The sequence below is a fragment of the Phodopus roborovskii genome, unplaced genomic scaffold (assembly GCF_943737965.1).
Source record: "Phodopus roborovskii unplaced genomic scaffold, PHOROB, whole genome shotgun sequence".
NCBI lineage: Eukaryota > Metazoa > Chordata > Mammalia > Rodentia > Cricetidae > Phodopus > Phodopus roborovskii.
The window spans coordinates 1,679,148-1,823,326 of NW_026126413.1; positions in this window are offsets into that span (position 1 = coordinate 1,679,148).

Below are 144,179 nucleotides of genomic sequence, written 5' to 3' on the forward strand. Positions count from 1 at the left end.
TGATTATACTCATAGTTGTTGACTGTAATCAAAGAGGCTTCTGTAGTAAGAAGAAGATTTTTTTTTCAGTCATTAAAAACTGATAAAGTACTGGGAATAAATTATTTTCAAATCCTCAAACCTAGTACGCCCAACAATTCTCAGGGATGACATAATAGTGGGAAGGAGAGAGAATTGTGAAGGAATCCTATCTCCTGTGCATGACATGACCAAAAATATACAGAAAAAAAAATAGGGCAAAGTAAAAGCAGAGGAAACACATATAGGTACAGATACACACAAATTGGCAAATGCAGACATTCCATAAACCACAAAATTTCAACCATAACATATAAGCAGAAGGCCTATACATTAAGGGGAAAAAAAGCGAGAAAGAGAAAAATAAGACAATAACAAAATGACAACACAGAGCTCACTCCAAAAAATAATTCACTGAATTCATTTTGTGTTAGCCAGCTATTACTGGGATTGAGGCCAAGGTTTAAGAGGTTTTATTTTGGTGTGTGTGTGTGTGTGTGTGTGTGTGTGTGTGTGTGTGTGTGTGTGTGTGCGATTTGCTTTTGCTTTCCTTCCTACGTTTGTCACTTGAAAGAGAGAAAAATGGGATGATCTGGGTGCTTAAGGAAAGGTAAAATGTAATCAAAGACAGTGCATTAAAATTATTTAAATAAGAATAAATTTTTAAGTGGTCCTGTGTGGAGTCCATAGGCAAAAATGAACCCTTACCTTGCAGAATACGTTCCACACTTTCCCATAAAAATTCATGTCCATGTTATGAAAAATATGTTTAGGTCAACTTCAGAGGTCTCTGTGGTTGTTAAAAATATTAAAATTGCTTTAAAAAAGCAGTAAACATGGTTTATGGTGTTTGTGGTTATTGTAAAAGATGATATTTCTCTGATGTCTTTCTCTGCCAATATGTAATTTGTATAGTAGTCCTACAGATTTTTTTTTCTTTTTTTTTAGTTAATCATGTATCCTACCACTTTGCTGAAAGTGTTTATCAGCTGTAGAAGTTCCTTGGTAGAGTTTTCAGGTCACTTATGTAAACTATATTATCATCAGCTAATAGGGAAAGTTTGAACTTTTCCTTTGTGATTTGTATCACCTTTATTTCCTTTTGTTTTCTTATTGCTCTAGCTGGCACATCAAGAACAACATTGAAGAGATATGGAGAGAGGTGACAGCTTTTTCTTGTTCCTGATTTTAGAGGAATCTCTTTTAAGTTTTACACCATTTAATTGGAGGTTAGATGTTGATTTGTTGTATATTGTTTTTATTACATTTAGGTATGTTCCTGTTATCCCTTATCTCTTCAATATTGTAATCATGAAGGGATGTTGGATTTTGTCAAAGGAGATTTCAGCATCTAGCAACATGATCATTTGGTTTTTCTTTATCAGTTTGTTTATATGATGTGTTACATTGATGTATTTTCTTGTGTTGAACCATTCCTGCATCCCTGGGATGGAGCTTTCTTGGTCATAGTGGATGAATTCTCTGATGTGTTCTTGGATTCAATTTGCTAATATTTTATTTAGTATTGTTGCATCAAGTTCATGAGGAATATTCGTCTGTAGTCCTTTTCTTAGTTGTGCCTTTGTATGGCTTGGCTACCAAGGTAATTGTAGCCTTGGCAAAAAACTTTGGCAATGACCTTCTGCTTCTATTGTGTGACACACTTTGAGGAGTATTGGTATTACCTCTTTGAATTTGTGGTAGAATTCTGCACTGAAACCATCTGATTTTGGGCTTTTTTTTTTTTTGGTTGGGAGATATTTGATGACTGATTCTATTACATTAGGAGTTATAGGTCTATTTAAATGTCTTATCTGTTCTTGATTTAATTTTAGTAAGTGACATCTATCCAGAAAATTGGCCATTTCCATTGAATTTTTGAATTTTGCAGAGCACAATTATCATGGGCTTAGGCTAACCAAACAAATGAAAGACCTATAAAATATGAACTTTGAGTCTTGAAAGGAAGACATTAAAGATGATACCAGAAAGTGGAAAGATCTCCCATTCTCTAGGTAGGATCAACATACAGTAAAAATGGCAATCTTGACAAAAGAGATTCAATGGATTCCCAATCAAAATTCAAGCACAATTCTTCACAGACCTTGAAAGAACAATACTCAACTTTATATGTTAAAACAAAAGACCCAGGACAGTCAAAACAGCCCTGTATAATAAAGGAACTTCTGGAGGCATCATCATCTGTGACTTCAAGCTTTATTATAGAACTGTTGTCCTGAAAACAGCTTGTTATTGTGCAAAAAAAATAGACAGGTGGCCCAAGGGAAACAAATTGAAAACCCTGATATTAACCCACACATATGAACACCAGATTTTTGACAAAAAAAACTAAAATTATACAATGGAAAGAAGAAAGCATCTTCAACAAATGGTGATGACATAACTGGATCTGATCTGTAAAAGACTGCAGATAGATCCATGTCTATTGCCCTGCACAAAACTTAAGCCCAAATGGATCAAAAACCTTAACATAAATTCTTCCACACTGAACCTCTTAGAAGAGAAAGTGGGAGGTACGCTTGAACAAATTAGTACTGAAAATTGCTTTCTGAACATAAGACCAGTAGCACAGATACTGCAATCAGCAATTAATAAGTGGGACCGCCTAAAATTGAGAAGCATCTGCAAGGCAAGGGATTCAGTCAACAAGAAAAATAGCAGCCTTCATAATGGAAAAAATAATATTTATCAACCCCCCACATCAGACAGAGGGCTCATTTCAAAAATATACAAGAAACTTGAGAATCTGGTTCTCAAAACACAAAATAACTTAAAAGTGGGGCACAGAACTAAATATAGAATGCTCAACACAGGAATCTAAAATGGCTGAGAGACACTTAAGTACTCAACATCCTTAGCCATCAGGGAATTGTAAATCAGAATAACTCTGAGATAATATCTTACTCCTGTCAGAATGAAAAAAAAAAAAAGAAAGAAAAGTAAAACAACCCCAAACAACAATAACAACATAAACTGCAAAGACAGTTTATGCTGAGAAGATGTGGGAAAAGGGGCAAAATCCTTCATTGCTGGTGGGAATACAAACTTGTACAGCCACTTTGGCAGTTTTTCATGAAAATTGGAATAATTTTTCTACCAGATCCAGCAATTCTGCTCTTAGGCATATACAGAAAGGATGCACATTCATATAAGAAGGATGCCATTTCATCTGTGTGCATAGCAACATTATTTGTAATAGCCAGAACCTGGAAGCAACCTAAATGCCCTCAACTGAATAATGGATGAAGAAAATGTGGTAATTTACACAATGGAGTACCACTCATCAGAAAACAAACAAACAAACAAAACAAAAACAAAATAAAACAAAGAAACAAAAAAAAATTGTCATCTTTAAATTCCCAGGCAAGTGGATGGCACTAGAAAAAGATATACCAAGTGAGTTAAACCAGATACAAAAAGTAAACATGGTATGTACCCAATCATGTATGGATTTTAGACATAGAGCAAAGGATCCCCAGGCTACAATCCACACTGCCAGAACAGTTAGGAAACAAGGAGAACCCCTAAGAGAGACAGACAAGGTCTCTCTGAGAAGGGGAAAGGGACAAGATCTCCTAACCAAATTAAGAGAATGGTGGGAGAGGAGAGGGATTTTGGAGAAAGAGAAGGGGAGAAGAGGACATGAGGAAGTAGGAAGGCTGAATCACAGGAAGTATAGAGGAGAAGAAGAAAAAGATACCATAAAAACAGAGAGCCATTATAAATTTAAACAGAAATGTCTAGAGGTCTAAATGGATGACTCCAACTAACAAGCTAAGTAATAGTGAAGAGGCTACCTTAAATACCCTTGCCCAATAATGAGATTGATGACTACCTTATATGCCATCCTACACCCTTCATCTAGTGGCTGATGGAAGCAGAAGCAGACACCCATAGATAAACAGTGAGCAGAATTCCTTGTATCTGGTTGCAGAGATGGAGGAGTGATGAGCAAAGGGGTCAAGACCTGGTAGAAGTAACTCATTGAAACCGCTGCCCTGAACATCGGTTAGCTCATGGATCTGATACTGGGAAACCAGCACAGGACTGACTGAGATTCCCTGAATGTGGGTGTTAGTTAGGAAGACTAGGCAGTCTATGGGACCTCTGGTTGTGAATTAATATTTTTCCCTATTATAGGAATGGACTTTCAGATCCCATTCCACATAAAGTGATAGTCTGTCAGCCTAGACACATGGGGAAAGGCCTGGTCCCTGCTCCAAATGATATGAAAGACTTTGAACATTCCTGATGGAAGGCCTCCCCCCCCCATACCCAGGGGAGCATAAAGTGGATGGAATTTGTGTTGGGGGCACCAGTGGATGAGGGAAGGGTGAGGAAACAAGGATTGACATGTAAAACAATCTTGTTTCAAGTTTAAATAAAAAAACATCATCATGAAAACTTCCACTGCATTAAGTACAGTTAGATTATATTTTTATTATGTCTTGTTGAATTTGTTATTTATGGTAAAATTCCAGCTCTATGTTCTCTTTATCATCTTAATATCTAGTGTTATGACATCATCCCTTTATCATGTGTTCTATATTTTATTTTCTTTTATTTGATAAAGAAAAAATTTCCTATATAGGAATTCACTAAGAGAATTGAGAAGCAAATATAGTCTCAAATTTTTAGTACTCAAAATTGACAGGTCCAATGAATTGCCACTAAAGATGAAATCTATAATTTTATGTAAAAAAATATTTCATCAAATCCCATTTATATTATCTGTATACTTTTTGCTATGTGGAGCATAATTGACATAGCAAGCCTGATACTTCTGTTAGTCTGGGTTATTTCAGGTAACAGAACTGACAGAATAATAAAATAAGAGATTTATTAGAATGCTATTGCAGCAATTGCTTCTCCTGAAATCCAATAGTCTAAAGGTAGTTTAATCCATGATATTGGATGTCAGTATGTATCACACCCCACAGAAATTGGCTCTAACCAGTGAAGGAATTTCTCAGCAGCAAAATATATTTCCTTGCCAGTAAAATACAAAAAGCAAAATCTCCTTTCTTCCATGATCTTTATTTAGGCTGTCCTGTGAAAGTGTGGCTAAAACATAGGTTCAGTCTTTTGACTCAAAGGATCTCAATTTAAGGTGGGTCTTCTTATCTGAAATGACCCGATGCAGAAAATTCTATTAAATGTGTGCCCAGATTCCTAGGTTTTACATTAAATCCAGGTGTTGTTGAATTGACAACAGAAAATAAATATCAAATTTCACTCCTTGGTCAACTTGAAATACAAACATATTTCCTTATGACAACCAGTTCATAATTATACCTAAGATAATATGTGTTGACAATGCCCCTTGGGTGACATTGACATTACAGAATAAAGAAACTGCAAAATAAAAACACAAATACCTACATAAATATCTTCTTAAGAAAATATGATATAAACACTCATGTCAAGTATATATCTTATTTCTGTAACTGTTCACCCAGGCATAGATGGTATTTATAACTACAGCAATTACCTTAGCAGGTTTTTTTTTTTTTTCCTGCAGAGTGCAACTTCATTTCTGAAGGACCCAGGCTATTTGTTATTCTGCCCATATTGGGATGGTACCTGGATAGTTGTATACTGCTGTGACAGACAGGGCCATGTTGTCTTGGGCATGATTGGGTAAGGAATTTGCAATTTGGAGCTAGCAAATCATTGAATGTAGAAAGCTTTGTGTGTTGTTGTGTGGGGACTTGGAGGAAAAGTGTATTGAGACAAATGCAGAAGATTCAGCCTCTGATTGTTAAGGTGTAGAAGGAAGTCTGATAGTCAATTAAATACCCCACTGCGGTTGTTGCTTATTTTGAATTAAGAATCTGCAGTTCTGGTGAGCTAGAGTTAAAGAATCAGCTGCTATTGACAAGTTACCACAACTGCAAATATGTCTAACCTTAGAAACAATTGAAGAGAAATCTTAACCTAGAGAAATGTCCAGAGCCCTACAAGACTGACCCCAACTAACAGTTTGAGCAACCGTGGAAAGGCTACCTTAAATGCCCTTCCCTGATAATGAGATTGATCACTAACTTTTCCACCATCATCAAGCCCCATCTTGTAGCTGATGAAAACACAAGCAGATACCCACAACTAAACACTGAGCCAAACTAGAATTCAGAAGCAGAGACAGAGGACAAGACCAGTCTGCAGAAACCCACAGAGTCAGCTGACCTGAACAAGGAGGGGATAATAGGCCCCCCAGACTGATAGCTGGCAATCCAGCATTGGACCGATTCAGACCCCCTAAACATGTGTCCCCATCTAAGGGACCGACCTCTGACAGTGGAACCAGTATGTATCCCTGGTGCACAAAAGGACTTTGGGAGCACAAATACCCATGAAGGGATACTCCCTTAACCTAAAGACATGGGGGGGGGGCTAGCCCCTACTCCAAATGACTTGACAAGATTTTGTTGACCCCTCCTGGAAGGCATCACCCTACATATGGAGTGGGAAGGGGAATGGGATGCGAGGGAGGTCGGTGGCAAGGGCAGGTGGGAAAAAGCAAGGGAGGGAGGAAAGGAGGGAAGGAGAGGGAACTGGGATTGATATGTAAACTAAGAAAAATAAATAAATAGAAATAATTGATGCTGGTTAACTGTAGCTGAGAAAAGTAGTAGAGAGCTAATATAAGAACTTAACAGAGATCTAGATTAAGAAGAGAGCAGGGTCAGTGAGGTGAAATATTATGGGAAGTGCTTCGGCAGAGTTTGTACAAAGAAGCTCGGCCCCCGCGCAGCCAGGGTGGTACCCCGTGGGGGGGGCGCGCGGTGTTTTTGTTAAGAATCCCGGGGGGGCCCGGGTTTGAATGAAAAAAGGGGCCCCGGGGCCCGGGGGGGGCCCGGCCCGGGGGGGGGGGGGGGCAGGAGGCGGCCGGGGGCCCCCCAACCCCCCCCGGGGGGGGGCCCCCCCGCCCCGGGGGGGGGGGGGGGGGCGGGCCCCCACCCCCCCCGGGGGGGAAAGATTCTCCCTTTTTTTTTTTTTTCCACCTTCCCTTTTTTTACTTTTTTTGGAATGATTCCTGATTCTTCAGCAGAAGGAGTATGATACAGATGTCTTATTTAAGTATGAGCATTTGGTAATCTCTTATTTTCTGCGACTTGACCAGTTGCAATTCTCTATGCTCCATGCCATCTACTGTAGAAAAAGTTTCTCTGATGAGGGAAAAAAATGCATGTGTCTTTATAAATTAGCTTTAATCTATGTCCATTTAGCAAAATAAAAATAGTAATTCTACCCCCTAGAGTTTATGATCTTTTAACTACAGGAACTCAGCCCTAGTGATGGTTCTTTGCAAAAAGAACAAGTCTTCAATCCAAGTAGAAGAGTAGATGTTTACACTCATGACACTATTACCATTATTATGCCACTGAATATGTCTTATTCAGATCAGTTATTATTATAGCTTGCAGGACTCACATCTGGGTAAGAATAATGATCAACTTCCTCCTTCAGAATTGTACACAACACCTCCTAGAACTCTTATAGACAGCCAGTAAGGATGAAACTTCTAAGTTCACATTAACTGTATTTCTTCAGGTGTTATGACTCAAGCATGTGATATTTTCTATACTAGAAAATTACAATCAAGTTCCAGAGAGAAGTCAAAAGCAATAGAAATGGTGTTTATAAATAAACAAAACAAAACAACAAAAACAGTATTTTTAAAGTAACGTTGTTTTACAATAGATGGATATATATATATACACACACACACACATATATATGTATATATTCATTGTTACACAACTATAAATGAAATGAAAGCAGAAAATTTTCTCATAAAAGCTTTAAATTGCTCTTGTCTAGGTTTGAACAAGTGAAGCGTAAATGCATAAATATACTGTATACTCAGTAAATAATTTGAATCATGTTAGAGTAAGTTAATTATAAATATATATGTATAAACACATATATGTTGTAATTTTTAGTTTGTGTAATAATAGAACACTAAGCTTCACAGATATATTTATTGGGGTGCTTGTTATTTCATTTGAAAAGAAAATTTTTTTACCTGAGAATTTACTAGATATTTTCCCCCTAATTACAAACCTAGCAGAAAGAAACCAATTTATTTGTTCCAAGCAAGGTGTAATTATCTTTCCCCAACATGCATGCAGATATTGCCAGGGTGCACAAAGGCTGATAAATGAGCCATTTATTTGATATGGTAATAATCAGATTTAATAGAGGCCTCCTATTGACTTCTCTACAGATATATTAATCACTAAGCTGTGGCTAAATCTCCACAAGGTGAGGAATTTTTAAGGCTGATTTAATATGTCTAGTTTCGGCATTGTGCAAAACAAATGCTGTGTTGATGAATTTAGGCTCTTGGGCACCAATTATAAGCCTTTAAAAATCAAAGCATATTCTTTGATACAAGAAAATTAAAGACATTATTTCATTTTGAATATTTAATAATATGTTTCATAAAATATATTATTTATTTCATTTCAAATAAATAACTTTCAATGGACACTATTTAGTTTGCTTATATTATTTGTGGTTTTTCAAAGCATATATTATCAAGACTTCAACTTTCAAAAATTGGGAGTGAAATGAAGTTTTTACTATATGTTACTCAAATTATTATATTATTATTATAATATTGTCCATTGCTTGGGCTAGCTTAGCAATGCAGGTAAGGCTGGGTTTCCTGCCTCAGCTACCAGAGGCTGGGAGTAAAGGTGAGTGCCTTGACATCTGGCAGGTAAGTATGAGGTAAATCTGGGAAATAAGTCTGACTTAGAAGTGAAAATAGAAAATACAAATTCAACTCCCAAAGGCTGATTGTATAAATTCTAGTAGCATATAAATATGCTCGAGCCAATTTTATTAAAGGCTTTTGGAAATTAAAAGAGATACTATTACAGAATAAGAATTAATCAGAATTGAATATTAGAGATAACTTATTGGAAGTCTCTAGGCAATTCATAAAATAGTTAAAATTCATCTCCCCAAACTCAGCCATAGCATGTATCATAGAGCATAATTTATTCTTCCTCTAGAAATCCGATAATATCCATCCTACTCTAATGGTGATTTACTGTTCAGAGCTCCCCTGTTTCTGGCCTGGAGCTTAGCAATGCTTTGTTAATGCAGTGAGCTGGAAAATAGAGCATGTCCTCCAGTCCTGCAAGTGGAGATTCATAAAAAAAAAAACAGATTTTAATATCATAATATTTGATCTCATTTTTCCAGATCTTATACTAAATAAAAATAAAATATTTTTTCATAAAATGTAAATCATGCTACTAATACAACTACTACCCCTTCAAGCCAGAACTATAATTAAATAGGTTACAAATTTTTTGCCTATATTATAAATAATTAAATTATAGTAGGTCAGCAGATATCAGACTAAAAGCCATAAAGCTTTTTATAATGTCACATCATTTCTAAGTATAATGGGAATATTTTGAACTTTTGTAAATTTTGGAACTGGTTGTACTAAAAATGGCACCAATTTTTTGATAAACTTTTCTTTAAGTGATGGAAATGATGCCCTCCAGTTGATTTATTTCTAGTCTGTGACTGGTATATTGATTAACAGAAAATAGTGAAAGAAACATTAAGCAAGCTTTCTACGTGTATTTACAAGAGGAATGTTTCATTTTTCTTACTGGGAGCTCCAACAAATTTCTAGCCATGCAATGGAAGTCATTTTATACTGTCTATAGTAAGATGACTGCCAACCAGATGACAGCTGATGGGAAGAAAGGACTATGAATGAAAAAGAGGAGTATCACCACAGAGCTCTGCCCTCAGTTCTGAGAAGAAGCATGATCTGTATAAAAGCACTAGGGTTTGAAATGAGTTATTAATGTCTAGCAAATAATTAGATAACAATGGTGATATTGTGAAATGGGAAACACAATGTTTTATTTAAAACAACAATACAAGATTCCTTAGGAAGTTGCTGTTAAGTTCTGGAAAACTCTTGTTAGAATTTAGGAAAAGTTCAGGTTCCCAAAAGAAATTGTGATTAATAGACTAAATAACAGAAAGTATCAGTCATAAGTGAATTTGAGGCAAAATGAGTTCCAGTTTTGCTTAGTGTCACTATTACCTATAGTAATATGAACATTGAAGATGGTATTTATGTTTTCACCTTGTGAATTTTCAACTGAGTTGAACAATGTACCAAATATTTTCTTAATGCTGGCCATATTTATAGCCCTAATATCTTGAGTAAAACCATCTACTCTTTGATTGTATTTAAAGTTTACTCAGTATTAGGAAAATTGTGCCTAATATTGGAAACCCTGTTAACTGTCCATTGCTGGAGAGGTCACAGATACTAGAGGCAAAACTACCAGTTTCATCTTGCTAAACTGATATATACAGTTGTTGTTCCTTTCTGCTTAATAAAGGAGTTTCCATTTGCAGCAGATTAAGAACATCACAGTGAAACAAAACAGTCCAAAGTGTAGAGAATAAGTCTCTGTGAAGGGCTCATCCACAAATCGGACATCAGTTTTCCTCTCTCCTGATGGCTAGCACTCATAGTGTCATAGGTTCTATGCAAGATTGCTAAGGGAAAAAATATCAATAGTTCCATGAGTTTTTCCACTTCAAGACTACGAGGAAGTAAAGCACCACCCCTTAAAGGTAAGAAAATTATACATCATTTACTCAAATCTCTCAGCAAAAACTACATAGAAACACTTCAATAGCCAGGATAGGACCAGATAAATCTAATAATCTACAACAAGGAACTGTTAGTACCTAATCAATACAAGTGTGTAATTTTGGTGATCGCTGTGTGGAAAGGAATAGTTACCCATATGAATTCTGTCCTGATCCATGGCCCATAAAATTGAAATTGTCACTGATTCTAAAATGTTACCAAAAGCCATGCCATGAGACTTTAAAATGTGTTATTAAATACTCAAAAAATAAGAGAAAAAGAGATAAGAGGTTTCCAGTACAGTAATCACCATAGAGATCTGCAGGCCTCTGCTTCTTGAGTGCTAGGATTAAATGCATACTCGGCCACTGCACACTTACAATATTTTACAGCATTTTCCTGTAACATTTAAAGTGTGTGTGTGTGTGTGTGTGTGTGTGTGTGTGTGTGTGTGTGTGTGTGTTTTAAAGTACTGGTAGAGGCCAGAGGCATCATATTAATTCAATTAGAAGATGCAGAATATGATGAGTTGCTTGATGTAATGTCTAGGAACTGAACAAGAGTCTTATTACAGAGCAGTATGGATTCATAACAGCTACATCATTTCTGTAGATCATTAAATATCATGATTACCTTCTGCTTAATAAAAGAACAAGAGTGAAAGTAGTCTTGTGTACATAATCTTTTAATTCTAATACTAAATTTACACTATACCACAGCAGATCATTTTTTTGATAACATGCTTTAATTCATTCAAAATCATAGTCAAATAATAAGAAATGAAAACTAATTTAGCATTGAAGAAAAAGAAAGTTTATGCTACAGAATAACTCATGCCAATAAAACATTTTTCTTATCATTTCAGTGTATAAAAAACAATTATATTTTCATTATTTACTATAACATGCTATGTGTTTATTAACTATAAAGTTTTGTTTGTTATTACATATATTTACACTCACATTCAATGTTCCTCTACACTTGGGAAATTGCATAAAAATGATCTAAAATGACAAGAAAAAAAAGGAGTATAGCATGTTGATTAACTATCAAAACTGATTATTATGTATGTTGTTCAACAATTCTTATTATTAACTTTAGATATTGTTTTAAAAAGTTTTAATTGTAGCTTATTAAGATTCTTCTTATAAACATAGAATTATAATCATATTCTAATGACACAAAACGAATATCTCTTTAATATTTGATTACAACCGTATTCTTGAAACACATATCTCTGGAATACAGAAGTCAGTTGTCAATGAAGGTATAACTCAGTGGTAGATAGTTTGCCTAGATATACAATGTTGTAGTGTAATTAATTCCAGTCCTAACATTTAACAAAAATAAAAGGAGCATCAATATCCTTGTGTATTTTGGTTTTATAAGCAGCAATATTTTATTTATTTATTTATTTAAATTTAATTTATTACTTTACATGTTGATCCCAGCTCCCTTTCCCTCCCTCCCTAGCTTTTACCCTATCTGCTCTCTCACATGTACCCTGACCACCCTCCTCTCCCATCCTTCCACCCCAATTCCACATGTAGGGCAATGCCATCCAGGTGGGGTCATGTAGATCTGACAGGTCATGTGAAGTAGGGACTAGGGCTTCTTTCCTGTCTCTAGGTTAAGGCAGTATCCCTCCATGAATGATGTGTCCACAAGGTCCTTTTGTGCACCAGGGAAACTTCCTGGTTCCACTGTCATAGGTCCCTTAGACTGTCCAGGCCTTCTAACACAGACCTTTCAATATTAGTGGTTTGCATTTCCCTGATAGCTAAGGATGTTGAGCACTATCTTAAGTGTCTATTATCCGTTTTATTTTCCTCTATTGAGAATTCTTTCTTCAGTTCTGTACCCCATTATTAAATAGGGTTGTTTGTTGTTTTGTTGAGTAGTTTCTTCAGTTTTTTGTATATTTTGAAGATTAACCCTTTGTCAGGTATAGGATTGGTGAAAATCTTTTCCCAGTCTGTGGGCTACAGTTTGGTCTTGTCCACCGTGTCCTTTGCCTTACAGAAGCTTCTAAGTTTGAAGAGGTCCCATTTATTAATTGTTTTTCTCAGTGACTATGCCCCTGGAGTTACGTTCAGGAAGTGGTCTCCTATACCAATTTGTTCAAGGGTACCTCCTACTTTCTCTTCTAAGAGGTTCAATGTGGCTCAATTGATGTTGAGGTCTGTGATCCATTTGGACTTGAGTTTTGTGCATGGAGATGGATATGGGTCTATCTGCAGTCTTCTACACACCCTCATGCAATTGTGTCAGCACCATTTGTTGAAGATGCTGTCCTTGCCCCATTGTATAATTTTAGCTGTTTTGTCAAAAATCAGGTGTTCAAAGGTGTGTGGGTTAATATCAGTATTTTCAATTCGATTCCATTGGTCTAATTGTCTATTTTTGTGCAAATACCAGGCTATTTTCAGGACTATAGTTCTGTAGCAGAGCTTGAAATCAGGAATGGTGATGCCTCCTGAAATTCTTTTATTATATAGGGTTGTTTTAGCTAATCTGCGTCTTTTGTTTTTGATATAAAGTTGATTATCATCCTTCCAAGGTCAGTGAAGAATTTTGGTGGGACTTTAGTGAGGATTGCATTGAATCTGTAGATTGCTTTTGACAAGAATGCCATTTTTACTATTTTTTTTTTCTGACCTATCTAAGAGCATGCAAGAGCTTTCCATTTTCTGGTATCTTCTTTAATTTCTTTCTTTAGAGTCACAAAGTTCTGATTATATAGGTCTTTTACTTGTTTGGTAAGCCTTACAAGATACTTTATGTTGCTTGTGGCTATTGTAAAGGGTGATGTTTCTCTGATTTTTTTCTCTGTCTCTTTGTTGTCTGAAAAAAGTAGGGCTACTGATTTATTTTGAGTTTATCTTGTATCCTGCTAGTTTGCTGAAGGTATTTATCAACTGTTGGAGTTCCCTGGTAGAGTTTATTGGGTCGCTTATGTAAACTATCATATCATCTGCAAATAGAGACAGGTTGACTTCTTCCTATTGAATTTGGATCCCCTTAATTTCCTTTTGTGTCTTATAGCTTTAGCTATAACTTCAAGTACAATATTGAAGAGACATGGGGAGCGAGGGCAGCCTTGTCTTGTTCCTGATATTAGAGGAATTGACTTAAGTTTCTCTCAATTCAGTTTGATGTTAGCAGTTGGTTTGCTGTATATTGCTCTTATTATGTTTAGGTATGTTCCTGTTATCACTGATCTCTCCAAGACCTTTATCATGAAAGGGTGTTGAATTTTGTTGAAGGCTTTTCCAGCATCTAGGGAGATAATCATATGGTTTTTCTTTTTCAGTTTGTTTATATGGTGGATATCATTGATAGATTTTCGTATGTTAAACCATCCCTGTAATCAAGGGATGAAGCCTACTTGGTCATGGCGGATGATTTCTCTGATATATTCTTGAATTTGGTTTGCCAGTATTTTATTGAGTTTTTTTCATCAATGTTCATCAGGGATATTGGTCTGTAGTTTTCTTTCTTAGTTGTGTCTTTGTGAGGCTTGGGTAACAAGGTTATTGTGGCCTTTTTCTATCTTGTTGATTTTCTCTAAAAACCAACTCTTTGTGACATTGATATTTGTATTGTTTTCCTGGTTTCTATTTTGTTGATTTCAGCCCTCAAGTTGATATTTTCCTGGCATCTACTCCTACATGGTGAGTTTGCTTCTCTCTGTTCTAAGGCTTTCAGTTGTGCTGTTAAGTCTCTTATGTGACTATCCTCTGTTTTGTGCACTTAGTGCAATGAACTTCCCTCGTAGCACTCTTTCAAAGTGCCCAATATGTTCGGGTATGTTGTGTCCTCATTCTCGTTGAATATTAGAGAGTCCTTAATTTCTTTCTTTATTTCTTCTTTGACCCAGGTGTGGTGCAGTTGTACATTGTTCAGTTTCCATGAGGTTGCAGGATTACTTCTATTTGTGTTGTTGTTGAATTCCAATTTTAAAGCATGTTTGTCTGGTAAGATACAGGAGACTATTCCTTCCTATCCTTCTGAATCTGTTGAGGTTTGTATTGCCACCTAGTATGTGGTCGATTTTAGAGAAGGTTCCATGTGGAGTGGAGAAGGAGGTATACTCTTTTGTGTTTGGATGGAATGTTCTATTGATTTCTGTTAAACTCAGTTGAGACATAACTTCTGCTGGTTATTTTTTTTTTTTTTGTTGAGTTTCAGATTGGTTGTCCCATTTAGTGTTGAGAGTGGTGTGTTGAAATTTCCCACTATAAGTGTGTGTGGTTTTATATGAGCTTTGAGTTTTAATAGCATTTCTTTTAGGAATATTGTTCCTTCATATTTGTGGCATAGATGTTCAGAACCGAGACTTTGTGTTGATAGATTTCTTCTGCGATGAATACAAAATGACCATCTTCATCTCTTTTGATTAATTTTGGATTGAAGTCTAACTTGTTAGATATTAGGATAGCCACACCTGCTTGCATCTTGGTTCCACTTGATTGGAAGATCTTTTCCCAACCCTTAACCCTGAGGTAATATCTATCTTTGTACCTTAGATGTGTTTCTTGTATGCAGCAGAAGGATGGATTCTGTCTCGTTTCCATTCTGTTAGCCTGTTTCTTTTCATAGGTGAGTTAAGTCCATTAATGTTGAGGGTGAGTAAAGATCATTGATTGTTGATGATTGTTTGATTTAAGTTTGTTATGGGCAGTGGTATTGTGAATATATTTATTCTGCTTTACCCTTGGTTTCTGGTGTAGTTGGATTATCTGTAGCCTACATTTTTGCGGGCATAGTTACTGTCCTTGGGTTGGAGTTTTCCTTCCAGTACTTTCTGTAGGGCTTGATTTGTAGATACTTATTGGGAAAATCTGGTTTTATCATTAAATATCTTGTTTTCTCCATCTATAGTGATTGAGAGTTTTGCTGGATATAGTCAGAGCTATTGGCCCTGTCCATTGGCCCAATAAGAAGCCCTAGCCATTGGCCAAAATATTTATAAATAATATAGTGTCTGTGTGCTTATTTGGTGCTGATGAGCATCAGAACCTGGAAGGACAAATAATTTTCAAACAAGTAAGAACAGACTCAGGAGGTTGTATTTTTCATTTGTATGTATACCCACACTTAACGGTATTAAAAGAGGAAAAGACTTTATCAGTTTGAGAGTGGAGTGGCATGAGAGAAGTCTACATTAGGGACTAGATGGAAGAAAAGGAAAAAAGAAAATGATGTTAATCTATTTTAATTAAAATATATAAAACATAAAATAAAATCCTGAGGAGTAAAATAAAAACATTCCATAATTATTCAGCAAGCTTGTACAAATTTCAGTAAAATAATTGTATTTTGTATTAAGTCATTATCATAAAAATATCTTTTAAACATAAAAATACTTGAGGAGTGTACTTCCATGTAAGATGACACTCCTACAATATGTGAAACATTTGCTTCAAACTCAGAAGTATATTGAATAACATTAGAACATAAATATAACACCAAACTGAGAAAACAGTTAATTTTTCCAGTAAATCTTTATGCTGCACATATTAACAATGCCTCATTAGCTTAAAGACAGAAAAATGAGATCCATTTAAGAAAAGCAAAAACAAAAATTACCCCATACATGTGGTCAATTTTTTCTTAACATGACATAGTAGGTATTTTTTTGTATTATTTTTTGCTCTGTATACAAAAAGAGTTGAGTCTTTACCCCCGTTATGCTCATAAATCTGGGCAAGACAGTACTCTTCTAGAACCTTCTTAATGGACATGAAGGTAGATGGATCTTGGAGGCTCATTTTTCAACCATTCTAGTTGAAATGACAAGCTCCTTATTCCCCAGGAGATCCCAGTTTAGTGATCAGAATAGGACTTAGATACTTGTTAAATGATTCTTCAGATGCCTAGTCTAACCTTCAAACTGTCTGTATGGCTATTTCTCCTACTCTATGCATTTCCTTTTTCACAATGTTCTTATAATGTTCTTGTTTTTAAAACTCAAGACACCATCATACTGCTGCTGGTAATTTTATTCTTTCTCCAAATGTTTCCATACCTCAAGCCTTGATCATGTTCAACATTATCATAAGACTCTCTGTCTTAATAAAGCTCAAGTGCAAAGGTTAAAAAAATAAAAAAGAAATGAAGAAAGTCAGTCAAAATAAACTTCTGTCTTTTCTATGTCCCTGTATGGACAAACATGCTTGCGTATATATGGTCAAATTTAAGCAATACACTACAGATAAAACAATAACAGTAGTCAACAAATTTAACATGTGGGCAACTGCCTTAACTCCAACTCCCCACACATAAGAGGACCTATAGTTTGAGAACACCTTGCACTACATAGCAAGTCAACTTCTGTGTTTTCCACATCCCTGTATGGAAAAACATACTTGCACACATATGCTTAAATGTAAGCAACACACTACAGATAAAACGATAACAATAGTCAACAAGTTAGACATGAGGGCAACTGCCTTAACTCCAACTCCCCACACATAAGAGGACCTATAGTTTGAGAACACCATGCACTACATAGCAAGTTCTTGTTCAAGCTGGACTATATGCAAAGTCTATATTCCTTAAACAAATAACTGCTAAAAATTTGTGATAGGGAATTTTCCCCACATGCTTTATGTGTTAATACTTGGTCCCCTTTGGCTGAACTGTTTCAGAAAACTAAGGTTGTATGGTCTTGTTGGAGAAAGTGTGGACTTGTTAGATGAGGTTTGTCTCTGACAGTGAGCTTTGAGGTTTCACAAGCCCATGCCAGGCCCATTGTCTCCTTCTTTTCCAGATTGAGCGCACTCTTAATGCATTGGTATTGGAATCTATTTCTTTGCAGTTTTTACCTACTCAGAATACCTCCAGAGAAAACCAGCCTCTTGTACTGAAAAGGTAATGGATCCTTGGACTCTCTTTTGAGAGACAATCATTCTTGAAACTCTCGGTACCATAATCCATAATCCACTCTACTAAGTAATCTATCCAACTATCTCTATCTATCTATCTATCTATCTATCTATCTATCTATCTATCATTCACATGATTAATTTTCATCAGTTCTGTATCTCCAGAAAACTGTGAAAAATATATATTGTCATGTCCTTCTGCTTTTGGTTGTGATAATAATGGACTAACAATTTAAAACTATAAGCAATCCCTCACTTAAATGCTTTATTTTATGATTGCTGCCTTGGCCATCGCGCCTTTTCATAGTAATAACACATGATCATAATATAGCACCATAAATTTGGAAGACAATGAAAAAAAGGTCTGCCACACTAAATGATGACTAAGGTGATAAGGCAACACAATAATATGACTACTGAGGTAAGATAAAAGCAAATGTGTATATGAGCTTCTTTAAAATCTATTATGTGTACCAGCAAACTCATCGAACTCACTCATCATTAGTTAATTCTCCAAAAGAAATACAGCACATACTCAAGCAAATTTGACCACAATTATAGTAGCTTAATTTGGAATAGACATATTTTCAAAACAGAACAGATAGTCAATAATGATTCATTTTTGATGGTCTATCTACCTAACACCACATATAGAAGAAGAAACTAATTAAAGCTAAATATACTTCATTTACAAAACAAATTTATGACCAAGTTGAAGCAACACTCATAAAACAAAACCAGTGGAATGAAGAAGAGATATTACGGCTATGATTTTAAAGCAAAGCTGAGGCTACAAAGTGAAATTTCTTTTTAAGGACATAGCAAGTAAACAAAAATAATGTTACTACATTGGTGTGGATTAATGAGTTAGATAGTAAAGTATCTGTGGTGAAAGAACAAGAACATGAATGCAATCCCCTGATATCACACAAAAAAAGCCAAGAATTGTGCCCTGTGTTACTGTTAATGTCATGTAACAGGAAGCAGCTTGCCAGAACTCCTTGTTTTATTGCAAGTTGCAGGCCAGTGAGCAAAACTGTGTCAAATAATAAATGGGGTTATTGCATAAGGAATAGCACTTAAAGTTGGCCTCTGGCCTTCTAATGTACATATAAATACATATGCATTCACATGTGCATCTGCACACACAAGAACATTCATACATATACACCTACAAGGTAAAAAGTGAGCCACAACATTTAATCTATATATTTTTTACAAACACTTGTATCTTCTTACAAATATCACATTGTATTTATATAAAGATTAAATATTTTATAAAGCTGGTTTTCTTCCACAAATGAAATTTATAAAACAGTAGATTTTACCAACTAGCCCAAAGGAAGAAAAACACAAAAACAATTTGCAACTCAAATCTAGAAAAATGCTCCTTCACTGGTCTATTTTAATGAGATCATGCAAAAATCGTGAATTTTTCCCAATTCTTGAAAACATTCTCTTTACTATCTAATTTTATATGATTTTTTCCTGCTGCAGCCTTTCTAAATTATTATAACTTTGTAGGGGTTCACTTATCAGAACAAATTAGATATTAAAAAATAAAAAACCTACTGATTCCAGACAGTATTGAGTCTAATGTTGGCTATCCTTCTACCTAAAGAGAAACACAATACATAAAAATAATAACATCATGTAACAAGTTACTAAAATATGAAGAAAAAAAAAGAGGTAGAAAAAACTCCTTGGAGGGAATGCAGATAGCTACCAGTGTTTTTGCTGTTTTGTTTTTGCCTAGTTAGTAGTAAGACAAAACTTCTTATCAGCAAAAATTCACAGACTGTTATAATAACATTTCAAGGACTTTTTGCTTTTCCTGTTCTAATATCAAGGAACAGGTGCTTTATAGAATAGAAACAAACATCATGAAAGAAGGCATAACATTACCTTTTCTACAGAGTCCTGCAAGCTTGTGGAATGAAGAGTTTTGAACTATCTTCTCCCTGTAGTAAGATAACGCAAGAATTAAAAGCCTTGTGTTAGCTTCCTGGAGCACTGAAAAATACTTACCCATCAGTGTCAGGATTGAGACCACAGTGACTACAGCATATAGTCCCTTTGCACTATACAAAGGAAAGCACAGAATAGCATGTCTGAACCTCAGGAATGAGAAGGGGAGGGGTGGAAGGAAACATGGAGTGTAAAGAGTCTGACATTGAAATTCTGTAAGCTTTTGAATATAATACTGGTAAGATTCCTGAGTGGCTGCTATGATATCTGAGAATCAGCACAGATAAAACCCAGAGACTGAAGTACCCACCAAAGAATGCCACTCAAGTTTCAGGCTGGTCTCTGAATGGTGTATCTCAGGTCAGAGCAGAGGAGCACCGCAGCCATTTAAAATACCAAACTAGCATTTCAGCCTCAGCAAAGAAAGTTGCTTCAGGATGTGTGGTCAGAACTTAAATATATTGACTGATAAAATTGTGGTGATTCCTCTACTAGCTTTAAAGCTGGCAGGGAAAACATGATCAGAGAGAGGTAAGATTGACACTCTCCTCAGCCTCATTGTATTATAAGAAACACTGGACCAGTACATCTACAGTCTGTCCTAGATAATTTTACTTTAGCCATATAAAGTATAGTACATTTGGGGGGAGAGGTTATTTAGATAATATTTAACATAGGCCTAAGTCCACAATAATTTATATCATGTTTACATTGAAGCTCTTTGCAGAGAACATATGGCTTCACCAATAAGACAATTTTTTGTTGACTTAAAAACAATACTCAAGAAAAGGTTCTTGGAGAATGACTAAATTACACATCATGCCTGTGGGAGTCAGGATTGGCCTAGCCCTAAGATAACATAGAAGTCATTTAAGCTGTTGCAAAGCACAAGTGACTTCATTCATAAGGTTGGATTTTATGGCTTGAAAACAATCCACAAGATTAAGGGGGAAAGGGTCTGGGATAAATAAATAAAGAAAAGTTCTGGGAAATAGAGTCAGAGTCTTTGTCATTGAACATCAAAAGATCACCAGATTTTAAAAGCACATCATCCTTGGCTTTCCAGCAAGAGTGCTATGCACATCATTTCACTGAAAGGATAACTGTGTGTTTAACTTTCCTGGCTTCTTCAGTGCTTATCAGTGTACAGACTTTTACCCTCTAGATGAAATACATATGTGAAGAGTACATAGGACTTCCTACATTATACCCAACTATTCTGGGACTGTAAATTGCAAAATAATTAAAATAACAAAAAAGTGCACCTTGAAAGTATGCAGGCTTTTGAGATGAATGTCCAGAACATTTATGGTATTATAGTTAAGGTGAAGTGGGCTCATCTCTTCATATTAAATTAGTATTGATAAATGCTGAAGCTTAGTGTCTGTGAATGATAAAGACAGTGCTGCAGTTTAGGGCACACACATCATGTGGAATTTTGAAATGTAAGTTTGTTGAGGTGATGTTAATTTTCTTTTGAAACTGTCCAGAATTGTCCTTTCATTTTCTTTTTCTTTTTTCCTTTTTCCTTTTTTATTTTTATTTTACAAGTCGATCCCAGTTCCTTCTCCCTCCCTCCCTCTTTCCCTCTTTCCCACCCTCCCATCTCCCCCACCACCCTCCCCTCCCATCTCCCCCCAACTCCACATGTAGGTTGATGCCTTCCAGGAGGGGTCATATAAATCTGTCAAGACATTTGGAGTAGGGACTAGGTCTTCTCTCATGTCCTTAGGTTAAGAGAGTATCCCTCCATGGGGGGTGTGCTCCCAAAGTCCTTTTGTTCACCAGGGATACATCCTGGTTCCACTCTGTATGAGGTCCCTTAGGCTGCCCAGGCCTTCTAACTGAGACTCATGTTCAGTCAGTGCCATGCTGGATTCCCAGTTATCAGTCTGGGAGCCCATTAGCTCCTCCTTCTTCAGGTCAGCTGTCTCTATGTGCTTCTGTAGCCTGGTCTTGTCCTCTGTCTCTGCATCTGGACTATAGTGCAGCTCAGTGTTTTGTTGTGGGTGTCTGCTTCTGTTTCCTTCAGCTACTAGATGAGGGCTCTATGATGGTGGATAAGTTAGTCATTGATCTCATTATCAGGGAAGGGCATTTATGGTAGCCTTTCCACTGTTGCTCAAATTGTTAGTTGGGGTCAGTCTTGTAGGTCTCTGGACATTTCTCTAGATTCAGTTTTCTCTTCAAACCTGTAATGACTCCATCTTTTATGGTCTCTCTCTCTCTCTCTCTCTCTCTCTCTCTCTCTCTCTCTCTCTCCCTCTCCCTCCCTCTCTCTCTCTCTCTCTCTCTTTCTCTCTTCCCCTTCTCGTTTCTCTCATCTATTTCTCCCCTGACTCAATCTTCCTAGTCCCATGTGCTTTCCTCTCCTTCCTTTCTCTTTCTCCTAGTTCCCTGTCCACTAACTGCCACCCCCCAGCCCCACTACCCATTTGCTCAGGAGATCTTGTCCCTTTTTCCTTCTGTGAGGGACCTTCTATGAATCTCATAGTAGCCTCCTTGTATCCTAGTTTATCTGGTGGCATGAATTATAGGTTGGTGTTCCTTTGCTCTATTTCTAAAATCCAGATATGAGTGAGTACATGCCATGTTCCTCTTTTTGTGACTGGGTTACCTCATTCAGGATGAAGAAAGGATAAAGAAGATGTGGCACATTTACACAAGGAATACGACTCTGCAGGGGAAAAAACAAAACAATGGAATCTTGAAATTTGGATGCAAGTGGATGGAGCTTGTCATTTCATTTTCAAATAACAAAGAATATTATTCTTTTCCACTTTGGATAATTTAGGTGAAATTTTGTTCCCTTGGCCTGCTTGACACATGTAAGTTATAGAGTGTGTGTGACCCACATTAACTTATAAAACATGTCTTGGAGGAAGCCATGAGGGACCAGGGAGATTAAGTTGGAGGAGAAATAAATGAGAGCAAGAAAAGAGATACCTTAATAGAGGGATTCATTATTGGTTTAAAGAGAGCAATAGTGGAGAGGCTACCTTAAATATCCTTCCCCTATAATGAGATTGATGACTACTTTATATGCCATCATAGAGCCTTCATCCAGTAACTAATGGAAGCAGAGGCAGAGACTCACAGCTAAGTACTAAGCCAAATACCTGGAATTCAGTTTTAGAGAGCAAGGATTTATGAGCAAAGGAGTCAAGACCTGGCTGGAGAAATCCATAGAAACAGTGTCCTGAACAAGGAGAAGCTCATGGACCCCAGACTCACATCTGGGGAACCAGCTTAAGACTGATCAAGACCTGAAAGTTGGTGTTAGTCAGGAGGCCTGGGCATTCTATGGGCCTCTCATAGTGGATCAGTATTTATTCCTAGGATACAAATGGACATTTGTAGCCCATTCTCCATAGAGGGATACTCTCTCTCTGCCTAGATACTTGGGGGAGGGCCTATGCCCTGCCCCAAATGATGTGACAGCCATGGAAGTTCTCACCCTTTCTATGGAGCAGAAGAGGTATGGGATAGGGGTTGATGGATGGCATGGGAGGGTGGGAGGGAGAGGTAACTGGGATTGATATATAAAATAAGATTGTTTCTAATTTAAATAACAAAATAAAACAAAACACAGCCTTTGAGAAATTTAAGTCACATTTTAGAAAGGTTATAAATTCAGCAAAGAAAAAGATGAAGGTGTTGCCTCTGAACTCCTTTAACCCACTCCCAAAGATGATTATCATATCTTTTATTTCAAGGATATGCTTCATGAGAATTTACTGTATTTTTAAAATTCAAAGTCTCATCTTTTAGCTCTGGCATTCTTGAGCAGACTAGCATTGAATATGGAAATATCCTATTAGCCCTGTATCTTTGATACTGTGAGATCTATAACTATCACATGTAACACACAACTATATGTAACAAACTTGCCATATATAACATATGTGCCTTATGCAATTTCATGGACATGCGCAATATTATTCATATGATTAAAAAAAATACTTTTGATGTATTTTTATTTCACTTTTTGTTGTTATGAACACTGATGATAACTGTTGCCCAGTGTCCATTGTATGTACTAGTATAAGTTAAACATTGTAAGCAATGTAGGTTTGAACCCAGAGAATACACTCCATGGGTGGTATTCGCAGGAAAATCATCTCACAAAGTTAGTAGAATTTTTAATATGGGAAAAAATAGCAAGAATATTTGGAAATATTTCAAGATATGAGTACTTGATAAATTAAATAAGTCTATGTTTATAATGTGTAACAAACTTAATTATGTGCTATATGTTCAGACAACATTTAATCATATACAGTAAATGGTTCCTCAGAATCTGATGTTTCCCTATATATTATAGTACTTAATTAAATGTAGCATCACTAAAGGAAGATGAGAGAACACTAAAGTCTAGAACATGTAGGGAAGTGATTATCTGAGATCAGACAAGATCAGGCATGTTCAGGGTGGTATGGCCATAGACATGGGAAGTGATTATCTAAAACCACAGAAATAAAGTTTATTTCATGTTTTTCCTCATGGATAACAAACACCCTCATCTATGCAGCACATAAAGATGAAACATAAGATTGTACAAATATATATTTGACCATGGATTTCTTATTTTGTGTCTCATTAAACACAACAAATATTTTAACCTAACAAGAAACACTAAAGCATCACAAAAAATTATTCTAAGAAAAGGATAATATTGTTAACATACAATTTTGTTTCTAAACTGTTGATTTAGCATAATACCAAGTATTCTCAAAATTATATCAGTTTCTTCTAAATTCAGAAATGCAACTTAAATTGTTATTTTGCTTTTAGTATATTAAAATATCACAATACCAAGAGTCCTAATAATTACTAAAATTTGTAGATCATGTTTCTCCAATATTATGCATAAAATACTCTAACCAAACACTTGTATTTCATTATAGTATATCATGTTCTACTATTTTGCTCTTGTACATAAAATCATGTTCTTTCCCTTATTTTTTCAAAATTCCAGACATAGATTCACATAATGCTGCTATGATTTGGTATTTGTGATAGGTATCATAATCATTATCTTAATATAGTATGATATGATTCTATACTGCTAAGTCCTTTAAATGTTTGACATGGAACTGTTTAGATACTTCAAATACCCTTGAATAACATTCATTATTTCATGTAAAACTGAGAATGAAGAAATATTATGAGGATAGCATCAAGAATTTCATTTATATTATTTATTCATATGTTTTAATAAGGAGGTATTTTAATGTGAGAAGACAGAAAATGAATGAGAGTGGAGAAGGAAAATGCAAGAATATTAGGCCCAAGGATGTCTTTCTCCATCATGAACAGAGTTTGACCACATGATCTATTTTATTCTGAATTACTCTAGAGCCACTTTGATTTTTTTTATTTTATTTTAAGATGACATGTTAATGATTATGAATACTTAGCATTTATATACCCATTCTATTTCCCAAGCACTTAGCTAATTAATCTTTAAAACACCCTCGTGAGAAGAGTAAGTGTTATTATGCCTAATTGACACATAAAAATGCAGATTCACACAGAGAGGTTAAGAGCAAAGGAAACCATCTTGCATGCAATGAAATGCCATTTTGGAGTATGAGAAATTATAATTACAAATCCAAAGGCAAGATTATATTTATACATCTCAGAAAGTACTAATTTATTTATTTTATGTCATGCCAACCCTTACCCATCCTGTGTTAGGAAAACAAAAGTGTACTGATAGCAGAAAGGTACAAATAATTCTAGATTGAGAAAAGGAATGAGTGAAGACAGTCTGACAATAGCGTTAGAGAATCCTTCAGATGACCTCAACCTTAGTAGAATTTTTGTTTTATCTTCTGCCTAGAAAACTCAGCTTCATTTTTCTAAGATTAAAGTTTTTGTTTCTCAGCAATCAAATATTGTCACTACAGTACCTTAATTAATTAGCTAACTATTTCATCCATTACAGAATTTATTCTTTAAATTCATCATGACTACATGTGTAGGTAAGAGAAACTATGCAAATCATTGCATTTACAGTATACTTATAAACTAATCAATATGGACTGATGTCATTTTACTTTTATCTTCAAAACTTGAAACTCAGTTTAAAATGTTAAATTTTTCTTCTAAGAAAATACAAATAAAGATGCCCTAATATAAGGAATATCAGAAATTCCCATTGCCATTTATGTTTTCATTATTTTAGAATTATTTTCTTATTTTAATTCCTGATAATTCCTTAGAAATAAGTGTTAATATGAGCCAATTGTTTCAAACAGTTAAAAGAAAAAAAATAACATTATATTATATGATTCTTAGAATTGTGCTTCATTGGGGTAAAATTTCTTTTTAAACTTAATAATTTAAGTATTCAATATAGTCTCTGTAATGGCAGATACTTGTGTCACTCTATGCAAATGTTATTATTTTCACTGCAACACTTATATGTTCTTTTCAAATAACTGTGTAAACTAGCTACCTACTTGAGAGAAATGTTTATGCTTTGATTTCTTTGACTATATTCAGTTTTTGGTAACTTTTCTTTGTGTTTACAGCAAACAAGTCTCAGACTATGAGATGGCAACTTTAACCCCAATTCAATGATTTCTTTTTCTCGATTTGTAATCAAATTCTTCACAGCTTTTGGTATTGTTTGTTTCACACTAAGTCTCAATGCTCTGATTAAAAAAAAAAAAGGAGTAACAAAACTATGTAAATTCCTTCCTTGATGATCTCAAGTTTTCTATCAAGTTTCTAATATTAACTTCTCCACATTGATCTCTGAAATTACTTTTTATTCACTGATCCAGACACATTTGAATTTGTGCCTATTGTATCTGAAGTCCACTCTATTTGCATAGGAGTGGAGACTTAATGGCTAAGAAAGTAAACTGAGGTCTTTCTTCCTGAGATTTGAACACTAACTGCATAGCTAGTTAAGAGTTAAAATAAACAAATTACTTGAAGTTCCTTTTTATTGATTTTCTAAACTGAAAAAATAATTGTTGAAGTCCTTGTGAATGTTTTGGTTGTCATGTTTAGAAGTTAATGGATTACTATTGTACAACATTATTCAGAGAATAATATTTTTTTCAATTAATTTTTCTTTCATTTATTACATCCACACTGCAGTTTCCCTTGCCTTCCCTTCCCACACCTTCCCCTACTTTCTCTCAACCACCTCTTCTTCAGATCTACTCATGACCTCAGAAAAAGCCTGGCCTCCCAGGGGCATCCATCAAATATGCATGGAATGCTACAATAAGACCAGGCACCAGCCTTTCATGTCAAGGCTAGACAAGGCAAACCAGAAGGAGGAAAAGAGTTCCAAAGGCAGGCAAAAGAGTCAGAGACACACCCACTCCCAATGTTATGACAAGAACACCAAGCTACACAACTATAACATACAGGCAAAGACTTATGTCAGCCCCATATATGCGCCCTGTTCTCTATGAGCCCACCTGAGTCCTGGTCAGTTAATACTGAGGGCAGTGTTCTTGTGTTTTTGACCCCTTTGTCTCCTCCAATCCTTCCTTTCCTTTTCAGAAGAACTCTGCAAGTGCTGCTTACTACTTGATTTTGGGAGTCTGCAAGTGCTCCCATCAGTTGCTACATGAAGTCTTTCTGGTCTTTTGGATGACATGTATGCTAGAATCCAGTTCCTGCACATCCTACAGCCAAGACTAATTAGTTCAGAGGTTTTGTGACTGAGTTGCTTTATGAGTCTCTCTACTTGAGGTTTTGCTTGGTTGCAAATAAGGTCTGAAAAGTAATATATTTGAAGTGGGTCTGGGTTTATGTATGTTTGATTTCAGTATTTAAGTTACTTGTACCTTATAATTCTTGTATTACATCTTGTTCTTGTCTTTTATGTCATTCTTAGTGAGTTTATTAATGTGGCATATACTGCTTGCACAGTACAACTATTATCCCTCAATACAATTATTATGTTTTTATTTTATTCATTCCAGATTAGACTCTATTCCATCTCTAATTTGGTAAATGATATATGAGCTCTTGAGATGTTACCTACTTGTGATGTTTTTCAAGAATGATACAAGAATTTGTTGCTACAATCACCATGTCACATTTTGGAACTCTTACTGTATTTCGTTTCCCAATTAAGAGCTATGTCCCTGAAGGCAAGCAAATTGCATACTGAGCTTACAATTTCTAAAATATTTCTTTGTCATTATCATTAACATAGCTTATGTTCATTCTTGCATGCATTAACAGTTTTATGCTATATTAATTGAAAGTAGTTACAACTAGCCAATATATATTTGTTACTATTTTCAGCTCACTGAAGAGACAGACTAATAATTGCAGGTAAAGAAGAAAATAAATGGAAAAAAGATGCTATATACTTGTAGATATTTTACTGACCATATTTTTACTTCTTTGAACCACAAAATTATAAATGACAGCTGCATTATACTTCCATAATTTTAAACTATAACTTAAAAAACATTATTTTTGGAGTTCATTTTAAAATTTGAGTCAAAATGAGAAGGAAATGTAATATTTGATTCTATCGTGGGCACATGAAAGATAAAGGAGCTGAAGGTCATGCAAGTTATGACTCTCAAATATTTTAATTTCCCATAAATAAAAGTTTTTTTCATTTTCATTTCCCCTTTTTAATTACTTCTTAATTGGCAGTGAGAACAAATAAATAGTCTCATTCAGAGATAACTGCTTCAGCTTAGTAGTGAGAATTAAAGTGGAGCCGGGCATTGGTGACACATGCCTTTAATACTGGGACTCAGGAGGCAGAGGCAGGCAAATTTCTGTGAGTTCGAGTTCATCCTGGTCTGCAGAGCTAATTCCTGGACAGGCTCCAAAGCAATATAGAGAAACCCTGTCTCAAAAACAAAACAAAACAAAAGTGGAGTTTAGTTCTTTTGACATTAGACATATATGAATGACAAAATTTTCTTAGATATTTTTCAAACAGAGAGTATGTATAGTTAATTACATAAACCACAATAAAGCTACAGGAGAAATGAGTCCTCAGAGGATTGCTATTTTACACTTAGTAAAATGGTTAATAATGTACAAAGCCTGGTTCAAAGTAAATGGATAGATTACTTGATGATGTCTTGCCTTTTCATTAAAATGTAATTAGCCACAGAATAAAATAGTGGCCGATTTTTGAGAAAAAAAAATATCCTTGGAAACAAGATACTTTAAAAAAAAAAACATTTCTAAGTCTTCTAACTTTTCCCCAGTAGTTAAGAGTAATTTTGGCAATACAAAATGAATAACATCTATGAGTAAGTAGTTTTATTCATCTATTTTACATCATGGCTGCAGTGCCTCCTCCCCATTTTCCCTTCCTAATCCCTCTCTCCCCTGCACCCTCCCACCTCTAATCCCCCCACTTCTCTCTCCATCCAGGAAAGGGCAAGTCTCCTATGAGAACCAACAAAACATCTTACATCAAGTTAGCTCTCTCCATGCATTAAGGCTGGGCAGCGCCACCCAGTATGAGAAGTAGATTCCCAAAAGCCAGCAAAAGAGTAGAGGTTGTAGTGTCTTTTCCAGTCATTAGGAATCACATAAGAGGACCAAGCTACACTGCTGTAACAGTTTCTAAGCATAGAAAACAAAAGGGTAAGGACTGTAGCAATAAACAGGAGAATGATTTTGTTCAGGTGCTTTGAGAGTTCTGAATTGACTGGGAGGAGACAAGTTGAATCAAATCCTAAAATTCTTTATAAATTTCCAGGTGGATATTCTGAGTATTCTAGATTTACACATACTATATGTTTTTCTAGTAGTTCAAACTATTTATGTATTAGTTCCTTGCTTGTTACAGTGATAAAACTTCATGATCAACTCAATTTATGGAGGGATTTGCTTTGCATTCACATTTCAGAGTAATAAGTATGTTTCTTGACAAGGAGGCAGAACAGAAAGCCACAGGCAAGGAAGCGTGGTGATCAGGAAACCAAGAGATCACACCTACAAGTACACTGGCAAAGCATAAAGTGCAAACCAAAAGTGGGGTGAAGCCCCTTCCCACCAGTGATGCATTCCCTCCCTCAAGGCTGTGCCACTTCCTGAAATAGCTCCACCAACAGGGGAATAAGAGTTTAATTACCTTAGCTTCTAGGGGACTTTTCTCAATAAAATGATCGACCAGTTATCACAGTTTAGAAAAGTTGTCCAATATACTTCTTTTAAGATTTAATGTTAATTTATTTCATTATTATTTTATGTTTTCTATTCATTTTACATGCCAAACACAGTTTTCTCACCCTCCCATCCTCCCTCTTCCTCCCTGCTACCCTACTCAGAAGGGGCATGGCCTGCCAGGAGTAGTCAACAAAACCTGGGTTATCAGTTAAAGCAGGGCCAAACCCCTCTCCCCAGTATCAAGGTTGAGCAAAGCATCCCACCATAAAGAATGGGCTCAAAAAGCCAATCTATGCACCAGGGATAGATCCTGGTGGCACTATTAGGAGCTCCACAAACAGACCAAGCCACATAACTGTCGCCCACATGCAGAGGGCCTAGTTAGGATCCATGAAGGTTCCACAGCTGTTGACCGAGATTCCATGAGCTCCCATGAGATTGGGTCAGCTGTTTTTTGTATTGATACAATTTTCTAAAACTATTCATATGAATCTGTCAAAATTTCATATAAAATTTAAATAATATACACCATAGCAGTATGTTTCTCTATGCCATTCATTATTTCTAAAACAATACATAATATTAAATATTATTATTAGTTTCTAAGAGTTTATAGGAGTATGTTTTCTGATATTAATACATTTTAAATTATATAATACTATGAGTGAGGAAGATTGTAAGGTCAGCTAACTTGTTTATAATATTTCTTTTGAAATTTATGAGGCTTTTTTCTGTAGCATTCTATGAGTTTACTTTTCACACATGAGTAGATTAATAATATAAATATGAATATACATAACTATGTATACATGTTATAGTATTCTATATACATAAATATATGAATTTATATGCTATCAGCAAATTCATCATCATCATCATTTGCTATAGCGTACATGAACTAGATAACAAACAATAAAGTCTAGTGAGTGAAAAATAAATTATTCTCTTTTTATTACTCCATTTAGAGTGAGCTGCTACTAGAAGCATTTGGGCGAGCCAAATTGAGAAAGGTAAACAAGATAGTTCCTCAATTGTAGCTCACTTCTCAGGACATCCAACATTGACATTAAAATCAGCCATCATCAACATAAGAAATTGTTCCTAAATTGTTCTTATCTTCATAATCATACATTCTCAATTCTTACTATAGACACTTCTTTTGTTCAGTAGGTAGTGATTATTCAACTGCAGAGAAAATGAGTCTATGTAGTGCTTCCCTCTACAGAAGACACACACACACACACACACACACACACACACACACACACACACATATATATATATATATATATATATATATATATATATATATCCCGAGCCTTGGCTCAGATTGTGGTGGAAGATGGGGCTAAGAGACTATGAAGGCAAAGGGAGTACATATATATATATATATATATATATATGTATACACATACATGAGTATTTACTCAATGTGAGAAAATATTGCACATATAACATTACACAAGAAACAACTGCATCACAAAACCTCAACAAAACACACATGAAGGAGGAACTATGAAGTTCGACCAATGACTGATGAGCCATTGGCAGTTAGCAGCTTCTAGAAGAGGGAAAATCAGTTTCGATAGGGTTGGATCCCTGAGTCTTCATGCTCAAGCACACAGTCCTATACTCACATGCTCACCAGCACCATTAAGTAGAACCAATGTGTTTGAAAACAGTGGTGTGTGAATTTGGGAGGGAATAATAGTTGTGACAGTAGAACAATAAGAATGAGGGAATAGAGGTAGATGTGATCAAGACATGTAATATGAACATTGAAAATTCTCAAAAACTAAAAATAAGTTATTTAAAAATACTTTTTAAAAGTAAAATATTTGTTTTACAAATGTGGGTGCCTTTGTATTTGGGGCATGATGTTCAGAATTGAGACTTTGTGTTTATGGATTTCTCTTGCAATGAAAACGAAATGACAGACTTCATCTCTTTTGATCAATTTTGGTTTGAATTCTAACTTGTTAGATAGGATAGCCACACTTGCTTGCTTCTTGGGTTCATTTGATTGGAAGATCTTTTCCCAACCCTTTACCCTGAGGTAATGTCTATCTTTGAAGCTTAGATATGTTTCTTATATGCAGCAGAAGATTGGATTCTGTCTTCTTATCCATTTTGTTTGCCTGTTTCTTTTCATAGGTGAGTTAAGACCATTAATGTTGAGGAAGAGTAGGAACATTGATTTTTAATGCTTGTTTGTATTAGATTTGTTGTTGGCAGTGGTACTGTGAATATATTTGTCCTGCATTACCATTGGTTTCTGGTGTAGTTAGATTATCTGTTGCCTACGTCTTTGTGGGCATAGTTAACTTCCTTAGGTTGAAGTTTTCCTTCCAAAACTTTCTGTAGCATTGGATTTGTAGTTACATATTGTGAAAATCTGGCTTTGTCATTAAATAACTTGTTTTCCCCATCTATAGTGAATGAGCGTTTTACTGGGTATAGTAGCCTGGGCTGGCATCCATGGACTCTTAGCACTTCTGGCCTTGAGGATTTTCATGGAGAAGTCAGGTGTAATTTTGATAGGTCTGCCTTTATATGTTAGCAGTCCTTTTTTCTTCACTGCTCTTAATATTCTTTCTTTATTCTGTATGTTAGGTGTTATTATTATTATATATCAAGGGGTCTTTTTTCTTTGGTCCAGCCTATTTGGTGTTCGCTATGCTTCTTGTACTTTCATGGGCATGTTCTTCTTCAGATTGGGAAAGTTTCCTTCGACAATTTTGTTGAACATGTTTTTGGAAACTTTTAGCTAAGCTTCCTCACATTCTTCCATGCCTATTATTCTTAGGTATGGCCTTTTCCAAGTAGGCCTCATCCCTGGATTGCAGGGATGGTTTAACATAAAAAAAAAAATCTATCAATGTGATCCACCATATAAACAAAATGAAAAAGAAAAACCGTATGCTCAGCTCTCTAGATGCTGAAAAAGCCTTCAAAAAATTCAACACACTTTCAAGGTAAAGGTCTTGGAGAGAACAGGGATAACAGGAATATACCTAAATATAATAAAAGCAATATACAGCACACCAACAGCCAACCACAAACTTAATGGAGAGACGCTTAAGGCGGTTCCTCTAAAATCAGGAACAAGACAAGGCTGCCCTCTATCTCGATATATATCTTCAATATTGTATTTGAATTTCTAGCTAAAGCTATAAGACAACAAAAGGAAATCAAGGGGATCAAAATTGGAAAGGAAGAAGTCAAACTGTCTCTATTTGCAGATGAAATGATTGTTTAGATAAGCAACCCGATAACCTCTACCAGGGAACACCTACAGCTGATAAAAAAACTTGAGCAAACTAGGTCCAAGATAAACTCAAAAAAATCAGCAGCCCTAGTTTATTCAGACAATAAAGAGGATGAGAAAAAAAAAATCAGAGAAACATCACCCTTTACAATAGTCACAAACAACAAAGTATCTTGGGATAACGCTTACCAAACAAGTGAAAGACCTATATAATAAGAACTTTGTGGCTCTAAAGAAAGAAATTAAAGAAGACAGCAGAAAATGAAAAGATCTCCCATGTTTTTGGACAGGTAGGATGAATATAGTAAAAATGGCAATCTTGCCAAAAGCAATCTACAGATTCAATGCAATACCCATTAAAATTCTCCACTGACCTTGAAAGGATAATAATCAACTTTATATGGAAAAGCAAAAGACCCAGGATAGACAAAACATCCCTGTATAACAAAATAACTTCAGGAAGCATCACAAATCCCTGACTTGAAGCTCTACTACAGAGATATAGTTCTGAAAACAACCTGGTATTGGCACAAAAGTACATAGGTAGATCAATGGAATTGAATTAAAAATTCTGATATAAACCCACACACCTGTGAATGCATGATTTTAAACAAAACAGGTAAAAGACTACAATGGGGAAAGGGAAGCATCTTCAACAAATGGTGCTGGCACAGTTGGATGATGATGTGTAAGAGACTGCAGATAGAACCATGTCTGTTGCCATGCACAAAACTCAATTCCAAATGGATCAAAGACCTCAACTTCAATCCAGCCACACTGAACCTCTTAGAAGAGAAAGTAGGAGGTACCCTTGAATAAATTGGTATATGGGACCACTTCCTGAACATAACTCCAAGAGCATAGACACTGACTCTGACTATAAATAAATGGGACTTCCTCAAACTTAGAAGCTTCTGTGAGGCAAAGGACAAGGTGGATAAGACCAAATGGCAGCTCACAGACTGGCAAAAGATTTTCACCAATCCTACATCTGACAAAGAGCTGATCTCCAAAATATACAAAGACCTCCAGATACTACTCAACAAATCAACAAACAACCCTATGAAAAAACAGGGTACAGAACTGAAGTAAGAATTCTCAATAGACACTTAACAAAGTCCTCAACATCCTTAGCTACCAGGGAAATGCAAATGAAACAACTTTGATATATCATCTTACTCCTTTCAGAATGGCTAAAATTAGAAACACCAATGACAACTTAAGCTGGAGATGATGTGCAGAATGGGGAAAACACCTTCACTGCTGGTGGGAGTGCAAACTTGTACAGCCATTTTGGTGATCAGTATGGCGGTTCCTCAGGAAAATGGGAATTAGTTTACCACAGGACCTGGCAATCCCCCTCTTAGGCATATACCCAAATGATCCACATCCATGCAACAAAGACATGTGCTCAACTATGTTCATAGAAGCATTATTTGTAACAGCAAGAACCTGGAAGCAACCTAGATGCCCCTCAACTGAAGAGTGGATAAAGAAGATGTGGCACATCTACACAATGGATTACTACTCTGCAGAAAAAAATAATGGAATCTTGAATTTCGTAGACAAGTGGATGGCACTTGAAGAAACCACCTGAATGAGGTAACCCCATCACAAATAGAGGAACATGGTATATACTTACTCATATATGGATTTTAGACCTAAGGCAAAGGTTCACCAGCCTATAGTTCACACCACCAGATGACCTAGGATACAAGGTGTATTCTAAGAGATTCATATAATGTCCCTCACATAAGGGGGAAGGGACAAGTCCCCCAAAGCAAATGGGAAGTGGGGGGGCAGTGAATGAAGAGTAACATGGTAGAAAGAGAAGGGGAGGAGAGGAAAGCATGTGGGTCTAGGAAGACTGAGTCAGGTTAGGACTGGAAGACAGGAGAGAGAGAGAGAGAGAGAGAGAGAGAGAGAGAGAGAGAGAGAGATGGAGAGAGAGAGAGCATAAAAGAGGGTGCCAGTATTGGTTTGAAGAGAAAGTTGAGCCTAAAGAAGTGTCTAGAGACCTACAAGACTGTGGCCAACTAACAATTTGAGCAACTGTCGAAAGGCTACCTTTAATGCCCTTCCCCGACAGTGAGATCAGCACTAACTTATCCACCATCATGGAGTCCTCATCTAGGACCTGTTGCAAACAGAAGCAAACACCCACAAGTAAACTCTGTGTCGAACTGGAATCCAGATGCAGAGAGAGAGAGGACAAGACCAGGTTGTAGAAACACATAGAGACAGTTGACCTGAAGAAGAAGGAGATAATATGCCCCCAGACTGATAGCTGGGAATCCAGCATGGGACTGACTCAAGCCCCCCCTGAATATGGGTCTCAGCTAGAAGGACTGAGCAGTGTAAGGGACCGCAGACAGTGGAACCAGGATGTATTTCTGGTGCACAAAAGGACCATGTGGACACATGCCCCATGAGGGATACTGCCTTAACCCAGAGACAGGAGAGACGTCCTAGTCCCTATTTCAAATGAATTAACAGATTTACATGACCCCATCTGGCTGGCATTGCCCTTCATGTGGAATTGGGGTGGGGAGATTGAGGGGATTGTGGTCAGGTGCATGTGAGGGGGCAGTGAGTGTAAGAGGGAGGTAGAGAGGGAGAAGGAACTGGGGTCGACATGTATAGTAAAAATTATATTAAAGAAAAAGAAAAGGCAAATGATCTTCTTAAAGCTATGTAAAAAAATAAATAAAAGTGGAATATTTGAAAGGAGTGTAAGCTTGGGCTGTTTCCAGTATAGTGAATGGAAAAAACATTATCGCTAGAACTGTAGGCAAGGGTCAAGGCTAAGCAACAATGGGGCAGTTTCTTCTAAAACTGAGCTAAATACAATTATATTCTACAAGGTCTTACTCTCCCCATTTATGAAACTGAAAGGTCTTACATTATATTTTGCCAGTACTATAATTCACATGTAATGCATTTTTTATGAGTTGGAGGAATTATGTTTTGAGTTTTGTTTGTTTGTTTTTGAGATTATATTTATTACAACAATTCTCTCTTCCTTTTTTCCCTCTATCCTGTCCCATACAGCTCTCTCACTGTGATTCAAAGCAATGGCTTTATTTTTCATATGTTACTGCAAAAATATTTGTATTTACATATTCTCAGATATAAACTTCTCAGTCCAGATAACATTACTTGTACTGTTTTCCAGCCTGACCTTTTTGTATTGTACAGCCAGATGGTGCTCTGTACCCTTGGGAGGGTCACTTCTCCCGCTCCCAGGTTTACTCATTTGCCTGTAGTCCTTCATGTAGTGTGACTGACATCTCACAGGCAACCTGTATACTACAGTTTGTCATGTAAGTTGATGTCCTCCTTGTAGAGCTCAGTTTTGGGCACACATGCTGGTGAGTTTTTACAGGTATAGTTTCTGGCATCACTAGAACAATATCATAGCAAACTCCCTAATTTGAGTACTCTTACCATCTTTCCACTCCTTCTACAATGTTTCCTTAGCTTTTGGTATGGGAGAGTGTTTTTATTGCTCTATCCAATAGGATTGGTTTCTAATCATCTGCATTTTAATTAGTTGGGTTTTTTTTCCTGTAGTGTTTTTCTGTAATATGTTTTTCTGTCTGTTAAATAAAGAGATTTTTCTTAATTATGGTTGAATACTGTACTTCTCTTTGCATATAAGGACAAATATTTATGCTGGTTTTAATAAATCAGTGATTATAGATCTTCCTCTAACCATGATTTCATTAGCACTAATTAGGTAGAGAGGTTTCCAGTTTCAGGCATTGTATCCTACTAATTGAACAGGTTTTAACTCCACTTCAAGAACTGTTGTTTATTGCAAAGTTATGTATGCTATTACCACACCCATAAGGTTATCATTCCAGGCTAGCTATTGATGGAGTTCATAGGCACCAAAAATGTATGGTTTTAGGTTGTCTTTCTCCTTTGGACAATGAGTATTGGAAAGAATTTGAATAGCTACTTTATGTATTTAGTCTATAAATGGATAGGTTAGTATAAAAATAAAAATGCAGGAAAACAGTCAGGAATAATATATTTCAGAATCAGAACACTGAAGTAGAATACGAATTTTGTTAGGAAAAGAAATGATATACATCACAGATATTTATGATGCTAAGTAGGAATTTTTAGCATGAATATTGCTATTTATACAGGAATTCTACATATCCAGTTACTATACTAGTATCTTGAATAATGTGAATTAGTAAGCATAGTGAGTTAATAAGTTAATTATTTGGAAATACCTGACCCAAATTTCTGTTTATATGTAATATAGGTACATAAATATATTTATGAGCACATTTCTAATCTTATCTATCCAAATATAAATGAATATGTTTAATTTTCTCAAATAACTCACTTGGAAGAAAGTCAGTTCCTTTAAAATATGTAGTCTTTTTCTATATGTATTACAGTAATATTATTTCTAAATGTAAAAATATATTTATAATGTAACGATTATCGTCCAAGACTGATCAAATTGTTTTTCAATAATCATTCCAGTTTCAATCAAGTACCTTCATTAAAGTGCAAAAAAGTAGAATGAATAAAATATTTTTTTGTTTTATGTAACAATTAATATCTGTGAAAATAATTTAATTTAAACTATTGAATGAGGGTCTCTTTATCTCTCTGTTTCAAACTTCCTATTCTATGTCATTGTTATTGTTGTTACTTTAGTAGTAGCAAATTGCCAGATATTCCTATTTACTTGATGGGAAAATACAGATTATTTTATCCAATTTTTATTACTAATATTAACCCTCAAATCTCAACTATATCTACCACTTCCTACCTCATTCCTACTTTTGCTCTAAATGTAAAGCTCATGTCACAATCTAAAGGTAGACTTGTAGACACTGTATCAATTTACATGTTCCTCCTCCCAGCAATGATATTAGATAAGGCTATTTATCTGGCTTCAACATGTGGCATTATTTGGCATATTGAGGAAGGATAGCCCAGTCTAATTTATTGAAGTAACCAACACCTAGGCTTATACCCGAAGTATTCCAATCATAATATTAATTCATGAAAAAAATTCACTCAAGTGGTTGAAGACAGATGATAGAGAAGGGTCATAATGGAGGCTATTTGGGCTTTATAAATCATTCTTTTTATTTATATGTATTGGTTGAAGTTATACCTCATGAATGTAATGACTCTCAAATATCAGAAAAAGGCAATTAATCCCCTAGAACTGGAGTCAAAAGTGGTTATGAGCTACCAGTGTGGGTTCTGGGTACTGAACCTATGTCTAGTTATAGATTACTAAGCCTTCTCTCAAGCCCTTTAATACATATTTAAGACATATTCTAGATTGTTGGAGAGATAAGGAATAAGGCAAAACTCAGACTTTGAAAATACAAAAATGTGAAATCAAGTATAATACAGATAATTCTGGAAACTATACCTTTCCAGCAACATATATATTTTGTTTAGTAATTAGGAGGATTTTGTTCTTGATACTTCGTTGTTTTGAAACATCATGAATGGGAATAATTGTGTGTGTGTATGTGTGTGTGTGTGTGTGTGTGTGTGTGTGTGTTACATATGTGCACACATTTATAAAGGGGAAATCTATGTACAGGACTTTTAATGCTAGTTATATCTATGTAACAGAATGGGTTATTTTAATCATTTGACTACTATATATTTCAAATTTTATATACTAAAACCATTCTAAAATCTTGAGGAAATTGTTATGTATCTGTCTATTTATTAATGGATTAATTGATTATTTCCCCTCAGATGATGGATGTGTGTTCAGGAGAAGACAGTCTACTAAAGAGATTGTATAGTTGACATAATTTAAAACACTTTGCCTATTGGGCAATAATTTTTACCTTCAGGGTGAGTGGCTGACTTAATACGATTCTTAAAAATGAAATCATGTCATGCTTTTTTGTTGTTGTTATTTTTGTTTTTTTAATATATCTGTAATTGTAGCAGAAGGTAGGCCACAGATTAGAAACAGGTTTTCTCCTCTTAAAAATCTTAAAGATCCACATTAGAAGTGGATCGTCTAACTTGAAATTAAGCAAAAATCCATCACAGGTGTGCCTCATTTTAGTTTTTTTTTTTTTTAATTACAGATATAGTCAACTTTTCAAACAAGTATAGGCATTACAAACTACTAGGCTTTATACATGAGCACATACATGTACATATAAGAATGCATACACACACAAGGCTGTGCATGTAATCAACAGTAACAATTGTGAATAAAGATAAAGGTGTTACAGATCTTAATCTTCGTAAAATTTTCTGCCAATAAAATATTTTTCAAATTACAGTTAAAATATAAAACATAAAATAATTATAAATATGTAATTAAGCAGTATTTCAATCCTCTTGAAAATATTATATATATATATATATACCTTTCCCAAATGTATTATTAGGAAGCTAAAAATTTAGGGAGGGATATATGTATTCCCACTGAACTTTCTCGGTATTTTCAGTGCAGTGGCATTCAGAGTTTCGCTAAATAAAAACAATTTTTTTATGTTGTTTGCCTTCACTGGAACTGTAGGTAAGCAAAAAATCATCTTTATCGTGAAGTTCAATTTTAACAGCTTTAACTTTAGACATAAAATAAAAAAAGCACTGTAGTAATTCATCTAATTGAAAATGAGCTGGAAAAGACAAGCTTTACATTGCTCATTTCAAATGACTGGTACAGAGATCATGAGGCCTAGGGAAAGCTGTAAGTTTACTACATTAAAAATAGCCAGAAAGACATTTTCTCTGTAGAGAGGGTTTATATTTCTAGTTATACTGTCACAGATCTTCGATGGCTGTTTTGGCTGGTTATACTGCTTGCTGTTGCTGGTACAAACTAGCTACACATCATTTTGTGAGAGTAATAAAAACAACTATTTGGAAAAATAATGTTCTGATGTAAAGAAAACTAATGGTGTTGAGTGATTTGAATTTCAACTTATTACCTAAAGTTGCATGATAAAAACTATGTATCTCAACAAATGTTTTCACATTTATAATTTTTAAAAACGGAAAGACATGAACAATCATAATGATTAAAATCACAGTTTGCCCTTCCCGTATAATGAGATTGATGACTACCTTAATTGCCATCCTAGATTCTTCAACCAGTAGCTGATGGAAATAGAAGCAGACACCCACAACTAAGGACTGAGCTGAACTCGTGGAATCCAGGTGTAGAGAGGGTAGATGGATGCCCAAAGAACACAAGACAGTGCTAGAGAAACCTACAGAAACAGCTGACCTAAACTAATGAGAGCACAGAGACTCCAATTGTAAAGCTGGGGAACTAGCATTGGACTGAACCACTACCACTGAATGTGGGTGCCAGTTAGGAGGTCTGGACAGTCTACAAAACCTCTAATAGTGAAAACAGTATTTATTCCTAGTGCGCAAATGGACTTTGGGAGCTCTTTCCCTATGGAGGGATGCTGTTTAAGCTCAGATACACAGAGGAAGACCTAGGCCCTTCCTAAAATGATGTGAAAGACTTTGATAATCCCCACGGAAGGCCTCACTATCCATGGGGAGATGGTGGGGGTAAGTAGGGGGGTCTGTGGGGTGCATGAAATGATAGGAGGGAGAGGGAACGAGGGTGATTGATATATAAAATATGATTGTTTCTAAATAAAAAGAAGTTATATATGAAAAGTAAAAACAAATTGCATTTAACTTTAGTTGTTTTTTCCAATTGAGACCCAATGTATGACTGTTATTTTGCATGAAATATACTAAGATGTTTTATCTGTTTATTGTAGGATTTTTCAACTGGTTTTAAATGTGATGCTATGGGAAGTTTGTATGTATGATGGGTATCTACATGTACGTGTTCAGTGAAATTTAGCTACACCATATTTTATTTGTAAGAAATGTACCTCCAAAAAATGTATAGGGCTAAATAGCACTAATTTCTTCACATTTTAAAAGTACAGATAGTACAATTTTTCAAACAAGTTTTCATTAATTATATCCAGATAAATCGAAGGTTTTCCAGCCATAGGCTGCTAATTGTTGTTTGGTTCTCAGTTCAGTCTAATATGATGTAAGTGTCATTTGTTAGGACAGTAATAAGAACTGACCACTTGAAAATGTGAATGTCAATCCTGTATTTGTGAGATGAAATAGAAAAGTATGCCTAGCTAAGCTATTTAGAAATAATTTAAATGCCCATCAAAGGAGAATTGACAATATTCAATTAAGTCATCACCAGGGCTAAGTCATCACCAACTTGTGGGTATGTAGGTTATAGGCCCTATTAGAGAAGCTACTATCATTATTCTTCTATGTGAACCAACTTCTAATGACTCATTGTTATACCCATAGATTAATGTATCATTAGACCCTCATAAGAGAAGTTTCTTCTTCTTGTAGTAGATGTAAGTTAACACAAAAAAAATCCTAAATTGTCAGGGTACAAGGAATGATAGACTTGAAATGATAAACACTAAGTAGGACTTCATTCTGACACTCTCAACTCCCAAGGCTCAGCAATAATTACCAAAGAGTAGGCAGAGATATAAATTCAAAGTTTGTGAATGACTATATGGACACAGGGTATTCTAGATACAATAGGGAAATTTGACATATGCAATCATAGGTGTCACAAGACCTACACAAGCTCAAGCAAGACACAATTCCCACCAAAAGAGGGAAGGTGGACATGAAATCTCTTTCCTAGCTAAGAATCTATTAGCAATTGCCAAAGTTAGGAGAGTGGTAGTCAATTTTCAATTATTTTTTTTGTAATATCTTTGGGGGGGGTTGAGTTAGTAGTCAGTAATTTTTATTTACACACAGTTTCTATCTCCTTGTCTAAACTCTGGGGTGTTTATGGAAAGTTAAAATGTCTGTATGTGTGTAGAGGGGAATTGGATGCATGAACACACACACACACACACACACACACACATGCACACACATGCACATTTGTGTTTACCTAATGTTTTGTGAGTTTGAGTAGTAAAGTAACACTGTAAACCAGTTCTTTAAAAATATAGTAAGGATACCAAGCATGTTCCTGTTGAGAAAGATTTATTTGGTTATAGATAGCCATTGCTACTTTGACCTCTTTTGACTTTCAGACTGAATTAGAATTGACAAATTTAACTGAGTCCGCTATATTGAAACTGAAGAAGGAGGCAGGATAATTGCATGGACTGTAACCCTACCATAATTGAACTACTAAAATAATTCCAGCAGCCACTTCCATTCAGACAAGTTCTTATTAACAAAATACTTACTAAATCAAAGCTACTTAGATTGTCTCTTTGAAGATAAACAACTCCTAACATGTATTATTTTAACTTCATTAAAACTTACTTGTTCATCAATACAATGTTGGTAACTTTGAATTTTTGCCATCATTTCTAAAGATTATATAAATGAAGAGTGTTACCTGTCTTAGCTTAGTAGTATTTTCATAAAATGTAAATAGTATATTTTAAGGCAAGGAGAATGAATTATAAATGAGCCCTGGAGAGAAGAGTAAACAATTGATGTATACATGGGCTTATAACATTCAATGAATGTGAATTTTATACCCAGAAGCCAAAGGAATGGAGCATAGAAAACACAGGAATTACTAAGACGATACTATTTATGTCTCCTAATTTAGACTGTACATTCTTTGCATCCAAAGTGTACAGATTGTTCATCTTTATCAACAGTGCTTTCAATGGTAAGAATTTTTTAAATATTAAGAAACAATTTAGGTTTTACTAATCTTGATAATGGGACATTAGGTATACATAATGTATATTCATATTTATGCACATATATGTCCATAAATGAGTTTTGCAAAATAACTTATTCACAATGAAGTTATATGATGTAAAAACAGTTCCCTAATTAAGATTTGTCCAACAGACTATTAATATTTCTGTGGAATGCTGTGTCAAAAGCAATGACAACCATTATTTTGTTTTTTCTTCATGCTAAGAAATGATTGGACAGACTTCCAATTGTACTTGAATATTTAGAATGTATCCCTTCATTAGAAAATGGGGTGTTCATATCACTCTCTACTAATCTTCTCTGCCTTCAGAAATGGCCTTGGTCAAATTTATAAAAAAATTGCTATTTGAATTTTCTTCCTTGTCAGTACAATCATCGCAGAGATTTCTCCTATTGTGTGGCAAAGAATGCTTCCCACTCAAGTGAAGTCAAAGGGGGATGAAATTAGGTCATTGCCTATTCAGATGCCAACACTCATTTTCAGAAACTAGAGGCCAGAAAATTTTGTGCAATATCACTCTAAAAAGAAAAGCCTACCTATTTCAAAAAGAGTTCATTTATCACTCAAGGAAACTGCAAAACTTGAAGAAGTATTTTCTCTTTCATTGTACAAGTTTATTCACAAAGAAGTACAGATTTCATACATACTATTCAAGTACATTTTCCTTAGTTCAACATACCTATTGACTCTGAAAAATTAGATTAAAGTAATGTGATCAGAAAACAGGTTTGTTTAAATGTTTGATAACATAGATTTAGAAGATCTAGTTATATGCTCAAAATACTAAAGAATAACTTTAAGCGATTAGATTAGTCCAAAATCTCAGTGGAAATTTATAACTTTAGAATCTGTCTCAACTACAGATTTCAAAAGAAACATATTTAAGTAGCAGTTTCTATGGTTTGGGAAAACCATTTTAGCCAATGAGAAACCTCAATAATTAACTACATGTAACCAAAGAATGCTGAGAAAAGAAAAAAGTATTCTCCTTAGGGAGAACACCAATGAGTTTTAAAATATCACATGGTCAGGTCTGATGATGTAAATTTACACAGCACAGACATAGATAGTTTTATTTTTTTTTTTGAATTGTGGAACACACACACAAACACACTCACACATCCATTTTCTTACATGTGTGTAATCACAATTAATAAAATGGTCATGGATCTGAATGAGAGGAAGGAATGGTATATTGGAGAATGTGAATGGAGGAAAGGAAATAGGAAATTGATGTAATAATTTATAATCTCAAGAAGTAAAATAAATAATTGAAAATATATAACCTAGATGTATCATTAGAAATTGGACAGGATGTCTAAAGATGAAGAAAATCATAATAATGCTCAAGAAGTGATATATTTTTCATGTTTTAATAATTCTGAACATTAACCAAATATCAAATTAACAAGAGTTGAATCATTATAAAAAGGCTGTATGTTGGAATTACAGATGCTCAGATATGCTGCAATCTCAAAAATTAACAGGTGGTATATGTGCCACTAGAGGGAAAAATGGGGCTAGAGTTCTTTCAAAGAGTCAATTCCCTCAACTTTTATCATTTTAGCTGTCATTCACTAACAAATGTAATCTACAAAGTTCGTATTTATTATATTATGCTGGAAATTTCTGTGAGAAAGGATGTGTTATGAATATGGAATGAAGTCAAGTATGTGTTATGGGAATACAAATGTATTTTTCAATAATGAAGGGAAATATCCATTCTAGGAATAAAAAAATGATTAATGAATGAATTATCATGCATATTATTATCTCAATAAATAAAAATGAATTTGACTAAATACAATTCATATTCTAAATTAAAACATTAGACTTCATATAAAAAAAAGAAAATTAGCTTGAATTGAGAAGAAGGAACTATACAACAAGTGAATGAATCATACTCAGTGATGAATAAAAATATAACTTTCCATCTAAGGGGAAAAGTAAAAAAAATATGTTTATTTCTGCTACTAGTATTCAAGATTTCACTGTCACCCTAAATATGTCCTTTAGGGGTTGAAATAAAGAACTGAAACGTACATCATGAGTAATTGAACTCACTGTCATATGCCGTGGTTTCACAAAGAAAGATCCATGGAAATCATTCAGGGGAAGTAAAAAGACATTAGATGTGATTAAGACTGAACAATTTCAAGTTTAATCACTTAGATATAATTTAAGAATATAATTAAGAAATTATTTCTGTCAAAATATTACAAAGTGAACAAACTACTTTAGAAAAGCAAATTTGCCATAATAACTCAAATATGTACTATGCAAATCTATATATCACAGTTGAAAGCACTATTAAAAAGCCCTGAATAATTGTAATGTAATATTCACATACTGGATATTTTGCTATTGGTAGGGAAACAACACTCAAAATGTATTTGTTAATCAAATTTTGTGATATATATATATATATATGTATATTTATATTAAATCAAAAACAGTCAAATAAGTAGATAAAAGTACATACTTGAAGAATAAATTCCCTGAAATTTCAAAGCTATGCCGAAGTTCCAGTAATCAAAGTTGTATTCTTTAATCATATGGTGACCATACAGCTACATGGCATTATTGAAAATACAATACATATAAATTTGATATATCTGCAGACAGTTGTTGTTTAACATAGCTGCCGAGATCATTCAATGAAGCCACAAAATCACTGCTAATACAGAAAATTTTCTCTGAAATGAAGTTGTGCTGATATTCAAAATTATGTTCAAAACACAGAAAAAAATAAATCAGAATTAAACATATTTTCCAAAAATCTAAAAGGTTTAAAAAAATATGTCATTGTGTCTTCATTTGAGGAAAGTATTCTTGAGTAAAAATCCAAAAATACTACCAACCAGAGAAGATTAGATAAATTTATAAATTGACCATTATTAAAACCATAAACATTTGTACCTCTAATGATATTATTAAAAACAGGAAATGTACAGAATAAGATATATGTAGATAGTAAGTTAGTAACCATCTAATATGCAGTAAATCTATTAAAATCAAAAGAAATTATACAATTCTAGTTTCAAAATAGGTAAAGTATTGGAGTAGTCATTTACCCAAATGTACATAAAAATACCCAAATATCACAGGAAAATATCCTTACCAAAGTTAATCTTAGGAGAATGCAATTCTGTACTGCAATGGCTCTTTAGTTCATAATAGTAATTACAGAATGAGGCTCATTTTACGAGAAGCAAATATTCTGGAATTACATTATGGTGATAATTACACACCCGAGTGCATTTAAAATACTTCACTGAACATATTAATAGTATAAATGGTAACATGTATGGCTATATCAAAAATTAATCTAAAAACCTAAAATCAAAAATAATGTAAGTCAGCTAGCCAAACACTTATGAATTCTTGTATTTTATACCTTTTACAAGAGTGGAGTGATTAAAAACACAATGGTTAGAAGGATATTTGAACAAAATATATTACTTAAGAAAGGTGGCAGAACACATATATTAGTTTCAAATGAACATTTATGTGTAATGAAGAAAAGAATTGTGCATATAAGACAGGCAAATGAGACTGCTGCAAGATACATAAGATTGTGAACTCATCTTCCTACACTAGTAGGACCCATGAATTGGGAAAAAAAAGTATTCATACTATCCATAAAGTCTTCAGATACCTTCAGTTTCTTGCACAATGCTTGCAGGACAGATTCTTGTTTTCCTCAGATGTCATGAAATATCTCAGTATTTCTGCCCTGCTTCAACAACACTCTCATCTATTTTCTGTCTCCTTATGACTTGATTTGCTAAACCTAATGTTTATTATATTTATCTATTTTTATGATAGTCTTTTATTTAAATTTGAAACAAACATGTTTAACATGTTTATCCCAGTTCCTACACACTCCTCCCATTTGACCCACCAACTCCCATTCCATCCCATTTGAAGAGTCTTCAAAATCTGTTATTTCTTTTGGAGCAAGGCCTAGGCCTTCCCCTATGTGACTAGGCTGAAAATGTGCTCCCACAGTTCATTCATATACTAGGCATAAATACTGATCCATTACCAGAAGCCCCATAGACTACCCAGCAGTCCTAACTAACACCCAAGTTCAGGGAGTCTGGGTCTATCCTATGCTGCTTTCCCAGCTATCAGACTGGAGTCCATGAGCTCCCCCTTGTTCAGGTCAGCAGTTTCTATAGAATTGTCCACCCTGGTCTTGATCCATTTTCTCATCACTCTTCCTTCTCTGAAACTGGATTTCAGGAGTTTAGCTCTGTGTTTCTATACGGCAGGCATCCAGTAACCTCTTCCAACTTTCATGATCAGTGCTTTGAGAAACGTTATCTTACAACTATCTAAGCTGCTTGCTGATTCCTTGGTTTTTGCCCCCTTCCTTCCAAGTATTTCTAACTTTCTAAAAGGGTAAGCCTAAGTAAAAAAATTTCTAATCCTAATCATATTAGTACACATTTGCAAATAAATATTCAATAGAAATTCATTCTTCTAGGAGTTTAAGTGTGGCTGGGTTTATGTTCAGATCATTGATGCATGGTGATAGATATGGACCTATCTGCAATCTTCTACATGCCAGCACCATTTGTTGAAGATTCTTTCCTTTTTCCATTTTATAATTTTAGCTTCTTTGTCAAAAATCAGGTTTTCATAGGTGTGTGGATTAATATCAAAGTTTTCATTTCTATTCCATTGCTCTACATGTATGTTTTGTACTAATACCAAGATGTTTTCATTACTATAGCACTAGAGTAGAACCTGAAGTCAGGGATGGTGATGCCTCCACAAGTTTTCTTATTGTATAGAGATGCTTGGTAAGTTTACAATTTTTACTACATTAATCATAACTATCCAAGAACATAGGAGAGCATTTCATTTTCTGTTAAGTTCTTTAATTACTTTCCTTAAAGATACAAAGTTCTTGTCATACAAGTCTTTCACTTGTTTGGTTAGTGTTACCCCAAAATATTTTATGTTGTTTGTGGCTATTGTAAAGGGTGCTATTTCTCTGATTTCTTTGTCAGCCCATTTATAATCTATATATAGTAGTTAGGTATTCCCTGGTAGAATTTTTCAGGTCACTTATGTAAACAATCATATCATCTTCAAATAGTGAAAGTTTGATTTTTTTATTTCCAATTTGGAACCCCTTAATTGCCAGTGAACAACCTTTTCTTTTTCCTGATTTTAGAGTAATCACATTGAGTTTCTCTTCATTTAGTTTGGCATTGGCTTTTGGTCTGCTTTATATTGCTTTTATTATGTTTATGTATGTTACTGTTATCCCTGATCTCTCTCACTCTTTAGTGAGTAATTGAACAAGTCATCACATTGCTTAAATTTTATATTAAATAATGCTATTTTCAGGATTTCAAAAGAGCTAAGCAAAAAGTCATCCAATTAACCATAACATTTATCATTCTCTATTATGACAACTTGAGACATACTTGATTCTTTCCGTCTAGTTAAGCAAACCTTGGTCAAAGCATAAAGTCAATATGTCCCAGGGGATTATTTCCCAATAAGATTTAGGAAGCTTCATATATTTCTTCCATTTATTTGAAGAGCTCAGATTCTTCATACAAAATAAAACATTTCAATGGTCAAAAATTCTTTAATATCTTCCTTATTTCTCTAGAATGCAGAAAACATACAAATATGTTTCCCGTTTAAGAGAAAAAATTCACAAAAATTAGAATCCATATGCAATTGCATGCTTATATTATAAAAACAATGCAGTAACCACACCAGTATTGAAGGTAGTGCTCAGGAATGGCATTGAATCAGATGTGTATGAAACGTCCTGACATGAAGCATTTAAAAATAATAACTGGTAAGCATTTGAGACTTTCTAATACTCTTAAATCATAACAACATTCATACATTAAAGATAGAAGACACCAGGATAGCAAAGAATAGTTTCACATCATTGATTAGTTATTAACAAGTTATTATTCAAGAAAACAGAGTTTGGTGATAGGAGCACCATTTAAGAGGGTGTATATGGATGGAGGCCTGCATAGTGTGGGGAGGGTTAGTCTATTAAAGTTTCCTACTAAAATGCTAAGTGAAACAATTGTATGATGTATAGAGGCAAAAAGGGTGAATGCTGAAGGCAATAGCAATAGGGATGAAGGTAGAGTGATATCAGAATGAATCTGATGATCAAAGTCCAAATCTACATATCTGAGGATGAAGAAATAAGTGTGGTGCATTTCCCAGTAAATTTTAAGGGTCACTGATGAACAAATGTGTTAAAAGTTTATACAAAGCATAAACTTCATCCACTGCTCAATGTAAATGGTCTAGTCCTTGAAGAAAGGTCTTACTTTATTAAGTTAGGAACCATAAATCAGAGATAGAATAATTGGATTTAGTTACTTATGATGAAATAATTTTGACATTTGATGAACTTAATGTATCACAAATTTATTTCTCTCCTATGTTAAATATCTTGACTAGTAGAGAATTAAATTGCCAAATGATATTTACAAATATTACAAAAGAAGGTATGAATGGATACTACTCAAAAATTAGTAGATTCTGATTATGTATTTTAAAAATGTTATTTGATACTTTTCAAATATATTTTATACAATATTTTATATTAATGAAAATAAAGTCACTTTTATACATGACCTCATAAACAGATGTTATATCAATAATAATATTAATTAAAAGTTTTACCAGAATAATTAAGGCACCATGTATTAATATTGAAAGTGTATTATAGTTTACCGAGATACATAGAAGGACCAGTTAAAAAAAAAATCTCACTGTAGTATTTAGAGGTTTTCACAAAGATTTAGAATATTTTCCCTCTAATCATCTATTGTAAAAACTACATTTTATTCAGTGGAAGGCAGAAATCTGTATTTTTGTGAAAAAGTTTGGGGACGTGACTACTAAAGTTTGAAAGGGCTCTTATTGCAGCCATGCTCAAGTTAATACAATAAAAATAATGTATTAATTTGTATAAATACAAATGTGTATGATCAATAGAAGAATTGGTAGTTACTTCCCTCCTTGCACAATGTCTATAAATATTATTTGTGATTTCTATAGGTTTATAATCATATCCACTTAAGCAATATAACACTTATTGTTCAATATATCATTGTTACAATTATATTTCATATAAATCAATTCCTTTCTTACAATGCCTTGACAGCCATATCTTGTAATGAATCCTCTTCTAATCTTTCTCTGTAATCCTTTGGCCATCACATGAACACATAGACCATCGGATCTCCATGCTGTGATGAAATAAATACTTAAAATTATTATTCAAAATAAATCCTTGACTCCTTAAACTTTTATCTAAGGTTGCTTTGTTGGTGTGATGAAAAAGTATCTGTCACATATCTTACTATTTTTTCCAAGTTCTGCACAGAAATCTGTAAATTTAATTGTTCCCAATTTAAAATTTTTCATTCAATATATTTTATTATATTCTTTATGCTTGTCCACGTTCCCCAGGTCTCACCACCTATATTCCCACAACACTTCATGAACAAAACAATATGAGAAGAGTAACACCCTATACATGCACAAACACACACACACACACACACACACACACACACACACAATGAAGTCTACTTTATTTTGATCAACAATTACTGGGCAAGGGACCATGATGGAAAGTGGATGATATGTTCAATAAAACTCCAGTGAACAAAAGTGATTTTCCCTTTCCCAAAAGGTTCCAATTAATAACAAGTTCTTGGTTAATGGTAGAAACTTTCTCAAAGATTAGATTAGATTATGTTGGGTTTTTACATGAACAGATTTGTGTGTGTTGTCACTGTCTGTGTGAGTTCAGATTTGTATCATTCCTGTTATATGTAAATGATGTGATGTACTCAGAATAATCTTCCATCTATGGAACTTACATCCTTTCTAGTCTTCATTACATAGATTCCTGAGACTTGAGCTAAAGGGTTTGATAAAGGCATTTCAGTTAGACTTGCGTACTCAAAAGTTTCTCACCCTCTGTACATTGCCCATGTGTGTGTGTGTGTGTGTGTGTGTGTGTGTGTGTATTAAATATCATATACTGCAAAAAGAAACTTATCTGATAAGAGTTCAATTATGCACTGATCTAAGAGTATATCAATATGTACTCAGGACTGATTACATTTCTGTGTCCTTTAGGAAGCATAATTAGATATGGGCATATGTGTCTTCCAGTTCAAATATCCACAGAAACTAGGAAGAGAGTAAGGGACCAGGGAAGAGGAGGGCATTTTCCAAGATGGAGTAAATCAAACAATTTGTTAAAAAGTGCTAAAAGTGAAATGAGAATGGGGTAATTAAATGGTGAAGGGTATTGAATGGCAGTGTAGGTAAAAGGTGGGAACAAACAGAGAGGCAAATATGCTAAAAGCCTTTCGGAAAATCCACATAAAACCCCACTACTTACAACAGATTCCTACAACATTTTTATATTATAATATTTTTAAAATTTAAATTAGAAACAAGCTTTTTTACATGTTAATCACAGTTCAATCCCCTCCTATCCTGCCTCCCCCACAAACACCCTAGCCCATCCCCTTTTTGCTCTTCATAGAGGTAAGGCCTAAGATAGGGGAATCTTCAATGTCTGTCCTATCATTTGGAGCATGGCCTAGGAGTCCCCAGTGTGTCTAGACTGAGAGAGTATCTGTGGAATGGACTCCCAAATTCCACTCCTATACTATGGATAATTACTGATCCACTTCAAAAGGCCCGATAGTTTGCCTAGACCTTTTAACTGATATTCATTTTTAAATGGTCTGGGTTGTTCCTATTCTGGTTTCCCTGCCAGCAGTCTGGGGACCTTGAACTCCCCCTTGCTCAGGTCAGCTGTTTCCTCAGCCTGGTTGTGACCCATTTGCTCATCAGTCCTCCCTCTCTGCAACTGGATTCCAGGAGATCTGCTCAGTGTTTAGCTGTGGTGTCTGCTTCTGATTACATTACCTACCAGATGAAGACTCTAGGATGGCATATAAGGGAGTCATCAATCTCATTATCATGGAAGGACATTTAAGGTAGCCTCTCCACTATTGCTTAGATTTTCAATTGAAGTTTTCCTAGTAGGTCTGTGGCATTTCCCTAGTAACAGACTTTTCTTTAAAACTCTAATAGCTTCCTTTATGATGGATTATTTTTCTTGCTCTCCTCTATTCTTCCCCCTACTCAATCTTCCTGTTCCCTCCCTTTCTCTTTCTCCTGACTCCCTTTCCACTCCCCCTACTTCCCAATTTGCTCAGGAGATCTTGTCCCTTCCCACTTCTCTCTTCAGGTCCTTCTTGTTTCCTACCTTCTCTGGTGATGTGGATTGTAGTCTGGTGTGTGGATTATAGTCTGGTGATACTTTGCTCTGTGTTTAAAATACATATGAGTGAGTACACACCATGTTTGTCTGTTTGTGACTGGGTTACCTCCCTCAGGATGGTTTCTTCTAGTTCCATCAATTTGCCTACAAAATTCAAGATTCCATTGTTGTTTTTGGTTTTGCTGAGTACTACTCCATTGTGTAAATGTACCACATTATCTTTGTCCATTCTTCAGTTTAGGGGCATCTAGGTTGCTTCTGGTTGTTATAAATAATGCTGCTATGAATGATGCTACAGTTGAACAGATATCCTTCTTGGATCAATGTGTGTCTTTTAGGTATATGCCTAAGAGTGTAATTGCTGGATCTTTTGATAGACTAATTTTCCTGAAGAACCACTATAGTGATTTTGGAAGTGGCTGTATAACATTTGAAAAGTTTTTTTTTTTTTTTTTTTAAGTCACCATATAACTGAGTGGACTATGACCCAGCTATAGCATCAAGTAAAACATCCATGGACAAAATTAGCTTTAGTTGTTAAATCTTTTGGCTCCAGTGGCCAATATAGCTCCCTCAAACTTTATAGACCATTGGTTACTATCCAGCAACTTGTTGTAAGGCATTATTGCTGAACTTAAAGCTGTGTATTATTTTAATGAAACTAAATTTCCTTGATCTTTTTGCTATTTCTTATCTGGTCATTTTGCTCCTCACCCAAAGTACCATGGTTAAATTAGTATCATATTTTTAATCAAAGAATACTTTTGGGAAAAAAAATCTGTGCAAAGTTTAGTTCTGTAACTTAGCCAAGGATGCTAAAAAATGTTGACTTATTGTTTATTTATACAAGTAAATAGCAAATAGTACATGTAGTATTGAAAGTCTGTGTTGACAGCTTTCATGTTTCATACACACATTCCTCACTGCTTATCTGTATTATCACAATACATGATGTACTATCGATTTTTTTCCTTTGAATGTAATAAATTAGATCTATTTTCTCCTATCTCCATAGTTTAATATTTATATCTTTTGATGTATATGGTATGTTGTTGTAAAAGACAGCTTCCATCAAATGTACTGGATGGATATTTGGAAGATAAATTTTAGTTTGATTTAATCCCTTTTATAGTGAGCATGTATTAACACTATCTACTCTATAACATAATAAAAATTGTCTTAAACCTATCTCTTTTCTATTTTCACATTTATTGTATGTTTTTTCTAAGTAAGAATGTGAAATGTACTTTGATTGTATTAAAAGCAGCTAAACTTTTGAGAATATTAAATGAAGGGAATAATGTTCAACTTAGGGAACTCAAAGATACCCAGAGTTATATAAATATTTCCAGAAAACAATCACAAGCAAAGTCAATAAGTCAGACTTTCACAGAATATCTAAACTCAATAGGAAAAATGTTACTGCAGTTTAGACTTACACAATCTGATAAAAATGCCCTTAAATAGAACATAAACTATTGTTAGTTGGAAGTAAGAAATAAGAAATACAGTTGAAGTACTTCTCTGGTAAAGGAAATGTGAAATTTTTATATTGCTCTGACCTTATAGTTCACAGTGAAATGCCTACATGGGACTGAATCAGGAACATTAGGTAAGATCTTTCAAAATTTGAAATGTGCAATATACTTTATTTTTCTCTGAAGTCCCATTTCATAGACCATTATTGGAAGGAAAATAGTCTACTTGATGGAGCAATGGACTGATTCAATATGTCAGCTTTCATGTTCCTTTCCACTAGACTGACAAAAAGTCATAGGAATTTAATTTAAAATAGGGTAAATTGAGCATTGCCTTTATAAAGACCATTTGTATGCCATGCAGGAGAACTTAAGCAAAAGTACTTTTGTGGTTATCCAAGCACATAAATACCTGGGCAACTTAGAAATGCTATACATCATTTTCTTCCTTTCAAAACTGTATTATGCAGAACCATCAAATGAGTTTTGTTCCCCTCTTGTAAAACAGGACTCAAGGAGTATGCAACTAAATTAAAGAGCACATCTTATGGTTATTGGTGTTGCTGTTTGCTTTCTGTTGCAGGATCAACACCATGAAGAAGAGTGACATGGGGAAGAAAGGCTTTCTTATAACCATCTATAACTGAGATTAGTCAGTGTAGAAACTCAAGGCAAGAACCGGGAGGCAGGAAATGAAGCAGAACCCATGTGAGAACGTTGCTGACAAGTGTGTTAACTTGATGCAGTTCAGCCTGCCTTCTTATAAAATCTAGGACCACATGTCCATAAAAGGTGCAATACAGAGGGGGCATGGCCCTTCCATACCAGTCATTGATAAAAAATGTGCCCTAGTCATGACCACAGGTAAACATGATCAGGGCACCCTTTTAGCTGAGACTCATTCTTCACAGAATATGTGTGCATGTGCATGTGTGGGTGGCAATTATCTCTCTCATCAGCTTTGATGATAAAATTAAAAAGACCATAAGACTGCAATGGAAAGTATATTTATTCCTGTTTTTAATCAGTTGAAGAAAGACATATATTGTGGGTGAATAAACACATGATACACAAGAGACACACAGGGAAAAAGACCTACAAAGAAGAGGGGTTCCCAGAAAGATGAAAAATTCAGTATCTTCTCTGTGGCTGGAGTTTTTAAGCAGCAGAAGGATTTTGTATACCTGCTATGTAGGGTTGTTCAGTGTGAAGAAAGATAAGATGGTTGAATGTCCCAGATGTTAATGTAACAAACGTTAATCTGAACAGGCCTTAACATTGAACATGACCTTGATGAGCTGTCTACTTGTAGAGGACCTGCATGAAGGTGAAAGAAGTTTACTAAGCCTTTGTTTTAAATTTTCAGAACTTAGTGTCAAGTCAGTAAGCTGAAGAAGGGGCAGTGATTTTGGAAATTTGCCATGTTTATTACATAGTCACCCCCTCCCCCTTTGCAGCTTGTGCACACACACACACACACACACACTTTTGTCCACTTACCAGGAATTTTATTTTTCTGAGTAAATTCTTGTAGTGCTTAATAAATATGAATGAATAAATTCTTTTTAAAAATCAAAACAGAGGCCTGATAGTGGTGGTGCATGCCAGCACTTGGGAGGCAGATACAGGCAGATCTCTATGAGTTCGAGACCAGCCTGGTATACAAGAGCTAGTTCCAAGACAGGCTCAAAAAATCAGTAGCCCTACTGCATACAGACCATAAAGAAGCTGAGAAAGAAATCAGAGAAACATCACCAATTATAATAGCCACAGAGAACGTAAAAAATAATAAAATAAAATAAAAACCTTGGTGTAATGCTCATCACCTGTATAGCAAGAACTTTGAGTCTTTAAAAAAAAGAAGTTAAAGATAATACCAGAAAAGGGAAAGGTCTTCCATGCCTTTGGATAGTAGGACCTATGTAGTAAAAATTGAAATCTTACCAAAAGCAATCTAGAGATTCAGTTCAATCCCTATCAATATCCAAGCACAATTCTTCACTGACCATGGAAATACAATACTTAACTTTATATGGAAAAAACAAAAGCCCCAGAAAAGCTGAAACAACCCTGTACATTAAAGGAACTTCTGGAGATATCACTATCCTTGACTTCAGCTCTATTGTAGAGGTATAGTCCTGAAGACAGATTGGTAATGGGGAAAAAATCCCAGGAATACCAATGGAATCATATTGAAAACCTGGATATCAACCCTTATCCCCATGAACACCTGATTTTTGACAAAGAAGCTAAAACTACACAATGGAAAACATCTTCAACAAATGGTTCTGTCATAACTGGACACTGACTTATAGAAGACTGTAGATAGATCTATATCTATCACCATGCAAAAAACTTAAGTTCAAATTAATCAAAGATCTCATATAAGTCCAGCCACACTAAAACTCTTAGCAGAGAAAGTGGGAAGTACGCTTGAACGAATTCACACAAGAGAGTGTTTCCTGAATATAGCACCAGTAGCACAGACATCGAGATCAATAATTAACAAATGGAACCTTGTGAAACTGAAAAGCTTTTGTAAGGTAAGGGATACAGACAACAAGACAAAATGGCAGCACACTGAATGGAAAAAAAATTTCAACCCCACCAATGACAGAGAGATGATTTACAAAATATACAAAAACCTCAAGAGGCTAGTTACCAAAAAGCAAGTACTCCATTTAAAATGTAGGGTACAGAATTAAAAGGAGAATTTTCAATAGAAAAATGTAAAAATCCTGAAAGACACTTAAGAAATTGCTCAACATTCTTAACCATCAGTTAAATGCAAATCAAAACATCTCTTAGATAACATTTAGTCGTGTCAGAATGGCTAAAATCAAAAACACCAAATACACTTTATGATGGAGAGGATGTGGAGAAAGGGGTTTAGTCCTCACTACTGGTGGGAGTGCAAACTCATACAACCACTTTGGAAATTATAATTGTGGTTCCTCAGGAAAATGGGAATCAGTTTACCTCAATATGCAGTAATTCCACTGTTAGGCATATATCCAACGATGCACATTCATAAAACAAAGATATCTGTTCAACTGTGTTCATAGCAGCATTCTTTGTAATAGTCAGAACCTGGAAGTAACCTAGATGCCCCTCAACTGAAGAATAAATGAAAAAAAAGTTATACTTTTACACAATAAAATACTACTGAGCAGAAAAAAAACAATGGATCCTTAAGTTCAGAGACAAATGGATGGAAATAGAAGAAACCATCCTGAGGGAGGAAACCCAGTCAGAAAAAGTCAAACATGGTATGACATAGAAAAAAGTATTATCAGCTTACAATTCACTCTGCCTTAAAAAAACAAAACAAAAAAAAAAAAAACTATGAAACATGGAAGACACTAAGAGAGACATACATGGTCCCCTGGAGAAGGGGAAAGGCACAAGATCTCCCAAGCAGATTAGGAGCATGAGGGGAGGGGAGAGGGAGTTTGGAGGAAAAGGATGGGAGAGGTAGGCATGGGAGAGAAGGAAGATTGAGTCAGAGAAAGAATTGAAGAGAGACGGAAAAGAGATATGATAATAGAGGGAGCCATTAATGATCTTAAGAGAAATCTGGCCCTAGGGAAGTGTCTAGAGGCTTACAAGGATGACTATAATTTACAATCTAAGCATCAGTGGAGAGGATATTTGTATTCTTTTCCCTGATAATGAGATTGATGACTACCTTATATGCTATCCTACAGCCTTCATCTAGCAGTTAATGGAAGCAGAGAGAGACACCCACAACTAAACACTGAGCCAACCTCCTGCAGAGAGGGAGGACTGATGAGAAATAGGGTCAAGAACAAGCTGGAGAAACCCATAGAAACGAATGAGATGAGCAAGGGGAAGCTCATAGACTTCAGTCTGAAAGCTTGAAAACCATCAAAGAACCAACCCAGACTCCCTGAATGTGGGAATGGGCAGTGGATGGGGCCTCTGGTAATGGATGAGTATTTATCCTTAGCATAAGAGTGGACTTTGGGAGCTCATTCCGCACAGAGGGAAACTCCTTCAGCCTAGACACATGAGGGAGGGCCTTGTCCCTGATCAAAATTATATGGTAGACATTGAGGACTCCCCATGTAAGGGGATAGATTCAGAGTTGGTCGGTGAAAGGCAGGAGTATATGAGAGTGTAGGAACTGGGTTTGACATGTAGGGCAATCTTGTTTCAAATTTAAACAAAAAACATCAAAAATGAAGAAATGTTCAGGTTGAAGGAAAACTAAAATTTCTCAATGAGAAAATGACACTTATTAGTCAAGAGAATTTAAAGATGGTACCTAGACAAGACACCGTAAAATGCTAAAGGAATTCCATAGCATGACAACAGTCATTTTTAATACTGCTCATGCTCAGAGCTTTCAACCTCCAAAATAAATAATGCTATCCTTCTCCATCGCCATTCGATGAACAGAATATCTCAGTTTGTGTGACAGTGTAGAGCTGAGTTAGAAAACTTATGAATTTATACTAAGAACTTAATGTGCCTTCCTTCTTTCTTTTTATAATAAAGTAGAGAAATTCCTATATAGTTAAGAGTTTATGGTTTGAACTGTACACTGTTAACCTTTTTATAAATCTAGATATTCTAATTTAATAACAAAAAGTCTAATATATAAATGTAAACAAAGCTGTGCATCTCAGAATGATTAGATTTGCCTTGTGTCTGCCTGAAATAGCATGAAGCTGCAAAAGACATTTGTCTTCCAGAATTAAGCCAAAAGGAGAAGGTAAGAAAAGATCAAATATATGTGTGATTTTAGCACTTAAAAAAGTGGAAAGTAAAACACAATATTGGCATAGTGCATTCTTTTAAATGAGTATAAAGTGACCTAAATAAATGAACACAAAACAGTAAAAGCATCAACTGTGAACAAAGGACCAAGGAGAATCATCTATGTATAGTATTTTCTTTAAACATGGATGCTGATGTCTTACATTTTCTTTTTTACACTAAAGTTTTCCTTTTAAATTTCCTTAAACATCTTTGTAAGTACTGCTAATTTCATGTATTTTAAATAATGACTAGTGCAAATCAGATAGATATTTGAGGACCTTAATAGCAGCTTTGCTATGCTGTTGCTACCCTGAATCATCAAACATTCTGACCTGAGAAACTAAGACCTCTGAACCTTTTATCTCTGACTTTAAAGCATTTTTCATTGTTTTAAATACTAAGTAGTTGTGATGTAATACTCCATAAGGCATTGGGGATTCTCTGAGAAAAGGGGGTGCTTAGTTTTCCAATTATAAAGATCTGGGGAAAGGGTCAGCACTGGAGGCTGGTGCTGGGGAGCCAAACATACACAGCAACAGGGTCATAACCCTGTCCCTCCATTTCGGCATGGTTCTGCCCAGGCAGAAGACCGCGCAGCTGCAGCTCAGCCCCAGCAGCTCTGGCAGCCCCGCTACATTCCTGGGGGCAGGAGATGAGCATGCTCATTGTCTCCCTGGTTCTCCTGGCCCCAAAGATGGACCCACAAAAGTGCTCTCTTGCGGAGTGTCAGGATGAGAGCCAGGTCCTGTAAACAGTTGCCTTTGTGGGCCTGGTATTAAGATATCCTGCCAGTGATCTAAAGTCAAACTTAGGTGGGTAGTTAGTTGTTGACCCATGGGGAGAGTGGAAACAGACACAAACAGTAGGAACAGAAGGATATGACAAATAAAACAATCCAACAAACAGGACAAATCCATGTGGTAGACAAACAGTGCCCTACTAAAGTTACAAAGCAGGAGGAAAGTGAAGTCCGGGGGCCAGCCATCTCCAGTAGAAGTGAGACCTTGTCTCCTCCCCTCCTCCACAACCCAGGAATTTCATTCAGGGTGGGACCAAGTGTCTCAGGACAGGTCTGTCTCCCCCTGTGGTCCTCTACCAAATACAATTCCCGTGCAGGCACAGATTCAAAACAAACTCTAGTCAAAAACACATAACATCAGACATACACAAGCATACAGGTTGTGACCTCTACTTACTTCCAAATGACAATGGAATTGAGTCTGGGGGTTGACCAGATCTCGGTGGGACCTCCAAAATGTAAGACCTTCAGAATAAGGAGTCTCCCAGTTTCGGTCTGTACCCCCAAGAAATCAATTGCCAGTTTAGTTGAGGCAACACACAAGAGGCTTTAATGAACAGGAAACACTTGTGCAAATGGGCCCCCTCAGCAGGCAGGCAAGAGAGAAGCATCATTATCCAGGCACAGGTGTTTTTAAAGGCAAAACCCACAAGATTAGGGAGGGGGTGTGACCCTCTGTCCCTTGAGGACATGACCCTTTGAGGCCTGATGGCCTCGCTGTTAGGGTCAGCAGACCTTATGGCCTCAGGGTGTGCTAATTAATCTTGTCTGGGCAAACTGGAGTTGCAGCTATCTCTTTGTTTCTTAAGGACCCTACTTACCACCTGCTGACTGCTATCTCAAGACAGGTGGTTAGCAAATTCCAGGAGCTAAGTCACAGTGACCTTGGTCAGCTTTATGGGTCAGATTGCCCTTCATTTCAATTATTTGGGCTCCATTTCATTTCTTTGCTAGTTTAATTCTTTCAGTGATTGCACATTATATTTTGTATTCAGCCAAATTACATGAAATTCAGTTTTTAATAAATTTAATAGCTTTAAATTATTGTGAAATGTAGGTAAAATATCAAGAATAAAGCTTCAAACTTTCATACCAAAATTCTAAGTACAATGTGGGTCATAATAGTTGATTCTTTTTGCAAAATTCATTTGCTTAAATCTATTTCAAAGACACTAGGCAATCACATATCTTACAATGTGTTGGTCAGTTGCCAGTACTCACGTGGCAAACTCAGGCACTGAATTCCTCATAGTCATGTACCATTTCTGTAGTATTTTTCTACTTTAAAAGTATAGAAGTTGAAGGAACATTTCAGTTTGAAGATACTTACTTGAAAGTGGGATTGATCTGCACCAAGTTTCTACTTTAAAAAAAATGGAAATATATTGATGGTGTCCATTTACTTTCACATGGCAGTGAACTTTACACACACACACACACACACAACACACAACACATCACATAGAAATTTGAATGTTTTATAGTATGCTCATATATTCATATTTTTTGTTATTTAATTTCATACAATGAATTAAATGTTTATACATAATTTTACATCAGAGATTGAGCTATAATTTTGGGTAATAGGTAAGTCATCTGTTGTGCTCAAAAGCTGCAATGTCTATATTCATCAGGAAGAGGATCTTTTGTGAATTCCAGAATAGTCTCAGTTAATAGGAAGACTTTATGTATAATGGAAAAAGAAAGAAATACTCATGTCTAGGACAGCTTTGAAATATTTTGAAATATTTCTAAGGTTTCCATACAACATATATTAAGTATGGTATCATATTCCACTGTTAAAATTACTATATATATATATATACATATATATATATATATATGATATCCATGAAATAGAAGAAATTTTAATTATAAGTAAATTATTTTATGAAATTCCTTAATTTCCTTAATTTTAGAAAGAATGACTTAGACAGAACACTAATTGTTTCCTTTTTATCATTGCTTTAGGTATGTCAAGTTCTTTGGGTTCATGCCATTTGATGTTTGACAAGTATCTGTTCTAGTAAGTTAATGTTCTACCTACATGAACATTTTCCATGGATGCTTTAACTAAATAATAAAAACACTTACAAACCTATACAATTTTGAAGCAAAAATTGTGGTGACTTTTTAAACTACTTACAACATAGGACTTTTCTTCATTTTCAAATCAATATTTTGCAAACAAATTTCTTTAGACAGGAAATAGGAAAAAATGATACTCTAGAACGAAGAGTTGTAAATTTCCATGAAATATCATTTCTCAATGGGAAGGCCTAAATACGAGCAATGAAGCAAAAACCTTTTCATTGAATTTATGGGAATTCTTATTGGAAAAGAAAATACTAAGTATTTTTTGCATTCTTGGAAGAAGTGGTAATAAAAACCACTAGTGAACTGTGCTTGATTTATAAAAAATTGAGAAATGGAAGAAGCTCAACCAGATTAAGTACATTAACAGTTGAATTGTCTTTCATCAATCAATTAAAACTTCATTTCAGATACCTCTTCTCATCTTTTATCTATGTAACTTTGTCTAATAATTCTTAAATAAATTTCAAGTTTTCACTTATTGAATTTTACTCCTGGGTATAATTTTCTTTTACCGAACATTATACTCTACTTTTTATGTAACATTTACCTGGAAATAGAATATAGATAGCCTAATTTTCAGTGATTCATTTTTTTTCCAGTGAAAGACCATATATTTTAAGGGGAGAGAGTAAATGATTAAGCTAGAGAATTGTGCATTGGCAGTTAAATAGTTCTCTATTTATCTGGTTATATTAAACCTGATGCTAAATCCTGGAAAAATAGTTTCAATATCTTTCCACAAGAAAATTCTTTAATTCTTAACTTACTCTTTGGTAGCAGTCTAAGACTCATGGAATCTTTACAATGCATATTTTTGGCACTAAAATATTCTAGTTTATTATAGTTTTGGGTATAACTGTCAGTTAAAACTATGTTCACTTGTAATTTGTACACACACACAATTATTTTAATGTATTAGTTTGAAATAAAGTTTGAGAATCTTGATAGAAATGTATAGTTGTTCACTTTTTGTCTTAACTTTTTCTATTTCAGGTTAAAGTCATTCATGGTGATGATTAAATATTGAATGATTTTTTCCTAATACTTTACTTAGTCATAAGATACTGTGATAGTAATTACGAGAATATAATTCTCGTAAAATTAGAGCTTAACATCTGCTGAATTTGACTATAAATCTCAAGTTTTGAAATTATATTTAAAAAAAAAAACAAAACACCAAATGACCATATTAAAAAATGGGGTACAGAACTGAAGAAAGAATTCTCAATACAGGAAATCAAAAAAGGCTGAAAGACACTTAAGAAAGTCCTCAATATCCTTAGCTATCAGGGAACAACTTTGAGATACCATCTTACTCCTGCCAGAATGGCTAAAATTAGAAACACTAATGAGGAATACTGCTGGAGAGGATGTGGAGAAAGGGGAACACTCCTCCACTGCTGGTGGGAGTGCAAACTCATACAGCCATTTTGGAGATTAGTATGGCGTTTCCTCAGGAAAATGGGAATTAGTTTACCACAGGATCCGGCAATCCCCCTCTTAGGCATATACCCAAATGATCCACATCCACACAACAAATACATCTGTGCAACTATGTTCATAGAAGCATTATTTGTAGTAGCAAGAACCTAGAAGCAACCTAGATGCCCCTCAATTGAAGAATGGATAATGAAGATGTGGCACATCTACACAATGGAATACTACTCTACAGAAAAACAAAACAAAACAAAAACAAAGGTATCTTAAATTCGCAGGCAAGTGGATGGCACTTGAAGAAACCATCCTGAATGAGACAACCCAGTCACAAAAATAGGAACATAGTATGTACTCACTCATATATGGAATTTAGACCTAGAACAAAGAATCACCAGCCTATAATTCACACCACCAGAGGAACTAGGATACAAGGTGAATTCTAAGATATTCATATAAAGTCCCTCACAGAACCAAGAAGGGACAAGTCTCCCAGAGCACAGGGGCAGTGAGGTGGGTAGTGAATGGAAAGAAAAGTAGGAGAAAACGAGAGGGAGGAGAGGAAAACACTAGGAAGATTGAACCCGGTTAGGAATAGAAGACAGGAGAGAGAGAGAGAGAGAGAGAGAGAGAGAGAGAGAGAGAGAGCAATAAAGAGGGAGTCAATATTGGTTTGAAGATAAAATTGAACACAAAGAAAGGTCTAGAGAACTACAACACTGCCGAAAACTCTAAGAATTAAATTGACATTTCAACCCAAAGTATCAGAACATTTCGGTCACATTATAATTTAAATTTTAGACAAAGTAAGAGAAATATGCTTTTATTCCCTTAGCTTTTAATAACCCAATAACTGGTAGAAGTAGATGCAGAGATCCACAGCCAAGCACTGGGCTGAGCTCCAGAAGTTCAGTTGAAGAGAGGTAGCAAGGACTATATGAGCAAGGAGATTCAAGTTCATGACAAGAAAACCCACAAAAACAGCTGACTCAAGCTAGTTTGAGCTCCTGAACTCTAGAATGACAGTTAGGGAGCCTGCATGGAATAGAACTAGGCCCTCTTCACATGACCTGTTTTTTGTGCATCTAGCTGTGGTGCCAGGATCTGTACCCGGTGAATGAGCTCACTTTTTGGAACCTATTGCCTATGGGGGAGGGGTCAGTGATGCCTTGCACAGCCCTGATGCAGGGGAGAGCAGCTTGGTCCTGCCTGAACTTGATATGCCTTGCTTTGTTGACCCCCATGGGTGCCCTTACCCCTACTATGATGTGTATGGGGAGTGTAGGAAGGAGGTTGGGTCAGGGAACAGGAGAGGAGAAGGGAGTGGAACATGTGTTTGGTATGAAAAATTTAAAAAAATAATTTTTGTATATTTTATCATGTATTTTGCTCATATACATTATTTCTTTCAACTACGTCTAGTTCATCAGTCAGCATCCTCCTGATATTATATATTCCATACTTTTTTATTATTAACCCTTGAGACAAATTGCTGCTACCTATGTGCACACAAAATCGGGGCCTATGTTTCTGAAGTAGATTGATGATCCCTCTTTCAGAAACCGGAATATGCTAATAGCTCTTTTGCCAATGGTGAGACCCCATTACCTGCTCTTTATCCATTCTTGGTAGTTTGAACTTAGTAGTTTGAACTTGGTAGTTTGAACAATTATGAGTCTGTTGACTAACCAAACATCCGTTACTTACTGCTAGATAACTTCTTTGACATATTTGAATATGTCACAATTCTATGGATATGGACACAATTTGCAATTTAGTACAATGAACATATAACATTAGTAAGCTCATTGTTAGGGCATATGATCTCCAAAATCCTTAATTTTTGATCAAGTTTACAGTACCAGTCACAAAATCTCTCTTGTGAAACAGAATAACATAAATTAAGAAAGCAGGAAGTAACCCTATCACCCTCATGCCACTATTGTACAAGTGGGCCTATCTCACAAATCAGGCTTGTCTTCTGACATGCAAGATCTAAGGCTGGATAAGTCAAGTGATGTATTTTCTCTCTTCTCAGACTGAAAAGCAAATTAGAATATTATGAAAACAAGTGATCACAGAGAGAGTTGCCTCATTGGTTGTGGTTGATTTCTCCATCTTAAGTATTGAAATTGAGTGATGTATTCTTATCTATCATAGGAAGTGAAGAGTAATGATGACACTCTGAATTGTTTTGTGTACATCTTCTTGGGAGCTTCACTGACAAATAATTACCAGAGATATATCCCATTATTACTTCATTTATATTTTTTATTTCTTCAATTGTCTTGTGTAGTGATTTGAATATGAAATTTACAGTAGGTCCATGTATTAGGGAGCTTGGTCTCTAGATGGTGAACTGTTTAGGAAGGTAATAAAATCTTCTGAATATGAAAATTGGCAAATTTCAATGTTAATTTTGCTGTTTCTTGGATGGTTGTTAGAAATTTCACTAAGATTGTTCTTTGTTTTACACACACAGACACACACACACACATTTTCTTTTACTATGTAATATAACTGAATGATAATAAAAGTGTAAATAACAACTTAATTCATTTTATTATTCTTAAATTGGAAAACATGAGTGAGTCAATATACCCTTCAGTTTACACATCTTTATCTATAAGTGTCAATAAGTCATTGGTCTTGTCTAGTCAAGATCTCTGGTTTCTGTTAATCCCTCAATTCTGGGCCCTCACTAGGTATCCGATGGATATACGGTTTTTGCCTTGTGTCATTGCGATTCTATAGCTTTGGATATGCATGCCCTGGCCCTTCATATGCTCTTTAAGTTTATAGATAAAGTGGATGTTGGGGTGGACCAACTCATAGACCTGTTTCTGGATCTGAGTGGTAGCTGGATTTATCAGCCTGTCCTCATGGACACAAACAGGTGAGCTCCCTGGCATTACCTTTCTCACCCCCTGCAACAGGCAGTTAAGGAGTAGGGCTGAGTCTCCTGCTCTCCGGACCTCAGGGCTGCTTACCCTCACAGCACCAGGGTCAGCTCTACTGCCAGTTCCTCACCACCCTCCAATTTTCAGATACGTTTCTCTATTCAACACTTGAACCTTTCTGCCTCTACTTCCATTTATCCACTATATACACACTCAACATAATGGTGCCCAATCACAAGGGTCTTGCTTCATCTCTGCCCCTCCCATGCCAAAGATCAGGACCAGAGTTATAGATATCATCCAAGTTCCAGGGCCTCATGAGTAATGCAAATTTTATCTGCATATATTGAGGTATCTCTTTAAAATTTTAATTTTCAGGAGAAAATCAACACTTGCCAGCTATGATTTACATTTTTTATATTTTCATCTTCAAATATTCATGTACAGTTAATATCTAGAATTTATCTAAATATCAGTATCATGTTTTTGTATAAAATTATTTAAGTCTTATTCTACTGAGAAGTAAGAATATTTTTTCCTTGTGTTATCTAAAGTCATGTAGGGTGAATATAATATCATGGACACAAATTTTTTTAGTTAACCATCATATTTTCACAGCAGAAACCAAAGTTATTGAATGATAACAACTGATTTAGAATTGAAATTTTATAGATGTTTTCAAATAATAAACTAAACTGTGCTATTTATTGAAGAATAAGACTAACAACAGCTAAGAAACCTGCTTTAATCACTAAATAAAAGTGACTTGACAGACTTTGATGATCCCACATGGAAGGGCTCACCCTCCTTGGGGAATAGATGAGGGATGGATTGGGGTTCTGTAGGATGGGAGGGAGAGGAAACTGGGATTGATATTCAAAATAATATTGTTTCTAACTAAAATAAAAAAGATTAATTATCAAAAATAAAAAAAATCACTTAAAGATTGAAAATGTCAGGGCTTTTGCTGTTACTCTTAACTTTTTAAGTCACTTAAAACTTCCCATCTTTCTCCATTCATGTTCTGCCCTCTCTGAGCATAACTTTTGTTGTCCCATAATATAAAATACAAGCTTCCAAAGGAAGGAGAAATCCAACTGCCCCACCTAGTTTTGTTGCCTATGAATCACATCAACAGCACTATTGCACAAAAAAATATGAGTGTACATCAGTGATATGGACACTATGGCAGTAACCAAAAACTCTCTAACTGGCCTTAAGATTCACTCAACAGGGAAACCACACCTTTTTCAGGAAACATAGCTAACCACTAAGTACTTGAGAAGTCATGACTGAGGAGAATCTAAAACTATCAATTTATTAAACAGCATGATCCTTAACCATAAACTAAATATTTGCCTTTATGCCTGTAAATAAGTTTAGACTTCAGCTTGAATCACAATAATTTTGCAACAGACAAAAATCACTGCTGAAAACCCATAAACAATCAAAGTGAAGGTTGTGAAGCCCAATTCCAAGGAATACATCTATAAAACATTCCTCCATAAAAGGTTCAAGAGACAATGGGTTAGAGGGGAGGAAAAGTTGTTAAACCCAGAGAATCATGGAATTTGCTGTGAAACTGTGCCTCCTAGTAATGTTCAAACCTAGAACTATAGCATTCAACCAAGATGACTGCCAAAATGTTGGCTGAACAAAGATGACAAAAACAGTGAACATGATGAACTAGACATAGAAGGCTATGAAGCCTCAAACCTATACAAACACCTGCAGGAAATTGAGGCAGGCTGGGAATGGGAGAGTGCAATGAGCACAAGAGTTTGGTGTGCAGTGCCAAATAAATCAGGCCTGAAAAAATACATAAATATAGCATTATATAAATAGATGAGTTTGTATTAGGAATATATTTGTATATGCAATTATATGAATAATTTAAATACAACATTTAAAAAAACAGGGCTGGATTTGAAGATGAGCAGGGAGGAATATATGCAAGGTGTGGAGGTAGGCAAGGGAAGGAACAAATTTTGAAATTAAATTATAATCTCAAAATCATTTTTAAAGAAAAACCAATGTATGTAGAAACAATGAAAGGCAATTTATTAACATGTATAATAATTTACATCATAGATTAGACTAAAACACATAGGCCACTGGAAAGCAGTATGAGTTTTATTGTGTGAGGCTTTGGAAACATGAATTTGCATAAGGCATAATAGATGAGAAAAAATAGTGACAGTTTCACATACTAATGTTTATAATCTGAACAGGGCACATCCATGCATTTATTGTTTTTGACTTTGTGGAGAATATAACAAGAGAGCAAGCAGTTTTCAAAGGGCAGTATAGTAAATAAAACATTAATTTCTTCCTTTTGGGTAATTTACAAATATAAAAATTAACCTCTGCTTAATATTCATGTGGAACTTGACAATCAAAAGTGCACATTCCTCAATTGATTTCTTTAATACTTATAATATTCTTAGGTAATAAGTTGTGTTACCTCTAGCAAATCTCAAATATATTCTCCCCAAGGGAAAAACAAGCTTGTAATTTTTATTCTCTTTAATTATTAAAAATACAGTATTCATAATATACAACTCTTCATTGAAATTATACCCAAAACATCAAAATTTAATTTTTTCAATGTATTGTGAACTATTCAGTTCTATGGACAATTTATAGAAAGTATGTTTCTGTATACAGTATCACTCTAATAAAAAAATCTAGAAATTATTTTCCATTTATATTTATTTTTTAATTATGAGAATGTAGGTTCTGAGGGTGAGGAAAGTGCAGGAAAATCATACAAAGTTTCTTCAATATATACAGGCTTCTGTACATACTTTAGATTATAGGCTCAAGGCTAAAGATTCATAAGAAGCCTCTACAAATAAGAGAGAACATGTATTGTTTGTTTGCTGGATCTTGAATATAATTCTTATTCTGTAGAATATTTTCAAGTTTCCCTCATGTGTTTTCAAATTTTATGATTCAGTTTCTTTATCAAATGGGAAAATGTAGTACATATGTATAAAATTCCCTGATTTATTTGAATACTTGTGTTTAGGTTGAGAATTTCGTTGGACCCATAGTAGCCCACACTGATTTTTCCTCACACATAGTAATCTTTCTGGTCATTGTTGCTTTATGTGAGAATACTCCACTGTCATAAATTAAGTTAGGGAGCTTAATAAAATAGAATTATAATTGTATTCATAAAATAGTTTCTTTCTCCCCAGAAGAATTTTTTTTTTGTTTGCTATGATCCTCACTTCCTATGAAACCAATCATATCAGTAGATACTGGAGAGATTGACAATGTTTGTTCTATGGCTTATTTTTAACAGTTTTCTTCTTACCATTATAATTTGCATGTTTTGAGTCTAATAATAAATTTATTCACCATTATATTGTGAATTTCATTATTTGTATTTTATATTGACTTCTTCAGAAATTTCAGTTATATGCAGAACAAGTAGAAATGCATCAGGAATGTATCAGAAGTTAAGAAATTCCTCTATTATACAGCAAACATCTTTAAATATAACCGACGTTTATTCTAACTCTGAGACCATTGAACACCAACATAAAATGTTGAGTATAATATAAAATATGAGACTTATGAAATTGAAATTTCTATGTTCAAATTTACAATAAATGTTAATAAAATTTTAAATGTGGAATTGAAATTTTACAGTTTCAAGTTAGTAGCCACAAATATTTTTTTCTTAAAAAGGAAAAGCCAATGACTTTTTATTGTAGTAATGCCATTCACAACCCTATCCAAACAATTATTATAGTGGGATGTATTCTAAGCAACAGCACTTACTTACTTAGTCAGGGTAACTGATCATGTTTGTTGGAAATTTCATCTATCAAGGATCATATAAAGGGGTCACAGCAATATTGAGGCTGTGCCAAATTTATTGAAAGTATCAAACATTTCATACCCTTATTAGAAACAGAATAAAATGATGGTGGCCAGAATGATTACAATGGTACTTTCTAGGATACAATGACGTTTGCAAGCTAAACATGGTACACAAGATTAATGTCTAGGACTGATTGTTCTGCCAAACTCCTATACTTCACTGACTACTAGGGAATGCAGAGATACACAGATGTATCTGTCTATAGCCTAATCTCCTGGAGTTATTTTTTCAATTAAAATACTAAAAACTTCCAACACTGATATAGACATAGTTCAATTTATTTTTCATTTATTTTAATAAACATGCTTCTTTGAGTGTGTGTATATATTTATCTATCTATCTATCAATAGATATAGGTATAGATATCAATATAGATATATGCATGTGTGTGTGTCTATGCATGCATATGTATGTATGTGTGTGTGTGTGAGAGAGAGAGACAGAGAGAAAGAGAGAGAGAGGGTCAGCAGTTACCTTATAAACTGGTTCTCTGACACCGGTTCTCTGACACTATCATGTGGGTTCCAGGGATTAAACTCAGATGCATTTATCTGATGAGCTACCTCTTCACCCCTTTCTTATCTTTTTCTCTTTTTCACTCTTACTTTCTAAACAGGTGTCTACTTCTTCTTTAACTCATTATTTTCTTGTTCTGAAATCTGAGCTACTGGTACCTGCTTAAATATCTAAATAGTACCAATAAATAATTTTTGGTTTTTTTCCATACTTTATATTTAGGCAGAGAAGTAAAATAATATACAAGGATAGGTTTGCATAAAACTAGTAACGCTCAGTGTATACTCATAGTACCTACTTCCACTATTGTTTGTATGCTATAAAGAAAATAGTGGTCAATTCTTACTGAACAAAATTTGAAAAAAATAAACTATTTTACTCTGTAAATTATATAAATAAATCTAAATATGTTGGCGCATGTCTATAATCTATGAGTCAGGTCATGGAGACAGAAATATTATAAATTGGAAGCTAGCCTTTGCCTTACAGCCCTTTTGAGTCGAGCCTGGGCTACAGGAAAGACAGAAAGCTATATAAAAATGCATTAAATATGTAAGATGAAGTATTAACTAACAAGAAGAAAAATAGATTGATGTTATTAGAGTCATCCATTACAGCACATAAGAATTTTAAAAGCACTGGGTAAAGTAGAATAATGTAATCACAAATTATATCGTAAGGTCTAAATCGTAAGGTACTATTTTGATATTTTCGAGCACCAGAAGGCTTTGGTAGCTTGACCTTAAGTTCTTTCCACTTTGGAAAATATGTTCCTAAATGTATTACTCCCCTAAAAAGAGAAGAGTATGAATATGCTCATTTCTTTGACATACAAATATACCCCAGCAGCTTTTCCACATGGCAAGTTTCTAGTCTCTACCATCCCACAAAAATGATTCAAGAAAATACCATTTTATCATGGGCATCAAGGACATCTTCCCTTCCTCTTAAAAACACTGCTGGTGTTAAAAAAGTCTTTGCTGGTCCTCTCTGCACTGAGGGACAATATGATATGGCCAATCTAGTTTGTTACCGAGTGTTTCATAGTTAGCTTTCCATAGAAAGTTTTTTTTTTCAACTACATTTGTTGAGAGTGATCAAAACAGAAATGATGTGGTATCTGCAACTAAAGTTTTAGATAAAATATTGTTTCTACATTGTGTGCAGAATTTTTTTTTTATTATGCTACTCTGGCTTTCTGATAGGTATTGATGAAACAAATTGAGATAAGGTGAAGGGCTTAAGCAGGCCTTGCATGAAAAATATGGGGCTGGTGTGTCTTCCCATCACCCATGTCCTCTCCCTTGCTAAACTAATAGAATTAGCTTGCCACAAAGGTCTATGCTCTTCTTTGTCCACTTTCTTAGGTCAGACTCATTCCTGAGGCTGATTATACAATACCACAAATCAAAAAACTAGATCCAAAAATAAAAAAATCCCAATGTATATACTCTAATTAACATTCTCAGTCAGAACCTACCAATCCATCTTAGCTCATTCTAACACAAACCTCCCCTTTTTATTTCTTAAAATTAATACCTTCAAAACTATTTACAGATTCATCCACATTATCTCTTTGCCTACCTTAAGAAAGGATCTGTTTGTAATGTAAATTAGTGTTTGGTTATGTTCTGTGCCTAACATAGGGTTCACAAAGGAGTATCCCAGTGATTTGATCCCTTCAGGAAGTAAGCAATAGGGTAGAAGAAATAGCCACATACATTAGCATAAGATACAAATGATGGTGGGAATTTGGAAATCTAAGTGTGCCACCAATGAGCTGGCTGAGCCCATTCTGCTGATTAGAAATCAGAAGAAAAGAAGTTCCAAAACTGAGGCCTGGTGCTGTACACACTCTAGGGAGCCCACCCAGGTGGACTAGCCTTCCAGAGTCTGCAAAAGCCCATCATCTGCCTCCAAACACTAAAGGAGCCCTGCTTAGAACTTCCTAAGGATTGGAGACTGCGTGCACGGGAGGCCACCCAGCAGTACAACCCATCCAGTGTCTGCCAGTGCCCAAGTCTCACTTCCTTCCACTGGAAGAGGAGAGCCATCAGAGTACTGGACCTGCTAGCACTCACTGAAAAATAACCTTGGTGTTGTACCCACCAAGAGAGGGAGAGACGCTAGCAGTATGTATTGGAAGAAGGGATGGGTAGATGGCAGAATCTAGGTACGCCACAACAGCATGATCTGAATATCCCAACACAGAATAAGCTGAATAGAACTACCCTAATAACAATTTCATAAATATGATGGAGACCCTAAAAGAGGAATGAGAAAATCCTGTAAAGAAATGGAAGCAAAGACAAACCAAAAATTGCAAGAAAGAATTTAAAAAGTGCAAGGTTTGTAAGCTAAACTAGAGGGAAAAAAAAAAAAAACACAGTCTGAGGGAACACTGGAAATAAAAAAAGTTGGGTAAACAATCAGGAACTACAGATGCAAGTATAACCAACAGAATACAAGAGATGAAAGAGAGAATTTTAGGCATTGAAGATACACTATGAAAAATAGATTCATCAAACAAAAAGAAAATTTTAAGTTCAACAAATCCCTAACACAAAATATCCAGTAACTATAGGACACTGTGAAAAGGCCAAACCAAAGAATAATAGGTAAAGAAGGTGAAGAAATCTGAATCACAGGTATAGAAAATATATCCAACAAAATTATAAAAGAAAACTTTCCCTATCTAAAGAAACAATGAAAGTACAAGAAGCTTACAGAACACCAAAAAGAGTGGACCACAAAAAATGTCCCCTCGCCAAGTAATAATCAAACCATACAAATAAAGAAAGAATATTAAGAGCAGCAAAGGAAAAAGGCCAAGTAACATAAAGGGAAACCTAACAGAATTACACATGACTTCTCCATGGAAACTTTAAAGGCCAGAAGGTCCTGGATATTGTACCAACATTACTAGGTCACGGATGCCAGCCCAGATCGATATACCCAGCAAAGCTTTCAATCACTATATATGGAGGAATTAAATATTCCATGACAAAATCAGATTTAAACAATACTTATCAACTAATCCATCCCTACAAAAAGATCTGCAAGGAGAACTCCAACCTAAGGAAATCAACTACCCCCACTCCAAAAAAAAAAAAAAAAAAAAATATATATATATATATATATATATATATATACAATCAATAATTCTACTTTACCAACAGCAAAAAGAAAAATTGGTGGAAATCCACACATAATATCACCAAAAACACCAAATCCAAAACAAACAAGAGTTAACAATCAAAGGTCATTAATATCACACAAAATCAATGAGCTTATGATGGGAGATTTAATTCTGCAAATAATTTCCACTTATTGGTTAATGGATAAAGCGCTGTTGGCCTATAGGAAAGCAAGATAGAAAGGACTAGGAGACAAGGAGGGTTTGGAAAGTATTAAGGATGAGTTTCAAGATGTAGTAGCAACAGGGTAGAACTCTGTGCCCTCTCTCCGGTAAGATAAGACCATGTGGAAATACTTAGATTAATAGAAATGGGTTAATATTTATGACAGAACTAGCCAATAAATAACACTAGTAACAGGCCAACAGCATTATATCTAATGTAGCGTCTCTGTGTGTTATTTGGGGCTAGCGTGTCTCTGAGACCAGGCTAGCAGGAAAAACTACTTTTAACAGACTTAACTCTCCTATACAAAGACACAGGCTAACAGAATGGATATGAAGACTGAATCCATCCTTCTGTTGCATATAACAAACACACCTCAGCTTCAAAGACAGAAGTTACCTTAGAGTTAATTCAGAGTAAAGAGTTGTGAAAAGATTTTCTAATGAAATGGACTCAAGAAAAAGCTGGTATAGCAATCATAATCTCTATCAAATTAGACTTTAAACTAAAATCAATTAAAAGAGACAAAGACAATCAATAATTATTTATCACAGGAGAAATATATAAAGGTGAAGTCTCAATTGTAAACATCTATGCCCCCAATACAAAGGCACCTACATTTCTAAAAGAAACATTACTAAACCTGAAATCACACATAAAACCTCACACACTTATAGTGGGAGATTTCAAAACCCCAATCTCCACACTAGACAGGTCCAACAGACAGAAACTTAACAAAGAAACAAAGGAGCTAAAAGAATTTATGACCAATTTGGGTTTAACGGACATTTATAGAACATTCCACCCAACACAAAAGAATATTCCTCCTTCCCAGTGCCAAAAGGAAAAGTCCCTAAAATCGACCAAAATTCAGCAATATAGCAGACCTCAAAAGGTATAAAAAAAAGTTGGAATAACCTCCTGTATCTTATCAGACCACCATGCTATAAAGATAGAATTGAATAAAAACACAAATTGCAGAAAACCTACTATAGAAATTGAAAAATGCACAAATGCATCATTCCTGGGTCAAGGAAGAAATAAATAAATTAAATTAAAGACTTCCTAGAATTCAATGAGAACGAAGACACAACATACTCAAACTTATGGAACACTTATAAAGCAATACTAGTAGGAAAGTTCATAGCACTAAGTAACCACATGAAAAAACTGGAGAATAGTCACATTAGAGATAAGCAGGACACCTGAAAGCTCTAAAACAAAAGGAAGCAAATTCATGCCAGAAGAGTAGACACCAGGAAATAATCAAATTGAGTGCTGAGATCAATTACATAGAAAGTAGGAAAACAATACAAAGAATCAATTTAATAAAGAGTTGGATCTTTGAGAAAAGCATCAAGATCGATTAACCTATATCTAAACTAACCAAAAGGCAGAGAGAGAACATGCAAATTAACAAAATCAGAAATGAAAAAGGGAACATAACAAGGGACACTGGGGAAATCCAGAGAATCATCAGGTCATACTTTGAAAACCTGTACAGCACAAAATTTGAATATTTAAAGGAAAAGGAAAATTTTCTGGATACATAGCACTTATCAAAAATGGATAAACAATTTAAATATCCCTATAACACCTAATACAATAGAAGCACTCATCATAATCTCCCTACCAAAACAACGAAACAAAAAATTACAAGGCCAGATGATTTTATTACAGAATTTTACCAGAAATTCAAAGAACAGCTAATACCAATACTCCTTAAAGTGTTCCACAAAATAGAGCAGAAGGGTCATTGCCAATATCTTTTTATGAGGCTACAATTACTCCCAAGCCATAAAAAAAACACAACTAAAATAGAGAACTACAGACCAATATCCCTTATGAACATTGATGCAAAAATACTCAATAAAATTCTGGAAAATCAAATCCAAGAACACATCACAGAAATCATCCACCTTGACCAAGTAGTCTTCATTCCAGGGAGAGGGGGATGGTTCAACATAATGAAAATCCATCGACATAATTCACCATATAAAAAAGTGATAAAGAAAAACCACATAATTATCTCATTAAGTGCTGAAAAAGCCTTTGACAAAATCCAAAATTCCTTCATGATAAAGGATTACAGGAACATACCTATATAATAAAAGCAATATACAGCAAACCAACAGCCAACATGAAACTAAATGGAGATAAACTCAATGTGATTCCTCTAAAATGGGGAACAAGACAATGCTTCCCACTTTATCCATATCTCTTCATATTGTAATTGAAGTGAAAGCTAGATCAATAAGACAACAAAAGTAGATCACGGGGATATTGGAAAGGAAGAAGTCAAACATTCACTATTTGCAGATGATATGATAGTTTGCATAAGTGACCAGAAAAACTACCAGGGGAACTCATACAGCTGATAAAAAACTTCAGCAAAGTGTCAGAAGACAAAATTAACTATATATATATATATATATATATATATATATATATATATATATGACAAACGGCATTGGTAGAAATTAGAGAAATATCATCCTTTACAATAGCCACAAACACCATAAAATATCTTGGGTTAATGATAACCAAACAAGTGAAAGACCTATATAATAAGAACTTTGAGTCTTTAAGAAAGAAATTAAAGATACGAGAAAATGGAAAGATCTTCCATGTTCTTGGATAGGTGAGATCTTCATAGTAAAAAGTGGTAATATTCACAAAAGCAATCTGTACATTCAATGCAATCCCCATCTAATCCCAGCACAATTCTTCACAGACAATGAAAAAACAATCTTCAACTTAATATGGAAAAACAAAAGACCCAAGGTAGCCAAAACAACCTTGTATGATAAAGCAACTTCCAGAGGCATCACCGTCCCTGACTTCAAGCTCTATTATAGAGCTATAGTCCTGAAAAGAAGATTGGTATTGGTACAAAAAAAAAAAAAAAAAAAAAAAAAAACAGAAAGACCAATGGAATTTAATTGAAAACACTGAAACACTGATATCAACCCACCCCACATACCCAACAACTAGTTTTTGTTTTGTTTTGTTTTTTGTTTTTTTTTTTTTTTTTTTTTTTTTTGTATTGACAAAGGAACTAAACTATTACAATGGAAAAAGAAAGCAACTTTATTTATCATATGGTGCTGGCATAACTGGATGCTCGTATGTAGCTGAGTTCAGATAGATCCATATCAATTGGCATGCAGAAAACTTAAGTACAAATGGATCAAAGAAGTCCATACAAATCCATCCACACTTAACCTCTTAGAAGAGAATATGGGAGTTACCCTTGAACTAATTGGTACAGGGCACGGCTTCCTGATCAGAACACCAGCAGCACAGACACTGAAATCAACAATTAATAAATGGGACCTCCTGAAATTGAAATGCTTCTGTGAGGCAAAGGCACAGTCAACAATACAAAATGACAGCTCATAGAATCGGAAATGGGAAAACATCTACACTAACCCTTTATCTGACAGAGGGCTTATTTCCAAGATACACAAAGAACTCAAGAAGCTAGTTACAAAAACACCAAATAATCCAATTAAAAATGGGGTACATAACTAAAAAGAAAATTCTCAATAGAGGAATCTAAAATTGGCTGTAATATACTTAGAAAGTATACAACGTCCTTAGCTATCAGGGATGTGTAAATCAAAACAACTCTGAGATACCATCTTATTCCTGTCAGAATGGCTAAAATCAAACATACCAAAAACAATTTATGCTGGAGAGGATGTGGAGAAAGAAGTACACTCCTCTGCTGATGGTTGGAGTGCAAACTTTAACAGCCACTTTGGAAATCATTATGGCAGCTACTCGGGAAAATGTGAATCAGACTACCTCAATATCCAGTAATTCTACTCTTAGGCATATGCACAAAAGATCTACATTCATTCAACAATGACATATATCTGTTTAACTATGTTCATAGCAGCATTATTTGTAATAGCCAGAAACTAGAAACAACCTAAATGCCCCTCAAATGAATAATGGATGAAGAAAATATAGTACATTTACACAAAGGAGTACTACTCATCTGGAAAAAAAAAACAATGGAATCTTGAAATTCATAGGTAAATTGATGGAATTAGAGTAAACAATCCAGAATGAGGTAACCCAGTCACAAAAAGACAAACACAATACGTACTCACTCATATATGGTTTTTCAGAAGACTTAGCCTAGAAATCACACTACCAGAAATGGTAGGAAACAAGGAAGACTCTAAAAGAGACATGTATGATCCCCTGGAGAAGGGGACCTAAGCAGGAAGCAAGGGTGGAGGGGAGAGGGAGTTAGGAGAAAGAGGAAGGGAGAGGTAGGCATGAGGGAACAGGAAGACTGAGTCAGAGAAACACTGGATGTGATCAAGAAAAGATTTACAATAATAGAGGGAAACTATTTTAGGTTTTAAAAGATATCTGGTACTATGGAAATGTCAGAGGTCTACAATGATGAGCCCAACTAACAATCTAAGCAATGCTGGAGAGGCTACCCTAAATGCCCTTTCCTGGTAATGAGATGATGACTCCTTTATATTCCATTCTAGAGCCTTCATCTAGTAACTTATGGAAGAAGAAACTGCCATTTATTACACAGAGTAATGGGATTCTATAGCCAAGCCAGGGGTTTGGCTAAGCATAGGAGGAAATCATGCACCACCCACACCTGGGGTCAAGGAACCTGCACTGTGCACCAGAAAGTTCTGAGAACAAACTTGTTTGCTCAAGCTTGAGAGCATCGAAGTTATATAACTGGGTGGAGAAGAAAGAGAGCTGTAAGGGACAAGTACTTAAATTTCCCTACAAGTATCAGCAATACAAAAATCATTTAAAGAATCCAGACAAGGGAAAACAGAGAAATTTTGGTAGATATATGAATTGTAGTATGGACACATAATGAATTGTTATTTAGGACTGAGAAATTAGTTTTTAATCCATAAGATGGTAGGGGAAGAAATTTAATGCATATTTATGTGTAAAAACAAATAACCTGGAAAAGCAAAGTAAAATATAGTTTTAACAAGTGTGACAGTAAATGTCCACGGCTTAGCAGAGCGCACACCAAGCTATAACCAACAGTTTCAAGGAAAGATTTAGATACATTTTGTGGGACACAAATTAACGTGACATATCATGTGTAAGGGAAAGAGATTTGTAAAGAAGAAGGTGGTTGAGTAAAGTTGAGAGGAATCATGGGTTGCATAGAGTGCAACTTACAAGTGAATGGAGTGAAGAAGTTGTCAGAGAGGGAAATATATTTATTAAGATATCCCAAAGGTAAGTTTGCTTAGACTTCAGGCTGGGCAAAGCAGTAATTAGAGAGAACTCATGATTCCTTTTGGACAGTGAAAACATGTTGTTGCTTTTTGAATAGCAGAAAGTTATTTGTTCGTTTATAACATAATAAAATATCTAATTGATTGTTCTATTACAATTATTTATCAAAAATAAGCAATAGGTGGAAGTAGGGGGGTTAGGAATTTATTTTAATTTTATGCACTTTTTTAATTAAAAAAGGCAGTTTATTAGTTAAGTGGAAAGCTGAAACAGATAAATTTCTGCATAATGAGGCTTTGCATGAACATTTCAATGGAACAAATGTATATAAGTATTTAAGGAGATTCAGCATATCTTTAAGATGTGCTGAATATATGTTAATATAGATGCACTTTTTGATACATGATATCTGTTCTGAGATATCCCACAAGGCAATTAAGCACCCTGATGACTGTTTGTGGAGATATTATATAAAATAACATTTTACAAAGTAAAGTCTCCAGGGCTTTTCATATAAAGAAACACTGAGATCATTGTTTACACAATATATTCAACTAAAGGATAATGCTATAGCTTAATGAAAGGAAAAGCCCAACACTGAGTAACTGAAGGATAGAATAATGACTTTATTATATAGATTTCCATGTGGTATTAACTTCACTACTTTCTGATACTTTTGAGTAAAAAAAATATGCAATTTCCCTTAGTTTGTTTTCCTCATAGTTCTTAATAAAGGATTTCAATTTAAACCTGAATCTTAAAATTCCCTAACATAAAAATTGCATTTTTATAAACAAGTACAAAGGGAATTACGTCTCTGAATCCAAAATAAGTACTTTGAAGAAGTACCATGAAAGCAGTGTATCCAAAGAAAAATGTAAACCTCTACTTTCTTTTTGACACCTTTAAATGTGGTCAGTTCTTACTCACCTGGGTAACTTTGTCTTACTAGGTGTTTAATTTTAGGCTAATCTATAAAATTATTAATTTCAGAGTTGCTATTTCAATTTAAAAAAACCTGTAATTTAAACACAAAACTCCTAATTTTTCTAGGTAAAATCATTATTTCAAGATGGGTTGTATTGCAATTCACCTGCTTAAATAAAATTGGTAATTTTGTTTTGCTTTTCTGATCGCTATTTAAATTTATTCTAAGAGTTATTAATTAAAGTTGCAGATACTTCTTGAGTTGGGTCTGTCTTAAGTGAAAGTGAGGAGAAGAACCCATGGTCTCACTCAAAAGATATATTTATTTGTATACTTACTAAAGGTTTGGTTTTCTCATGTAGATGCCTTTTACTAGAACCGTTTGCAAATCGTTTGGTCTTGATGGGCCACACTCTCTTTCATCCAGATTAAAATCCATTCCTATGGTGAGTTTGTTTATTTCATGGCTTAGGTCTTCTAGGTCATAGCAATAAGACAGGAATCTCTCTCTTAAGTATGTTCCCTGCATAGACCTTGGAAAACACTCATTGTCACATCTTATTGTTTTCCAAGACTGGGGCAGTTGTCTTCTAGATGTATCAGCAAAGCAACTTTGTCTTACAAGTATTTTGCAAATGGCTTTCAAATGGATTAAGATGGGAGTCAGCACAGCGAAGACTTTGCCTAGATATTCATCAACTATTCCCTGTGGGGATATGGGGATATGAATGTAAAACTAAAGAATAATTGAGTGGCATATGATTCATTTACTTAACATCACTTTCCTTCTATTTCATAATGACCCTTCAAATTAAATTTTAAATTTCTTTATTGGGAAATGTTTATACTTTCTTCCCCAGGACTATTTTATGAATAAAATTTTAACTAGGTACTTACAGACAATCATAATTTCTTTTTTCGAACTATGTATAGTTTATGAATAAAACAATAGGGGATTAAAACGACTAAATATTTTGCCCTAAACTGAGCACAAGTGATGAGAGTGTTATTGCTTATTCTATCAAAAATTTCTACCAGTGGTCCATAATTTAGGATAAATATACCTGTGTGCAATAGCATGAGTGAAACTAAGATTAAAGACCGCTCATTTATCAAACTTAATGAGCAAGGGTTATATATGCGTAAACTTGGGAGGTACTAATTATTTAGTTATTTATTAATATTTTAATCCTTAGTCCTTTGTAGTATGGCACCATCAATGAGATGAGTACCATGAGATACTTTAATAATTCTCCCAACTAGAAATTTTTGCACATTTTTATTGACCCTTTGGGAATTTCACATCATGCACTCATTTATCAGTCCCTTCATACCCACCATTCACCCTTTGTAGCATATCCCCCACAAATTTAAAAAAAAGTAAAAAGAATAAAAAATATTAAATAAAAAACCAACAAATCAAACACCAAAAAGGAAAATAAAAACCAACCAAACAACAACAAAAACCTTTGCTCATCTTTCTTTCACACCAACACTCATTCCATAGTGGTTTTAATAGTTGTGTTGTGTCATGCAGTAGATCCCTTTGTTCAAATAGCTTTACTTGGAAATATTCATGGTGTATTGAGATGTTGATCAGATTAATAATTTCTTTAATCAATTTGTAAATGTATGATTATAATTTAGTAATTTATCTTGTCTGCATTTAATAATTTCCTAAATAATATATCTGTCTTGTTTAAAATATGAATTCTGATGACTTACTTTAATAAATTTTGGTTATTAAAAATAGTTTAGCAGCTATTGTACTCATTCTTCATGACGATCCATGTACATTATGATTATATGTTTATTACAGTAACCTGGGTTCTTATTATATATAAACAATGCATTCCACATATTTGTTAGAACATGAACTTGATTTCATTGCAAGTAGCTTCTTAGTAAGGAATACCACTTAACAGATGAAGGTGGGGAGAATATGGTCAAAATGACAGTCATGACATTCTCAGAGAATTATAGATATATAAAAAAAATTAAAAAGTAGTTTTTAGATTATGCTTAGAGAAGCAAAAGTGGAAAGAAACCCTTAATGGTTGTCATTACTCAATATGATGTCAATATCAAGATAAAAGAAAAATATGCAAAAGGATCAGAAATCCGTCTTTCCTGCCACTTATCATGGATGGTTCCTCTTCCACATTACAGTAGTAGAAATTGCCAGAAACATTGTCCAGATGCTAGTAGAAATCAATTAAAATACTTAATGATGAATGTTGCTCAGTTAATAAAGAGTTAATTTAGCCCACATGAAGCCTTGGGTCTATACTTCAGCACCACAAAATCTAGATTGTGTTTATAGCCCCTTTATTCAGGATAGTCAGAAAGAGGAAGAGAAGTTTTAGGCAATCAGTTCCTTGATTTACTATAAATTCAAGGTCAGCTTGGTGTCATAAAAATATCTTAAAAGAAACACAAAGGCAACTACAAAACAAACAAAACTAACACCAAAACAATTCATTTCTAAAGATTTGTACTTAATAACTTCCAATGATTTAGATGTACTTGTGTAGGTCACAGAAATATGTGTACCATATATTTAATTAAATTTATGTTTACATGAAATATTTCAAAAATATGCACCACCAAAGTAAAATATGCATCAACAAAAGCAAATGGTATTTTTGTTTTGACATTTTTATTACTTAATTATCAAGCATTTTTTCAAGCCTCAGTTTTCCCTCCCTCCCATTCTCCCAGGCCTTCCCTGCATCCTCCCTATCCATCCATTCCTTCTACTTTCTCTTCAGAAAAGGGCAGATCTCCCAATGATGGCATATCATATGGCAGTGAGACGAGGCACCTCCTCTCCTATTGAGGCTGCATTTGGCAACTTGGTAGGAGTGAAGGGTCCCTAGAGCAAGCAACACAGTCAGAGACAGCCCCTTTTCCTGCTGTTAGGAGTCCCTGAAGAAGACCAAGCTACACAACTGTGACATATGTATAGAGAGACTGGGTCAGTCCCATGCCAGCTCTTTCAGATGGTGGTTCAATCTCTGGGAGCCCCTGAGAGCACAGGTTACTAGACTCTGTGCATTTTCTTGTGGTGTTCTTGTTCCCTCTGGCTCTCACAAGTATTTCTTCTGTTCTTTCACAGAATTCCCCAAGCTCAGCCTAATGTTTGGCTAGGGATGTCTGCATATGTTTCCATCAGTTGCATGGTGAAGCCTGTTTGATGACAACTGGGCTAGGCAATGAACAAGGGCATTTTACCATTAGAGAAAATAATACAAAATTAGGCTTTTTAAACCAGGCAAGGATGCATTTAGACCCTGTGCAGTTTTACAGAATTTCTCTTGAATCTGTATTGGTTGCTTATCATCAATTTGTTCTTAATAACCATATAAGTGGAAGGTACCATAGAGTCCAAATTGTGCTGATTATGTGATGATTGTGTGGGCTGTGCCATGAACATTGTTATTGCAGCATGCAGAGGTGGATAGGTGGATTTAACTGTAGCATTCTTTAAGGGGACAAGGTAGAATAATAAATGACAAGTAATGATCAATTCCATCCAATGGTTATGTAAATGATCCCCAGAAGGATCTTCATTAGTAATCCTGTCTTTGAAATCATCCTTCCATCTTTTTACTGGAGCTTAATGTCTTTGAAGCACTGATTACTAAGCACTTCATAAGATGGAGCATAGAATGTTCTTAGTGAGTCCTGAAGAAGAACTGTTGCTGTGATATTCCATGGCTGTAAATAATATTTTAAAGCAAATATTCAAATACATTCATAAGGTGTGCTGAGCCCTCCCTGCATTGCATGTTGTAATGACTCTTACAGCAGATAGAAAGCACATTACTGTTCTTTGAATCATGTTAATGGTTATCTAAAGCATTACTCATGAAGTCATTTCAGTCAGTGATACAAATAGGATTATAGGAGAATTTGTGTCATATAGCTGGAAATATTTTCTCCCTTCAATAATACTTTATATGATTTCAGATGGCAGGTTATATCACTCATTAGCTCCTTTTGATGGGAGTGAGTTTCTATTGCAGAAGAACATATATATGCTTATATGTACTTAAAGATAACATAATAATATGATATACACATTGGTTTATATAGATAAATACAATGTTTCAAATGTCAATTTCATGTTTTCTTAGTCCCTGGAATTTTGTATAATATGCCACCAGATATTAAGTAAACAAGAAAATACTGTAATAATCCATACTAACCATCAAAGCCAGAAATTTTGCCAAACATTTAAATAAAAGTACTTCAATTCAATCTAATAACCTGCTCTATTTTCTATTTGTTCTGTGAACAACCCCACATACACACTGAGGAGAAATGAAACAAAAATAAAAAAATATGGCTATTACTCTGCACCACACTAAAATTTTGGTGGTACAATATCTTTTAAAGGAGTTAGAAACAGATCGAAAACAACAAGCAACAAAGAAAGCACATGGTATGAGGAAGATTGAGTCAGGGGAGGAAGAGAAAAGAGAAAGAGAGAGAGAGATCATAAAAGAGGGAGCCATTATATTTTCAAGAGAAAACAGAATCTAGAGAAATGTCCAGAGACATACAAGACTGACCCCAACTAACAATTTGAGCAACAATGAAAAGGCTACCATAAATGTCCTTCCCTGATAATGAGATTGATGACTAACTTATCCACCATTATAGAGCCCTTATCTAGTAGCTGTTGGAAACAGAAGTAGACACCCACACCTAAACACTGAACCAAACTGGAATCCAAATGTAGAGAGGGAGGACAAGACAAGGCTACAGAATGTCAAAGAGACAACTTACCTGAACAAGGAGGAGCTAATGGGCCCCCAGACAGATATCTGGGAATCCAGCATTGGATAGACTCAGACTCCCTGAACATGGGCCTCAGTTAGAAGGCCTGGGTAGTCTAAGGGACCTATGACAGTGGAACCAGGATGCACCAAATGACTTTGGGAGCACGTTCCCCATGGAGGGATACTCCTTAAACTAGAGGTAGTAGGGAGGGCCTAGTCCCTACTCCAAATGTCTTGACAGATTTAGATGACACCTCCATGAAGTCATTACCCTACATGTGGAGTTTGGGGAGGGATAGGATGACAGGTTGGTTAGGGGTCAAGGAAGGGTAGAAGAGAGGGAAGGAGGGACTGAGAGGGAACTGGTATCGATATATAAAATAAGAAAATAAGAAAAATGAACAAAAAACAGGAAATAAAATGCAATAGTAGAAATAAAGTCAGAGAAAGAGAGAGAGAGAGAGAGAGAGAGAGAGAGAGAGAGGGGATACCAATTTTCTGAGTTTTAGAGACATTGATGGAATAGAGTGGAAGTTAGCATTAGCACAAAAGGATGGCTATACCAGTCTAAAATCAGTGTATATGCATGGATAATAAAAACTAAGGCCTGACATATAGAAGATCTGAGAAAATCAAAATAGTAGCACAGTTTGCTTGAGGTGATCACTTCAATACTCATTTTGCTCAAATGTCTTTTAATGTTAAGTATAAATATTTCTATAACATCTTTTAATTAATTAATTTAATTAATAAAAATTGATCATTTTTTTCAAAGACATCTTCAGATAACTACATTTCAGACAAAATAAAATGTAAAAACAAAATCTATCCTAATTAAGTACTGTGTATTTTACTTTAAAGAAGAGGCATATTGCCTAAAATTTCAGTTATTGGACAGGAATATATTAACTTAAAGGTAGATGATTTGCCACCCAGATGTTATGCTTTTATAATTAGGCTACTTCTTTTTAAGTGGGAGTATTTTTGAAGTTATATAAAATAATTTTTAACCAGTGTAAATTTTCCATAAAATTACCAGCACAGTCCAGTCTAGTATTTCATTACTATGCCCTATTTCTTCCATTTCAGATGAGAATATATGTATTTTTTGATATGCTACACTATGTAATTTATTTTTATTTTGCATTTGGTTACAATTAATAGACTTTAGACTTTCAGCTCTTGAACCCTTATGAAATAAATGGGAAATTTAGTAGTTGGACTACATGCCAAAATGGGGCAAGGGATAGTATGAGTGTGTTTGAAATAAGGTTGTCTGTGGACAGTTATTTAAAGACTTGGCCACCTATTGGTTGTGCTGTTTGGGAGACTTTAGAATTTGCAGCTTTGCTGAAAGATGTACATGTCTACAGTTGGGTTTTGGTTATTTATAGTCATACTCAGCAGCCAGTACAGCCCTCCATTTTATGCTTGTATTGAAGACTTGAGGTCTCAGCTCACTGCTTGAGCCTCTTTGACTACTGTTTGTGTTAGGCCTCCCCACCAGTTACGTTAACCAATCTGTAACTGAAAGCCAAAATAAATTCTTCCTGAACTTGCTTGTTCATCAGAGAAACAGAAAAGGAAGAGATACATGCATGTCATGGAGATGTCTTTAATTTTATTTGATAGTGAGAATGGTCAATGAAATGGTTATTTCTTTTTATTCTTAACTTAAATGCAATTACACAATTTTTTGTGCATATTTATCAGATACATTTATCTAAACAGATCATTGATAAGATTGGACAGTAAGATAAATTGTTAAATACTTTAAAATATAACTCATTAAAAATTGTTCATATAGCTCAAGGTTATTTTTAATTTCAACAATTCTGAATTCACTTTTCTTTAAATTCATCAAAATTCCCTTAAAAAACACAGTTCTGCATAGAGTATCTATGTGTCTGTTTGGGAAAATAAATACTATTTCTAGCTCTAATTTTCCATTTTTCTTATATTTACAAAGTAGTATTTTGTTCAAAATAGTATTGCAGGCAATATTGATCATTATTTTGGAAAGTTTATTCATTTTCACTTTTTTAAATTTAAATTTGAAACAAGTTTGTTTAAATATCATGCCCAGGTCCTACACCCTTCCGTCCTTCCCTGTTTCCCCTACCAACCCTGATCCCATCCCCTTACTACTCCCCAGAGAGCAGATTTCCATGGGGGGGGTCTTCAAAGTCTGTTATATCATTTGAAGTATGGTCTAGGCCCTCTCTCATGTGTCTAGCATGGGGGAGTACCCCTATATGTGAAATAGGCTCCCAAAGTCCATTCATATAGTAGGGATCAATGCTAATCCATTACCAGAGGCCCCATAGATTGCCGAGTCCTCTTAACTAACACCCATGTTCAGGATTTTTGGTTCTGTCCTATATTGGTTTCCCAGCTGTCAGATTGGAGTCCTTGATCTCCTTCTTGTTTGGGTCAGCAGTTTCTGTGTGTTTCATCAGTCAGGACTTGATCCCTTTGCTCACCACTCTTCCCTGTCAGCACCTGGATTTCAGGAGGTGGCTCAGTGTTTAGCTGTGGACATCTGCTTCTACTTTTAGTAGCTAAAGATGAAGCCTCTACAATGGCATATAAAGTAGTCATAAATCTCTTTATCGGATAAGGACATTAAAGTAAACTGTCCACTATTGCTTTGATAGTTAGTTGGGGTTATACTTGTAGATCTCTGGACTGCAAGATTCCCTAGTGCCAGGTTTCTTTTAAAACCTATAATCCCTTCCGCTATTATGGCATTTCTTTTCATTCTCTCCTCTATTCTTTCCCTGACTCAGTCTTCCTGTTCCCTCATGCCCGCCTCTCTCCTTCTCTTCCTCCTAATTCCCTCTTCCATCAATCATGGTCCCAATTTACTTGGATGGTCTTGTCCCTTTCCCCTACTCCAGGGTACCATGTATGTATCTCTTAGAGTTTTTTATGTTCTCTAGTTTTTCTGGTGATATGGATTATAGGCTGGTGATCCTTTGCTCAATGTCTAAAAGCCATATATGAGAGGGTATATACCATGTTTCTCTTTTTGTGACTGGGTTACCTCACTTGGATGGTTTCTTCTAATTCTATCCATTTGCCAGTGAATTTGTATATTCCATTTTTTTTCTGCTGAGTAATACTTCATTGTGTAAATGTACCATATTTTCTCCAACCATTCTTTAGGTTAAGGACATTTACTTTGCTTCAAAGTTCTGGCTATTACAAATAATTCTGATCTGAATGTAGTTGAACAGATGTTCTTTTCATATGAATGTGCATCTTTTGGGTAGATGCCTAAGAGTGGAATTAATGGATCTTGAGTTAGAATGATTTCCATTTTCCTTAGGAACCATCATACTGATTTTCAAAGTGGTTGTATGAGTTTGCACTCTCACTAGCAGAGGAGGAGTGTACCCCTTTCTCAAAATCCTCTTCCACATAAACTGTCTTTCAGGTTCATCCTTACACATCAAGAAATGCAAATCAAAACAACTCTGAGATACCATCTTACTCCTGTTAGATTGTAAAATTAATTCTTTTTTTTTTTTGTTTTTGTTTTTGGAAACTTAATTCTTATCTCATGCACTTAAACATCATTTTCAATAGATGTGAATGACCCTTTCTGATGCATGTGAATTTATATCCTTGTGTTAATTGTCTACTATATAGCTGTAATAGCCTACATAGGAAACAAAACAATTACTGAAAAAGATTAAAATAACCAGATAATAATCTTGCACTTGTTACTGTATAATATGTCACAGCTGCTGTCATATAGGAGTAAGTTCTGGAGCCTTTCAACAACAGGCCATATAGGCTGGCTGCTAACAGAAGCAATTGACACTACTTGCCATGTTCTCCATACTCAAGGTGTTAAAGAGTAGTAGTAAAAAGTGGTAGAATGTATTCTCTTCTATCAATACTCCGTCAACAATGTTTACAAAGTAAAGAAGTAACTACTCCATTTTCACACTTAAATTACTTTTATTATACTAAAACAATAAAAATAGAAAATAAATATAGGAGTGAAATTTCAAAGAATCATTGTTTTAATAATAAATTCATTTTATCCATGCCATTCAAAACATAATAATTCAAAATGACATTTTTAAGGGTCTTATTCCTGAACTTAATGACTTCCTACATTTAAAAATATGGGTATATTTTTATATGAATAAAACTTCACAGAAAATGAAAAGGTTAGCCTTTAAAATACCAGCTTTAACAAAATGCTGACAAAAATATTTTTTGTTGATATAAGAAAAAAATTACTGGTATCCAAGACTATTAATATATTTGTGGGAAGTTTTTGTTAATTATAATTACAAAAATCAACAGTATTGGAAGAATAAACTTCAAATGCTGAAATAAAAACAGAATGTCAAAATCTATGTGCTCCAATTTCCCCACATCACACTTTAAAATTATTGTAAGTTTGAACATTGAAACAATTGGAAGGTAAAAATAACAGATCTCTATCACTATCACCATGAAGCTACAGTTCTCATAAAGAAAAAAAATAGCAAATATAGAAAAACTAACAAATAAATAAACAAAACAACAGAAGCTAAAATGGAGGGATATAGATCCAAATACTGAGGGAACCTCAGTTTAACATTATACTATTTAGGTATATTGACATTCTTTGTAGCTGAGAAAATCCTAGGGTATACAATGAATCAAAGTTCCCATGTTTCTGAAGAAACTAATGAGATTATTGTCATTCAAGACTGAAGTGCAATGACTAAAGAGATGACTCTGTGGTAAGAACACTGTCTGTTCCCTTCCAGGGTTCTATTCCATTCACACAGAACCTCAGATTCATCTGTAATTCTGGTTAAAGGGGAACCAATGCCACTTCTGACCTCAGGGGTCACAAACAAGGATGTGGTATGCAGACATTTGTGTAGCCCAAACACCAATATACATTAAAATCATAAAAGTAATGTACATGGAATAATAATAAGGTATCTAAATAATTACTGTTTGTTTGATCAGTTAATCAATTTAGGTAGACTGTACATGAGTGGATAAACAATGAATTTCTCATAGCAAAAAATGAAAGATAATTTTGTTTCAGATATTGGACAATCAGATATACAGTTCTTTATTGCTCTGTATTAAGTCAAGTATAAATTTCAAAAGAGGAGCACGACAGAGTGATTATATTCACTGGCAGAGGCAAACCGTGATACCCACAGCAGCACAAACAGAAAGGAAACAACACAACTATTCAGCATGATGTAATGCTTCAAATACAGTTAGTGATCATTTAAGTCTTCCAGCTGCTATTCACAGCCTTTGCAAAACTGCCCATAATTATCTTCATAGTGTGCCTTGTCACATGCCATATTTTATTTTAGTTCTGTCTCTTTCTACATATTTAAATGTTGTATTGTATTTAGTAATTCACCAGACTTTGGTTTTCTTCTTGATGTTAATTTATACTAATGTTCTAAATTATATAAAGACATTTAGGAAATTAAAATCATCTTATGATTATTTCTGTAAATTTAATTTGATATTAATTCTTCATCATATCACTGACAGTGAAAATATATGTGTATATGGAAAAGAAATAAATGTAGACATATTTTCTCCATATACCAATTATACTGAAAATGATCATCTTTTTGGCTGACCAAACATATACTTATCTGTTATTATTTTTATCTTATTAAATACACAATTTACTTTGTTTTATTATTATTCCTGGGAAGCCTTTTATTCCTGGGAAGCCTATTATTCCTGGGAAGAACTGTGTTATAGAGGCACAGCGTTATGAAGATTGCGGACTATTCTTTTAGAATTTAAGTCTTTTAGAATTTAAGCACCAAAACAAATCCTACTAGGTATAAACATTTCTTCCCTGATTAAAACATTTTCAAAGTTGGGAAGTTTTTTAAGTAAGAAGGTAAACAATTCAATACTTTCAGGAAGTCCTTGAAAGTGAACAAGAAGTCCAGAAAGTAACTTCCTGACAAGAGTAAACAATAAAGATGCTACAAGTTCATCAGACAAGCCATCTTGCAAAGAAGACTCTGAGAAAAAACAAGCAGCCTAGAAATAGGCAGAGACCACCCAAACTGCCTGAAAGAAGCCAAAGAAAAGGCAAGGTGCCTGTAAGAAGTACAGACCTACTGAGGCTCCTGGGAAGGATACTCTCCAGCCACAGGTGGTGCAGCATGCTCCAGGCTCCCAGTGAGCTTTATCCACAGTAAAGTCAGTGGGCATAGGTAATGCACCTGTCCCTACATAGTTTTTCCTCCAGTAATTAATGCTTATTTCTGTAATTTACCCCAACAGAGCTCATTACTTTGCCAAGGTAGACTTTGGTGGGATCTGTACTTTGATAAATGATGGGCTTCCCATCTGGTGTGATTAGATACATATATTCTACCTCACACGGGAAACTCTTGGCAGACAACAGCAGGGCCCAAAACAAGTAATGTGATTGTTCTAAAACAAAAGGCTATGATGGAGCAAACTGCAAACCTCAAAGGCTGTGATTGTGTCAAGGCTATATTCAGGCTAAAATGCAGCTGTCAACAACCATGATTAATGCTAAGATATCTGGGTGTAATTGCAACTCCACAAAGTTTGGCTGTAATTTCTGTGAGCACTCCATGGGATTTCTAATCAGTCTGTTCCAACTTAATTAGTGAGTTGCCTGGCAAGGATTGTACAACATTACCATCCCTGGATTTGATACATTGAGACTCAATAAAAAAGGATTTATTGAGTGATCTTGACTACTTTTAGTGTGTCAGCTGATTTGGCAATATGAAGAAAGAAGCAACATACATAGCAAAAGCAATATCAGAATGATACTATTGGCAGTGAAGTGGCAGAACCAGTGACAACTGCAGGAAGGCCAACTTGAAGGAATGTCTTTGGCAGCAGGAGTGGAGACAGAACATTTAAAGCATGATGGGGAGAGGAAAAAGAAAGTGGCAAGAGTAGAGAAAGGAAAGAATGCTGAGGAAGAAGAATTATTTTAAACAAAAAAAAAAAAAGGCTGTAAGAAACCAGAGAAGAACAAATTCAGCCCCTATCACCAGAAATACTCTACTGTCAAGACCATATAGCCAAGCATTTCAGATAAAGAGATGTAACAGAAACCAGTGTTGAGAGAACTTATAGATACATTTTCCAGTTCTACTAAAGTGCTATTCCATTGTCTATTATTAAGTGCCCAAGAGACAGCTACCTAGATCTGCCAGGAGGATAAGATCTTACCTACAGCAAAAGGCTGAGGCACTGACCTATTATCCACATACAAGAAAGAGCTAAAACACTGTAAGGGAGCATTCCAGAACCTGAAGCCTTTGTGATTATTGTAATCATACATAGAGGCTGTTTCCTTTTGTTCCCACTTAACTGGTGGGGCCATTCATTCACTGCTACTGAGCACTAAAGAAAGCTAGGCCTGGTAGTCGCAGGCATTTAAAGAAGGTCTTTAGTGTTTCTATCTTATCAGAGAAACTGACACTCTCAAAACTGATATGTGATGATATCATGGACTGAATGCGGATGGAGGGGGGCAAAAAGGAGGGAGTGACAGAAGTGGGAGAAAGATAAATTTAGAGTTTGGGGAAAGCAATGGGAATTACTCTGGAAAAACTATAAACCAAATTGAGAGGCAGCTTGACCTTGATTTTCAACATCTCTCATTAAACTCTTACCTTCTTCATCATTGAACCTCCATTGACACATTACTCAATTTTGATATTGTACATTTGTGTATTTCATAAAAATGTCTGAAATATATATTTGTTAATATTTAATTCAGTTAGTGAAACATTGTTCTCTTACTCTGAAACTTATTTTGCAGGATTCTTTTGATGTCTAAATATGAGTATCTATGAATTGATAATTTTCATCAAACATGGCATATGTTTTTCTTAAAGTGCTCTTGATACCACATCTATAACGTTATCAATAACACAGAAAAAAAAGCTTTTGGATAGAAAGTTTTGTGTTTGCTTTTGTATTGTGTTCCATCTTATTATGTTATGTGGATAATAAAGCATTTATATCTAACAATAAAACTGTCATAGTATTTAATTATGAATAACTTAATTTTCCTGTCACTTCTGGATATACAGAATGACAACACATAATGCATATAAGAAACTAGGAATGAATGTCATGTTCTCAGATAGCTTCTGAAGAAACTATTCAGGAAAAATTCTTGAGTACATTACTTAAGATTGGCCCAGCATTATTTTCAAAATCCTCGAAGAACATAAAATACTTTGACTTTGTAGGTTGCTGTTACTGAAATTCACATGTGAAAGTTCAATCAGTTAATTGTTATGGTTATGTCATAATTATGTTTCGATTTTAGAAGTTTTATGGGTAAAATCAAATTACATCACTGTGTGTTCACTGGATGGACCATACTGAAGAGTTCATAATACTTTACATACTTACTTGCAAAGCAATACATCTTTGAACAAAATATTTCTAGTCTTTGAATTACATTTATGCATTATATTTAATACAGTCACTTTTTATTAAAATGAGAGTGAAAAGAGCTTCAAATATCTGGTACGATTCTTCTCTCTGTTAGATTCAGTTTGATGTCGGGATGAATGTCATAGCTTAACTTCTCAAATTCAGATCTTGCATAAATGGGCTTTTACTCTACTAATGCATATATAACACAGCACAATCAGTTATAGGTATATGTAGCCCATATGATCAACAAGAATGGTTAAACAAGAGAAAATATTTCCACTAGGCCTGATAACCTAAAATTTATCGGAGAAATTTAGGATTAAAAGAGAGAACAAACCTGTGAAGATGTTCTCTGGCTTCCATACACAGGCACACACACAAATACACACTCATGCATGCACACACACACACACACACACACACACACACACACACACACTAAAATAAAATATTAATAAATATAAATAGAAAATAGACATAATACTGTCATAGGTCCCTTAGACTGGCCAGGCCTTCTAACTGAGACTCATTCATGTTCAGGGGTCTGAATTGGTCCAATGCTGGATTCCCAGCTATCAGTCTGGGGGGTCCATTAGTTCCTCCTTTTTCAGGTTAGCTGCCTCTGTGGGTTTCTGTAGCCTAGTCTTGTCTCCATTTTCTTATCACTCCTCCTTCTCTGCATCTGGATTCCAGTTCGGGTCAGTTTTTATCTTTTGGTGTCTAATTCTGTTTCCATCAGCTTCTGACAGTGGAACCAAGATGTATCTCTGGTTAAAAAAAAAAAAAAAGGATTTTGGGAGTACATTCCCCATGGAGGGATACTCCCTTAACTTAGAGGCAGGAGGGAGGGCCTAGTCCCTACTACAAATGACTTGACAAATTTTGTTGATCCCCCTCTTGAACTGCGTCACCCACACTGTAGAGTGGGGGAGGATATGGGATAGGATGTTGGTCGGGGGAGGGCATTGGAGGCAGGGAGTGAGACAGGGAGGGAGAAGAAACTGGGATTGGTATGTAAAATAATATATACATACATATATATATATATATATGTATGTATATATTATACACATAACTGCATTGTTCTAAATGTCTGCATTTAAATATTTGTGAATAGTGTTTTAAATATAAATATCACACTTCAATGGTAGAAAATTCTGCACAATAAAAAACACTTTGTTAACTTGTAGTACTGATACATAAAATGTTTCTTTCCCCCTTTATTATATATTTATCTGAAATGTTTCATGGGTAAATGTATACTAGTACAAGATATCTGTTTATAATGGCTTTGCATTTAACATAATATCAGTAGTTTTATTTACAATGTTTCAGCCCATAGCCCAAGTATAGGCATACATTATCTTATGAATAGAAGTTGGCTTATGTAGTTGGATATCTACAGATAACCAAAGGACTAAAGAATTAAAAGATAGATGGATTTGTACCTATAAATGGAGAATGAAGGTGGCATCTAATTTGAGTCAAATCATGTGGGTGTTGTAGAAAAAGTTGTTTGAAATATTTGTGAGGTATAAATTTCATATAAAATTATGAATTTTAAAAAATTAGTTGAGGATATTTTCTATGCACCTATATGTATAAAAGAAAATGACAGATATTAGTAGTGCAAAATGATTTTTGGGACATTTGGTGGCTTTTATTCAATCTCAGTGGGAAGAGCATTTATGTGTCTATGTATTTTGTTTTAAGCACTATTATGGGAAAATATGAGCAGGAAATGCTTCACATTTCTATGAGAATGTATTTCTATAAGAGGAATTTGTCACCACAGAAAATAATACTCTATTGGCTGAGACAGAAGTCACAATGCTTCACATCAGACTGCTCTATATCCTGTGTTCTAGACCACCTCCCAGCTAAGCAGATATAGCAGAGATAAAAATAACTGTCTGATTACAACCACACAAATTCATATCTATAGTAGAAATAATTATCATATTACTACAACTAATACTTTTTTATCCAGTGTAATTGAAAAGACAAAAGAATACAGAAAGTAAAACCAAAGTTTTGAATTTAAATATCTTTCAATCTAAGGCTGATTCGCAGAAGTAAGACATGTTTTTACTTTAATTTCCAAGGTACTCTTGAGAATGCAATGCAGTCACAGAAATGCATACAAGTAAATAGTCCACATAGAATGCATGAGATATAGAGCCATTTGAAAGTGATGCAGCACCCTCGCTGACATAGCTTGCAGAAAATAGTCTCAGGTCAAGTCTCAGCTTTATTTATTCATTTTTTTTTTTTTGGCTAAGTTAGAGAGTGCTACTGAACAAATCATTTACATTCTCCACAACTTAGTTTCCCTCCTGTGAATTTAAGAATCTAATGTACAAGAGAAATATATTTATACAGTATTTGATTTGTACCTTGTACTTAGAATGTACTATTTATGCTTATTAATAAATGACTACATGAGCAAGTTCTCGATCTTGAAACATAGTTCACATTTAATAACTAATGAACAAATTACTAATTTATTCTTGTGAGAATTCAACGATCTACTTCTTTTAATGTTTCTTACTTTCCAGAATATTTACTTACTATAAATCATTAAATGATAAAATTTCTGATGCAAAGTCAAGTTGTTAATACAGGATTTGCCATAATATCGCATGGTTTTATTGATAAGAGTCCCCCTTCAAACATCTTGTTACAGACAGAAGATATTTCTGTAAATTATATTTACATAGATTCTTCTATTTTTCAGAGACTACCAAATCATCATTGAATTACACAGAAGAATTACACATTATTAGAGAATAAATAAGACTTCCCATTTCCAAAACTGTTCTGAAATAAGAAAAAAGGAAGTTTGCTCTCTTTGAAATTGAACAGTGATTCCTTTGTCTCAGAGGCAATATCTTCAGTTCACAGAGAGACACTCTTTGCAATAGAGTTCAGGGACTTCTCTTTCATCTAAAGTAATGAAACCCTATTCTGGGCTATATGTATTTTCCTATCTAATACATAATTCTGTTAAGTGAGAAGTGTCACACTGAAGGCAGAACATAAAAATGTTATGAGTTCTGATACAGTAAAGGGTGAATGAGTAAAGTTGAGAGCAATTTTCTTTTATGGGCTCGACAACTTCAATTGGCACTCAATTCAAAGACAGTGCCATTCCTGAACAAATACCTCATGGAATTTGCCACTTGTATTGTTGTAAAGATAATGGAAAAATAAACTTGTCAAATTTAGCCCAGCATCAAAAAAGAAAACAAACAAACAACAACAACAAAAGCTGGGAACTTGTCAGTGCTTCATGCATCTTTATTATATGGCGACTACATTATGAGAGTGTAAGTGAGAAAACCACAGAAAACAAATAAACTGATAGCTCTCTAAGAAAGCTGTATAATTGATCACTAATCAGAATGATTTAATGAGGACTAATAGACCAAACTTTGTTCTTATGGAATTATAATCATTCACCAAGTTTAAAGATCAGAAATGTTAGATTTGTGACATCCTAGAAGAAGAAAATAAATGTATTCAATATGGTACCAAAGAAGAAAATAAATGTATTCAATATGGTAACACAAACTGGTAAACTAATTTTAAAAAAATGTAGTTTTTAAAAGAAAAAAAAATGGTGGCCTTTAGTCAACTACTAAAATACACTAGTGATATTTTTAGATATAGTACCCTTAATATACATGCTTCAAATGGGCATTGACCAAGGATCATAGTTCATTGTTTTTGAGTCAAACATTTATAAAATATTAAAGTTTATTGTCATTCCCAGGTTGGTCTGCAGGTACCAACGAATTCACCAAGTAACATGACACCCCTGTATTATTACCATAGCTTAGTAGGTTATGACAAGAGAATCTCTGCTAGTTCAGAGCCTCCCTGAGAAATACAGCAACATGCTGTCTCAAAATTTAGATAAAACAATCAAAATGAATATGAATAAATTAATTTGGTTTTAGTTCAAATTAGAAAATGTAGTTTGAAGTGTATCATAATTTGAGAACACCTATGGATTTCACATATTAGAGAGTTTAAATCGACAAAACTACCCAAATTTATAGTATTGTTCCTTCTAAAAGTTATTTGTAATGGAAATTTTATGCCAGGTAAGATAATGAAAATTGTTTCATTTTAGAGATTATGTAATTATATCATATATTCATTCATTCCATTTCCTTTATCCAAACCTCTCTTTTTTATTTTTTAAATGATTTGCTTGTTTTCTCATTAATTGTATATATATATATATATATATATATATATATACACACACACACACATTCTTAAATACATCAGTAGAATCCGTTCATTAAATCTAATGTTTACTCTCTGTATATCTTCAAGGCTGATCTTTTAGTATTGAATAATCAATTGGTGTGCTCTTCCAAGGAAAGCACTCTCCTCCTTCCAGGATTCCTGAAATACATGTAATTATTTGTTTAGAGTTGAGGCTTTTGGAGGCTTTGAAGTCAAGACTCTGCAACTACCAATTCATTAAACAAGCTCAATCTCTTATTACATTCTATACATCTTTTTCTTACACCCACAGATAAGTGTAGTCCTCACCCCTCATCAAGAAAACGTCTCTTTCTCCCTCCCCCCCCCATCAGAAATGGATATGTAGCAATAAAGACAAAATTACTTTAAGCTGCTCGAGGAGAAAATATCTATAACTAATAATTTTAGTATTAATTCTCTTCCTGTGGGAGGAGCTTCTGCTTCACTGAGGTATCAAGTTCATTTTCAAAAACTGTCCAGCTCCTGCTCCTTGGAGAGCTCCAGGAAAACCTGCTCCAGAGTGGTGCTGGACAGGTTCTACTGAAAATAAACAGAAGAGAGGACACACCCAGGGTTTCCTAAGGTATATCCTCAGGAAAACGCTCTGTGGCCCAACCTAATGGTGAGGGAACACTTGGAAATATTTGCTGCAGTGAAGGGGATGAACAAAGGTGATGCTGCAGTGTCCACTGCATGGCTGGCAGATGCGCTCAAGCTGAAGGACCAGATGAAGGCTCCCGTGAAGACATTGTCAGAGGGAGTGAAGAGAAAGGTATGAACAAAGCTCACTGATACTCCAAGCACACATAAGGCTGGTGCCTGACGGGCTGTCCTTGTTGCAGCTGTGCTTTGCGCTGAGTATTCTGGGAAACCCGTCTATTGTGCTTCTGGATGAGCCATCAACCAGGATGGACTCTGAGAGGCAGCAGCAGATATGGCCGGCCGTACGGGCCACCTTCACAAACAGAGGGACACCCTCCTAACCACACATTACATGGCAGAGGCAGAGGCTATGTGTGACCATGTGACTATCATGGTGTCTGTAAGTCTGAGGTGCACTGGATCCATCCAACATCTAAAGATCAAATTTGTCAAAGATTACCTGCTGGAGGTAAAGGTGAAGATCCCCAAGCAGGTGGAGGCCCTCAACGCAGAGATCCTGAGGGTTTTTCTCCAGTCTGCTAGGCAGGAGAGGTATTCTTCTCTGATAGTCTATAAACTGCCCAGGGAGGATGTGTAATCTTTATCCCAAGCCTTCTTCAAATTAGAGGCAGTTAAACAAAGCTTTGACCTGGAGGAATACAGCCTCTCACAGTTCATCCTGGAAACTTCTCTTTCTAACAAAAAGAAACTAATGAAGAAATCCAAAGCTAATATTTTGCCAGAATAAGTATAGTGTTCTATTCCTGTCCTCTTATGGCCTTACCAATAGCTAAGCATAAAGAAATTAGGTACCTTTAAGTGAGAGCAACAAAGTAACATAGGAATTCCTTTATATAAGTGTCCTCATACTATATTTGCATATGCAATGGAACTATTAGCATAGAAAGAGTACCAAAATGTATTCAGGACTTAATTTAGGTTTTATAGTTCTCAGAGAAGAGTGGAAAGCAGGAATCTTCCACTGTGGTTTTTACACACTCAGTATTGAATTATTAATTCATTTAAGAAACATTTACTAGTTAGTACGTGGTTTGCACAGATTCTCCTAATGTGCGAATATAGTGTATTAGTCAAATGGTATGCCATTTGTTTCTTTGAAACTTACATTTTAAAGTGGAAGACAATGAAAAGAAGAAACATCAGATATTTTTAATTGCTACCAACAACATGTCAGTAAGGAAAGCAGATGATGATTCACTGTTGACTGTTAAAATTGCACTGTTTAGGAGGAGCTACTTGTTATATCAGGAAGCTTAACTGAAAATTCCCAAACAACTTAATGCCTCATTAACAATCATTTATTTTTGGTTTTGATTCCTTCTTTTAGTTTTCTTAGACTTGTAATTGTCAATTTACTTTTAATGAATATTTTTCTAGGGATTTAGTTATTTACTTTCCTTTGTTTTTAGACCTGAAATAAGGATGACTGAATAGTACTTGATGGTCAAAGGTGAAGACTTCAGCTTGATCCCTGGAGCATATACAAATTTGGAAGTAGAGAATGAACTCCACATGCATGCTGTGTTATGCATACATACACTATGGTAATAGACTTCCATGAGTGTAGGGATTAAAGTCATAAAATGACTTTTTATGAATGAAGAAAGCTTGTGTAATTATTCCAACCCTAAATCTAAAAAGAAGGGAAAAGTCTGACAGATGTAAATTCATGGGACAGAGAGAACAAGGAAGAGGTTTAGGGTTCTGCTAAAGGAGAGAGAATTAGTGAGGTCTCCATCCTTTAGTTATTTTAGGATCCCAGGTCTGCAAAGTACTACTCTCATGCAGTTGATCTTTCATGCTGGGTTGATTCATCTGGTCGTTAGCTACTCACTAATTTCTTCTATTATCACACTCACAAACATACTCAGAAACAATGTTTACACCAGTTTGAACATCTTTATTTTTGGTCATTTTGAAGGAATCCAGGGCTGGTAATGGAAGTCCTACCCAATACCCTCAGCTGGTAAATTCATGGACCCTAGATGAAAATCTAGCATTGTCACTTTTCTACAGTAACAAAACCTTACTGCATTCTATGTATTTATGCTCCTACCCAGAGGTAATTTTGGCTGTCACCTCTTCATCAAGAAAGCGTCTTTGTGAGCAGACAGATAACATTACACAAAACCAAAAACATTTTAATGTTAATAACAACTGGCCACTGGGTACTCCTCTACAAAGAAGTTCTAAACAAAGGCTCAAAGAATATTGTAGAAAGGTAGAAATTTTGGAAGAAGCAGAGAGTGGACAGAAGTTTTTTGACACACCTGTTCCTACAGCCATTTAGTATCAAATAATGATAGAGAATCTTATATTAATAACATGCTGTTTGGCCAATGACTAGGACTTCTTATTGGGTAGCTCTCTCTTAACTATTAAACTTTATCTATTAATCTATATATTTCCAAATGATCTTGGGCTTACTGGTGATGCCTGGTCCCTTTTCTCCTTCAGCAGCTACATGCTGTCCCTCTCTGTGTTCATTTTCCTGAAATTCTCCTAGTCTGGTAGCCCCACTTATATGTCTGGCTACATTCTGTTATTGGCTGAAGGAGCTTTATTTATCAACTAATAAGGGGAAACATGTATTCAGAGCATACAGAAGGACATCCCCATTCAGGATTGCCTTCTACATAAGGCAGGAAAACTGTACCAGTGTAATCTCAGTAAAATAGTTGCTGAAGCAAAACCTAAAAAGTGAATATGCCAATGGAAGTCCCGGAATCTCCTAGATGAAGAGCTACAGCTAATCAAGGTTTTGAGTAGAAAAAAAATTAAGCAATGCATTTGAGAGAGAGTGAAAGGGAGGTTACAAGAGCTTAGAGGAAGGACAAGGAGAGAGAGTGATGTAAATACACTATTCACATATGAAATCAAATGTTCGTTAAAATTATATTGAGGTACATAGTAAGTTTTCTTAGTTGCTTTTGTAAATCGAATGAAATTGTGAGAGTGAATGTTCAGAGTAGTACATACAGATCAAAGATGAATCCAAAGAGCTTCTGTTTTTGTTCTTCTTTTTTAATTATATTTTTTCTTTTTTTTTACATATCTATCCCAATTCTCTCTCACTCCCTCTCTGTGTCTCTCCTTCTCTCTCTCCCATGCTCCCTGACCACCTTCCCATCACAACCCCTTACTCCATAGAATGTGCAATCCTTCAAGGAGGAATCAACAAAATCTGTCAAGACATTTGGAGTAGGGACTAGGCCCTCCCTCCTGCCTTTAGGTTAGGTGTGTGTGTGTGTATACAGGGAATGTGCTCCAAAAATCCTTTTGTGCACCAGAAATACATCCTGGTTCCACTGTCAGAGGTCTCTTAGACTGCCCAGGCCTTCTCACTGAGACCCAAGTTCAGTGGGTCTAAGTCAGGCCAATGCTGGTTTCCCAGCTACCAGTCTGGGGGTCCATGAGCTCCCCCTTGTTCCAGTCAGCTATCTCTGTGAGTTTCTGTACCTGGTCTTGTCCCCATTTTCATTTCACTTCTCCCTCTCTGAATCTGGATTCGAGTTCAGCTTAGTGTTTAGCTGTGTGTGTCTGTTTCTGTTTCCATTAGCTACTAGATGAGTGTTCTATGATGGTAGATAAGTTAGACCTTCTTATATGTCTTGAGGAATACCAATTTTGTGAAATCACTTTTGCTACTCTATTGTATCTCATAATTTTGTATAGATGCTCAAATTGCAACATATACAGATATTACAGAACTACATTTTGTGGGAAATGAGATGGGAATTTTCAAATTTAAAATTAATGTTATTAGTAACATTCATAATCAGATGTAATATAAACAAATAGAGCTCAGTATTTTGGAATAGCAAGATTTATATTACAGAATAAAATAAATTCAGAGCTCAGTCTGGGAATCATTATTACTTAACAGTACAGTCTTGTTTGGAAATAAAACATTTTAAATTCTCTTGGTGATACTGAGCTTGGAATGAAAGGATAATGATTAACAGATAGATTCAGCATCATAGGAATCAGTGTTGATAAAGATTCTGGTCATGTGTTACTAATTACTAATGCATTTAAACACTTATTGATTTACGGACACCATGAATTAGGAGCACAAGTTCTTTTCTCTGGTGATACACTTTAACAAAGCAAGATTCCCCTTTCTAATTTAATACAGCCCAGCTCTCTTCACTACCTACCACTCACTGATAGCAGATACACATTGTCCCTTCATAACACCAGAATTAGGTCACAGTTCTTGTCTACCTGCCCTGTAATCCACAACAACTATTCCTTAATAAAAATGTTTCTGAGAACTCACCTTATATTAAAAATTCAGTTCATAGTTCCTAACACAGCTTTATAAAAATATGTACTTTGTTCTCTGTTATAACAGTAAAAATGGCATACAACATAAAAATTTAAAAATTGTACAGCAGAGATCATCCATAGGGTATGATTAAAAATCAGTAATTAAATTCATTAAAAAGACTAAGATGATATATCTTCAATAGTAATTGTATTAAACAATAACAAAATATGACTGGTTGTATTAACAGAAAAATGAAAGAGCCTCACAGAGAGACACTTGCGCTGTGTTGCTCTTCTGTTTTGTATGTTATATATTTGTGCATTACATGGATGCAAGCAAGTTAGTTCATTCCTAAAATCTTGCAGATCACTGATGGTGAAATATGCACGTGTAAAAAAAAATAATGGTTTTAAGTTGAAGTTCAGCTTTCAATAATTATATACATTTAAAATAATTGGGATTTTTATGAAAGAAAGAACAGAGGGATATTTTATAGTATAAAATGCTTGGGTAGATGCTAAATACATACATTTTAAAATATAGTTATATGACTAAAGGTGGATTCCCTAACAAAGAAATTCTTCATGATAAATAAGAAAAATACCATAGGAAGTTATTTGGAGACTGTTATGTATAGATCCTTCAGTCAGTGTCATCAATTTATAATTATGTTGCCTTTTCAGTAGCCACAAGAAAGTGTCTGGCTACTCATTTATACAGAAATACTCAATCAGCAAGGTTCTCTGTGCATAATGAGAGCAGGAGAAAAGACATAGTAAAGCAGAAATTAGATTTCTGAGTATTTTCACATCCATCGTAATTGAATTCAATTTTCTAGACCCAATTTATGCCTCTAAGAGTACATAAAATCTCTAATCTTTTCTAGTTATGATATGCAAATTTATAATCTGTCCTCTCGCCTATATGCTTTTACATGCATTCATGTATTTATTCACCTTTTCTTCATAGTTTTTGAACATTTTCCCCTTTTCATAAGTGGGAAATACTGTGTATTGAGCTGCTTTGGTGAATTAGTGCCTGGGCTGATTACAGCAATACATTGTGTGGTAGGTAGTGCTACTCTGATTGAGACTTGCTTCTTTTTAGACAAAATGTTTCTTTATTTTTAATTGTTGTATTCATTTTTTGTATTTATTTTTTGAGAGGCATACTGTTATTACTGTGTATATGTGGAGAACAAGAGACAACTCTGGGTAGTCAGTTCCCCCCTTTCACTATGTTGACTCCTGGGTATCACAACCAGGTTGTTAGGATTGGTCACAAGGAATTTCATGTACTGGGCCATCTCTCTTTCTCTAGATATACTGTTGCTTATAGTGTCCTTGTCAGCACTAATGACTTCCACTTACTATTTCTTGATGTGTGCATTTCAGTTCATACTGACTTTTCATTAAAGCCCTATGGGTCTCTGACTTCAAGGCCTAACTGGATTCAGAATATGATTTTATATTCTGTACAGTCTCATACCATTTCTGCCTTAGTTTCTCATTGTCTGATTATCTACTTTAATATTGGACTTACATACTTCAATTATAGCTCATTTGTACTAAGACATTACAAGCAATATGTATTTCTTACTTCACTGACATTTTTTTAGTTATGAATGCAAACCTAAATCAAGATAGACAGTTGTCTTATGGGTAAGTGAATTATATGATTCTAGACTTAAAATAGAAGGTAAAATTAAATACCTCTATGAAATCTGTTAACATTGTATTTGAAGAAAATTTTCTTAAAATTACCAAATTAAATGTTTTACTCAATGCAGTCAAAGTGATATCAACGATAAGTTGTCTTACTGTTTGAATACACAAAGGGATAGAAAGGTGTCTCACAAGTTCTTACAGAGGACCTTGGTTTGGTTCCCAACACCTACATGTTATACACAACCACCTATAACTCCAGTTCAAGAACATCTGTCTTTCTCCTATGACGTCTGTGAGTAGCAGACACTTACATGGTAAAAGCACATACACATATAAAATTAAAAATTATAAAGAGCACAAGGGAGTCAAATAGATCACAGGAATAAGGCTTGCTTTCCATCACTAAGGCACTGTTACTCAAGTCCAGAGAGTAGAATCTAGGTCAGCTAGTAGAGTCCAGCATTGCTCAGAGCAGTCCCAGGTTAAAGAAGTATAGAATGCAAACTCTCAGTGGAGCTGAGGAAATTATTAACTAAGGATTGTTAGTTTATTTCTAAATGTGGAAGCAGGAACATGCACTTTTTCTCTGAGTTTGTAGGACTTTACATATAGAAGACAATTGTATTTAGGCATATTCAAAAAAGCCATACTTGATTTTGGATCCTGTTATCAGAAGACTAATAAAGGGAAGAAGAAGAAGAAAAAAAGAAAGAAAGAAAGAAAGGTAAAGGGGGGGGAGTATTAAAATGTTAACTGTCTTCTGTCAGTGATTATAATACACTGACAACAGACAGAATTATAGCGATTTCCTGAAGCGTTAGTCTCCATGGAAACAAAGTCCTTCATTTTCTTGTCTGGAAGAAACATTACCTACATCTCAGCAGTATCAAAAACTGCTCCTGGAAATCTATTTTCTATTGCTGTAACTTGACTGAGAAAGACAGTCATCTGGTCATTTCTATTCATGGGCCAACTGGGTGCCTGCTACAATTTTTTTTTCTCTAAAATCTTACAACATAAGTGCTTTGAAATATAGAAAGGCACAAAAGAGTCCAATATATAGATTTATTTTTTCTTGTGTTCCTGTCTTTTGATCATCCCATCATCATCAATAATACCAGAAGATATTTTGGAAAGATAGAATTTCTCAGGTTAACTTTACACACAAAATAAATTGTAAATATTCAATGGGAAGAGGAAAGATAACTCCACTCTGCATAAAGGTGATTTTATATATATATATATATATATGTGTGTGTGTGTGTGTGTGTGTGTGTGTGTGTGTGTGTGTGTGTGTATGTCTGTGTGTGTATGTGATTTATGTATATATTAGAGGGCCATTCTTGTCCAATAGGGGACAAGTTTCATCTTGTCTTTTTCATAGGGAAGAATTCATATGGCTGCCTAATTTCTGTACATTCTCTTTAATTATTCTAAGTAACTATTTATAAAAGAGTTTTAGAAACATACTATCATAAATAGGGAGATATATATGTGTATTTTTAAATTTTATGGAAAATTTTCTGAGGCTTCTTAATATACTGCTATTTCTAGAGAACATTTGTCCTGAGGCAGAAAAGATGGTTCAGTAATTGTGTGTTGACATAAAGCATTCAGAAGCCATGTAAAGCAAGATTCAGTAACATCAGTCTCTGTAGACTCAGTATCCCAATGGGAAAATGAGGGGCAGAGAAGGGGAACTTCTGGAAGCAAGCAAACCAGCTTGCCTGGCACAATGGGAAACAGTGAGGGCTCTGTCTCAAAAGAAATAGAAAACCACTAGCAACACTGAAGTCACCCTCTGAAATTCACACATTTACTGTGTCATGTGTATAGGGACTTCCTACACACACACACACACACACACCACAAATATCATACAGACAAAATATTTATAGGGAAAAAAATGAAGTTGTCAGATTTGGAGTTTTCAGGAATGTGTATCTTTTAAAGCTCAGGACTGTCTCCTAGCATGAAAAAAAGCAGACCCCATAAAGTATGTTAAATCATCAGTATTTAGCTTTCTAATTTGAAATAGGATTATAAATTACCGTTAATATCTACTTTGTTTATTTAAATGTCTGTGTGTTTTGCATCAACATACTATGACATGCATGTGAAGGTCAGAGGTCAGCTTTTAGAAATTTGTTCCCCGTTTGTGCTGTGTTGACACAGTTGTTCTTGTTTCTGATGCTGAGCTGAGTGTCCAAGACCAGCTAGCATTTTACCTTCCAGGTAATTCTCTTTTATGCAACTCCTGTCTTATTACACATAGATTTCTATACAGGTGCCATAGATAGAATTTATGTCATGTGACTTGCATGGCTAGTATTTTTACTAGTGGCAACATGTCTCTGGGCACAAATGGTTCTCTGAATATATACAATGTCCAAACTCAATTTTCACACACTTGCATTAACAAATCTTACAAACCTAATTATGGGCAAAATGATGTTATATGTTGAAGTCTTAAGGAATTATGATAGTACTTAGAAACATGTCCTTATGTGGTAAGCAAGATTAAAGAGGTCATGTTAGTAAAGTCTAATAAATATGACTGGTCTCCTAATAAAAATAAAGATAAGCCTATGTGATCACTTAAGAGACTCATATGTTACCAGGAAAAAACTAAATCCTACAAGTATTCTCTGTTACGAGTAGTTTTTCCCACCACCAGCCTGGACCTACCATGGTGCCAACCCCAAATAACACACAGAGACTTTGTATTTGATATAATGCTGTTGGCCAGTTACTTGTTTCTTATCAGCTAGCTCTGTCTTAATTATTAACCCATTACTATTAATCTAAGTATTTCCACATCGTCTCATCTTACTGGGGAGTGGGGCCAGTGGCTGGTCTCCCTAGTCTCTCCATCCTGACTCCTCCTTACTACTTCCTCAAATCCTCCTTGTCTCACCTATCTTGCTTTCCTATTGGCCAACAGTGCTTTATTCATTAACCAGTATGAGAAACATATTTACAGAATGACATCAATTCTCTGACATCCACACAAGTGTCTAGGTATGCACAATAATACACACATACACACACACATACACATAGATACACAGACATACACCTATGAAAATGTAATAACATACATAAAAACCTAATAATGTATTATTTAAGTCAGAGTATGACATTGAAGATTTGTATCTCATAGAAGAGGACATAGGAACTGTAGCATCAGGAGGGCTTCCGGTGGTCAGCAATTAAAATAGAGCTCTTGGGAGATAAAATAAAAATCCTAGAACAATGGCTATTTGGCTTTGTAGAAGTAGAATTGTGAAATATATATTTGCATCTTTGAAACCACACAATGTGCAGTGATTTCCACATTTCTACAGCAGTCTTAAAGTATTAATAGGGTAATATTTTTTTTTTTGTAGTTGGGAACACCAGCACTGATGTGTATCCTCAACATACTTGCTAGACAAATCTTGTGAAACACAATATACAAACCCTACTTTATAAATTATCCAGTCATTAAATATCTTCACCATCTATGAGAGTTCTTTAATATGATAGTTATTGATACCATGTAAAATAAACTATGCCAGGAAATAATCAACTTGAGGGCTGAAATCAACAAAATAGAAACCAGGAAAACAATACAAAAAAATCAATGCAACAAAGAGTTGTTTTTTTTTTTTTTTTTTTTGAGAAAATCAACAAGATAGACAAGCCTTTATCCAAATTAATGAAAAAGCAGAGCGAGAACATGCAAATTAACAAAATCAGAAATGAAAAGGGAACATAACAGACCCAGAGGAAATCCAGACAATTTTCAGGTCATACTTTGAAAATCTGTATTCTACAAAAATTGAAAATTCAAAGGAAATGGACAAGTTTCTGGATAACTATCACTTACCTAAATTAAATCAAGAGCAGACAAAAAACTTAAATAGACACATAACCCTCAATGAAATAGAAGCAGTCATCGAAAGCCTTCCAAACAAAAAAAGTCCAGGGCCAGATGGATTGAGTGCAGAATTCTACCAGACATTCAAGGAAGAACTAATACCACTACTCCTCAAATTGTTCCACAAGATAGAAACGGAAGGTTCATTGTCAAACTCTTTTTATGAGGCCACAATAACCTTGGTACCCAAGCCTCACAAAGACACAACTAAGAAAAAACACTACAGACCAATATCCCTGATGAACATTGATGCAAAAATAATAAAATACTGGCAAACCGAATTCAAGAATCCATCAGAGAAAACATCAACCATGACAAAGTAGGCTTCATACTTGGAATGCAGGGATGGTTTAACATATGAAAATCTATCATTGTGATCCACCATATAAACAAACAGAAAAAGAAAAACCACATGATTATCTCCCTAGATGCGGAAAAAGCCTTCGACAAAATTCAACACACTTTCAAGATAAAGTCTTGGAGAGGTCAAAGATAACAGGAACATACCTAAATATAATAAGAGCAATATAGAGCAAACCAACTGCCAACATCAAACTGAATGGAGAGAAACTTAAGCCAATTCCTCTAAAATCAGGAACAAGACAAGCCTGCCCTCTCTCTCTCCATATCTCTTCAATATCTTACTAGAAGTTCTAGCTAATGCTATAAGACAACAAAAGGAGATCAATTGGATCCAAATTGGAAAGGAAGAAGTCAAACTTTCTCTATTTGTAGATGATATGATACTTTACATAAGCCACCCAATAAACTCTAGCAGGGAACTCCTACAGCTGATAAACAGCTAGCAAACTAGCAGGATACAAGACAAACTCAAAAAAAATCAGTAGCTCTACTTTTTTCAGATGACAAATAGACAGAGAAAGAAATCAGAGAAACATCACCTTTTACAATAGCCATAAGCAACATAAAGTATCTTGGTGTAACGCTTACCAAACAAGTAAAAGACCTATATAATAAGAACTTTGTGGCTCTATAGAAAGAAATTAAAGAAGATACCAGAAAATGGAAAGATCTCCCATGCTGTTGGATAGGTAGGAAAAACATAGTAAAAATGGCAATCTTGCCAAAAGCAATCTACAGATTAAATGCAATCCCCATTGAAATCCCACCACAATTCTTCACCGAACTTGAAAGGATAATAATCAACAAAACAACTATATACAATAAAAGAACTTCAGGAGGCCTCACCATTCCTGACCTTAAGCTCTACTACAGAGCTATAGTTCTGAAAACAGCCTGGTATTGGCATAAAAATAGACAGGTAGACCAATGGAATCAAATTGAAAATCGTGATATTAACCCTCACACCTATGAACACTTGATTTTCGACAAAACAGCTAAAATTATACAATGGGGCAAGGACAGCAATTCAACAAATGGTGCTTGCATATTGGATGAGGGTGTGTAGAAGACTGCAGATAGACCCATGTCTGTCGACATGCAAAAAAACTCAAGTCCAAATGGATCAAAGACCTCAACATCAATCCAGCCACACTGAACCTCTTAGAAGAGGTACCCTTGAACAAATTGTTATAGGAGACCGCTTCCTGAACAGACACTGAGAGAAACAATTAATAAATGGGACCTCTTCAAACTTAGAAACTTCTGTAAGGCAAAGGCACAGTAGACAAGACCAAAGGGCAGCCCACAGACTGGGAAAAGATTTTCACCAATCCTATATCCGACAAAGGGCTGATCTCCAAAATATACAAAGAACTCAAGAAACTCGTCAACAAAACACCAAATAACCCTATTAAAAAATGGGGTACATAACTGAAGAAAGAATTCTCAATAGAGGACATCAAAAGGGCTGAAAGATACTTAATTAAATGCTCCACATCCTTAGCTATCAGGGAAATGCAAATTAAAACAACTTTGAGATACCATCTTACTCCTGCCAGAATGGCTACAATTAGAAACACCAATGATGACTAATGTTGGAGAGGATGTGGAGAAAGGGAAACACTCCTCCACTGCTGGTGGGAGTGCAAACTCATACAGCCATTTTGGAGATCAGTATAGCGGTTCCTCAGGAAAATGGGAATTAGTTTACCACAGGACCCGGCAATCCCGTTCTTAGGCATATACCCAAAGGATTCACATCCATGCAACAAAGACATCTGTTCACCTATGTTAATATCAGCATTATTTGTAATAGCAAGAACGTGGAAGCAACCTAGATGCCCCTCAATTGAAAAATGGTTAATGAAGATGTGGCACATCTACACAATGGGATACTACTCTGCAGAAAAAAATAATGGTATCTTGAAATTCGCAGGCAAGTGGATGGCACTTGAAGAAACCATCCTGAATGAGGTAACACAGTCACAAAAGGAGGAATACAGTATGTACTCACTCATATATGGATTTTAGACCTAGATCAAAGGATCACCAACCTATAATTCACACCAACAGAGGAACTGGGATACAAGGTGTATTCCAAGAGATTCATATAAAGTCCCTCATAGAACTGGTAAGGGACAAGTCCCCAGGAGCTCATGGGAAGTGGGGGAGCAGCAAATGGAGAGAGAGGTAGGAGAAAACAAGGGGGAGGAAAGGAAAACATGTGTGACCAGGAAGATTGAGCCTGGTTAGGAATAGAAGAGAGGAAAGAGAGAGAGAGAGACAGAGAGAGAGAGAGAGAGAGAACATAAAAGAGGGAGCCAATATTGGTATGAAGATAAAATTGAACACATAAAAAGGTCTTGAGAACTACAAGACTGGTGCCAAATAACAATTTGAGCTTGCGGGGAAAGGCTACCATAAATGCCCTTCCTGGAGAGTGAAATCAACAACTAACTTATCCATGGAGCCCTCAACTAATGCCTTTTGGAAACCGGAGATAACACCCATACATAAATACTTAATTGAAGTAGAACTCAGATGCAGATGGAGAAGACAAGACCAGGCAGCAGAAACACATAGAGAGAGCTTACCTGAACAAGGAGGAGCTAACAGGTAGGCCACCAGACTGATAGCTGGGAAGCCAACATGGGACTAACTCAGGCCTCCCTGAATATGGGTCTCAGCCAGAAGGACTGAGCAGTCTAAGGGACCTCAGACAGTTGAGCCACGATGTATCCCTTGTGCACAAAAGGACTTTGCGAACACCTCCACTATGGAGGGATAACTGCCTCAATCTAGAGACAGGAGATAAGCCCTAGTCCCTACTTCACATGACTTGTCAGTCCTACATGACCCCAATTGGATGGCATTCCCCTACATATGGAATTGGGGTGGAGGGGATGAGAAGGAAGGGTGGTTAGAGTGCACATGAGAGGGCAGAGAGGGTAAAAGTGAGGGAAGGAGGGAAGGAGGGAGGGAAGAAGTGGGAACTGCATCGACAGGTAAAATAATAAATTAAATTTAAAAAAAAAATGCTTTGACTCCATAATTTAAGTTCCAAAACAAGTTACTAGGGAAAAGAATTTCTATTTTTGTTTCCACAGAAAATGAAAATATGTGAATTCCTTCCAGACTAGTGTGGTTTGATCAAGCCAGACCACCTGAAACAGAGTACCAGATGATCCTACATTCAAAACAGCTGGACAATGCAGCCTTACAAACTACAGCCAGGATTTCTGAATCTTCCTCGAATCCCCCATGACATCACCTCTTACCAGCAGGAAGTAGTGTGGAAAGAACAAAGCCCAAATTCCCAAATATTGTCTATAAATATTTGTTTTCATTTAAATTGATTTGGTTATATAAAATAAATAAATAAAAAATAATCCAAAAGAAGAGAAAATAGTTATTTTATAAAAATCATCTAAATTTAGTAATATTATATGAAAATTCTCATGTTATTTCCATATTATTACAAAATGAGATAAAATTAATGTGTAAAGACATAAGTAAACACATACAGACACACACACACACACACACAAAGTATTCAAGTAGAAAGAACAATGAAGTACGTTCTACCTTGCCTCAAATTATTTACACCATAGAACAGCATGTTAATGGTGTAAAACAGGAATACAGACCAATGGCCTAGAATGTGAGATTCCCTTGAGCAAGACATCAGAAACATACTGTGGGAAATATCACTCTTTAAATAATGGTGCTATCAAAACTGATTCCACCTGAAGAAGTATGAAATTAGAAGGGAGAAGATAAACCACAGAAACAAACTGCGTTTGAAATCTAGTCATAATAAAACATAATAATCTGTTATTATCTTAACACTTAAGATAGACATTTCCCAATTATGAGGGTGAGTGAGTTGGAGTAGTTACAGAAAATTATTGGCTGATAAATGTACTTTGCTATATTGAGTTTGTCAGTTGGATAATATACAGGACAGACTAAGTTTGCCCACACAGGGGGAAAGAAAACCTTTCATTCATAGACTGAATATGTTGACTGCTCTAAGCTAATTGAAACAATAGAAGAAATGTCCAGCAATTAACTGTGATATACATAAAGCCTTTCTTTTTTCTTACTTAGTACCAATTAAAATGTACTTAGACACACCTGGGAAGTTGTCTCAGTTAGATGTATAAGCTGGAATGAAAGAGCAATTCACAGAGCTATGAAAAGTTATTGCCTTTTGTGGGTATTAAGAGGGAGCAATGTGATTCTGCTCGTCTAATTGTCTTCAACAGTTATAATATTTTAGGTGGATAGTCTAAGGGAAAAGGAGCCCTTATGACATTTAAGGCTATGTTCAAATCTCATACTACAAAAATCATACCATTTGCTTTTTAGTTAACCATAATTGATTAGGCCTATAATTGCGCTAGGAATATTTGACTCAGGATATTTTACATAATTTCATGACACTTAAGCAAAATGGAAGAATTGACTTGAAATACGATGTAATCATATGAGAGATGATTCAAGTTACTCCTAAAGACAAACATACTTTGAGGCAGTCAGTAGTTTCCCAGGATCAAATAAATAAAAGGAGAATATAGCAAACAGGAGTCAATGTTGAAGCATGCCTGTATTATACCTGAAGACGCAGTCTTTCAGAATATCATTCTAAGAAATGAGAAAACACAAGCAAACATTTGCTTATATTCTAAGTCATTCACAGAGCACATTGGAACCTCTTTTTTTTTTTTTTGTCAAATGATCCTTAGGATTTAGTCCACTTACTATCACTGGCCAGTATTAATTATAAAATTATTCTAATTTTATCAAAATAAGACATAGATGATAGTCATCATTAAAACATATTATTACATGACATATTACTTTATTATAGCAGATTTTCATACATATTTGTGAACTGAAAATTGATAAGAAAGGGATAAGTATGGAGTCCAAATAAGTCATTAAAAAAAAAAAACCCAGAAAATATGTCCTGATGGGATGTCTGAAAACAGATAGTGGGATTGATATTTTCTTTTTTGGAACTTGAAAGAGGAATGGTAACAAGGACTTCCCTTACACAAAACTCCTTCTCACTGTATCATCCATGATGCCTAGTTGTGGTAGGAAGTAGCCATTCTTAGGAAATTATCTTGGTTTTACTTGTTTCCTTAAATTAAGAAACATTCCAACTCAAAAATTTTATATACAATAGCAGTTTCATTAGATTTAAAAATGTTACAATGCAAACAAATTTTAGAGAATTACTTTCCTTGTGAATTCATATTCTGTAGCTATAACTTTCACCTAATATAAAAACACACAAGGTTAATTTTCAGTTTTAATAACTGCTAATGGAAGACAGCCTGTGTCACATAACACAGATGTTGAGAATGAACAGGAAATGGAGAGGAAGTAAGAGTGAACTTAGGATATTTACTTTACTATTTGTATCAAAAAATAATTTCCTCAAGGCCCCAACCTTACCCAAAGGCAACTATAGGCAACTGCGGAAATCTGAGAGAAGGAAATATGGCCCTTCCCAGGGATGAGCACCCAAATACCAGTTCAGTGCTAGAGATCAGGTTTGAAAATATATACACAAGTACAATTATGCAAATTTAGTATTATGTACTTAAGAATATATACACACAAATACCTATATGCTTATAATAAAAATTAGTAAAATGGTGGTTATGATATTGAAGGAGATATAGCAGGGGTATATGGGAAATGTTAAAATTGTATTGTACTCTCAAAAGAAGATAGTTGCACACATATCTATATGTGTTTCTCATGTTTTGGGGTGTCTTTGGTCATTTTATTGATTTTGCCTTATTCTGTTTATTTTTCCTTTACCTTCTTTTAATATTATTATTATTATTATTATTATTATTATTATTTATATGATTTTTTTCTAATAAGAAATATAAACGATGAAGATGTAGACCAGAAACGGGTGCTGAGGCTCTCATAGGTGGTGGGGGAAGAAAATCCTAATTATACTATGTTGTGGGTGAAAAATATCTTCATACAATAGCTGATGGAAGGAGAAGCAGACACCAACAGCTAAGCACTGAGCCAAACTACTGAAATCCCCTTGTAGAGAAAGAGGATAAATAAGCAAAGGAGTTACATTCAAAACAGCTGGACAAAGCAGCCTTACAGACTACAGCCAGGATTTCTGAATCTTCTTCGAATCCCCATGACAGCTCCCCTTACCAGCAGGAAGTACTTTGGAAAGAATGACGCCCAAATTCCCAAATATTGTGTATAAATGTTTGTTTTCATTTAATTGGACTTTGTTATATAAAATAAAATAAAATAATAAAATAAAATAAATTAAGCAAAGGAGTCAAGACCACACTTGATAAACCCACAGCTGATCTGACCAAGTGAGAGCCCATGGACCCCAGTTGTAAATCTGGGAAACCAGCATTTGACCTAACCAAGTCCTCTGTATGTGGGTGTCAGTTGGGAAACCTAGGAAGTCTATAGGACTTCTGACAGCGGACCCAGGTTTTATCCCTAGGGCACAAATGGATTTTGGGAGACCATTCCAGATATAGGGATACTCTTTCATCCCAGAAGCCTGATGAGGGCCTAGGTCCTCCCCCAAATGATGTGACAGATTTTGATGATCCCCCATGGAAGGCCTCACTCTCCTTGGGGAGTGGATGGTGATAGGATTGGTGGATTCAGTGGAGGGCTAGGGAAGATGGAAGGGCAAAGGACCTGGAATTAATATGTAAAATAAGATTGTTTCTAAATTAAATTAAAGAAAGGGAAGAAACCCAAGCATCCTCAATATATCTAAATTCTTTTTAATTTACTTGCTTACATTTACTAATTCTTCTTACAACGCATTTTGACTGTACTCACCTTTGTTCCTAGTTTTAACTCATCCTAATTACATGCACATCAGTAATCTCCCATCTTCATGTATTTTTTTAAAATAATAACCCTTCAATTCTAATTGTTCCAAGGATTTTAAAGAATATCTTTCATAGTAATATGTCCTATATATAAACCAAATAATTATCCTGAATTGACAGTATACAATATCACACTTATCACCCTCTTTTTCTTTCTCTGTGTCTCTTATTCTTTCTCTGGGTTCCCTACTGGATTTTCATGGTAATCAACTCTAAGGAAGTCAGGTGAAAGTCAGCCAGCCAGAATATACTGTCTGAAGGAAAGTATTCACATTCTACATATAATAGAACTAAACATTGAATAATTGGAGCATGGTTACAAAATTAAAAATTTCAAGATCATTAAAAAAAGTATTTACTCAAAAAAAAAAAAAGAAAGAAAAGAAAGAACAATCTAAGCAAATGGATAAAGTGCACAACATGATTTATAACATAAGTCATAGGAAGATGAACAAATAAAATATACAATCACTAAAAAAACATCAAAATATGTAATGTAGGTGACACTAACAAAGTAAAAGTAAGATGGAGTATTATGAACATCCACATGCCAGAGATTTTCAATGTTCATAAATTAGACAATTTTTTAAAAATATTATCAATTAAGAAAACTAATATGAATAAACTGCAAACCCAAGTAGATTTATAAGCAGTGAAGGTAATGATCAAATCAAAATTAACACCTTTTGATACAAAGAAAGGATTAAGATATGTTTGTTTGTAAAATATATAGAAGTTTATAGAGGAAATAATATTAAAATGAGATATCAAAAATATTTTTACAATCATTCTATCAGGAAGATTATAGCTAATATAACAAAACTAGGTAGATATACTCAAACCCCAGAAAGTATAATACAGAATCACTTTATACAAAGCCATCAAGAAATATTAGCAAGTGAGGTTAATAACACAGATATTAAATTCCAATGCTTCAAAGAAATTTTCTGATTTATTTTTAATAGAGATTTATTTTAATAGAGAAATTGGAAAAGTAAAATTTATTATTAATAGAAAATAAAAATATATTGTCACTTTAATAAAAAAATAAGAATTTGACAAAACATCACACTTAGAAATGATTACAGCATTTTTAAAGTTTTATTTATTTATTTATTTATTTATTTATTTATTTATTTATTTTGGGTTTTACACAGGGTTTTCTGTGGCTTTGGAGCCTGTTCTGGGACTAACCCTTGTTGACCAGACTTGCCCCCAACTCACAGAGATCTGCCTGCCTCTTTCTTTCCTGTGCTAGAACTAAAGAAATGAATGTGCCACCAATGCCCAACAATGATAAAAGCTTTTAAGACTCATAAGCTGAAATAGAACATCTTTAATCTGATAATGGTATCTGTACAAATTCCATGAGAAAGAAAATATTGCATAATGTAGATAGGTAAAAGCAGTAATTTCTCACCTCTAACATGTAAAGCAGTGTCTATAAAATGAAAAAAAACAAAACAAAACACAGAACAGCAAATTTTTAAATTGTTGATTTTAAAAGACATAGTAGGGATAAAAGATATACTATAAATTTAATTTCAGAATCTCAAAATTTTTATTTCACAATATGAATTAGAACATAGTCAAAAATTACAAATATGATATATGACTAACACTCAATACTATGCTATAATTGCCCTTTACAATGTTTTGTTCATGTTTCCTTTGAGAACATAACTAACTTACCTGTTTTATTTAAATATATTTCTAAAATAAAGTAGAATGCTATTCTCTTGTGAACAAGCTCTTTTATTATATATCTGTTGAAAAACTGTTACTATTGAATCTTTGCCTTTTACCTTCAATATGCATTGGAACTATAGTTCCATATAGTTCCATAACTATAGTTATGTTAATTCATAAGATACTTTTAGTAATTGTGCTCACATCTTTCTTCTAAGACTTTTGGCTAAGAATAACAGATTTGCTTAGTGCCTTCTAGTTCTATTTTGTTTTATTTTGTATTGTTTTATTTCTTAAGATGATAAAATACATATCTTTCTCTTTCCTTTTTTTTTCTAAATCATCCTATATATGCACCTCCTTACTTTCTTTTATATTCATGGTCTTCTTTTCTTTAATTATAATCCCCACCTCCCACAGTCTGCATACAGTATAATGTTACATGTATGTATGCCCATTTAGTATTGGGTAAAAATTCATGTGTTCTTCCTTGTGTAATACTCTGTTAATCTCATCATTCCTCAGTTGCCTGTAGGTCTTTGTGAAGGGTTGGGTTCTCCGTGGCTTTCTCCCATTCATATTATACCTATGTTGTTGTTTCCTTCTGTTGTTTTGGATTCAAGTACTTACCATGCTAGTCTCATAATTATGGAAATTTTTCTGCTTCAGCTGCCTTAGTGCTGAAATTACAGACATAAATCAATACAACTGTTATTCTAATTATATTTCTTATTTAAGTGAAGTCATGGTTTCCTTGAAGAAAAAGACCTGTTTGTTGTAAGACCTAGGCACAACATCTTAAGATCAGCCCAGAGTTTGATGTCTGCAAAGGCAGATGCAGTGATTGAAAATCGCTCTTTGGAATTTTTTTAAGGTAATAATATGGTGCTCTTAGAATATTTCATTTCATATTAGTAGAGAAAAAGATTGGAAATTCATTTATTATTTTTGTCTAAAATTTTTCTCATTTTCTCAGTCTCTAAAAATATAATGTGTTTCGTGTATCTTCTAGGGACTTCACACTCTTTTTATAGAACATATGATTTTGATGTTTTCAGGTTATAGCTGGCTTTACATGGGACATGTTCACTGTAAGTCTTTATAGACTTTAAATTGGGTATAAGAGGTCTTATATAAGTGCTATTTTTAATCTTTCCTGATCTGGAACTAAAAAATTGACACTACATGCTCTCAGAGTTTCCAATGAATGATGAGCTTTTTTATAGTACAATTTTCCATTCTGGAACAATAAGAGCTACTAGTCAAAATGCAGAAATATAACAGCAGTATGCTATGCTTAAGCTAAATGCCAGGGGAATACCTACATTTACCAAGCCTTAAAGAATACCACATACACTCATTGTTCTTCATACCTGACTAAATTGTCAAATTACAAAAAACAATGTTGACCCAGATGAAACCTCCTTTGTTTCTGTTTTTCTGTTCTTGACTTTGTGTTTTTTTTTTCTTTTTGAAATTTCTTTCTTTGAAGGATTTATGTTTTGTTTTATTTATTTTTAACAGTTTGGTTTCATAAGACCAGAGCAAGATCTATAGCTATTTTCTGACTGTCACAGTCATGCAGAAAAAGTGTTTTTTCTCAAGAGGGCCTTTTATGGAAGTAGTTCAAGATACAGTAACAAAAACTGACTATTGAAATTGCACAAACCTAAAAATGGTTTGGAGAGAAAGAAAGCAACGGACTACAAAGACTGGAAAGAACAAAATAAATATCTCTGCAATCTACCTATCTAACAGGCTATGTTGCTAGAAATTAAAATCCTAAACACAATAATAATAGTAAGTCCCCCTCCCATCTCTGACCTATCATCTACCCAGGCAAATACTTTTGTTCAAAAGTCAGTTAAATGGAGCAGGCCTTATATCTAGTCAGAAAGTCACTGACTACCTCAGTAATTGTCATGTCACTATTGTATTGGTGAGTAAGGCTTACCTGTTAGGTCATTATTGTAACCTGAATGGTCCAGGGTTCAGAAAGACCACTAATGCCCCCCCTTTCTGGAAATATGAAAGCAAGGAGGAAGAGAGCTTCTTGGTCATCCAAGGATTATTTCTCTATGCCCTGCTTCCAAAATAGTGTGGTTAGCAATTACAACTTTACATTGAATGATACTGTTTATTCCTTAGATTCAAATTGTTTCAACTTTGTTCAGAAAAGTTATCTATTCCTAGATAATAACTGTTAATGAAGAGACTCATGAATGGTAGCATGCCCAAGATAAATAGCCATGAGAATTTCAATATATGAATGCTAAGGCTTGAATGTGAATTATTCCAAATCAGCTTCTATATTTTACAATTGATCCAGTGCCCTGTCTGTGGTGCTGTTTAGGAGTTAATAGAAACTTTAATGGATGCAAACTTAAAGGAAGGACCATATCACTAGGCTGTATTTTATGGGTTTATAGCCTTGACCTACTTCAATTTCTAGTTTGTTCTGCTTCCTGTGTGGAAGATAATCTGGGTTCAACTAGCTATCTGATCCTATGTCCTGCTACCACATATTTTCCATTATTCTAGTCATCTAGCCATTTGGATTCATAAGCCAAAATAAACTTTGCCTTAGTAGGTCAGTTTTTTTCCTCAGCAGCATAAAATCAGGAAATATAATAATATGTCTATGTTAACATTTTTCATTTCATTCAAGAAATATAGTAGAAGAGTGTCCAATAAGAATGGAGAGATGATAGATGTGAAGAAGTATGAAGAAGGAGTATGAAATTCATACTCCTATACATGTCATAGCTTTTGCACACATCAGCTCACACAATACCAACTTTGTAGGAAGCCAACCAACTTTGTAACATGAGTAGGAGAGGGGATGACAACGCCCTAACCCTGGAAAAGGGCCTATTGGCTGCTGAGAACAGACAGTCACTCTCCTTTTTGGAAAAGGGCACTTTTAGTTTGTTCATATCACAGTAAATGATCCACACCCATGTCTAAAAGGACGGTATTTATTAGATTTAGGGAATTATCAATAACAACAAGATAATGGAGTACAGGAAGTTCATCCGAAGAAAGGATGAGAAACATTTGGGGAAATTGTACAGAGGGAAAATGAAAAAAAAGATTACATTATAATAATATATGTAATAATAAATTTCAAAACCAAATAATTATCATTGAAAACATACATGGAAGTTACAATACATGCATCAGGTTGTATTTATAAATTTAAAATAGGTATGTGTATATGAATACTAATTTATGTAAATATATTAAAGAAAAAAGGGCCCATGGATTTGAAAAAGAACAAAAGGGTTATATTAGAAAGTTTAGATGGAAGCAAGTAGAAAATGAAATGCTGCAATTATAATACCATTTCAGAAAATAAAATAAACAGTTAAAAAGCAACTAGTAGGATCAACAAATTCTGAAGTTAGTTCACAACAGATTAAATAAAAATGTTTAAATGTTTTTCAAAAATACTCTTTCTTTAACTTCCATGAAAATTAAAATTAAAACTAAATTGTTAGTCCATCTTATCACACTCAAAATGTCTATCAATGAAAATATGCTATAGTTAATGGGGGAAATTTCAAGAGGTCTGACCATATTCAAAGAATTTTGGGCAACTAATTAAGTTAGTTAGCTGGAAGAAGCTAACTAAGCCTTACTTAGGCCAGAATTGAGGCCCCAAATTGGTAACCTAATAGTCATACACACAAATAACAGAAGTAGCCTCAGCAGGTTGTATTTGTACATTTATGTATGCATTTTCTCATTCTTTCTCATTCTTTCTCACTTCATCACACACACACACAAAATAATACTAATAATAATAATTATAAAAAGAGACTATCAATTTTAGAAATGGAATTTAAGGTGGTGTTTTGAAAGATAATGTACCCTATAGGCTAAGATTCTTATGTTGAATGCTTGGCCCCCCGTTGGTAGAACTCTTTGGTAAGCCTTAGGAGGTATGGCCTTGTTGCCAAAGGTAGATTTTCAGGATTGAAAATTCCAAGCCATTGCAGGTGACTGTTTCTTTATTTCTGCCTCCCAATGGCAGATGATAACCTGATTATAGCTGACACTTGCTGCTATCCTGGATGCTAGGGTGGTCATGCATTAAAACTCTGAAACTCTAAGAAAGTCCCTGTTACATTAAATGTTTTTATTTATTATTCATTATTTTAAAAATCAAAACAATTTTATAATTTTTTGCTTTTGATTCATAGAGTTATTTATTGGAGCTTGTTATATGACTTGAAATCCTGAAATGTTAGATGCAATTTAATCATACTAAATTTTGGGAGTTATAAATACTGTATTTTTTGAAGTTTGGTGCTCACAATGTGTGCTCTTCATGTACTCACTGAAACTGCCAAATTACAAAGGATTCCTCCCTGCCTTATTATATGATTTATTTTCCTTCACCCAAAAGCCAAAGTCAATAGTGCTGATTGACGTGATTGTTTTAAACTTTAGAATGCTTTTAAAATTTTAATATATTTTGATTATATTCTCCTTTGGCCCTAGGTTGTTTCAGATCCTCTTCCATCTCTACCCACTGAACTTTAAGTTCTTTCTTAAAATAAAACAAAGCAAGACAAAACAAAACAAAATACTCCCCAAAACTTAACACAACAGCAAGATTTCCAAACCAAGAAATGTAAATTAAAGCCACACCTAAAAGCAAGTAAACAAACAAAAACACACCAAACTATAACTAGATAAAAGTACACACAAAAAAATGTAAAGTCATTTTATGTCGAGCACTATAGCCTTGCCTGCAAGAACGACGCTCAACAACAGGATTCTTCTGCAGCTATGTTTATTGTGCGGTTCATTACAGCAAGTTGAGGGAAGACCCCGAGGAGGAAAAAGGGCTCTGCTTATATATGCTTAGAGGAGTCATGTCAGTTACTGACAGGTGCAGCCCGCTACGCTCATAACGGTCACCCCATGACGTGGATCGCGCATCTGCGCCTTGCTGGCTTATGGACAGGAAACCGGCGCCATCTTCGGGAATGGCACTGGTGGCTCTCTACAATTTTATATACTTTTCAACTGCTCCTTGCATGAGAACTGTGCTTGAGTAGTTTACATACTCAGTGTCAATTGAAAACAATATCATCAACAAACAAATTCATTTTCCCTCTCCCAACATGAATAAATTACAGTTCAAATGTCAACATTTACCCTAGTATCTAGGTTTCTGTTGCTTTTAAGAAACAGATCTCACACACACACAAACATATATATATATTTATATGTATATATATATATATAAATGTATATACATATATGTATATAATAACTTTAGCTCATATTTACATATATACATAGACAAATAGATAGATATAAAATGCCATGCCAACTGACACACACACACACACATACATATACATGTATAGTGTGGTATAAAATAGCTTAATACTAATCACACACACACACACACACACACACACACACACATATATATATATATATATATATCGTGGGTATATAATAAAATGTTAGCTCTCAAGAAAATGTAAATACACTACCACTACTTGAAAATTTAAACAATTTTTTCAATGACATTTTCATCATCTTGTATTTAAATTTTTACATTTATTAGAAGGCACAGACCTAACAGAAAAAATTAACTTACTAAGCCTAGAATTTTCAGGATACAGAAAACTAGAAACTTTCCTAAGTTTCTTCATCATTATTTATTGTTTATAGTAGAACCTATTTATATTTTCTATATATTTCATATAATAACAGTAAGAGTAAGAAATATGATCAAACAACTAAATAGTCATAGCATATTACTGAAATTTTTCCTGAAAGTTATAGATAGGTGTTATGTTGTGACTTGATCCAAGGGATCAATAAAAACTTTTTTCTGCAGTCATCCTAGATTAAACTATGGTAATTTCTGTATATATGAGGTTTTCTCTTGATGTCACTTTGAGTAATGCGGAAAACTTGAATCCAAATATTATCTTACATTAGTCTAGTATGGATGACATTTTTGAGACCACTTTTGCACCACAGCATTTTAAAGCCATCTGCTTAGATGTTGATTCTTAGGGGGCTATTCCTATTCTCTGCAGGTTTTGGCAGTAGTGTAGTTTCCAGGGTTAGATAAACTTCTTTCCCATATCACTACTTTTGTGTTATCCTTTGTTATATGTACCAATAAAGCAACAGGGATCTTTTCTGCTGAATTGGTACCTCTCTTAATTCTTGCTCTCTTGTTCTTTAGTGACTCATGGACTTCCTTTGCAAAAATCTCAATGTTAAGCTGTTAGCATGAGATTGTGGTCTATTTTGGTGTTCCTTGTTCTGTACTAATTCTGTGTGATCATTTCTTTCTTTTCTTCTTTTTGTGACTTTGGCTGTGTCCTCTGAATCAACGCCATCTTTAAAATATATATAATCTAATTTATTTCATTTTTTGGCTGTTTTGTCTTTTTCTGTACATTCTATTTTAATGTCCTTTATATTTATTTAACTGGTACTTGACACATTTTGAATTAAACATAATGCTGTAAAATGATGCCTTTATCACCAAGAATCCTTATTGTCATAAAATGAGGGAAGGTTATCTGGTAAAACATAAATTAATAAAATAATGTCTCTATGTCTTTAACACAAGCAAAGTATTTAATAGTTAATTAAATTGGCAACAACTATCAAAACATGTTTTTAAATTCCAAATTTTCTATACATATTTAGACAAAAATACAAATGATGCTGAAAGACTTCTTCTTTTATAATATTTACATTTAAATTTGAAACAATCTTGTTATACATTTCATTCCCAGTTCCCACACCCTCCTGTCTTCTGTTGTTCCCCTACCAACCCACATCCCATCCCTTTTCTGCTCCCCAGGGTAGGTGAGGCCTTCTATGTTTGTCATATCATTTAGAGCAAGGCTCAGGCACTCCCCCATCCATCTACATGGAATGGATTTCCAGTGTTTTTTATACCAGGGATAAATACTGATCCACTACCAGAGACCCCATCCACTGCTCAGTGCTCCTAACTAAACCACATTCAGGGAATTTGTGTTGGTCTTATGCTGGTTTCTCCACCTTGTTCATGTCAGTACATTCTGTGGGTTTGTCCAGCCTGGTCTTATCACCTTATCATCTTTGCTCATTAATTCTCCTTGTCTGCAACTGGATTCCAAGATTTCAGTTCAGTGTTTACCTGTAGGTGTCTGCTCTGCATCCATCAGCTACTAGATGAATGCTCTAAGCTGGTATACAAGGTAGTTATTAATCTCATTATCAGAGATGGGCATTTAAGGTAGCCTCTCCAGTATTGCTTAGTTTGTTAGTTTGGGTCATCCTTGAAGGTCCCTGGACATTACCTAGTGCCAGATCTCTTTTAAAGCACATAATGGCTGCCTCTATTATCATACCTCTTTTCTTGCTCTCCTCTATTCTTTCCCTGACTCAATCTTCTTGCTCCCTCATGCCTACCTCTCCCCTCCTGTTCGTCCCAACTCCCTCTTCCCACTATGCATCCAATATTCTTGGGAGATCTTGTCCATTTCCCCTTCTCCAGGAGACAATGTATGTCTCTCTTAGGGTCCTTCTTGTTTCTTAACTTTTCTGGCGGTTTGGATTATAGGCTGGTGATCCATTGTTCTATGTCTAAAAACTGTATATGAGTGAATACATTCTGTTTTTGTCTATTTGTGACCAGGTTACCTAATTCAAGATGGTTTCTTCTAGTTACATACATTTTGACTGTGACTTTCAAGATTTTATTATTTTGTGTGTTTTTTCCCCACTGAGCAGTACTTCATTGTGTAAATATACTACATTTTATCCATCCATTTATGTTTCTTTCAGGTTCTGGCTATTACAAATATTGCTGCTATGAACGTAGATATTTGAACAGATGTCCTTGTATGAATGTTCATCTTTTGGGTATATCCCTAAGAGTGGAATTACTGTGTCTTGAGGTAGGCTCATTCCTATTTTCCTGGGGAACCACCAACTGATTTCCAAAGTGACTGTGCAAGTTTACACTCCCACCAGCAATCTACATCCTCTCCAGCATAAACTGTCTTTGGTGTTTTTATTTTAGCCATTCTGACAGGAGTAAGATGGTATCTCAGAGTTGTTTTTTGATTTGCATGTCCCTGATGGTTAAGGATATTGAACACTTTCTTATTTGTCTTTCAGCCATTTTAGGTTCCTCTATTGAGAAATCTCTATTTAGTTCTGTACCCCAAAATTCTGAGCAATTTCTTTTGTTTTGAATTTTTGCTATGTGTAAGTTCACCTGAAATCTGAATATATTTACAGATACATTGAATTGAGAACATTGTAACTTTAGCTTTAAATGGTTCAGTTATCTATTTTAGCTTACAATATGGTTAACTTTATTAACACATTTATAAATGAATGTAATTCAAGAATTTTTCCCATTCTAATATGATATTAGATATCCTAAGACAAAAGAAGTATGGATTTTTCCCCAAATGTAAAAGATTATTATACTCAATTTTTCAATTTATGTTTTTAATTTCTTTGGTTAGCAGGTTAGCATCATTTAGTTTGAATGTGTATTTAATATCAATAATAACCACCTTTTTGGTTATAAGATAGGTAATACTATTTTCTTTGTTTAAATCCCTTATCCCTAGATAATAATGTTATGTGTAAGGTTGTGGAACAGTTTGGACTATGCAATAGCTAGATTAAGTTTTTCATTAGGGAGTGGTCCTTGAAGATTATAACAGATCCCTAATTCTGACCCTGATCTCACTGTTTCATTGTTTCTATACATTTGAGTATGTCACTTTTAGTTTAAAAACCTATGAAGATGTTCATATTCATTTCTTGTCATTTATGCTGAAATTTATATTCCTTTAAATTTGAGACTGACAAAATCACTGTTTCTTGTTGGGTATTATGTGAAAAGCACTACAAATATAAAACACAGAGAACTATCACCTAGAAGTGGAACAATTTTCATCATGAACTGAATCATGTTATTTTAAGCTTTTAGAATTGAATTTGGGTTGGAAAGTGGATGAATTTGAAGTCATAGTGCTAAATTAATAAATAAAATATAAGATCCCTACAGTGTTGTAAGCAGACTTTATCAGACAAATCTACTGTGAGTTTGTAAGAGAAGAGTGGGGTATATTGTGGACAGTGAACTTATTACTTATGAGAAACTAGAGACATAAATATTCTTGGAGATTGGAACACCTGATGTTATATTAATATAGCCTATGAGAATATGCTCTATCTGTGTCTAAAAGCTTAAATTAAGGATAAAATAGAAAGAATGAATTGGTTTGTTTGTCAAAAAATTATGAGACATCATTGATGATAGGCCTTATGTGATTATTTCTCAATGTGTTTAGTCATATACAGGAAGAGAGGACAAAAAAGAGAACAGACACTTAAAAATATCATTTGCATTTTTGGAAAAGGAAGCAACTCAGAGCTGTTGAACAATAAGGGAAGGTGTGTTTAGACAAGACATCCATGATTGTTCCAATTAGTTATCCCTTAAAAGAAACTAAGCTTCAAATTGTGGCAGTAGAAATGGTATCTCAAAATTAAGACATTGTCATTCGAAGCATATATATTATAAAACTAACCTCACATTAATAAACAGTCCCTTGATAAGAATGAGAATTAATAAAAGTGGGCATGAACAGGGTTACTCTATCTTAATAGGGCTATTTATTGGAATGTCACTGGCCAGGAATTAAGAAGCAAATGTATCCATAGAAAACACAATAGGGCTACATAGATTTTATCAGGGAGATGGAGTAAAAAAAAAAAAAAAAACTATGTCACTATATCAGTGACTTTCTATCTCTCTCAAAACTTAACTAACCTTATGGTATAGCAGTATATTCATTTCTGATCATAGAGGCACTATTTAATAGAGTAATTACACATTTCTTCTATTTCCCCCATCAAGCATTGGATACTACTTCCTTAAACTATGCTAGAGTTTGAACAAAATATTTTTGTGTTAAATCTTTTTAATTATTTAGCAATAGTAATTTTATTATGAAATTCTTATTCTCACTAACACTTATCAGTACTAAATCTAACCTGGAATATTTGATGTCTCTTATAGATGAAAAATGTAAATCAAAATGTAAAAACAAAAATATGTCCTTTTGATTAAAGAAGTTCATTAACTTTGTTCACTAGGTTTCTGAAGGAATGCCATACCCATATATCTGTCATTCATTATCACTCTCTAGGTTTACCTATGAGGTTGTGAATTGCTGTCTCTCATACAGAGGATTTGCCTACTCAGAACTATGTTCTGTGAAATTCAACAATGGTCTTCTATCTATGTATATATCTATCTAACTTTCATCTATGTATGTATCAATTAATATGTCTACTAATGTGACCATCAATGGTTGATTGTCAATCTAGCTATCTTTTCAACGCATCAATTTGACAGCAATAGTTAAACACAACACTTAGGATTTTATTATTCAAATTCTGGTTGCACATTATAATATTCCACTTTAGAGAAGTTTAATTTCTTTATGTTTTTTTTTTCTCCAGGCACTGACACTAAATAAAAATTACCTTTAACACAAAGGAAAGATATAAATAGTCTTGCTATATATATACTTAGTTAAAGATGCTGACAGAAGCAGACACAGAGATGCACAGCTACACACTGTGTCAAACTCCGGGAATCCAGTTTCTGATAAGGAGGTGTGGCAAAGGGGTCACACCTGGAAAAGCTACAGGAACAGATGATCAGAGAAAGTGGGAAACAACGAACCCCAGTCTGATAGCTGGGAAACCAACATAGGACCAAAACAGGCCCCATGAATGTTGGTGTCAGCTGCAAGGAGTGGGCAGTCTATTGGCCCTCTGCCAGTGGAACTAGGATGTATCCCTAGTTCACTAACAGACATCGGTAGTCCATTTCCCATGGAGGGATACTCCCTTAGTCTAGATACACAGGGGATGGCCTATGCCCTACACCAAATGACTTGACAGATTTTGATGATCCCTCATGGAAGGCCTCACCCTCGCTGGGGAGTGGAGAAGGGATGTGATCAGGGGGCATTGATAGTGGGCAATAGGAAGCAGGAGGGGTGGAAGAAGTAAAATAAGATTATTTCTGATTTATTTAAATTTATTAAAAGGAAAGGTTTGGTAATAAAATGGAAAAACATTACTTCTAATTAAAAAATACAAGTCATCTTCTAAATTCATTGGGATTGGTTGGACCTGTTTTATTCTTTGTAAGTCTTCATATAGGACATAGATATGTAATTAACTTGATCATAGCAGAATTGTCATAATTAAAATATATGTAAAAGTTTCACAGGCCACAGAATTTCAATCAAAGTTCAATAAAGCATGGAAGGTAAAACATTCAATTTTCTATGACCGAACAGATAAGTGCAGAAATGAAAATTAGGCAAAAAAGTATATTGGACAGTTGCCTGTTATAACTTATATTAGCATATGTGTCACATAAGGGATATAAAACCAGTAGTCATAATCTGAAAATGGTCACCTATTAATATACTATCACTCATCCCTTTTACTATTAAGTACATTTCTAAGTATGTATGTAGATATATTTCTCTTATTATATAGAGATGATAAGTAGTACACTGATTATCACATATTCAACCCAAAATAAAGTCATCACAAACAAATTAGCTAATAAAAATATTACACATATGTAAATGTATTTTAGGATTGTCAAATAATCACTATAATAATTAACCATGTAGAAAACTCATGTTTACATAGCTTTGATAAAATCAATTGTCTGATAAAAGTATTCACATTATGTTTAAATTTTATCCTGAATTAATCCCTTCAATTCATATTGCTTCAAAATGAGAGTTTTAAAAAGTATTGGAGATAATATTAGCTAGAAAGAGGAAGAAAACTGCTCAAAATTTCTAAAGAATGTGTCTCTCAGTTACTGGACGCCAAATATCCCAGATGAATTTAGGTAATCATTTACTTTTGATTATTTACTGGACTACATACGTGGCATGACTGAAAAAAATATGTACCTATATTATCAAGAAATAGTTTTCAACAACAACAAAAAAAAAATATGTACCTAAAATCAGTACTGGAAGTATCAGGGGTAGAGATACTAAATATTTCCTTGTAGAACACAAGGTTTTCATGGTAATATAAAAAACAGTATTACAAATACTTCCAAAATTATTGAAAGTACTGCAAAGTTTCTAATGTTTGACCTTCAGTCTTACTTTTGCAGGTATCGTTGCAGTGATAAACCCTGCTAATTAAAGCTACATTTGTTTGCTAATGCAGAAAGGAAGGAATTAGTTCTATTAAGAGTAATGGAGTGAAACAGCATATGGAACGGTACAGAACATTAGGTACTAACAAACATCATTACTGCAATTAGTTGCAGACGTATGAAGTGGTTCTACTGTTTTAAGATACATTGAAATATGCAGGAAAATAGAACTTTTAGAATATCTATTATAACATACACAAAGGAGATAGAACTTTTTATTGAAGATTCCCAGAAACTCTTAATGGAATGCCCATTTTTTAATTGAAAACTTTTAATAATCATACAATATATTCTGATCATGGTTTTCTCTTCCTCATCTCCAACTACATCTCCGTCAACTTTCAGCCATCCAGCTTTGCCTCTTCTTTCTCCTCTTGTCCTTAGAAAACAAACAAGTAAAAGAATGAAGCAAGAAGCACATGCACATACAGACACATACAACTGCACAGAAATAACAAAAACACAAAATTGGAAGCTATAATATTTAAACAAAAGACTAATAAGGTTAATAAAAGTGTCCAGAAAATACAAAACAATTTCCTAAGATAACATTAAGTTTTTTTTTGAGTTAGCCATCTGCTTCTTGGTATATGCCCTTGATTGTAGTTTGTATACCTCATAAGAAACCATTGGATGAAACTAAAGTTTAATTTGAATTGCTTGTCAATTGAATATAGCTTCAGGTTTAGGAATAGATGGGAGCCCATCTGAAAAGAACCTGTACAGACCCTGTCAAAGTCTTTGTGAGTTTGTATTTGGCAATCCTATTGTATCTGGAAGGGATTGCTCCCTTCATGTCTTTCATACCCACTGGCTCCTAAAATTTTTCTGCCTTCTCATCTGCAAAGGTCCCTGAGCCTTGAGAAAAGATGAACGGGTGTTTCATTTCTCTCATTCACTATATGTTGACCACTTATTGGTTTCAGTATTTGATCCGCTGTTCTCCAGGTAAAAGTTTCTCCGATAACTGAGCAAGATACAGATCTACAGCTATGTCAGATTTTCATAAATGGTTATTGTGTTCTTAAATTTCTATAGAAGAAGAATATTTGTTTTTCCCTGCACCCATGCTATATTCCAGGATCTTGGTAACACGAGCAATGACATACCTAGGTTTCATCACTTGGTGTGGGACACCTTTTAAAAGCATAATCAGAAAAACAAAATGAAATGAAAAAATTTAAAATAAAATATACATTCTGAGTTAGAAACTTTTAATTCTAAAATTATCCAAATATCAAGTGAGAAAATCTGTTCCATTCTAGAATACCATTTATTCATAGCATAGGAATACATCGTAGAGACAGGGAGTAGTGAATTGGATGCAAGCAACAAAATAATAGACATGACATGCAAAAGAATATGTTGGATTTAACATGATATTTGGCCAACTATGAGGTTAAAACTGATAACAGCAATATGTTTTTTATTATAAGAGAAAAAAGGAGCCTTAAAACTGAGCATCAAAATGTAAACTAAATAAAAGGCAGATACCCTTAGTAGGGAGTGTAATTTTAAGATCAGTAACTGTTACTTTTGTGTAATTGTCTGTTGTTGTTTCAGCCCCAAATAAACACACGGAAGCGATATTAATTATTATTTGCCAATGTTGGCTTATGGCTAGGGCATATTATTGGCTCTGTCTTAACTATTAACCCATTGCTACAAGTCTAAGTATTTCTACATGGTCTTGGCTTACTGGAGAATGTCCAGATGTTTTACTCCTTTGGTAGCTTACATGGTGTCTATTTAGTAGTTTTCCTTTGCCTACCTTTCCCAGAAATCTCCTCTTCTCCACTTGCAGCATATCGTCCTGCCTCAAGGAACTTCCATAGTTATATAATATTATAATTTGCAAAATAAAGTTTATGGCAATAGATCTACAATCCATGAAGTAAGCTGCCACAAGATGATTAGTCTCTTTTGCTTCATAGGTTAGTTTGAGTTAATATAACATGGAAACATGCAGGCTTGGCAGAGGTATTGAACTTTCATTCTTGAATTTCTTGACTCCAAATTCTAAAATTTCATCCTTTCACTGGTTCAGAGTTATCATTTATAAGATAGTGTTCAGAAGCAGAAATAACTGGACACAAGTATATGTCTATTTTCATATATATATATATATATTATAAAATTTTATTAATCCGTTCTTCAGGTAGATACCTTGATATTCCTTAGCTAGCTGGGCAATGGTGGTACACACATTTAATCCAAGCACTCAGGATACAGAGGCAGGAAAATCTCTGTGAGTTTGTGTATAGTCTGGTCTAAAGAAATAGTTTAAGGACAGCCAAGACTGTTATTACATAACAAGGATTATGGCAACAAGGTGTAATTAAGCTTAACAGTAAATTTCAATTGAAGAAGCAGAGATAAACAGTAAATGCATGGACATATAGTCAACATTCTTAGCAAAATGAAAACCTAAACTACATCGAAATTTCATTTTAGCCAGTTATAATGATGATCATCAAAGAACATACAGCAACAAAAGCCTGCATGAATTTGTAGTTTTCATATTTTAATGATATAGTGTTGGCAGTTACTTGGGCATATACATCACAGTATCTTCAAAAAACAACAATTTATGAAGTTTGTAATAGGGCTCTTTTACCAAAATGAGATACTTCTTTGGAATAAGAATTGTTTCTTTGCATTCAATGGATAGTAGATTTATTCAACATAAAAATGACATTAAACTGTATTCTATGATAAATAAAATGATCACTATGAACATGTACATGTGTTACCATTTATTTGATCCAAATATCACACTAAATGTTACTTCAAAGCTGTAGCCTCAATTTTTAACTTCTAAAAATCATTATAAGAGTGTCAGATTTGCTTCTATCCCTGTGTGATATTGATGAAATCATCAAATAAAATGATTGACACAAAAGAATGTTAAAACTCACAAGGATGTATAAAGTTGCATTTATTTACTCAGTTCATTGAAAAATATTGACAGAATTCACATATATGTTTCTTCCCTAAAAGGGACTTCAATTCTCAATACTCTGCAAATTAAATACAATACCAATCAATTCTAAACTTTGTGTATAGTTTATACAAAACTAAAATAAATAATAAAGTCACATATACACATGAACCATGTAATTAATAAGTTGAATCAGTAGAACATGAGCATGTACTTGAAATGCTAGTGGGTTTTTGGCAGTTCACTTGGTGGAGCACTGCTATGCCCTTCAATCTGTGTTAACCAACAGGTAAAGTATAACAAACACACACACACACACACATACACACACACACACACATATAAACACATTCACACATATATGCACACACACACATTCAAGAATAAACATAATTATCTTGAAGCTGTGTGTAATGTTATAAAATATATTCCAAAGAAAATATCAGAAGAATATTTTAATGTCTTCAATAATATTAATGTCTAGGTGACATTATAGTTTATTATAATGGAGTTCTGTCTTTGCATCTGTGATAATAAACAGTCTGGGTAAATGTACACCCCTCCAAAAGAAAGTATTTTATTATTGCAGTTGCAGTTAACCTCAGCAACAGCAGAAGCAACAACAGCAGTAGTAACAGCTTCATTGATGCCAAGGGAACTGCTACACTGCCATTCCTTGCAAAAAAGCTGACAGCTGTTAAGTCATTTCCAGTATAAAAGCCATTTGTATTATGCTATAATTCTGGAAATTAAATTTGCAGTTAATTTTCAAACTCATCATAGAAATTATGCAAGCATACCAACACACCAACACACACACACACACACACACACACACACACACACACACACACCAACAGTGGTTTTCATAATAGTATATTTTTGCACTTTTGTAATGCCGAATAAAGAATACATAAAACTAAGTATCTGTCTGATGTATAGAAGTAATGTGTTTAGTGCACTTGCCTGGTACTTGTGAGGTCATGGATTTGATCCACCGCATTGTTTTATAATTGCAATGTACAGTAACTTCTAGATTGTTTCTTGTGACAGTAAATCTTGTCAGCTTCTTTAAATTGAGTTACCTGGGTTATTAGTAAAGTGTGTATATACAGTTATCTATTAGGGCATTATCAGAGAGTATTAACTCATAGAAAAAGATATGTCCTGATTGTATATTTGTAAATACCAATAAATGGTATAAATACCAATAAATAATATAAAGGGAAAAAAGGAAGACCATTATTGAGAGCAGGTATTTTCTTTCTGTATGCTTCCTAGATGGTATGATGTCCAATTGGATCATCCTTGCTGCAATACTCAGTTTTTTTCAATTTGAGACAGACATAAATAACTGGGAAAATGGCATATGACTTGAAGAAGGCATCAATAATATATTCTTCTATTATTGTTGTGGGGCAATTTCTAGATTGCTAATCTGTGCAGCAGAGTTGAGCCACTTTAGGTGGTGCTTCTCTTAGATAGGTGGGCCTGCGTTGAACAAGAAGAGTAAGTGAGGAAAACAAAGCAAAGGCAGCCAGTGGGTGAAATTCCTTCATAGTCTGCCTTAATTCCTGCCTTGGAATCTCTTGATGATGGACTGCAATAATAATAATAATAATAATAATAATAATAATAATAATGCTTTTGGTCATGATGTTTATTCACAACATAAATTTAGGTGGAACACAGGTGTTCCAACTACCATGGACTGAAAACATTTGCAAAGTAATACTGTCCTCCTTTAAAGAATTTCGCTCAGGTATTCATTTAAGAAAAAAAGAAAGCCACAGGCCATGCCACCCAGAAAACTAGTTAGATTTCATAGATTTTCTCCTTTCTCTTTGTTCTCCAAGACCCAATTTCCCCAGTATCTTCCCTAATACTGCAACAAGATAACATCTGTATCTTTCCCTTCCCTGCACACATCTCCTATAGATACCATAGACCATACCCGTCTAAACTTCTTGTCCCAAACCTTGCCTGTATTCCACTCTCCGACTCCTGCAGGCCCCTCCTTCTAACCACAGAAGCCATAACTACCACAAATACAGATAGTCCCCCTGCAGACACTCTTCTCCTTTGCTGTTCCACAAGGACCAGATCCCAGTTCAGTCCCTAGTGCTGTAGTAGAACAGCAGCTACAACTTTCCCTAGCCCCTTCCCACATCTCTCAGGGATCTCAAAAAACATCCCAATGTAAAGTCTCTTTCTTGTTGATATTTCTCAGTTCCTACTCCAGAAGAACCCCCCTGCCAAACCTAGGGCCTCTCTTCCCAGGGCAACAAGTAGACTGAAGGCAGACAATACCTATACTATTGATATTGAAATTCAGTACTACCAGGCTCATCTGCTGGAAACCTTCTATAGTCTCCATTTTTTTTTCTTTGGCCACATCCCCAAGGGATCATAAAGACCTTATCTTCCAGGATTTTTTTTTTAACCCAACTCACCCAGATACCCAGCCTTTGTACAAGCAGGCATTCCCTGTGAACACACCCTTTGACTAGGACAGTGAACCAGGCAACACACATCACAAAACTGTTGGAAAATCCATAGAAAACAGAAAACACCCACCAACAAGAAGGACTAATCAAGAAATTACTGCCTAGAACTTTAATCATCTCAAAACCAGATGCTGAAATGCTAGCACAAAAATACATTAATCAGAATTCAGGGAAATATGTCTACACTATAACCCAGATATCATACCAGAGCAGGACATGAGTATTACAAAATACCAGAAGTACAGGAGAAGTGGTCATAAAACAGTTTGTAATGAACATAATAGAGGTCCTTCAAGAGGAAATGAAAAAATGCTTTAAAGATATCTAAGAAAACAAAAGCAAATAAATAAAACTTCATGTCTTGAAATTCAGAATAAAAGCAATAAAGAAAATTCAAAATGAAGGAATTCAACAAATGTAAAATTTAAGAAATAAAACAGGAAATGCAGAGGACAGAGTTTCTAACATGATTCAAGAGGTAGAAGAGAGAATATCAGGCATTGAAGATACAATAGAAGGATGGTTACAACAGTCATAGAAAATGATAAATCCAAAATATTCTTACTGAAAGCATTCAGGAAATCTGGAACATGTTGGAAAGACCATACCTAAGAATAGTAGTTATAGAGGAAAAAGGAAAATCCAGTACAAAAGCACAAAAATATTTTCAACAAAATAAAAAATTAAAATTGCAAAGAAGAGATGCTTATAAACATACACGAAGATCAGTAAACATCAAATAGATTCAATCATAAAAGAAAGTACCCTCAGCAATACTAATCAAAACATCAAATGTATGTAACAAAGGAAGACTAATAACAGCTGCAAGGGAAAATGACCAAGTAATATCAAGGTGAACCTAGGAGAATTACACATGATTCCTCAAAAGATACTCTAAAAGCAAGAAGGTACTAGACAGATTGCTCCAGATTCTAAGAATGACAAATACCCTCGAAGACTATAATGTATAGTAAAATTTTCACTCACTATAGATGGAGAAAATAAAGTACTATATGATAAACTCAAATGAAACAGTACCTATTAAAAATCCTACACTACAGATGTTATAAGGAAAAGGCAAACCTAAAGAGGCCAATTACACACACACACACACACACACACACACACACACACACACACACACAGAGAGAGAGAGAAACCTACAAGAAATAAATAACCTCACACTAGCACAATATCAAAATTAAAATAAAAGAAAGGAACAATACACAGGAAGACACACACACACACACAAACATATATACATCCACCATCACCACCAACAAAACAACAGGAATCCAAAATCATTGGTAACTGAAATCTTTCCATATCAGTGGTCTCAATTTCGAAATAAAAAACATGAATTAACAGAATTTATGAGGAACAAGGACACATTCACCTAAATACACCATACCATCAAAGATAGATATTACCTTAGGGTAAAGGATTTTAAAATAAGAAGCAAGCTGGTGCAGCCAATGTAATATTTTGCAAAATAGTTTCAAACCATTACTAACAAAACAAGATAGGGAAGGTCACTACACATACTTCTCAAAAGAAAATCCATTGAGGTGACATTTACATTATTGACATATATTTCCCATACACAAGGGCACCAAAATTTGTAAAAAAAAAAACCTACCATTACTATGATCACATATTGACACTCACACACTAATAGCAGAAGACTTCAATACCCTATGTTCACAAATGGACAAAAACTAAGCAGAGAATTATGGAGGTTATTGGAAATTAGAAAACAAATGGACCTCATAAATATTTACAGAACATTTCACCCAAACACAAAAATATACTGTCTTCTATGCACATATGAAATATTCTCCAAAAAACTGACTACACAAAGTCTCAGCAGATACAAGAAAATTGAAATAACATATTCCATTCTATTTTATGACTATGATTTAAAGGTTAATATCAACAACCTTTAACTGAACAAGAAAAACTGAAAGCTTACAAAATCATAAACTCTAAATAACCCTCTACCAAAGGAAAGAAATGGATCAAGATTGAAATAAAGATATAAAGGATTTTTCTAGAACACAATGACAATGGATATACAACATACCAAACTTATGAGACAATGAAAATGGTGCTAAGAGGAAAGTTCATAGCACTAATTGAATACATTAAAAAATACCAAAATTTCTTACTAGCAACTTAACAACATGCCAAAATGTATAGAACAAAAAGATGTATTCACACCTAACATGACTATATGGCAAGAAATAATGATTCTGAGGGCTGAAATCAATAAGACAGAAGCAAGGACAAGAACACAAAGAACAAATGAAACCAAGTGTTAGTACTTTGACAAAATTAACAAGATAGATATTCCTTATACAAACTAACTAAAAGTCAGAGAAAAAATATGAACATTTATATAATCAGAAATGAGAGGTGGGCATAACAACAGACACTCGGGAAATCTAGAGTATCATTATAACATACTTTAAAAACCTGTACTGTACCAAATTGGAAGATCTAAAATAAATGGGTAATTTTCTTAATAGATACCACTTATCAATGTTACATTGGGATCAGAAGAACAATTTAAATAGAATTATAACCCCTAAGAAATAGAAACAAGCATTAATAAAAGTTGTCTAATCAAAAAAGCCCAGGTCCAGAATGTATTAGCATATAATTCTGCCAGACTTTCAAGCAGACTTAATGACAATACCACTCAGATTATTATACAAAATTGAAAGAAAGTGAACATTGCCAAAATCATTTAATGGGACCCCTGTTATCCTGATACCCAAAGCACATAAAGACTCGAGGAACTAAAAGAGCACAGACCAATTTTCCCCATTAAATTGGTTGCAAAAATAATTAATAAAGTACTTTATATCTGAATTGAAGAAAACATTATATGATCATTCACCATGATCAAGTAGAGTTTATCCCAGAGATGCAGGAATAGATCAATACACAAGAATCAATAAATGTAGTCAACCATGAAAGAAACAGAAAGAGGCAAAAGCAAAACAAAACACAAGTTTATCTCATTATATGGAGAAAATTCCTCTAACAATATCTAATACACCTTCATGATAAACGTCCTGGAAAAATTAGAGATAAAAGAGACATATGTAAACACAAGTGATATTTATAGCAAGCCTATAACCAACATCAAACTAATTGGAGAGAAATTAAAAGTAATCCACTAAAATCAGGAACAAAATAAAGTTGTCCACTTCCATCATTCTTTTTCAATGTAGTAATTATAGTTGTTGGTAGAGCAATAAGACAACTAATGGAGACCAAGAAGATATGCCAGATTATGAAATCAAAATAGTGTTACTTACAGATGATATAATAGAATGTATTAACTGATCCCCTAATTCCAACAGGAAACTCCTACAGCTAAATCACACATTCAGCAATGTAAGTGGATGAAAGATTAATGAAAGATAATAATTAGCTATCCTATATATAAATGACAAATGAAATGAGGAAGAAAACATGGAAACACTACCATTGACAGTATCCTCAAATTTACCTTGGGATAACTCCAATAAAATGAATGATATAATAAAAGTCTTCTATGATAAAAACTTCAAGTCCTTGAAGAAAGAAATTGAATAAGATATTTGAAGATGGAAAGATCTACCAGTCTCATGGATTGTTGGGATTAACAGTGAAAATGGCCAACATACCATTGTTGAATCTACAGATTCAACAAAATACCTATCAAAATTCTGATGGATTTTTTAGCATAGCTTGAAAGGATATTTATCACTTCATGTGGGAAAAATGTAAAATAGCTGAAATAACACTGAATAATAAGAGAACTGCTGGAGATGCTACCATTGCTGATTTCAAGTTAAGCTGCTATAAAACCCTTATGGTACTGGCATAAAAAGAGACATGTGGTTTATTAGATTCAAGTTGAAGTCCCAAGACATAATTCTATACTCATATGAACACCTGATTTATGACAAAGAAAAAGAAAATCACTTTGAGAAAAGAAAGCATAGTCAACAAATGCTGCTATATAATTTAATGGCTACATGTAGAAGAGTACTAATAAATCTATATTTAGCACCATGGTCAAAAGTCATGTCCAAGTATAGCAAAACCTCAATATAAAACCAGTTACACTAAACCTGATAGAAGAGAGAATAGGGAATAACCTTGAACACATTGGAGCAGGAGATGACTTTTTGAAAACAAATACCATCACTGCAGGCACTAAGATTAACAGTAATAAATGGGACTTCATGAAATTAAAAAAAAATAAAAACTTCTATAAGACAAAGGATACCATCAAAGGAAGAAAGTAACAACTTACAGAATGGTAAAAGAATTTTAGCTTATCCACATCGAATAAGGAGCTAATATCTCTAATATATAAAGGACTAAAGAATTCTGATGTAAAAAAACCAAAATAGCATAATTGAAAATAATACATAGTTCTAATTATAGAATTCTCAGTAGGGGAAATTGAAATGTTTTAGAAACACTTAAAGAAGTGTTCATCATCCTTATTCATCATGGAAACAAAATTACAAGTACATCTGCCAGAATGACTAAGATCAAAAAGAAGTGTCAGGATCAAATGAGAGTTCATGCTGGTGAGGTTATGAAATAAGAAGTATATTGCTCTATTGATGGTGGGAGTGCAAACTTCTCCAACCAATATGAAAATCAGTATTGCTGTTTCTCAGAAAATAGGTAATTGATCTATCTATCTCAAGACCCAGCTATACCACTCCTGGGCATAAATCCAAAAGACACTGCATTCTACTACAAGGCTACTTATTAGCCATGTTTACTGCTGCTCTATTCGTAATAGCCAGAAATTGAAAAGGACTTAGTTGTCCTCAATAGAAGAAAGGATAAAGAAAATATGGCACATTTTCACAATGAAATATTACTCAGCTGTTAAAAATAACATAATGAAATTTTTAAGTATATTGATGGAATTAGAAAAAAGTCATTCTTAATGAAGTCACTCAGAAAGATAAATATGCTATACACTAATTTATATCTGGATATTAACCATTAAATGATTAACAAAAATTAATTAATAAACCCAGAGAGGTTAGACATAGAGGAGGGCACTAAAAAAGAAACACGGATCTCCTTGGGAGAATAAAATATAACAGTTTTAATGGGTAGACTGGAGAGGGGGTGGGGCATAAGAACTGGAGGATCAGGTGGCATGTGGGAGGTAAGATGGTATTGAGGAAGGGAATGAAGCTAAACTGGGAGAACATTTGAAAAGCATTTGAGAAGTGGTGTGGAACCCAGAGTGCAATGGAAACTTCGTATGATATAAATTATATGAATCATGAAATTTTCAAATAATGTGCATGACATAACCCATACTGGCCATCTCTTGATACCAAATGAATCACCTTGTGCTGGGACTGGGTTGCATCTGATTTGTTGGCAAATGGAATCTATGAAAATTCTGAAACAAGAAAGAGTGTTGACAAGTCAGAGACTGTCTACAACACACACAGAGGTAATTTAAAGAGGGAGGGTGTAGTGGTGAGACAGAGGTCTCTCTGGGATGTGAGATATAGACTTTATAGATTGACCATGAGCAGGTAGGGATAGGAGTAAGAGATCAGGTCTGGGTGATGGGGTGGATGGAGAAATTGTGAGAAGAGTGACCTGGAAATGGAGTTAATTAGGGTTTTGGTGTGGAACTCTAGTACAGTGGAAACTTCCTGGAATCTGTACAGATGATCCTAAAGAGGACTCCTAGCAATGGATGATAGGGAGTCTCCACTAGCCATTGCTTGTAACCAGTCAAGGATACAACAAGTGGAGGGATTTAGTTGCATTCAATTGAGTTCTTGGCCAAGGAGGTCTTATGAAAATCCTCAAACAATCCAACCTGTTGCTAAGACAAAGGAATGTTCTTTGCAAACTGACTGGTGAGCCCCACTGAATAACAAGACATATATACAAATAATGGAACATGGAGAAGTTGAGATTTTGCCTACATGGATCTCCCCACCCCATGTTCTACTCTGTTCAGTGAGGGTAGGTTCTTTGCTAGCAATGAAAAGAGAAAGGTGACACCAACCTAGCCATAAAATGCTTGACTTGCAAACTGTACTACAACATAAATTGCTAGGGCAGTTGTGACATAGAACTTATGGGAGTGGTCAAACACTGTCTGATTTGACCTAAGGTATACTCCACAAGAAAGAACTATACTGGGCACTTGACCAAAAACTGGAGACTACATGGCCTAGAGAACATAGGGTAAAACAAAACACTACTGCTCAGAAAACAACGAACAAAAATAAATAAAATGACTTCTAATGATATTCAGCTATAGTAATAAATCAGTGCCTTATTCAGTCATCATCAGAGAGCCTTTTTATAGAAAAAGATGCTGAGATGTACAGCTGAGGCCTATTGCAGTAAAAGAGTCTAAATTGGATTAAACTCTTCTATTCAGAACTCTGGGAATTCCACAAAAAAAGAGACAGAAAGAATTTACTGGCCAGAGATGGAGGATACCAGGAGATCAAGGCTTTCTGTCTCACTAAGGAAGACTCATATGAGCTAGAGTGAAACAGCAGGCATGGGACTATATGGCTCTACATAAGGTCCTACACACACACACACACACACACACACACACACACACACACACACACACACACACACACATATATATATTATATACACATAAATATATATTAGTATTTTTGTGGGATTCTTGACTTTAAGAATGAGTGGGATCCCACTCTTATGCCTGTTCTTGTAACTTTTCTTTCTGTTGGGTTGCCATTTCCAACTTTTGTATAATAGTTTTTGGTTCATCTAATTATGTTTTATATTGTCATGTTTAGTTGTCTCTAATTTTCTAATGAAAGAGAAAAGGGAGGCAGTCTGAAGGGGAGGTAGGGAAGAACATAGACTAGAGGGAGGGGGAACTATAAACAGGATATATTGTGTAATGTATTTTGGAAGTATCTAATTTTGGATGCTACACTTTAAATTTAGTTCAGAGTCTCAGAGGATTTAAACTAGGACTTTTGGAGACACTGAAACTGTTAATGTTATGAGAAATCTTGGCAATGAATCTAATTCATTCCTTTTTTATAAGATGACCATGAGATTTGAGTCATTTACGGTGACTTTTGATGCATTTTGATGGCCAATATTGATTTCCAAATATAAAAGATAAAGTTCCCAGAAGATTAATGACCAAACATGAGGATGGGATTGAATCCTGGTCCTCTGGAGGAGGCAGCACTGCTCATAACCTCTGAGCCACCTCTCAGATCCCAAACCTGCTCCTCCCACAAATAAAATAGTAAATATACTTTCAGATATTCTGTGACAGAATGTTCGCAAATGCTAAATGCAAGAGGAACATCATTCCCTATGTACCATTGATTATAATTATCGGCCTGTGATCTGTAACACTGACACATTGTCACCTTTAGTTTCCTTGAAATGGTGTTTCTATGATGTTACAAATAGATATTCTGATACTATAGAATTTCCAGAAAAATGTAAAACTGAGATATTATCAAAAATGCCAAATATTTCAGAACTGTCATTTTATATGCCACACTTAACTTCACTGATAGTTTGAGTGAATATAAAAAACAATTTTTCAGATTTTAAATATACCAATGAAAAGAGATTATAGTGTACATGTTGATTCAGTATATCTAGCATGAAAAAAAACTGTATTCTTGATGTTAAAAAATGGAAAGTAATTGCCCATTGTCTACATATTATGATAAATTAAATTATTCTAAGTATTCTTATATAATATTTAGAAAATCAATTAAAAAAACAAGTAATAAGAATTGAAGTGAAAACCTTACAAAGATTAGTAAAACTAGACTCAGTTTTAGTGAAAAAAAATAATATTGATTAAGAAAGGTGAAACACAGAAAGCATGTTGCATTATATACATATATTTGTATTGTGTTTGTGTGTGTGTGTATTATGAAATTTTCTGGTTTTTGTTTGTTTGCTTGTTTAGTTTCTCCAATACAGGGTTTATCTGTGTAGCTAGTCTTGGTTTTTCTGGAACTTGCATTGTAGAGCATATTGGCCTCAAACTCATCCGCTTAGCTCTCCTCTCTAAGTCTGGGATTATAGGCATGTGTTACCATTACCAGGTTCAAAGGAAAATTTAATTTATAAAACATTTCCATATATAGGAAATTGGAAATTTAAGCTACTATAATTATAAAATGAGAAGTAAAACATAAAAATATTAGAGAATATTATAAATGAATATTGGATGAATGTTGTCAACATTCAGTGAAATATTCTATGTAGTCTTTCAAAAAGAAAGTTAATTTAGTATGTAGATAGATAAAAATAATTTAAAAGTTGATCTCCAATAATTATTTTGCATGCCAAGCATTAAAAAGAAGTTATTAGAACTAAGTAGAGTCATTCTGATAGAATTATATCTCTATTATTTGTTTGTAGATTCTAAAAATAAATGCAGGATATTAGAAATGACATATTTATACAGACAGAACAACATGCTTATTGCTCACATTAGTAAAGAAATGTAAAAATAATGTCTCTTTCATCAAAATAACAGCATTATTGGATTCTGGAATTCATACATCTGCAGAAGAATGACACAAGCATAAATTCATTAGTTGGAAAGCATCCTTGTAGTTTTTCATGTCCTATTGGGGAAGATGATTGTATAGCATTTCCCTGACTGAAAGTATGATATATCAATAACAATTTTATCCTAAATTCTAATAGGAAGAAATAAATGAGTGGAAAAAATGAATATATTTCATAAACATATATAAAAGGAAGAAAATACATATAAAATTGCACCAAAAGCAATTCTCAAGGAGACCTATCTAACACAGTTCATGAATGAAGTATGAGGACACATCTGAGAGCTTTTGAGAAAATTCACAGTATGCAAGAGTCTAGAGAACTCCCTCCATAAGGTGCTTTCATGTCCTCCTAGGGCTCATGAATATGAGTGGCAACATTTTAGTTTTGTTATCCAGAAATGTATCCAAGCACAGGTTGCCCTCTTGACTGTAGTGAACCTACATGCTTGTTTGCTAACTTGATTATGAATACTTAACCCTCAGAATACACCTGGATTATAAATTGTCTAATGCAGTGAATAAAGTTGGCTAATGCATTAGGCTTTCATCTGCCCCATTTTTAGACTCCACTCTCCCAAGTTCATGCTGAAACCTGAGCAGTTACAGACAGAATTACATAATATTTACATAAAATTGTTACAGTAATATTTAAATATAAATCGACTGCTATGGTAATGACTCTATAAGAGATCTGTTTATATGACATTCTCCAAAGTTATGTATCTGTGTATGTTCTATACCCTTGTTACAACTTATTTGTAATTTGATATAAAAGCTGTTGTCATTACATATTTTCACTTAATGTTATTCCATGCATTAAAATACATTTCTTTTTTATGATTATTTAGAACTATTTTTAAATTTAAATTAATTTTTATCATATCATTTCCCTTCTCCATATCCTTCCAGATCTGCAGACAAATCCTACCAACCCATTTTCAAGTTCTTTCTCAAAAAAATGAACAAATACATGAAACCCTCTAAAACAAAGAAAACAAAGTAAAATATCATCCACAAAGAAAGAAAACTATGAAAGAACCCCAGACCTGTAACCAAATAAAAGCATGCAACAAAAATGTGAAATCCAATATATGGAGATCAACTACTCCTGAACACTTCCTGCCCTGGAGTGTTTATTATACCTAGTGTATATTTTCCCTCTCCCAGCAGGTGTAAATGGCACAAGTGGTTAACCTTTACCCTAGTGGCCATATTTTTATCCAACCATGTATCTATCAATCTATCCATATACCCTTTCAATTTTTATTAAATATGACAAAGTAAAATATAATGAAACAAAAAATACCACATTGAAGTTGGATGACACAAACCAAAAAACGTAAAGGGAATGTAAAAGTCAAAGACCCACTTCTTTATGTACCCAGCAACCTCATAAAAAAAAAACACTAAA